Consider the following 121,896-nt stretch of genomic DNA (forward strand, 5'->3'; position numbering starts at 1 on the left):
ATCGTCATCATTATTACTGCTTCTATCACGACAATCAAAGAGCTCTCTACACTTAACACAGTTTTGATTTAGTTATCTATCAAGACTAGTACGAGTATACTGATGCAAAACTGTAGCAACAATCTTTACATAGTTGTAGCGAATAATCTGTATGTGGTTTCCCTCCCCCATTCCGAAAACAAAATAGAACACACACGCACATAATTGTATTGCACTCAAAACCCACGTTAAAAAACAAAAACAAACACACAAACACACACACACACACACACACACACACACACACACACACACACACACACACACACAAAACAACGACCATTGACGGTCCTGAAGGCAAAATAGGATTCCGCGAGCATCTATAGGTCGGAAATCAGTTTAAACAAGAGATGAACATGACGAAAACAAGAAAAGATAGACAATAAAAAGATTAGATAAATCGAATTAGCTTATCGTAAAATGAACCCAGTTCTTTGACTGTTGGAGCTAGAAAAAAAAAATAAATAAAAATGATCCCCATTGGCTCGACATTACCCGAAGCTTTAAGAAAAATTCAACCTTAGAGCCAGTTTCGTTGCGATGCCCCCCCCCCCCCCTAATGTTAACTAGGCCTATATACCTTTTCAAGCAGCTAAAGACCAATTATAACTTACTTTTCTTTACCTTTAAATGTATCCACACACAATGTAATTTACTTCGGCAATGTGGCTAGAAAGGAGAGGATTAAAGTTTATGGTATTTTTGTCCTCGCTACCGCAGCCCCGGCATGGCCTCCACAAGGGACATTATGTGTTATCCCGTACTCATGAGATAATCCCTTCTTATGAATGACGTCTCATGCCTTTTGCACAATAAGAGAAGTATTTCATCAAATGAACCATCCCTTAACTGTCAAGTAATCTATTATTTTTCCATGTAGAGATGAGCCACAGTATAACTAATGCTAGTGCACAGAGGATTCGTTAAAACAAGCTGATCTGTCCGTTAAAAGTACTACATCATTTCTCGTATTATCAATGATCTATATTTGCGGTCCTTACTCTCGCTATATCGAGGTTTGCCTATATTCGCTCCTATACGCACATCACAACACCAGGAGCGTGTCAAACTTGATCTGGATTACATACACTTGTAATTATGTTATCTAGTCCTGTGTATCTTTGAATGTGTCATTGCTTAAAAGCCTTGGTTCTAGGCCAATAATGGGGGGGGGGGGAAACATGAAACAATATCCAAACTACTGAAGATGACAACGTCCAGGCCTTAATTGGGCAGGTCAGTTTTTCTTTCTTGTAACGAGCAATATGTCAATTCTAGGAAGTTGCCCCCTCCCAACATATTAACCCCCTGATAGACCCAAATTTTCCACCACTGAAACTGCCATGAGCAGTTTCTACTTCCAACAGTACTCCAAATACAGTATAAGTTGGCTGTACAGATTCTGGATCTTCAGTGACGAAAATTTCGGAAATTTTGTACAGGGGACTTGCTCTTAGGCTCCTGAAACAATGTAACTACTGATCCTTGTCTAATTTGATAAGAATAACTGTGTACTACAAGATATGAAATCTTTTATGACTCCAAAAATTTGGCATGTTTGGGCGCCATCCTCAACTTTGCTACCCGACCTTTGGTGATCAAGTAGCCCCCAGTGCCACTGTCATTGAACGACTCACAATGGTTACCTCCAATAGCATCGGCATGCAATATTATGACTTTGTTGTCCAATGCATTCCTTCTGGATCTGGCGGTCTTTGAAATCTAGTCACTTTTGGACCTTTTTGGTCTCCATCCCTGGAACCTCCTTGGGGGCCACCTGAACAACTTTGCTAATCCTTTCCCTCAAAATGATTCCTGCCAAAGTGTGATAAAAATTTGGGGCTTAAAGCAGATGAAAATTTAGAAAGTTAATGAAGAATAACACAATGTAGGCACATCACAACCCACATCGATACAAGATGAACCAACGATCAGAAAGATATTGAAGAGTCTCCCTCCAACTCGTAATTGGCTTAAAGGTCCTATTTACCTTTGGGAACAGTGATTTAAAAAATTTTTCAAGATATGACTTTTAATTCATATGTGTAGGTCTGTTGTATCACACAAGTCCTATCATATAAAATCTTCGTGATAAAGCCTAAAATAGATATCTGCATTTTTCTCAATAAACCGTAACTGTCGACGGTTTAGTCTGGAAACTTTTCTATTATAACCATTGTTCACATTTTGTATCTCTAACAATACTTAATATCGATTTTACTGATTCAAATTCTTACAGTGGTAGTTTTTATCCCTATCTCACATTTTAGAACTATTTTAAAGCAGTAATGCTGGGTTTTTTTGTTTCATCTGCAAATGGTTAATTTAAAAAGAACTGGAAGAAAGAGAGGGAGAGAGAGAGAGAGAGAGAAAAAAAAGAAAAATTGTGCCGTAAACAACTGCATTATGACGTAAGCGTCTGAAGGATAAGTTTTTGATAAAGCATTTGCATAAGAGTGTGTATATGTGTGTTTGTAAGTGTGTCTGGAGATTGGGAGAGGGGAAGGGGAATCCCAGTTTGTGTAATACGATCCCAGCACCTTTGCACATACGTAGGACTTCCTCCATGGCCCCTTTTGACTCCATTTTACTCCATTGGCTCGCCTTTATTAGATAAGCAGTTTTCAGCAGTCTTTTTTTGCCACTTCCTCCATTTGCAACAATTTATTGTAGGTGGAGCAGGAAAACTCAATTAAGAGCTCGGAAAAGAGGAACTTTTAAATGTTTTCCTGGGGAACGGCAGTTGTGAAACATATAGTACACCCCGTGTATAACCATTAGGCCCTATAAGAGCACATTCACCTTGGCACGACTGAGTGGTGATGATAAGCGTATTGTACAATACAGTGCACCCCTGTTATGACGAACACGGCTATGACAAAATTCTGATTACAACAAAGTAAGAATCCAGGCCGCAACATTATCCGCTCTATGTTTTTATGTTCTTTTTCATTGTGTATTTGTTCCGTTACAACGAAATGTGTATATACAAAAAATAATGAAGAAAAACTGCCAGTCCCAAGGACTTCATTATAATTGGAGTCCACTGTACCAATGTGCTTCAAACGATAGACACACCACCTACTGAGTGATGACTGGCGCAGAGGTGGCAGCTGTTGCATTTTTTCACAGTATTCTGTATTTTTTGTTTGTTTTGCCAGAAATATGTAGGTTTCATGGAAAATACTGTTTTTCCCCCAAGTTGCCACATTTATTGCAGAAAAGATAGAAAAAATGTTTTTAATAAAAAAAATATATGCCTTTTCGGCCCTCAGCAATGCTATTTTCAAGGTTAGCATTGCAGCTGCTGTGATAACAAATAAACATACAGCATATTCCCTTCAAGAGATCAAAATGCCACTGAGGAAGTTACGAGTCCCCTGACAAAGTTTGGCGGATTTACAACCTCCCAGAGGTGGCATTTCAAACTACAGTACGGTCAGAATATTCTGCACTGTCCCCAAGTTCAGCAGAAGTCACCACCTGTCATTTTTCTGCCAGATGGTCCGAGTATTCTGCGAATAAGGCATACCCCCTCCTGAGTCTTTCTGTGGTAGCCACTCTGGCAGCATCATGACCAAGCCCGTACAATGCACTGTGCACTGTGTGTGCGCAATGTCATTACACACTGCTTCTGTAAATCAGACTTTCTGTTCATGTCGTAAAATATCAGACAGATGCCCAGATACCAGCGCTGTACAGACTAGGAAATTCATGGAGTATGGACTATAACCGTCAATGTTCTTTCATTTTGTATCACTTGTTAATACAAATGTTTTCTCTAAAAAGGGTACAACACCCCTGAATGCTCTGGCCAAGAAAGGCGTACATTGCATAATGATCATGTAACACAGGATTATGTGTGCCCAATGGCTGGCAGGCATTCAACTACATATTTCATGTAGTATGATGAAAACCTGTTGCAGCATTCATCGTCATCACACACAAACACACACACCACAGCAAATTCAGGTGACTGTGCTGTTTAACCAACCCTTTGTGCTACCACAAACCTCCTTCTATTTATAGGAGCTTTTTTTCTTCAGTTATGTGTACATAGCTTACAATCTCCATATCTTCATACTCAAATGCAGCATTCACAAAGAGTAAAACCAATACTTTTGAAACTGGAACTCAACACCAACGAAATTCGAAAAAAAAAATGGTTTTGAAATGTAATACTCTGAAATGATGCTAAAGCTAAATACACAAATAGTATTAAGTCATTTATTTTGCCAGTTTTGTGCCTAAGCACAATACTGAAAGTTCAAAGAGGAAACAGTGAGGCAAATGCTATTTTAGGTTCCCTAAATGTCGCCTTTCACATTCTTCAACACAGCACTGGGGGGGGGGGGGGGGGGGGGAAGGGAGTTTGACAGTTCATCTGAGTAAAAAAAAAACAAATCAAGCTAGAAGGACATAACTTATGATGAAATGTTTGCTCCGGTCTCTTACCAGTGATTTAAAAAAAATGACATATCTCAAGATCTTGGGTGAAATCATATCATGCCATTTTCATAGACCTGTTCGGTTTGGGGCTGTGTTTTTTAACGTCAATGTCTATTTCAGCCATAACTGGGGGGCTTCAGTAACAATTAAGTTAAATCTTGCACTAACAAAGCAATGCACCTGATCAGGATGACTCACTTCATAACTCACTGAATCATTTTTTATTCTTACTTTGGAACCCCCATCCCCCCTCCCAGTTATGGCCAACATAAGTTTTAAAACTGAACAGGTCGATAGTCTGAAAACGTGGATTAAAAACATGTCATTGAACAAATGTCCACATGTATTCCTATGGAGGTTTCACTCTTTAACATGGTGTACAGCAATGGTTTGGACTTTACGCTATCTTCAAGATGCCAATAAATGTGTATGCATGTTGCCCTGGATCCAACATGTGTTATACACACATGCATTCTAAAGTCAACATTGAACAATGGCATGTGGATTGTAAATGCTATCAAAAGTTAAACAGTAAAAAAAATAATATGATGGGACTGATTAAATGTGATATGTTGCAAAGCAGACAAACGCAAGTGTTAACATGAAAAGTGCCATGCACAGGAAACATATTGATGATTACCGGTAATGATAATTTTCAACTGTAATTGTCACATAGATTTGAAATTCCACAATCTTCATTTTCCTCCCAAGAATTGTTTTTCTTTTTTTCTTGAGACCTGTTTTTGGTATACAATTCGAGTAATAAGTTTTGTGTGTCCTCCTCAGTGGAAGATTTCTACTATTGCCCAAATATTTCAGAGAAATGAAAATTAGTGACTTAAAAAAAAAGAATACAAAACAAATTGAGAGCTGCTAAACAAACTAGATTACACAGAGTTGCTACTTTGCTTTACTCTTTACATTTTTGCTATATATATATATATATATATATATATATATATATATATATATATTCCAAATATTTATCTGATTTTTTTTTCTCCAAATTTTTACTGATCTACATCTCTCACTTTTCTGCTCTCATACAAAGCACAAAGAATTTCAGGATGGATTTTCCCTTTAAAGAACACTTTTCATGCTTTCAAAGTTTGACAAATGCAAACATACAAATGGCATCAACTCCAGACTTTGGGGAACACAAACATTTAGCTGGGATTGAACAACATTATTGTGACTGGGTGGAGTCCAAGAAAAATGTTTACCCTCAGATAAAGATGCCATAAAAGAATGTAGTTTATGACATCCTGATTTATGACTGCACTAAAGGGTAAAGAATATAAACAATGACATTATATATCCATGCATACAAGGCAAATTCTACACAATAATGTTGACTTGACTTGGGTAAGATATCCATGTTTTTTCTGATTTGACTTCTCTCTTCTGAAATGTCAAGTTGAGTCTTATCCCTTCCCAAGACATTAGGTCTACACTCTGGTGATCTACTACATTGTTTGTAAATCCTTTTTATTTCCTAACACATAAATAGCAAATTCACTGCTCTCACTTGCAAATGGCACAACATAATACTACTCGTACAGAGCTTGCTTTCTGTTCCACTACATAGAATTTAATCAAATCTAATTAATAATCAATTGCATTGATAGGATGAATGTGCACCCTTAAAATCACAAATATGAAAACATCTCGGCTGAGGAAAAGGATATCAGATATTTTGGACTGGCCTATTAAATTTGTATGATGGTATATGGTTAGCCGAGAACCAGATGGGTTATTATTACATTTTTTTTTTGTGGGGGAGGGGGGGGGGGGGAGGGGGTTATTGAATTATTTGTATCACGTTGTAGAGGTTGATCTCCTCTATAATATGGTGTCAATTTTAATTATTTTCATTTTTAGTAGAATGTTAAATATACAATCAAAATCAAAAGGGCACTATTCTTATACCAAATATTGAGAAAAATGCTTATAAATCAACTCATTTTTGATCAAGTACACTATAAATGAAAATTGATTTTTTTTTTCATTTATTTTTACGCTCAAATCTTTAAGATGCAACAGTGCCTGTCTGGTTTCAAGCTGATGATATATGCATATATTATCATCATTAGGCCTACCATTTTTTTCATTTTTTTATTTTTATTTTTTTATTTTGGGGAAGTGACAGTGAACCACTGTCTCCCAGAATGCCATTGTTTGGGTTGGTTCTTTACTACTGTTGCACATGCACACACACACACACACACACACACACACACACACACACACACACACACACACACACAAAAGAAAGCTACAGAATAGGAGACTGTCCTCTTCGTTCCTGCCATTCTGAGGTAGCAGAAGAGTTTAATCTGAGCTTGATGATGACCGTGACATGAGTCATAAAAGTGTCATGTTCAAACAGCGATGTAATTATCGAGGCATCCTTCAATGACACCCTCCTGAAACATTTAGCCACATTTGAGCACTCAAAAACAAACCTAAGCGAACCGCACTGATACGATACTGTACCGTATGGTACCACATCACGACAGCTTGGGACTCCAGTCAGAGGGGTTATATCTTTTGTAGCAGCAGGGTGATGCACCTGGTACGCTTAAACTACATACAGGGTGCATCCTGGACAAAGAGAATATTGTCCTTTGCATTATGAAGTAATGTGCGTCATGCGCATTCTTCTCATGCCATCTTCTTGTATGGTATGGTACGCTTTCAAAGCAAATCGAGAAGTGGTCCCTTTTGGCAACAGAATGGTGCGGTATGGTACACTTTGGGAGCGTTTGAGTGCTTCACTGGTGCGGGTATGGTATGGTACGGTACACTTCAGGAGAGTGCTTGAATGCACCCTAACACCTGGTGACAACAGTTCTTCTCCCTCCACCTCCTGGGCACAGGAAACTCATTCTGCATTCACAGCGCTCCTCCACGGACGTTTCCGCTGGATGAGATTTGAACACCGCATCTCACCGTTGAGAGTCTAAGAGTCCCATCCCACTAAATCTTGGCGTTCCCTTCCGCACGGAGTCGTCACGGCATACTCGTCCCAGACTCCTCGCGCTGGAACCTGTCTCCAGCCGCGGCGATGTGATCCTCCAGGACATGGTGCGGAAAACGGACCTCCTGCTCCAGCCACTTGGCGACGGTCAGCAGGGACTGCTCCTGGTGGCTCCTACCAATGATCTGGAGACCAATGGGAAGGCCTCTGGATGACAGCATGGTAGGCACAATGACAGCTGGTAACCCTGTGAGGGCAGATCAAAATGGAGAAAACGGGGATAGGAAGATTAAAGGAAGGGGTAAACTTAGAAAAAGAGTGAACCCAACATTTGACAGTTGGTTCTCTGGTACAATCTTTCTTTTCCTTTCCTCACAATAGTCCAATACACACATCAGGGGCCAGTTGCATAAAACTTTTAACCTGAGAATAACTCTGGCTGAACAGTATTTGTCCAGTGTAAAGTCAATGGTCGGATCATACTAACCTGAGTTTTCAGTTGATACCAGAGTTTTTCTCTGGTCAAATGTTTTATGCAATAGGCTACAGATCATCACATAGATATATATCTCCCACATATCTGACTGGGTATAATGGAAAAGGCCTTGTGCTTTTAACAGGCAAGAGACTATTCATATCACTTGCCTGACAGTTAGTTTCAGCTGCCCCTGGCGAGGCATCAAGCGCATTTGTTGTAGCACCCTGCACAAACACTGTCACTTTCATGACAAAAGATTTATATGTACATGCCGATATAAGATCTATACTCGCCACAGTCCCACACAAACTAGCAACAAGTTACCATTTTACCACATGAACACCAACTCGTAGGTAGCACAAGCCTCATTTGAAGCTCAGAAGAGCAACATTAACTCTCACATTATATTTTTCTTGTTTGTCTCAACATTTCTAGCATATATGGCCAAAGCTCTCTGAGCTGTCAAAGCACTTTAGAGACCTTATTCTTAGACATGGCATCCACCTTATGCCCATCGGCCTTGAGATGGTAAAACAATGTACCTGGTATGTCGAAAATTCATGAAAACTGACTTAGTCACATATTTCACTTTATTTTAGTATAATCTAACTCTTGACCAAATCTTGAAATCAGAACCCATTCTGTTACTGAGATAGGACGCTCCCTCCCGGTGGGAATTGTTCAAATTTTTTGGCAATAAACATGTAAGCGGTGATACGCTTGCCCCTGCTCAACACACGTCGGGTATGGACTTGGCAAAACAACGTATCTACATGCGATATGTTGTTTTGCCATCTACATGTTTACGCAGTAATAGGCTGTGCGCCGCACGCGGCTGCAGAAGTGCACGCATATTGATGTTGTAATACATTATACACGCGCCCGTGATTGAAACTTACGTTGTTTTGCTGTATCAACAGCAATAATGTGGTTATGTTGAGACGGCAAAACAACATATGTTTTGATCAAATACATATATTTCTAAAAATAAAGGGTCTAGTGAAATCAATTTGCATTCACTGTATTACTGATACTGCTGGACCTTCTAGAGTAAGGTATGAAGTGTTGAACGAAAACAGAAAGAGAGATGTAGGTTTGCGAAACTTCACGCTTGATTTACTGGAAATGAGGATGGATGTAGATACATTGTTTTGCCATCTCAAGGCTGCCATCATCAAATTAATGTCTATGCAGCTTCAGCACCAAATGGTTTTCTACATCTCATCACAATGTAAACACATCTGTGTTGTGTCATAGTGTCATAACAAGGACCCATATTCTCTGATGAAATGTCTGTTACTCATCATAAAAAAGAAAACAAATGATGACCTTACGCGACAAGCTCTTCAAACGTTAACCCATTGTGGATGGGCTGATTTTGCTACAACACACATTTCCCATAGATACTTGCCCGAGTATACTCGGGACTCATCCTCAACCGGTTCAGAGGCCTACTCTCATTGCAAAACACTGACATTAAAAAAGTTGCGTGATATTTTGAGTTTTCCCTGCACTATGCATGACAGAAAATAGCAAAGTTATGGACTTAGAGATATATTCTGACTTTTCGCACACCCATGCAATATTTGCCTGGCAGTCTGCCTCTCATAGTTAGTGAAGTCACAAAAGCCCGGTTGGCTAGCTGCACATTTTGTATACTGTTGGAGGGGGGGGGGGGGGGAATATGAGTGGAAGTGCTGCGGTGCACTAGCATAGCAATTAATATATCACAGCAAATTTTATGTTAATTTCGAAATACACTGCACCCTGGTCTGTAATATTGATCACAATGTTTTGGGGGACTTTGAGTGGTCGCCATGTACTGTAAATCTCAGCCAAATGTCACAATACTTTGAATGTTGTGATTTTCCTGTGGTAGCGTGAATGTCCTATTAAATATTACCCAGTATTCAACGTAGTGATTCACCCATAATACAAAGTGCAAAAAAAAAAGTAAAAAGTTGATGTACAGCACCCCTCTTCTTATTTTTCTCTTGATCTTTTTTCCTTTCTTTGTCCTACCATCACATTCCTAACTATGGAATCTACTGAACATGTATAATACATTTTTTTTTTTTTTTTTTTTTTTTTTTACAGAAATGTTTTTGTCAATGATTTTGTGTGAGTCATATCTCCTGGACATCCCAATCAAGCTTTTGTTAGCTTATGATGATCCACACAAAATGTGTATGATGTGTATGACATATTCGATATCTACAAACTACTTGCATATTATATCATAATTTATGTATATATGCATTTTATGAATAAATCAAATCAAATCAAATCAAAGTGGAGGAAATGTGGAAGGAAAGAGAAGGGGAAGTCCTGAAGGAGGTATTCTTTCTTGGAAAGAAATTAAAGAAACTATCGGTAGAATTGATATGGGTTGTTAGATAGAGGATAGGCAGAGGAGGATAGATAAGAAGACAAGTATAGACAAGGCAGAAGAAGAGATACATGTACTCAGTTTTAAAGGGAAAGGCTAGTAACTGATCAGTGGGAATCAGTGGAAATGCTGGGAGATGATTGTTCCAATCCCTATGGGATTCATTCAAGAGTACATTATATATCTATTATTGTGTGAAAATTATTTGCTTCAGAATGGTCTCATATTCAAGTAATGTGCAGTTTAATGTTTCCAGGTTAGAGTCCCTGGTCAGTGACGGGGCATTAAGCTGCACATTACTTGAATATGAGACCGTTCTGAAGCAAATTATTTTCACACAACAATAGATATATAATGTACTCTTAAATGAATCCCACAAGGATTGGAACAATCATCTCCCAGCATTCCCACTGATTCCTACTGATCAGTTACTAGCCATCCCCTTTAAAGACTAGATGCTATTCTTTCTTGAGGAGTCCTGTAAACAGACAATGGCGGAAGAGAGGAGGCGTACAGTGAGAGGTGGTCTGGACGTTTTGGGCAAGTTGACTGTCCATCTTCAGGAGTCTTCTCTCATCTTGGCATTAACCTTCTTACTCTACTTCTCAGTGCAAACAGACCTCTCCAGACTCGCACCATTCTTCAAGGTCCTCTTTGCCATTGGGAGCAGTGATTTAAAAAATGTTCAAGATATCACATTTGATGCATATGTGTAGGTCAGTTGTATCACAAAACATATTACCATAAGAATTTCGAAATAAAACCTGAAATATAAAGGAGATATCAGTGTTTTTCTCAATAAACCGTAATTACTGTCGACGGTTTAGTCTGGAAACATTTTTATTATAACCACTGTTCACATTTTGTACAACTAACAAGAATACTTCACATTGATTATATTAATTCAAAATGTTACACTGGTTGTTTCTATACCTAACTCACATTTTAGAACTATTTTGAAGCACTAATGCTGGACTTTGGTTTCATCTGCAAATGGCATTATGCCTTTCAGCCCTACACCTTTACATTTATTTTACCAGGCAAACTACACCCTTCAAGGAACTTCAAAAAGGGTTCATCTGCACCAGGCATGGAAGGGGTTAACTGTTCCGTTACAATCAGAAAACTGTGTGTGGAGGCTGTCCACTGGCATTTTGGGTTTGTGGCCCAGAAAGGATCAAAAATGAGCTACCACTTCACTGCTCTGCTTACATTTGATTTGGAGTTTAAAAACAAACAGAAACATTTTTGGGTTTCATAACAATCAGCCAAGGAAATATAAACCCAAGATTATTATGGAATTTCAAAATTTCAAAAGTTTTCACAAAATAGTAAGATGAGTCACACCCATGTATTATGCAGCTTAGCAATGACAGAGGCACTGAGGTTATCGCCTCACACTTTCTGAAGTGGCTTGATGTGTGAAAATAAATATTATTGCTATGTGCTGACATCAAGGTATTACTTCACTGTTCCATCTGACTTTACTGTACATTCTTATCTAAAGGTTCCCTGACATCCATCACACCTTGACTTTTCCTGATGTGTAAAGGTTTATAAATTGCAAATTCACAAATTTCACAACAACTTAGATTTTTTTAAAATTATCATTCCTATTTTCAATTTCATGCATCAACACTTACAGAAAACCCAAACAAATACTGTCTTGCCACTCATGATGTCATCACATCATGAGGAAAATTAAGCCGAAATAATCATCATGTATTTTATAAGGGTGCACCTTACCTTGAATGCTGCATAAACAACAGCAAAAAGGCAGGTGTCAGAACACACCTCAGATACCATAATAGCACGAGAGCTATTACACATTTGTGTGAGAAAATGTCCCGGGATTGTGAGTATGGCAAGAATTGTACTGTATGAACCTGGTCTTGCCATTGCGAACTGGTGCACCTGCCTACAGCAAAATGCATACCATCAGGTAACGTTACGCTTATTTCAGCTGACATCATTGCCGCTGATGACATCACAGGAGGACAAAAAAAAAAAGAAGAAGATGTTTTTAGGAGTAGAGCTTTAAGTGGTTGCAATGTAACTAAAAAGTAAGTTATTACTTAGCATTTACTAACATCTACTAAACATTACTTACATTCTGATAATTTCAAGTAAATAATTACTGAATTTGTAATTTTCATAGAGACCTATTCATATCAGCAGACGTCATCAACATTCAACCAGTACTACACGTTGTACTGGATGTCAGGAGGTCTTGGGGTTTTCCCTAATCATACAATGTTTGGATTTCATAAACTACACATTGAGAGATGGAGTGTTGACTTTTAATATGTTAATTGCTAATTACATGTGCCTAACTCTATAAATGGGAACTATCTTACAATTTACCTCTCCACAAAAGTACCTGTAGAAACATGATGATAGGAAATAGACACTTAATTTACTTCTTCCAGGATGTTTACACAGCACTTGACCCGGTTCCTTCAGAATAAATTGAGAATAATGTTTGTTCTAATGTACGTCAGTGGTACAATGTACGCTGACGGAGCATACATTTTTCATAAATAATGAAGATTGGGAGTTCCTTTTTATATTTCACTCATACATAAAGTGTAATAGTTCCACTGTTGTGACATCACAAACAAAAGAAGGCTGATAATTAATCTCTGTCATCTAATTATCCTCAAATTCCACGGAGCATTTTGCAAATCTGTCTGCATTCATTCAATTCACTTAATGTTTTTTATCTTTTTTTTTAGGGGGAACTTCCCCTTTAAATTCAGCTTAAACACGGAAAAGACTTTCAAACTTTTTGGTGTGTCACAGCTGCCATGGACACGTATGTTGAACTGCGATTTACGATGCAGCACTTTGTACCTCACAGCGCAGTAGACTCCTGCCTCGCGAGTCGGTGACTCACGGACGGAGAGGTTGGTTAGACTGCGGCGGCTCAGCGGCTGACCCTGACGCACACGCCGGGCTCGTGGGGGATCACCTGATGTGAAGGCATGGAAACGTGTCATCTCCTTCATTAATGATCCTCGCGCGAAGAGGCAGTGCCTCAGCCATCTGACATGCACACTCTCTTTTGAATAGATTTAACATGCAGCTGGGCTGCCCCAGCCTAAATCATGCACTGAGCGTGAGACTCATCCATTTCACACGTTCCCACTCACACCAGCACTACCACACTGATCTCGAAAAACCACGTTAGAGAGGGGGAAAAAGTAATAAAAACTAGAAATGTCGCTATGGCGACTGATGCCTCCGCTATAATGCATTATTCTCCCAATAGGCGTATAGTACAATGTCTTCACAATGTGTGATCCATGACGGTTTCACATAACTGGCAAAATATTGAAATGACAGGTTTGTCAGAAATGTCTTGAACTGGGTTTGCTGTAATTTTCTAAGAGTGCGGGTACACATATTTGGGGAATTTGGGGGAAGTTTATGCATTGAGTAATTTCCAAGGTATGAAGAAAGAGTGTGATGATGGTAAAAAATAGATTTTTTTTTTTTTTTTTTTTTGGGGGGGGGCATTTGACCCTTAACCTTTGACCTTTGACCTTCTGGCTGGAAATTTCCTGGAGAATCTCCATTAGGTAATGCATGTATTAAGTTTTGAAACTAATAATGCAAGCATTGCATATACTAGTATATGAGGGAAATAGTAAAATTTTGACAAGTTGATCTTGACCTTTGACCCCTGACTATTGACCCATGACCCCTAAATTCCCTAGATAATCCCTGCCAGACAGTACATGTGTATGTACCAAGTTCCACGAAGATACATTGAACCATTTGCGAGAAAAGTGATATTGCAACATTTTCACCTAACCTTTTGACCTTTTGACCTTTGACCTTATGACATGAAACTCTCTCTGGAGAATCTTCACGCAGTAGTACATGTCCACACCAAGTTTCAAGAAAATACCTTCGGGCATTGCATAGATATGGGGGAAATTGCAACATTTGTAGCATTTGACCTTGACCTTTTGACCTTTGACCTCTTGCCAATGTCACTAAAATCTACTCAACTAATTGTCCCATCATACATCATCCTTGGACCAAGTTTGGTGAAAGCTGCTTCATCCAGTTTTGAGTTAACACGTAAACAGATACATTTAAGGATTTGACCTTGATCTTTGACCTTTGACCTCTGTCCGATTTCACTGAAAAACTAATCAAGTAATTGTCCCATCATACATCATCCTCCAACAAAGTTTGGTGAAATTTGCTCTATCCAGTCTTGAGTTATCACGTAAACGGATACAATTTCATGATTTGACCTTGACCTTTGACCTTTGACCTTCAGCCGATTTCACCCAAAATCTAATCAAATCATTGCCCCATCATACTTCATACTTGGACCAAGTTTGGTAAAATTCCAGTACATATTACTCAAGTTATCGCATAAACAAAAGCGGACGTACGTACGTACGGACGTACGGACGGACGGACGGACGGACAACCCGAAAACATAATGCCTCCGGCACCACTTCGTGGCGGAGGCATAAAAATCAAAACCCCTATAGTATATGATAAATACCTATAATACCTGCATGATCAGAGCCTGACCTTATAATCCCTGAAAAAAAGAAATCTTCAAGTCAACTCAGTAGACTGTCTTTAATGATCTATTTAGACCCGTTATTTCACACATTCCTACTCAAACCAACACCATGCTGATCTCCAGAAATCTGCACACTTGAGAAGGAAAAGGAAAACAAACAAAATATCCCCAAAATGTGAATACCTGTCACACCTGATCAGAGACTGACCTTATAATCCCTGAAAATAGAATACTTATAGTCAACCCAGTAAACCATCTCAAATGATCTATTTAGACTCATCATTTCACACATTCCTACTCAATCCTGCAACATGCTGATCTCCAAAAAAAAAAATGCTTGAAAGCATAAAAAGAAATGAAAACAAAATAACATCCCAAAAATGCTAAATACCAATCCTACCTGATAAGAGGCTGACCTCATAATCCCTGAAAACAGAATTTCCATAGTCAACTCAATAAACTATCTTCAATGATCTATTTAGACTCATTCATTTCACACATTCCTACTCAAACCAACAGCATACTGATCTCCCAAAATCCACATACTTCAGTGGATAAAAAGTAACAAAAGGCACTATTTTCCCCAAAATGATAAATACCTATCATACCTGATCAGAGGCTGACCTTATAATCCCCGAAAACAGAATTTCCATAGTAAACTCAATAGATCGTTGTCTTAATGATCTATTTAGACTCATCATTTCACACGTTCCTACTCAAACCAACACCACGCTGATCTCCAAAAATCCACATACTAAAGTGAATAAAAAGTAACAAAAACAAAATAATATCCCCAAAATGATAAATACCTATCATACCTGATCAGAGGCTGACCTTGTAATCTTTGAAAAGAGAATACTCAAAGTCAAATCAATATACATGTATACCATCTTTAATCATATACAGTGAATTAAATGTACGACAGGAATGAGTCTGAAGGTGTACGCATAAACACTCCCCCAAATTACGCACATGACTTTGCCATCAAAGATCAAAATATTAAAAAGTAGAAGTTTCCTAAGTTCAAATAATTGCTAAGTTTTCAGTAACAACAACAAAAACAAAACAGAAATAAACCTGTGACTGGCTGGATTTACTACACACAGTTTTTCCCCTTGACAGTATAGTAGGCCTAAATATATATATATATGAATAAATCAAATTGACGAAAACCGGTCATAAGGAAGAAAGATTTGCGGTGACACCATGTGTATGTAGTCCTTAATCGGATCGCTGTTTGGCAGAAGAGCCTAGAAAGAGGAGAATGTCGCTTACCTGTTCGTTTCTCCTCTTTCTAGGCTCTTCTGCCAAACAGCGATCCGATTAAGGACTACATACACATGGTGTCACCGCAAATCTTTCTTCCTCATTTACTTCACCATGCAAACCTTCAAACAACACGTAACTGGTCATAAGCAAGATAATGTTCATTTTGATAGTAGTGGGAAGTGTCCTTCATGCTCGTAAGCTCAAGTGTTTCTTGTATCAATTTGAATATCATTGCAACGTCTCAGTCAGCAAATATAACATTTCAAAGTTCAACAGTATCTTTTTTAAAGGATGACATCACCTGTGGGTTTTATACCAAGAGCATGAATCAATATTAAATCTGGTCGGCAAGATGATTCAGACTCTTTGTCATGATTTTATCTTTCGAGGAAAAATACTGAACAGAGAACTGCAAACACTTGGTTCTAAAAAGGCATAGAATAAACAGGAAGCAACATCAGCAGATAATATTGCATACCACAGGTCTATCAATATTCTTAAAGGGAATGATATCCAAATATATATGTGGACTGAGTGAATGCAGTAATATCATTACCTGGTAGAACACATTGGTATGGAGTTTGAGGAAAATCACACAATTCATTCAAAAGTTAGGAATTCTTAAAGTTTTGGTCCCGCCACTAATTGCTGGATGAGAATACTACTGACAACAGTTTGTGACATCACTACAGAAAAATGATATAAATAAATTCTAAAGAGAATACTGCAAAAATTTCAGTTTCCTAGCATTGTGAATGAAACTCTAAAACAAACAGAATTGTATAACTTGTTTAAAGGCAAATTGGCCATGAAATAAAAATATTTCACGTTAGTTTTACAAAATTGTGATACTGGTTGCAGCCAAATATGCAAATTAGATGACATGATAATGTCATCGCCTAATCAGCGTCTTTTGACCTGTGTGCAAAGATTTCTTTAAATTTCCTTTTCCTTTTTTGAAATACTGTAAAACGAGGAATGTTTGTGTGCATTTTAATTTTGTGAATTTCGTGAGAGCCGAGTTTTGCGAAATTAAAATGCACGCTACAGATCTGGGGGCCATTTCATAAAACTTGTTATCAGTGACAACTGCCACACTTCTATAACAAATTTGCTCTCAGCCAATCAGATGCAAAGATTTCTGCAGCTTGCCACAGCTATAACAACATGTCACTGATAGCAAATTTTATGAAACGGGGCCCTGGTCTACACTATATGCATTGATTGTTAGAGGCAACTCGTGAAAATTTCATGCTGCGAATAACATGGTGCAAAAATATTGTATTGTGTTTCACAGTAATGAAGGATATCCTGTACCCCGGTGACTTTCAAGGGAAAGGGGTTGTACAATGTACAATGTAGCTCATGAGATATTGACCAAAACAAGTTTTTCACTTTGTGTGTGTGTGTGTGTGTGTGTGTGTGTGTGTGTGTGTGTGTGTGTGTGTGTGTGTGAGTGTGTGTGTGTGTGTGTGTGAGTGTGTGTGTGTGTGTGTGTGTGTGTGTGTGTGTGAGTGTGTGTGTGTGTGTGTGTGTGTGTGTGTGTGTCTAGAGAGACAGGACTGTTGCAAGTTTATGACATCATTGTCTTGTCTCATTTGCATATTGGACGTGCAGTTGTCATCAACATTACCATTTCATGAAAATATGTAACTCTCACGAAAATCCCAAACTTTTACAGTACCGTATGTCCCCAAAAAAATTACAACGGGAGATCCGCAATGATATCTTTAAAAATAGTGAATCAATCTAAATATAAATTCAAAGTATGAAACTTTAACTCATTGCCCACATCTTACAGAAAAACCCATTCGATTTGCTTCAGTGGTCAAAGAGAAATGAGGAATTTTGTAGAGGATGTCAGGAATCTCTTCCCTCCAAGTTTTGTCTATTGTATTCACACACAAGAGCATCGAAGTGCTAAACATGGAAGAATCAGACTCATGACATGCTTTACAACAATCCACATTTCTCTGTCACTGCTTAACCAAATTGAAAGGGGTTTTCTGCAAAATAGAGCTAAGATGTCATATTTAAAGCCTTGAAGTAGCTTTAGACAGTTTAATCATATAGTGTGTTATCATTGCAAATCTGATTGTATTTTTTTTTTGGGACATACTGTATATTATACTTTGTGTAATATAAATTAACTTCTCCCTCCTCAGTTTATATTTCAATCCTACTCTTTTGATTAAAGGTCACTTTGAACATGGAGCAGTCTCCCCCTTTAAAGGAGGCTGCCATGATACCGATGGGGGTATGACAAGTTTAGAGAGATTACCCCCTGCCTTAGCAGTAATCCCCCACCTGTTGCTCCCTCAAACCAATGGTTCACCCCCTCCCCAGTATGTTCTTTCAGGTCAATTCATCTTCTGTTCCTTTATGCAGTACTGCCTCACAGCTTCACTAATTGCGCTTGCTCTGATTCAAAGTCTGAAAATACTTTAAAGCCAACCAGGACATTTGACCTACTTGTTGTTTATACATTATATAATTTTATTCTTTTTTTTTTGGGGGGGGGGGAGGGGGAGGGGGGGGTTGAGGGAGGGACAATGGAAAAGAGATCAAATGGTCCTTCCTGTACAAGACATCATTAAAGAAATTCATGTACAATTATTATTAAAGACAAAGAATTAAAAAAGACACAGATAGTTATAGAATGGGTATCATAGCGAGAATCCTGCGATCTCATTGGTCAAGAGCTATGTGTTGATTTTTGTACTGGCCACACACTGAGTCACAGTGGTAAACATGCTACCACGCACTTGTAGCAAGAGTATGAGCACTTGTAACAAAGGTTCGCGCACTCAGTTCGAGACGCCTATTGGCTAAATCACACAGCCAGTAAATGCTGGATGCATGGTTTTGAAAGAATTATGCATCCAGTAAATACAGGATGCATGATTTCGGGCTCTCGTCTACGGCAAGCCAAAAGGAAATGCATCCAGTAAATTTGTTGTCAGGTAACAAGATAGAAAAATTTATTTTTGGCAAGAAAATCCCCCATTCTATAACACAGATGACGCACATGTCTTTTCGTGCGTCAGTTGGAATACATTGTGCATGCGGTAACTATGGAATTTAGCCTAAACCCACTCGGCTTCGCCTCTTGGGTTAAGCATTCCATAGTTACCTTATGCACACAATTCCGACTGATGCACTCAGACCTGTGCGTCATTTGTATATTGTAAAGATAATCTTATCATAAACTGTTCAAATACTTTGAACAACTTTGACAATGTAGATCACTTGTTTACACATTTTGCATTAAAAATCAAACAATATCCAAACGTCACATTTATGATTATCTGGGTGTAGTGATAAGAAGCAATGACTAGCTCCGGGTGAATTTGGAATATGACAAACAATTTACAAGGGCTGTATCATGACACCATGACCTAATAATGTACATCACTATGTGCATTCACATTTGAAGTACTCAATGTATCATGGTTTTAAATACCAAAGTAAAATGCTGTCACCATTCTTAAAATATGTCATATCATACCATTCATGGCAATCAATGCTGTGATATATCAGCTGGTATCGTTCTCATTCGAAAAGTACCATGGTATTTCTGGCCTGATATTACACCTCCCTAAGATGATAGTAGTAGTAGTAGTAGTAGTAGTAGTAATGATTATGGTGACAATAATGATAATAATAATAATATTAATAATAACAACAATGATAATAATAATGATAATGATAATAATAATAATAATAATAATAATAATAATAATAACAACAATAATGATAATAATGATAATAAGAATATTGATAATGATAATAACTATAATGATAATAATAATAATAATAATAGTAATAATGATAATGATAAGCCTCTCAGAGGTAAGCACTGCGTGTACAGATATATCCTACACTGATAGGACAGGAAGTGTGTCTGGTCACATGTGCGCCTCATATTGAGCGAGTCTCATTTTTTTGTGAATCAGGACTTTCTGACAACTTCGCCATTGTTGAGTACAGGACTGCACAAAGATATGTGCATGAGCGCGTCACATTCAAGTCGAGATCAGAGTTAATGTTTTTGAATGTTTTTTTTTTTTATTTGCAAAAAGCAGCAGACTTGCAAAATTTGAGAAAATAAGAACCTCGCGAAATATTCGCCATTTACAGCATACCACAGAGTGGTTGTTGGCGGTATTTCCTGATACTATTCACACTAAAAAAAGCATGCATGATGTCATACAAAGTTTGACTTATCATCCTAAATACCACTGTATTTTGTGATGTCTTTCATGAGGTATTTCGCATTGTAATTTGCACTCACAATACGAAATACCGTGCATAATACTGCAGAGTTTCACCGTGAGTGTGAACGGGCCTACGAATCATATTTTTCCAAACAGTATGAGGGGAGACTAGATTTCGGTGTGGACAACAGCTGGCAGCTTTCGAGGCTGTGGCTTGCAGCTGGCTGTTAATCTGAGATGATCACCATGCATGTGTCAGCTAAAACTAGAGATAATGTTATGTTGCAAAAGAAAAACACTGATCAATTCAGTGCTTATTTACGTCGATGCAGGGCAATTTGTCAATCATGCAGTTGTAAGAAAAAGGGAGTAAAATGGACACTCAAGACGTTAAAAGATTACAGTTTGCATATCAAAATCAGCTGAGATAGCAGGGACTGACTACAGATAATCAGAATGACCATATGGATTTATCAGAGTTCAAAAGCAACAAACAAACTAGGGCAATTAAGAGTTTCATCTATTAACAAAGTATTCCAACTTGACCAAAAAAAAAAAAAAAAAACCAGTAACAAGCTTTGAAAAGATTATTGCCCTTCCTGTGACATTTCACAATACATTTCACCGAAATTTGGGTGTGGAAGCCTTTTAAATATGGCATGACTGCAATATGAGAACAATTTCCACATAAACTCTTTTTCCTATCACATAGTGTAACACAGTACTCAGGACAGGTTCCTGTTGCATAGAAATACATGTAGTACAATTATAAAGTACAATTATGAAGCACATTTATAAAGAGGAAAACAAAAAGAGTCAATGCTGTATCTCTCTCTCTCTCTCTCAAAAAAAAGACAAACAGCTCAATTAACACTGCTTTCAAACATCGGGAGTTTCTCTATTTCTTCCACTTCAGAAAATTTTAAAAATGTAGTATCAAACAATCTGCACACTGCCCTATTAAAACACCTATTTAAAAAAAGTTATGTGTACGCATACATGTACAGTTGAACCTCTCGTATCCGGACAAGTCGGGACCGGGGCTCATCCGGATAAGGGATTTGGCCGGATACGGGAGACTCAATGCTTTATACATGTACATATACATACACATTGTAGTACCACATGTAGTAATGTGTATACTGCAACCTTTTCATTGTTACATTTGGGGATGTTTCGGGATGTTGAAAGGTCTGAAGGTAAGCAATTTGGAAGGAAATTTGATGCAATGTATGTTAATCATATTGGAAGTAATATGTAATTCATGTGTGTTTGGGTAGGAGTTCTCAAGGAGTTGGGAATCCCCCTTTCTTCCCGTAATTATTTAAAAAAAAATCACGGCGAGATTGCGTCCGGATAATAGAGAGATCCGGATAAAGGGAGGCCGGATAATAGAGGTTCAACTGTAGTTGCAAATCCTTTCATCTTCTTCATGTCAGCATTCTATACAAAGGAAATTTTGCTGAGCTGCAGTTAGAAAAGGACTTGATAAGAGAGAAAAATCCCTCAATCACTGAAAAGAAAGAAACGAATTACACACATTACTTACTAAATTATTTTTCTCACATAATTTCATAGGAGAAACTACATAACAGAAAATAGATGACATTTTGCTTCCTCCAAATCTCACGCATTTTCAGAGAACAGAAGCAAAAACTTTCTAGTTATCCTACAGGCCATTGTCACCTCTGCAAAAGAATAAGTACATGTGCATGAGTGAACTTCAGGGACACTCTACCTTGCAATTAATGCTCAGGATGGTACATCCCCCTCCTAAAGGCACGAATCATCGGGAGGCGGAGAGGGTTGGAAATGCAATAATCTGGATGCTTTCCTGTGAATGGTCAACCATGGCATTGATGGTTTGATGGCCTTGCGTGCACCACACATTTTTTTTTTCTTTTTCTTTTGAGGAAATTCTCCTATTAACTCTTTATGCAGTGGCGGATCCAGGGGGGAACGCATCGGGTGCGCCCCCTTATTTTTTTTTGCAAAAACAAAAGAAAAGAAGACATTTATTTTGTAGAGGCACCCCCTCTTAACGGAATTCCTGGATCCGCCCCTGTTATGTGCCATGGTGCGTACCCCCAAGTGTTCTTAGACAGGAATGCAGTCATGCTTTGGGAAAACAAATCGTTTTTCTCAAATATGTAATGTTCATAGATTTTTGTTAGTATGGACATGTAATGAGTGAAGTTGTAGAGAAACTGCCAAGCTTTGCTTCGATGTACATTGTGTGACAAATCTCTGATTATTTTTCTTTCAAATGACTAGGACAGCTACATTTGTGTACAGCCATGACTTTTGCACAGAAAAAAAGTGTAACAGAAATTTAGAATTTATTAACAAATGTCCACTAGGGGAATACAGCTTGACAGTCAATCACCATATAAAATGCAAGCTATATGTGACAGGATTGGAATTGCAAGAAACGCTTTCAATTTTAAATACTGTCATGGTGTATGGCTATATATCATTTGGTTTGGGAGGGTTTGTGCATTTGAGCAAACTTGGCACGTCGTTGACTGAGTTGGGCGTGTTAACGTGGCACATAAAGAGTTACATAACAGGTGTCTTCACACTCTGATGCATCAAGATGTGCCCGGGCCTGCCGGACTGCTCAGAGACACGTTCTCTGCCAAGAAATTCTACAGGTGTTGAACGACTCTCAATCTACGTTTCATTCATGCCTCCGCAACATACAGTCATCTCACACTACATATTTTACACATCGCATGCATAGTACAGATCATGGCTCGACATTAGCAGTGGCCTGGTGGCCCTGGGGCTACTGAAAATTGATGTCAGGTCATCGAACTTCCAAAAAGGTTGTCTTTTGGAGGCCAGATTGGGTGAACAAAAGATAAAAAATTTAGTTTTATGTCTCCTTTTATTTCAGGTCACCAACATTGCAAATATAAAAATTTTAGTGGTCCAGACGGGCCATCAAAGAAAAAGGTTGGTGTATGATTTATACATACCGGTACAATATTTATTCAAACCTATGCACTGCCCTGTAGGGACAATGCATTGTAACTCTGTTCTGATCAACCAGCTGTCTCAGTTAAAAGAGGTCAGAATTTAGTCATCCACACACACAGTGCGACGCTTGATGCACGAGTCTTCGCGTTACAATCTGGCACACCCTTTAAGCAGCACCAACAGGTTCAGCCTGCTCACGACATATAGGCCCACCTGTGTGCACTCATTCATTCATTCACTAAGGACAGATTTGTACAGCACTTTCCGATGACAAAGGAAGTCTTAATTAACTTGTGACAGGGTCGACGAGCACAAATGTCAATGACAGCATATTTTATGAAGGACTTACTGTAAAACCAGAAATTTTTGCATGCATGATACGTGTACTTTCACAAAGTTTGCCAAGGGGCCAAAATTTGTGGAAGTAAAATGTGCAAGCGAAAGTTTGTTGTCTACACATTTATTTTACTCGTTATTTTTTCATGGTCGTCAATTTGCGAAAGTTTCATGCCACGAAAATGGCCATCAGCCCCACAGACTGGTCAGTGATGCCACGAATGTTTCTGGTTTTGAGGTACACGTTGTATAGGCTGAGATCAGCAGGCCTGGTGGACTACGTGAAGTATTGTCCAGCAATAAATCTGAGGCCATTGTTGAATACTTGTAATATATGCAGTACACTTGATTTTCATGACTGCCTATATTTTGTCCTTTACACTAAACATATAAACACAATAATGTGTTTTCAAATTCTCTGTGCATTGTATACAGGATGTTACATAGGTCAATGGAAAATGTAATTTTTAGCCAAAGTTTAGTGACCTTAGATCTTTGACCTGAATGCATTTTGGTCTAAAATCTAATTAGCACATCCTACACCTCATAAAGCACACCTGGCCAAGCATTAAGAAATCTGCTTCTATATTTTCTGCTGAAATCACGATAACAGGATGTGGGACAGACGGACAGACAAATGGATGAATGTACAACTCGAAAACATAGTGCCTCTGGCACTCTTTGGGGGCGTAGGAACGAAAAGAAAAAAAAAATCTTGTTCGGTTTTGATATTTCTTACTGAATGAAATGCAAAGCCTGGCAATACTTGAATTCTGTCAGCATAAACTTAGACATGGTATCTCTTTATACAAACGCTGACTTTACACAAAAGGAAGTTCATCTTGACTACATGTAGACTGGAGTTGTTCCCAGCGCTCACTTCAGCACCATATTGTCGGCCATAATCTGGCAGAACTCTCTACGTCGATTTTGGTCGATTTTCAGGTTTTTGAGTGTTTTGTGTGTTTTTTTCTCATGCTCTTTCAAGTGGGCCAAAAAAAGAGTTGTGATTCGGTAGGCCTACAGAAAGTTATTTTTAAAAAGTACTTTTGGCAAAATTCCTGGGGAGAGGAGGGCAATTAATCTGGCAGAACTGCATAAAGCAAATACAAAATGAATTTGCCAATGGTAATCAGGCAGAACTGCATAAGTCGACTTACGACAACGCTTGGACCAAGGTGTTTCTGCATACCGCACGGACATGGTATATCCTAACAAGCACGTGCGTGCATGGCCTTGGTAGCGATGAACGCGCTGCACGTTGTTTTGAAGTTAACTGGATAATTGCATGCAGTATGTAGACCACAGTCACGCTAAAGCAATGGATCCAAAAGCAATGACCCTCAACTCTAGGGGGAAATTGCCACTTTCTTTCCCTTCGTAGACTGGCAGGCTTCAAAACAGGTCAATATGCTGTATGCCTTACTAATGAATTTTGTTACAAGCTAGGGTTTTTTAAGCCTAGAGCATTTCTAGATCTAACAAACGTTATAGTTTGTATATGTATCTTGTCTGACATCACGCTCCAGTCAACTTTAAGCCTAGGGTCTACTTAGTACTGCAGCACTTGTAAATTGTTAGTGTACGTGAAATCAATGTACTGTGTGGTAGGTCACGTGAACAACAATGTGATACTGCGCTGCTGGTTAAGTCCATCTGTAATCCATAGCTTCTCATTCTGTGTTTCATTGTAATAAATGGTTAGTTGTCTTGGATCTATCAGACTGATCTCGAGAAGTTTAATGAATATCTAGGATATACTGTCCATAACAATGGCATTTCGATCCAATCCTAAAGACGTCAGAAATTGGCCAACACTAACACTTTTACAGTGACTTATACCGGTACCACAGTACTTGGATTTAGGAAGATCTCATCATGCCATTACTTAGGCCGAATCGACGGTTCTTCTGTCTTTACTTAGTTTTCTATTTTTCTAGATTTAATTCGACATAGACAGTCTTTAAGTCTGTAATATCAAGAATCTAGAATCTACAGGTTAAAAGCTAAAATATAACCATTTAGCCCTAGAAATAGATCTAGATCTGTGATGTATACTATAGACATTATGCAGGTTAGGCCTTACGTTGTTGTTAATGTTGGATATATACTAACTTTAGTACTAACGGTTAGATCCCCAATAGACAGTCTAGCTCTAGATTTAGACCCTACCTAGATATAGATCTAGAGTCTAGACTAGATACTAATTTTCATTGATTTTAGTCTGTTAATGATGGCCAATGCAGGCGTCTGGATCTAACACTTATTAGACCTTACAAGTTTATAATAGTACGTTGTAGGCCTACGTAGAGAGTAGAACACAATTACTACCTGTACCCTCGTACTGTAGATCTAGTAGGAGTGGCTAGTATGGTACTGCACAAACTAGACCTAGGGCCTATTTTCTATTTCTAATAGACCTGTAAATAAACCTTTAGCCAGGTCTAGGTCTAGTATTCTTCAGTTTAAATAGGGTTTTGACCTGCAGCCCATAGGGTCGACTGTAGGCCTACTCTTACTTTGGGCATAGAGTAGCAACGATGGGATCTGTATCGTATGCATAGATCCCTCTACCGCTCTACTCTACTGGTAGTCTCTAGGTAGTCTAGTGCAACATTAGGCCTGAATAGACTACGGTCTAGATGGTCTACAATGTAGTACGGTAATGTACTTGTAGTCTTGATGAACGTATATACAAAAGTAGCTTCACATCTAGTCAAATATTATTCTTAATCCAAATGCAATGCTTCGAATAAGATTGACAATGACCCAAATAGCAGCCTGGCTTTTGATGTAGCGGTACTTCCTGTGCCGCTAAATAAGACTGAAACATGAATACAGATGGACAATATTTCCACATACGAATGAATGGATAAAATGGAATAAAGTGACTTTATACAATGTGAACAAATAATCCAAACAGTTGTACTCGATCTAAAATATTCCGTGTTTTGACACTCCATCCGCTGAATAGTAAGGGGGATGGATGGTAATCTGCTAGACAATCTGCAGAAAATAAACTGAGATACATAGTTCTGGCTGATAAACCATGTGTTTATCAGGCAGAACTGCATATTTCCTAGAGATACAAAGTTCTGCCTGAAAAATACCCCACATGGCCAAAGACTTACAGTTCTGGCTGATCAACCTGGGCACGTGACAAGAGATACGCAGTTCTGCCAGATTACGATCGCAGAAATTTGGCTGCGAGTTATCTGGCAGAACTGCGTAAGTTTCTTAAATTGCTAATTATTACTACTTAAAAAGGTCAAATTGTCATTTTTTTTTTTGCTGGTAATCAATTCTTTAGACCAATTATGACCAAGAAAAGAAGAAAAATGTAACTCATCGTATCCCAGTTTAGAAACTGGTAACATTGAATCTTTAAAGCCGATGTCTGGCGTAATGGCTAAAAGGAGATACACAGTTCTGCCAGATTATGGCTGTTGTGTCCAAGGAAGACATGGTGTTTGGCTAAATCTGACTTCTGAACGCGAGCCCTTGACTTTCACACACAGCCTTCTTCTTCTTGCAGAACCACGGATAAAGTCAAAAGAGAAGGCACCGCGTGGCTTTACCACAAAGTGTGAAGTCCCTCGCAACCTCCCATACGTGATGACCTTCGATAAGTAAAGATGCTCTGCTCAGCGATCCCTACTTCCGCCTGACTAATTAGCCACAAATAACACTCCCCTCCCTCCCCCTACCCTCCCCCCACCCTCACTGAAAAAGCAAATTATTAACCCTCAGTACAGGTTTAGAAAGGATTCACGGCAACCCTCCACCCCTCCTCCCCCCACCCCTTCATGGCATCTTTGGTTTTTCGTGAGGCCCAGTCTTTCACTGTACTGTGTTACCATGGGCAACGTAAAGCTGATGACTTTATTCACCTGTTCGATGCAAAGTGGGGGCGGGCTGGCATGAAGAAGGGGATGGGGATGGGGGGGGGGAGGGGAAGGGGTGGGGATGGGGGTGGGGAAGAGAAGTGAGAATCACACCTCGTGAGAAGCCTGAACACAAGGTGACTAAAATTGGCAGCACAAGCGAGGGTGGAAAGACAGAACTATGACTGATGAGATCAGCCATTTTGCCACGTTATTCTTGATCTTCTGAAGTTACTGTATGTGAAAGTATAAGGCACGCCATAGACTGCTAGCACAACGCTTGCCCCGTTGGCTGTGCAGTCCCACAAACTCTTTCAAATACCATTCACACATTTGCTCCTTTTCTAAACCTACCATAGAAATGGCAAATAAGACAGAGTTCTACTGAACAAGTGCAGTTAATAACAAAAAAAAAAAGTTTTGAAGTTAAGATGCAATAAAAAAATGCTGGGGAATAGACACTCGCACACTTAAGTTAATGATTAGATACCCCCTATCCTCCCCCCCCCCCCAAAAAAAAAAATATTATAAGTTTCAAAATAAAAAAAAAACTTTTTTACATGAGAATAAATGTCTTTGTACACTTTAAAAGTGTGAAAAGTATGAAAACCAAAACACTGAATCACACTGAATGCTAAAAAAGGGTTACTCACTGACTCCACCAGGTGTTGACTGCTTTTATTTTGATATTTCCTCACACACATGTCACACACAATTGTTACAAATCTACTGATGCAGAGCTACCAAGTCTCACGTATTGTGAGTGAGACTCAAGCATTTAGGGTCTGTCTCATGATCTCACGCATGACACCCATTTTCCTCACGCATTGGGAGCATAGCTTAAAGGATTAAAGTGAGAGTTGCAATTGAAGGCATATTTCCCTTTTGTCTTTCAAAATAAGTAAAAAATAGTCACTTAAGTATGTACCAGCTTGCACCATTAACAGCTAAAAATGGAAAAAGCTCCCCTGACATGCCCTCCCCTCGCTCAGTTGCTTCGCTCACGCACATGCGCGCGCGCAGAGATGCTGAGTCATGAAAATCTCACTCATAAAAATTTTTTGAACTTGGCATCTATGCTGATGGAGTGACAATTTGTGATCTGAAAGAAAAAAAAAATCTTCCCCACATGCAAACCAAACTGATGACCAGCATAGAAATATGGTATAACTGTTGATGCATTCCAAACATCAATCCATCCAAGATGACTTGATTTTGTTACATGAACCAAGTACATTCCCAGAAATGGGCCAAAGATGTTTCCTGTCATGCAATCTCTTTGCATGGATCATGGATCAACTTTCACCAGATGACCTTCCCCCTGTTCAGACGCAAGCCAGTTTATACCAAAACTCAATAGAGAAAAATGACGTATTAAGAATCATCGTATAGCCGAAAGACCATTCAGACGATAATCTCGATCATTCTGGAAGACATTGTATAGATGTGCAGTTTCTCACTGCGCATGCTGTTATGGTCATGAGTGACAGGTATACATGTACGGTCACCTTGCGTGCGCGCTCCCCCAAGCCCCGCCCAGTTATACCGTTCCATGGTCGCCATACTATGATGGAATGTTGATTCGTTATCGAGTTCTAGTTCGAAACGATGCTCTGACCGTAACTTTGTTATACATCGTTTCGTTATGCGTCATTTCATTTAGTCAGCGTTCAGACATATAAATCTATCGTATAGCCATTCCATTCTAGTATAATTTTTTTTTCTTTCATCTGAACATCCTGTTTTCATCTCCCAAACAACCCAACCTTGCATTCTCCATCTCCTCTTGAAATTTGAGTCCACTTCAGAGTGAAACTGATTTTTCTGGAAGACTCTTCACTGGCTCTCAGTTTAAATTTCGGCATCATTTACCATTTTCAGATGAAACAAAAACCCAGCTGTAGTGCTTCAAAACAGTTCTGAAATGTGAGTTAGGGATAGAAACAACCGGTGCAAAAAAGTAACTCAGTACAAACAATTTTAAGTACTGTAAATTATACAAAACGTGAACAATAGTTATAATAAAATTGTTTTAAGACTTGACCATCTACAGTTATGGTTTAGTGAGAACATTAGTGATGTCTCCGTATATACATTACGCTTTATTGCAAAATTTTTATATGGTAGGATGTTTTGTCATACATCTGACCTACACATATGCATCAAACGTGATAACTCAAACATTTTCAAATCACTTCTCCAAAAGGTAAATAATATCTTTAAAGGAAGCGGTTAAATTTAAGTTCCTGTTGGCTGGTTTATAAAACCTCTCACAACCAGGAACCAAGATACATGTACCTAAACGATTGTCTCAAGTTGTATATTTCTCCCAGAAGTAATCTACATTCTAGTACCTACCACTTTCATCTTTCCTGTCCGTGAACTGGTGTTAAAACTGGGAATCCTACTTTTTTACATTAACAGCGACAAAGGAGTGGAACAAACTCCTCACTTTCATCACAATCTGCATAAGTTCAGTACACATTTCAAAGAACATTATGAAAGCTTATCTTTCTCCTCAGTTGTAATGATTTAATATATTTCATCTCTTTTTGTTTATGCATGTTGTGTGAGCGCTGCGATATACTGTATATGCCATATATTTCGCGAATCTAAATCTTCGCGAATCGAGAATTCCCGACAATTTCGCGAGTGGTTACATTCGCGATCGTGGAGTCCTGTACTGAACGGAGAAATGTACACGCGTATGTCACATCCACATCGGGATCAGAGTCAATATTTTCGCGTGTCTTTAATTTCGCAAATAGCACCTGACTCGCAAAATATTCGGCGTATACAGTAGTTCAATCATGTAAAGTGTATCTAAATGGCCATAGTTATTATGATAATGAAGAAAAACATTGGAACACTGCTTTCTGTATCAAACTACTGTGTTTGTTCTGTCACTAATACATCCCTCTCTGCATTTCCATTGTGAAACTGCCACTGACAGTACTCTTGCAAGAGCTAAAAATTGCCACCTATTGTGAAGAGGCCTGTCATTGAGGATGTTATCCTTTTTTTCTTTTTTGCAACCCGCACACCATTTTTCTCTCACTGGCGGATGACTCAAATGCACCACTCTTTGTATCATCATACTGACCAAAAAAGAAAAATGAATTAAATTTAAACTGCCACGTGCCTCTACATAATCTACCAGCAAAAGTTCTTCACATGGACATGGATGACACTTTTATGGAGCACATTCCATATGGCAGTAAAGGTGGGGGGGGGGGGGGGGAGGGAGAGGAGGGGTTCAAAGTACATCTATAATCCCAGGCATAGAAAGATACATACAGCTGGGTAGATTTATGGCTGTGAAACTGCATTGCCATGACAAGATGGCAAGAGAGAGCTTTGCACAGTGGAGTCTTGCTGATGTTATTAAGGGGGACATTTAATATCAGGTGCTCTCTTTCCTTGATTTCCTCTGCTGCCAAGCCAATTCAATTTCTGTCGGTCTTATCCCAGCATGCCGCATGGGGGATGGGAGAGAGGATCAAGGGTGAGGGGGGATCTGAGGGGTAGAGGGAGGGGAGGGGGTGGAATAGCAGATCCCCATGATCATCCTGGGGAAGGATTGAATGAATTGTGGGGGCGCGTTGACTCAGGATCAGTCACTTGGAGGCCGTGTGATGCCAAGTCTTCCAAACACCTCAACTCACTGTCTGTCTGTATAGCTTCATCTGTCTGTGTGTCTGTCTTTCTATCTTTCTGTTCATCTACAACCTGTTCTCATTGATCTGCGTGCGCACTGATGGTCGCAGTCTGAGGTATGGTGCAGAGTGGACGAAGGCGTGCACGCAGTTGCATGCCTATCGAAGACCCCGAGTGTAATGCTTTGTAATTATTGCATGACTATTGATCTACATCTAGACCCACAAGTACATGCACAAAGTCAAATGAACACATGAAATATGGTCCATGACAAGCATACGCATCCATCAGTAATCGGAGATGGAAATCTCTTAAAAACGCTTGACTACTACAGCGTTGCCGACAATAGGGGTTGCTGAGCATTGAAAAAAAAAATGCCCCGGAAAATAAACTCTGGAACCTAACGTGGCTGACTACGATAAAATTCGCATAACAGAAATATGCCACACTTTCTTCCTGCCCCTATAAGAAAAGTGTGGCACACACTGATACTAACAAATTAACTTCCATATTTCAAAGGCACACTGCCAGATGTCAGCATGAGAATTCCATTATTTGTAGAAATGTGTCAAGAGGTTTGTGCTGATATTTCCATCAATATATTTATGGTATTTCATAACATCTCAAAGAGCTGCTGGTGCCTTCCACTTCAGTAAAAACAATAATAATAATAATAACAAAATCTTCAAGGTGTCTTGTACAGAGGTTAGGCTGAAACCAGTTGGGCAATTCTGTGGTTAGTAACGTTACATTTAAACAAATCTAGATATTTACTTTTACTACTAATCACAATTTATTCATTTCAAGTCAAAATCATGTTAATAACATGTTTATCCTTCCCATGTTTAGGATATAGAAAAGAATGAATACAATTCAATAAATATTAGAATTGCTATGGCCACTAAATTGGCAGGTTAGTAACGTTACGAAAAAAGGACATGACAAAAAAATCTATGTCTTGTAACAAAAAGTGTGCAAAAATTAAAGTTAGTTCAAACGAAGTGTTGTATTAATTTCAATTATTGTATCATGACAAATGTTCACACAAATATTTTTGACAGTTCTACCGATAATTTATTAGCTAGACCCCAAAAAGCTTGGTTAGTAATGTTACGGTTAGTAACATTACATTTGTCCGGACAAATTCCACAGGTCATTTCACCCTTTTGTAATTGACAAAATGTCACATGACTTCTGGAGTATTTAAATGTATTCATCTTTTACCCTTTAGCAAAACTTTGAGAAAAAATTTTCAAAGGAACCCACTGTAATTCGCATTTAAGTGAATTTCAGCGTCCCCAGTCCCACATGTACATTTTAAATGATGGTTTTATATCTCGCAACACCAATAGATATGAAAAATAAAATCTAATGAATTTGAAAGACCTTAATGATTGGTGAAAATCCATGGCATAAGTTGATACCTAAATCAAAGAGTGAGATAAAGAGGCACAATTTCTTTTATCCATGTCATGTCCACCTAACTGCAGAATTGCCCAGTTAGTGATTAGTTCAAAATCACATGATGAACTAATGGCATGCATTTATAATAAAATATGGGCAAAACATTACATGATTTAGAATAGCCCCATGGGGGAACATTTTACATCAAACAAATGGTAAATGATATTGAAAGATAGCACAGTAGTATAGAGCAGATGGAATAGATTTTCACGTACCAAGCAATGATGCAAATAATGTGTGATGGATACTGGTACTTTGTGACACATACAGAAATGCAAACAAGTTAGGAAATGAGGAAACTAGGGTGGTCGAGACTGGCAGTATAGCCATAGTCATGTGTAGTATAGAAGGGGTATAAGTGGCATGAGTGGAAGATGCATGAAATCTTTGGACAATCAAAACTTATTTTAATGGGATACATGTGAGAGTAATGGATTAACTGAACAATTCATCATGGAGTATTCATCTACGATTTCGATCAGGAACCACTTTCACGCAGATCCTAAAAGATGGCCTTGCAAAATGTAATGGATAACCTGTATATCCTTCCTCCCGATTTCTCTTGAGGTTGTGCACGTAGTTAAGGCTATATATATCTGTAACTATGTCATATGTTGTAAGTGCGCACACTGATTTTCATTATTACCTCCACCAAGGGAGGAGGTTATGTTTTCATTACTGTTGGTTTGTTTGTTTGTTTGTCTGTGCGCAAAATAACTCAAAACTTTGTGCATGGATATGCATTAAACTTGCAGGAAAGATTGAGAATGACACAAGGAAGAGATGATTGAATTTTGGTAGTGATCTGGAAATTTTTATGGATTTTACGAAGGATTTTTGATATTTTGGCAGGTAGGGTCAATGAACCTGGGAGTTCAACCTGTGCATTTTTTAGGTTTTTATACACACACTTAGTCCGTGTTCTAGTTTCTGTTAGGGCAAGGCGTGCCGCACAGCTGAAGGTTTATGACGTAACAAAGGCTTCTATATTGGGAAATTGGGCAATTTCTAAGCATGCATACTACACTTCTAGTACGTATGGGTGGAAATCACTGATCTCTATGGAAGAGCAAGATCATCGGTGGAAATGAAGTAGCTGCTTGGTGGAGGTCTGTGTTCTCAGAGTGCTTTTCTAGTTTATAATGAGCTAGTGATGGAGTCAATAAATATTGTTGATGACTTGAGGTGAAGGGAACACAGAAGAAAGTTTCATTCAAAAATCTTCACGATGCCTGCTGTGCGTCTTTATCAGAAGCCAAAGAGAAAAAAACTCTTATCTTTTAGCGATCGTGAATTCTGTAATCTCATTGGTCGATCATCCACTGAATATTTCCTGAATGTCGTAGAGGAGGTCGTTGCCCTGTATCTTGTATTCCATGTTTTGCATTGTTTTGATATTTGCACATCAAAGCTGCATGCATTTGAACTGTTAAAACTTACTTCTAACTAGCTGCAGAATTGCAGCATTTATGACAGAAAGACAAGAAAGCACAAGTGGTGAGTAGACCAAAGTTTCAGAAATAAGAATGAATATGTTTTCACCAAAAATTTACCAATGAGATTACATTACAAAACTCATGTAGACCTATACCTATACACTAAATGATAAAATTGTTACCCCCCGCCCAATTTGTTCTCACAAAATACTGAAAATATCTACTGTCTAATGCCATATTCCATTTAGCCCCTGGTCTCTTGGAATATGCCAGGAGACTACATATCGTCTGTTGAGAACGATAAGGGCGTTAAGTTGCCACAAAACTCATAGTGTTCAAGACCACTTAACGCCCTTCTCATTCTCAACATACGATATTTGCCGGAATTTTGTGAACATGCAGAGGGTAACTACTGGTAATAGTATTGCTCACATTGTATTGTAATATGCTTGCAATCAATGATGACTTACAAAACAAGTGTTTGAATTCAGTGCATTTTTGTGTACATTATTTGATAATGTTTGTAACTGTTTTACATTGATATAGCTGATTTTGGGTGCATACACTGGATGGGGAGGAAGGCCTCGAGCCTCGGTGATTAAGTTTGCCTTATCCTCCCCTGGCAACCAGCGGCATGCACCTGGAATCACCACAATTTTTATATCATGTAATACGATTTTATGTTTGTATTCTATATCCGCTTGTATTGTATGTTGAATTGCCGAATAAATAATAATAATAATGATAATAACAGGAGGGGTTTTACTTGCTAACTTATGAACCAAAAACATTAAGTTTGACACATACTCATGAGCAAACCAATGGGAGGGTTGAGATGCAATGTAATCATCACCTCATCTAATCTGCATATTACACAAATGTCGTTACAACCATGATCACATTTTGGTGCCGACATGCTAAAACCTGAATGTTTCATAACTTTCTTCATTTTTGCAACCAAATTCAATGAAACTCAATGTCCTATGCTGTCTGGCCCAATTTTACTCACACTTGAGCCAACTCAAACATATAGGCTAACTTTCCATTTTAATGGCGCATTTCAAAATTTTGTGCAGATTATCAATGCATACTGATAAAGCATCATTCTATACTGGGATCGAGGAAGTAGGAGAGAAACAAAATTAATGAGAAGACTCAAATTTAGTCCACGTACCAATCATGTGTCATGTGTATATCAAAATGCAATAAACACAGAGTTCTTACTTTCATTATTTATCTTCAGTGTCATTATCTCTACAGTGTAAACATTTGAAACCCATAAAACTATCATGTTGTGTTTTCATTTCTGGTAAAGAGGATCACACTTTCCTGAACTTTCCTGAACATTACGTCATGGGGGGGGGGGGGGGGGGGGGACTAGAGCGATTTGACTGCAGTTGATTTGGATGCTTCTGCTTTCTTCATTACATTTAGCCAGAAGTCCAGCAATCTTGACTAACGATGGAAGACTCACTTTTGACATTGTGTGAAAAAGGATATATTTCCTGATCCATGACTCAGCATATCTGGCTGAAGAACATTACCCCATTCCTTATGGGAACCCGGTATATCGGGTTCCCAAAATGTAGACAAGATTGTCTGCATTTGTGGCCTTTGAGATCTCGAAGTTTTGCTGGTGTGAACTTCCTGCCAAACTTCCCTCTCAAACTAGCGATATGTCACGGACCCCCGCCAATATCTTCTTGATCTTTGGGTAGTGTGAGCACTAGCAACACTAAAACTTTGCGAAGTCGGTCACAGAGACTCCAGCAGGTCTCCTGCTTGAGATTTGATTTCTCCCACCCTGGCTCTGTATCTCCCGCTTGAAATGATTTTTTACTTAGCGCCATTGTATGTTGAAAACTATTCACTAGATCTATGTCTATGGTAAGCCTGAGATAGCACGAGAGAGCATTTCTAGGACCCTCGAGCTTCCAAGGCCCTTAAGCGGGCCCTGGACCCTGGCCGCAAGGAACTTCGTGTGCGCTTCGCGCCCATCAAGTTGGAGTCTCCAGTTCGCTAGGGGTTTCAGGTGGGAGAATCTCCAGATCAGAAGGTGATTGGGGTTGGAGTCTCTGCTATCATGTGACTAGTCAACCACCTGTTTTTAGGCAGTGCCTGCAAAGAGTACGGTGTTGTACAGGTGTGCATTGTAACGTCACAACCACCAGCTGTCGGACGGTGCACTCTTCCTTCTTTCTTGCACACGTGCACCAGTGGCCCAAATTTCGAGATCTTAGTGATTCGAGAAGTTTGGCTGCCATTGTAGACAGACAACCAAATATCGCAAAGACTCTGCGATCTTAAGCTTCATGATCTTTTGCCAGCTTGACCGCAACTAATGACTGTCGAGTGTTCACTCTCTCACCTGCCAAATTCACCGGCGTCGTGAAGACGTCTTGCTTCTCGGTCTGCGCACGGCTGTCCACAGAGGAGAACTCGGCAAACGTCGGACTGTCCGAGATGGTCGTCGGGGTGAGGATGACGTCCACTCCCTGATTGCTGAAGGCCTCCTGAAAGTCGTTGGCGATGAGGCGTCGGACTCTCTGAGCATGCAGGAAGTAGCGCTCGTAGTTTCTGCGGAGATTAAATGGAAAGGGGCGAAGAGAGATGCACTGAAAATGCACAAGAAGAACATAAGCTTTATTTTAATTTCCTTTAACATCATTTCATCATTTTTGGCCCAATGCTCATGAGTATAACATTAGGTCTTCCATGTACTAAGTCTATGGAGGGGTATAAATGGTTTAAAACAGCCAGCCGGCATGACACTAATTTTTTTTCAACATGTGGGTGCTTTACCAGTAGTGCAGGTCACTTCTCAAAGTGTATACATCCATTCTCTTCAGTCAGTCTTGAGTCAAGACTATTCTTTTCTGACATTTGAACCTGCACTATTGTGTGTGTGTGTATGGGGGGGGGGGGGAGGAGAGGTGAGTAGGGAATTGGTACTGTAGCTCAGTCCTCGAAATAGCGGTGCTACATCACAATTCTTGGAGACACAGGTGAAATTCTCGCTAGGCATCTGAAGACACTCGGGGCTGATTTTTCAGAGTGTATAGAGATAAACAAAAAACAAGAAGTGACTTTGCTTAATTGAATTAATGGGGAGGAGGCAAGTGCATGACAAGTCTTGGCATAGGCATTTAACCTCATTAGCAATCAGGACATTCCCTAAGCCAAGATCATTTGCGGCAGGAAACGTCCCCCCAGTTTGAGAGGAGCCTAGTGCCTCCTCCATGGCCCCATGAACCAAGTTCTCACATTTGAGAACACTTTCTAGCCTGTTAGTGAACAATACTGTACTATGTGTATCAAAAGTATGAATGGTAAAGAGGTGAAAGACACTATGATTTATTCAACTGAGCTTGAATAAGGGGGTGTCTTTCACGGGATGTACGTCCATACATTATTTGTTTTATAAGAATTCGTAGGACATAGGCGTACACAGTCATGGTGTAAGCCATGGTCTAAGCCATGGCCTGTGTATATGAGCACAACCATTTCGTTTTTAAGGACGTCGCTATTAAAATTACGTGAAACTGAGAGTTTGATGATGGGCCTATATCAGAATAACTGACATGGCTATTGGCTTCATTATGCGCCATGATTCCAGATCAATTGGTGCTTAACAGCAATTGTCTATCGAAACGTGGGAAGGATCTTTGTAGGTGCTGAACAATATTGAATAATAATATATGGGATCTTATCATCCCACATGCAGCCTCTCCAATGTATATAGACACTGTTCTTCTTGCGATTCCTTTTTTAATATTACCCCAGCATTGTGAGACGGACATTTTGTATACCGCAGCCTTATCCACCCATCACAATACAGCAAGTCATTTAAGTGCAGAAGAAAAAAAAACCCCTACAAAATCCCAAATCCCACTTCTATGAAATTTACTTTTGATACCACATATTAGCACCACCTCAATGGAGGTACTTAGCAGTACATAGAAAACAGCATTTGGTAATTCTATACTTCAAACAGTCCCATCTGTAATGGAGGCAGGGAGCTGGAAAAGCGTCATCTCTCTTATAAATTTTAAGTAATTGACTTGAGTTGTCGTAACCTCTAATTCACTTTTAGTTTTAGTGCGGTATGTATCATTCAAAAGGTTTTCCCCAAGTGGGTAGTTTGGAATGATTAATGCCCTGAAGTTACTCGGGGCAATCAGTAACGTTCAAGGGTTCGAGCATGAATTCATAAAATATGAGCGTGGGGGCGAAGGGGAAGGGAGATGGGTGTTCACCTCTGCCAGTTTTCTGCTTTTTCTGATTGTCTTCTCCAGTAATGTCAGCTAAAAACAGGCAATACGACACCAGGGGGGCATTTCATGAAGGAACTTGTCGGATAAAATATCTGACAAGTCAATTATATCCGACAAGTTCAGAGAAATCAGCCAATCAGACTAAAGAATTTCTCAAAACATGTCGGATATAATTGACTTGTCAGATATTTTATCCGACAAGTTCCTTCATGAAATGCCCCCCTGAAGTGATCGTCTTACTGCTTGATTTGTATACCAACTCCGCAACAGCACGACAGGCCTGATACAATTTATGAATAAACACTTTTCTTCCAAGGACCTAAAACCAAGCTAACCCATTCACCCCTACACCCACCCGGAGTGCTCAATTCATTTTAACCCAATTGAAGACTAGTCCTGTCTAAGGCTGCGTTTATCTAACTTGAGAGAGAGAATCACGTTTCCAAATGCGTTTGCAACGGTGTTTGTAAACGTGGTTTGAAACGTGATTCTCGAGGAGCCCCGTTTATCTAACCATCATACAATCGCGATTCCAGTGGTGTCACTGCGCAGCTGCTTTGCGCCGCTTGACACGGGAAGTAAAGGTCAACTTCATACCACCAAACCTGCCTCATCTTTTACACACAAATAATGGGCAGAGAACACAACCGGAAACAGCTGGGATATGACCTTGAGATATAAACGCGTTTCAAAACAGCATTGCGTTTATCTACTCACAGAACAGCGATCGTGGTCTCAAACACGTTTCAAAACGCCCTTTGAGAGGCGTTTCAAAACGGCGTTCCTAAACGCATTTGAAACCACGGTTGCGTTTATCTAACCCTTGAAAATGCCTCAAACGCGTTTAGGACCGTGATTCTGCCTCAGAAAATTTTTAGATAAACGCAGCCTATTACATGTACATGACTGTATACTCAGACAGGTGTCAATGGGAAAAGCATGTCATGCTAAAATTAGCTTGTCCTCTTCAGCAGGTTAATTTCTATGAATGTACTTTGCTTGTATATGTCCTTGCCATATTAGGCAGGCCTTAGACAAGCTTCATATTTGCCAAAAAGTGTTTTTTTGTGTGTTTTGTTTCGTTCAGCACAGCATAACCTTTGAAATGTTAGTGCACCTGTGTATGTTAAAGTCTTTGCTATAATTTTTAAATGATCTGAAATGTTCTCTGTGGGAGGGTACATGGCCTTTCAACATCATTAGGTATTGCCATGCTAATTTTGAATATGCTGGTGTTTCTCATGAGCATGTCTATTTACTCTTCTTTTTTAATCATTATTATCATTATTATCATTATTATTATCATTATTATTGCATTATCATTATAAAAAGTTATTATTGTCATTCATACATTCATATATTCATATATTCATATATTCATATATTCATTCATTCAAAATCTATTTACTTACTTACCTATAATTTTGGCAATTGGCAAGATGCCACATCCAGTATGTGACTTTAAAAACAAAAAAAAAAAAAAAAATATATATATATATATACAGTTGAACCTCTCTTATCCGGCCTCCCTTTATCCGGATCTCTCTATTATATGGACGCAATCTCGCCGTGATTTTTTAAAAATAATTACGGGAGGAAAGGGGGATTCCCAACTCCTACACAAACACACATGAATTACATATACTTGATACATTTCTTAATAATTATTTAGGTAAATCATCCCAAGAATTTATAAAAGAAAATGATTTCATTCTTGCAAACACGAACCTCTATTTTGGGGTCTGTTGCTGAGTGTAACAATGAAAAGGTTGCAGTATACACATTACTACATGTGGTACTACAATGGGCTACATCAGTACATGTGTATGTATATGTACATGTATAAAGCATTGAGTCTCCCGTATCCGGCCAAATCCCTTATCCGGATGAGCCCCGGTCCTGACTTGTCCGGATACGAGAGGTTCAACTGTATATATATATATATGTATGTGATAACCTAACTTGTATACCCTGTAATGTAACAAATCTGGTCTGGTCATGTGTGGGAGCTGGAATCACAGCATCCCAGGGGAAAGTGGGCGTGTCAGAAAAGAACTGCACCTCCTCTCTGGGAACAGAGGAGTCATTGTGGCCTTTGTGACTCAGTGGACAAGAGCATGTATTGGATTCGAAATCTTGAGGTCTAAGTCCTGGTCCAAGTCCTGGTTCAAGTCCTGCATCAAGCAGTATATTTGCACCCTCAGGAAGGGTGCCTTGTAGTCCCTACCACCACATCCTTCAGAGGGAGACTTACAATTTGGTGATCATAGTCTTTCTTGCTCATCTAGAGGCATTTAATCAATTTCCAAATATTACTATTATCAATATACGATGTAAAATCTTAAAGTTGGTTGGGGGTGGGGACTGGTTATTTGGTTTCTTACATTTAGATAAGTCTACAGAAAAAATACAAACAAAGAGGAGAAAAGAATTTTGGAGAATTCTGAAATCTGATCAGATAAACAGGAAACAGATAGACTGAAAATGTTTCATTCAACATTATACACCTGCCTAAATAATAAGTATTGACCAAGGCAGGAAATGGGGCATATGTTCAGCAATACAAGACTTAAAAAAAAACAAACAAACAAACAAACAAACAAACAAACAAACAAACAAACAAACAAAAGTACTTCTTCTAGAATTCGATGATAGGGTCTTCAGAAATAACTAAAGGGTCAGATGCCCATTTTTGTACTGCATACATGTGCAGTAGAATGTGCAAAATCATTCATGGCGAGGATTTCTTGTTATGGGAAAGTAACTTTCAAATCAAAATCATTATTTCCTTGGAGAGAGATTAGTGATTACATAATCAAATGGTATGTCTTTTCTTCATGTATATTGCAAGAATTAAAAAGAAGAAGAAGAAGAAGAAGCTAGAAACAGCCACACCACATGATTGATCAACATATTTTGGAGATGACTCCATGAATGCAGCAGACAGGGTAATAAGGGTGATCAGACTTCGACACGCAACAGCTAGCACTGACCATTAGTCAGACTGAGTGGTTTGGTGTAGACGGCCAGAGCGTCTTGACCAGCCCAGACTGACTGGAGTCCGAGAGGGTGTGAGAATGAATGGTCAGTTACCGTAGGTCATGCTGGACAGTTTAAAAAAAAGGGGGGGGGGGGGGGGACTTCACCAGAAGGGCAGACACAGCAAAAGGGCCAAACCATACCACGAGCGACTGACCAGCCACATCTGGCCATGCTTGACCAAAGGCTGGCAAAGTGCCTATTAAAAGCTTCACACCTTTTTCTACAGCACCAAGACTTCCTCATACTATAGGCCTACCACTTCCAAAGTGATTGTAAAGGACACATCAATTTAGAATCCTGGACTATAACTGATCACAGGGAGACAAACATACACAACTCAAGCTTTTACGGTCCCTTTTGCAAGGGGGACTTTAAAGCCATTGGTGCCCACGGTGCATGCTTTCAATTAGCATTCTTTGGCAACCATGTAAAATAACAAACCATAAGTCATGCTCATCTCTCAGTTTACATTTGCTGCTATATTTGCCCAGAGGTCCATTTCATGAGGTCATCACATAAAACTTTCAACATAAATCTCAGGATGGCCAGAGAGCAACTGGTATACGGGAACCTGGTATACCAGGTTCCAAAGATGAAGACAAGAGTGCCTGCTTTCATAGCCAAAATCCATGCTTCTTTGTGTTATAAAGTCCCCCAAAATGGATGTGATAAAAAAGATCTGAGTTTATTCTATCAGGGGCCCGTTTCATAAAACTTGTCATCAGTGACAAGTTGTCATAGATGTGACAAGCTACTGAAATACTTGCATCTGATTGGCTGAGAGCAAATTTGTCATAGAAATGTGGCAGTTGTCACTGATAGCAAGTTTTATGAAACGGGCCCCAGCACTTGATCTCTTTCTGTTGGAAGAATTTGTATATCACAGTATTTTTTTACCTTTGTTCTGATTTAGTTTGTCCTTGCTCTGCTACAAAACTCGTATGAACATACATTGTACATTAGTGATCAAAGCTCATCACAGTAGATATCTGTGTTCGCTGACCCCAGTCATTGCATTCTGGTGCCTGATATGTGTAGAACAAAAAGAGCCTGTGAGGCCATCAGCACACCCTCTATTCAGTCGCCCCGATCGATATTTTTTTTGTTCAAGGGCACATGTAGTTGACCGTGGGGAGGGGATGCATGGACCGCTTGACTGCCATTGCACAGGTGGATTACAAACCTGTCCATTCTCTAACGACGGGCAAAAAGAATCTTGTTTGGGGACATTGAAGTTATTTAGAGAATTGCAGAAGGAACGGGTTACATACTAAGTTAAGGTAACAAAATACTTGAAACAAATAAACAACAACAACAACAACAACAACAAGACGGTTACAGCTCGTTATTCCGAAGATTCGTTATTCCGAAGATTCGTTATTCCGAAGATTTGTTATTCCGAAAGATTTGTTAATCCAAAAATGACATAGGGTTTGTTATTCCGAAGGTTCATTAATCCGAAAATGAAATAAGGTTCGTTATTCCGAAGGTTCGTTGATCCGAAAATGAAACAAAGCTCATTGTTCCGAAGGTTCGTTACGGACCTTATATCACTTCGGATCAACGAACCTTCGGAATAACGAACCCTATTTCATTTTCGGATTAACGAACCTTCGGAATAATGAACCCTATTTCATTTTCGGATAACCTTCGGAATAACGACACAAATGTTCGGATTAACGAACCCTTTTTCATTTTCGGATTAACGAACCTCTAGGTATAGGAAATTTGTGTGTTTCGCATTAACGAACCTTTGGAATAACGAACCTTCGGAATAACGAACAGCACCCCAACAAGACACCCATAAACTGACCTTTCAAGGAGAAAATAATTCCCGGCCAGAATCCGACCTCTGACCACGTCGAGGAAGCTCTGGTGTCTGGTCTGGGCAAAGAGTTCCTCCGTAGACTTGCCCTCTGAACTCCGATGACCTGTGGGGTTAGAAGTCAATAGAATATGGCGCGATCCAATCAAAATCCTCTTTCCCACCCAACCATACCATACAGGTGGTCTTTTGTTTCCAATGGATGTTCATGAATGTATTGTAAAGTCCAGAAATTTTTGAGTGCATCAAACTTTTCCGAAAGTAAAATGCACACAAATGTGCAATGTATTGCATTGAATGCCAGCGACTATTCATGAAAGTTTCATGCCGCAAAAAAAAAAAAGATCATCAGCTAAAATTCTCAAATGTTTCATGCTGTAAATGTTCCTGGTTTTATACCCTCAAAGGAATCAATACAATTTCAGGTGGAAACACACAAAGTCATAATTATGTATATGATTATACATACATACACACACACAAACACAAAACACAACTGCAAAGGAATTTAAACAGAAAATGTGTCTACCAAAAAATGTTTTAACAGCTTGATAACTTTTGAGTCTTCATGTTTGCAATTGATTCCACTTAATAAGTTAAACATTGTCCTTGGTCTGAGCACTACATTTAGACCCCGTTTACAGTGCGAGGCTCGGCCTCTACCTTCATTTCAGTGTAAACGCGCAAAAGGCCAAATGCGAGGCCAAAATTGGCCTCGCATTTGGCCTCGCTCTGGAGGTGGTCTCGGCCGCGGCCGAGCCGCGGCCGAGCCTGGCCTTTTCTCAGTGTAAACGCAAACTGGGCCAATGCGCGGCCAATTTTAGTCTGGCTTCCAAACCCTCTGCCTGTACTACTTCGCTGTTCAGGATATTAACCCCCTCAACGTCGAAAACTAGTATAGTTTAAGGTAGTTTTGTCCTGCAAAGGATTTTTTCCTTCGGCAAATGCCTTTGCCCGAACGGCGACTTCGTCGCCACAGAATTCATTTGGCAAAGGGTCTGAAAACCAGATAATACCAAATTGCGTTTGTTTACAAGCAGAGCGCCACTACGGCAAAATATTGAAAGGTTTGAATCAAAAGCGCGGCCGAGCCCGACAGTGTAAACAGAAAAAATTGCGGGGCCCGGCCTCGCAATTGAGGCTGGGCTCGGCCGCAGCTCGGCCGCGGCTCGGCCCAGCCCCGCACTGTAAACGGGGTCTAGGCCTTGTGGCTATTGATACTGTGATTACACCCATAAGCTTTACAAATCTGTAATTTTTTTATTCTGACTAAATGGGCTAAAACATCCCATTGCCGACTTTATTTTGTTTTTGATTAGTTATTACCAGACCAACATCGCAACATGGATCTTCTCAAGTATTCAAGAAATCATAAAATGTTGCCTTCTGCAGGTTTTCTTTTCACACATCGTTTGAAAAACTGCAGTCAAGCTTCAAAGAACAAATGTTTACACTGATTTTGAGCATTGTACTTCAAATGGGATGGATGTGATTACTCCTCTGTGCATCCTAAATAGACGTGGCAGTCGTCTGTACATATGGTATACGTCGGCTGCACATCTTGTCAGTCGGTCGTCTGCTTTGGAGCATGTGAGGATCAATCATGGCTGACGAGAAGCCCATCATCATAAACACATGCAAGGCATTACAATTTGACCACATTGCATTAGCTGATTGCTCATCACTCACTGGCTGCCACATCTACCATGAAAGCAATAATCACCACTGCATCATGTGGCATTAATGGTACCCACCACATACATTCTTTCAACTAGAAATGTTGCTATGGTGACTGGTATGTCTCTGCTAGATTGTTTTTATTGTCCCAATGGGCATACAGTAGGCCTACATCTTGACAATGTGAGAACAACAGCATCACATGATACTGATAGGCACAAAAGTGAAATAACATTTTTCTAAAGTTTAAATCAATTGATGAAATGTATGAAACATGAATATGTTATGCAGATAATCATGATATTAGTAAATTTGTAATAACATTGTTTTAACTGTATGATACTGAATATTTCGCGGGGTTTTTATTTTCACCAATTTTGCAAGTAGGGGGCTATTCGCGAAATTAAAGACATGCGAAGATATTGACACTCATCCTAATGTGAATGTGACGTACACGTGTACATTTCTCTGTTCAGTACAGGACTCCATGATCACTAATTCAACCACTCACGAAATCGTCAGAAATTCCTGATTCCCAAATATTTAGACTCATGAAATATATGGCTTATACAGTATCCCGAGCATGGCACGCTAGAAAGTGTCGTATTTGAGCATACAATGCATCTCTCTTATCCGGCCAAATTGATTATCTGGACACCCGCCAGTCCTGACATGGCCAGATAATTGAGGTCCTAGTGTATTCATTTTTGCTTCTACAGGCAACAGACATTGCTTTCACACATACCGAGAGTGCTTAATTTGAAACACAATAAGCCAGTTCGGAGATAGCTCATGTGCACATGGGTACAAATGACCTTTCATTTTTCTCAGTTGGTTGGGCACTTCACTCATTTCAAAGTAACATAATGCAGCTGCTTGCCCAACATAGCAATTTATGGAACTCGTATTCTCACAAAGAATGAACCTGTGTAGATGAAGTGACCGGAATGTTTCGTCAATCAACACTTTGGGAAGCATCTATTTCATTGTGCTGTTTTGAATACATTAACAAACTTTTTCTGTTAACATTGCCAAATACTAGGCTTGCTGTCAGGTGGATATACTGGCAGGCACCATTTATAAGAATTCCATGAACAATCATAGCATTACAGATGGTTATCTCAGTGAAATTAAAGACCAACCTGTCTCTCGGTACAAATGACCTTTTTCTGCTCATGCTCAAACTGGAACCCCGAACTGGCTCATTGTAATGATGCATCACTAGAATCAAATATGTTTCAAATTATTTAAAAAAAAAGCATCCTTGCCGTGTGAATACAAACTGGAATTGAGGAGGGTGATTTGAATAATTACTTGTAATTCCAGTTGTGTTTCAAATGATAGTCTAGAGGTGCTTTCTTATCACGTTTCACCAGAACTATGGAGAGAAACAGTCATGTGGACGGATTGACCGCCAATCATGTTTTGGGAGCAGAGCTCGTTGACCTTCGAACTACGTCCACGAAATACTATGAACGCCCTTCAAATGCTCAAACTGCAGTCATGGATAATTGAGCCACCACAATGAAAAGCACTGTCTTCAATCCAAATCTAAAAGTCTTCATCTTTTATCAAAAAAGTCTCAAATAAAGAATTTCCTGATATACCGCATATGGCTGAAGCACTGAATTAGATTTGTTAATGTAGTCACTGTTCGCTGCACTTCAACAGCAGGTATATGGCCCAGTTTGTGGAAATCAATCATGCTTCTGGGTTATGGTACTGGTAGACATTATTTATAATCTTGGCATCTCACCAATGTTTACGATCCCATAAAAGTCCCCTAAACCACTGTATTCCTACACACACCGCAAGCATTCAACCTTTCTAGCTTTTCAACAATATTTCTCAGTAGTCAAGTGAATGCATAGACTTCAGACTGCAGGTCATAATTTTCCTCTGTTAGCAGAAATAAACAAACCCAGGTTCAGTTGAATTTGTGGTCTTCCTTACAGGGAATAATTTTCCTGGTATCGCATCGCAATTTGCTAGATGCATTTTTACACCACTGCCACACAAACTAACTTTTGTGTAGCAGTTTCCTTATACATAGAAGTGTACAGGATATCATTGAAGACATTTTTCATCAGCTGAAATTGCTAAAATCAAATTTGAGTTTGAAAATCATTCCCTGCCTTACTTTTATCATTGAGCTTCTCAAGTTTGAAACCATGTACCACGTAAAGGCAATATTAGGAGGAACATTATCTAGATTTAATTTTTCAGCTCAAACTAGAAAATGGATCTGTTAAAGGTCCTGTTTACCTTTGGGAGTAGTGATTTCAAAAATTTTCAAGATATCACATTTGATGCATATGTGTAGGTCTATTCGATCACAAAACATCCTACTACATAATAGTTTTGCGATAAAACCTAAAATATGAGGAGATATCAGTGTTTTTCTCAATGAACTGTTAACTGTAGACAGTTTAGTCTGAAAACATTTTATCATAACTATTGTTCACATTTTGTGTATTTAACAACACTTAACATCGATTATACTGATTCAAATTTTTACAGTGGTTGTTTCTATTCCTAACACACATTTTAGAACTATTTTAAAGCACTAATGCTGTTTCATCTGCAAATGATAAATTATGCCTCTAAGATTCCTTTTTTTTGGTCCAAATCAAAATGAAAAGTTTCAAATTAAAAGATGCATCAGGTCTACAAAAAACAACAAAAGCAACAAAAATACCCCCCAAACAAAAACAAAAGACAACTTATCAGGAAATGTCCTTCTTAACAGATGTCTGTTCTTGTGAATGATGAAAAGACTGAATACAGAACATAAAGTTGGGAAAAAGAAGAAAAAAACCCAAGTACAATGAATCCTAAAGCAAGAAGGTTGCAAATAGAACAAGGGCTTATTGAAGCTTTGTATAAAATCTCATATTGTGTATACATGTGTGTCCAATTCATTTACCGTGTCGTATCGAAAATTTACCTTCATGTCAGACAAATAGATTTCACCAGCAAGTGCGAAAACAGAAATCAAATCATAGAGAGTAGTTCATTTGCACCTTGGATGTTTTGTTATTTGTGACGCTGCATGACAAAATCACAAAAAAGTCTTGTCCCTACGTAGATTCTTAGTTAAGTGTGGATACTGAAAGAGCAGACTCTAAGCTTTAAAATGACATATATTTTCATACAAAATGAAAAACAAAAAGAAAAAGAATATGAATGCAATGCAGTGTATTGAAGATGAAATATGTTGGATAAACTTGTTGTTTGCAAAACCTCAACGCAAACAAGGGAACAAACGTGAAAGTCGAATCGAGGGTTGCTGACGATTAAGATTACAAAGATGACAAAAGAAATGCCTGGAACTTTGCCTATTGCCAAAGAATAAGCCTGCTGCATTGATGATGGACAGGACATTAGCAGCAATGAGAAATAAAAAGGTACAAACACGATACAAATCCCTCACACACCACGAGAGGCAGATTCAATTATAAACAGAACAGGGAAGACTGGAGGCCAACCACCATTGTTTCTCTGATACAATGAAACGAAGTCGAGTCTTTCTCTTGCTGGGGGCCGAAGGGGATTATAGTAAAAGTCGTGCCAAAATGTAAGTGACGTCCGCTCAGTGTTCTTGGGTATTAACCCCAGTGGAAGATATACATGTTTTAGAGTACAGCTGTATGATTTGTTTGAAAAGCGCATTGAAATTCTTTTCAAGTCTGAAAAGCGCTATATAAGAATTTGTTGTTATCATTATTATCATTATTATTATCATTATCATTATTAATAATAATAATAATAATATTATTACTATTATTATTATTATTATTATTAATATTATCATTATTATTATCATTATTATTATTACTATTATTATTATTATTATTATCATTATTATTATTATTATCATCATTATTATCATTATTATTATTATTATTATTATTAGTAGTAGTAGTAGTAGTAGTAGTATTGTTATTATTATCATTATTATTATCATTATTTTCTATACATGGCCAAGTACCCAGCTTCTTGTCAGGTGGACGTACTAGCAAATACCATGCATGTATGAGGATTACATAAAAAGTCACTTTATCAAGGGTGCATATCTCAGTGAATTATGCATTATAGTGCAAATGACCTTTTTCTGCTCATGTCCAAAATGAAACTCAATGAACTGGCTTCTATATTGTTACAATCTAAAGAGTACAATAGTGCAAGTAACTATTATGAGTTGACTACTTAAGAGTCTATCATGGGAGTCAGTGTACAGGCATGACACCATTGTGTGTCATGAAAAAAAAAAAACCTTCAATAGCGAAAGTGTTTGATGGTTATATTTCCTGGAGATGGTCACATGACGAGTAGTCAATCAAAAATATATTAGATTCTCATTGAATAGGGAGAGAGAGAGACACAGAATGACTCTAGGATGTCACAGTTCATGCTTATTGTACACAGCCCTGAAAATTCAGCCCGCCATTTCGGTTTCTCGGCATTTCTGAATTAAATTGTATCAAATGATATAATTTCACACTGTGACATTCCAGCATTACTATGTAATGAAAAAAAGAAGAAGAAGTTAATCCTACTACTCCCTCAAAGTAATTCAGCCATGCAAATAGCAAAGTTCCGTGTCTGAGCCAGTGTTTTTTTTTTTCAAAGTATGCAGAAAAAGATAAAAGGTAAAGAAACAACTTTTATGAGTTATCTGTTCTGTGTCCTCGAGAAACCATCCAGCAAAAACCAGACTCACACACAATGGCAAAAGAAAAATTACCCACTGACTGTAGACATCAAAACAAAATTAATCTGGCCAGAAGGACAGGAAAGAAATTGTTGAAACTCAGAAAGCATACCTTCAAGGTAGCACACCAATGCCCAAACTCTGTGTTCTGACGACAGCAACTACGCTTGTACAACTGGCATTTACGTACAATGACGTATCGGTAGTCTAGAAACCCCATTGGAAATTGAATTCAGCAGACTTCGACGCCGCATGTAGCATTTTCAAAGCAACATCACAGCTTGCCTACATGTAGCACTGAAAGGTGTGACGTGGGAGCATGTATAATTTTTGAACTACTCCAAAAACTTGCAGCTCTATTTACCCATTGAAGACAGACTGACAGACTGACATAGACAGACAGACATAACACATATTTCCTACAGACACCAGCCTGAGAATACTTGGGACTAGTCTTCAACGGGTTAACAGCTAAAAAAGAACTGTGCCATATAAATTTTCTACATCTATCAGTGAATCGAAAAGTGAACCCCCTATCCCACACAAACACACATTACCCATAAAGAAGCTATCTTTTTGGTTTTAATATATTTCTTTGATTTTTCATCAGAATCACTATACGTATATTATCAATAAGGTTCTGTCACAGATGGGTCTGTGCTGCCGATGCCAGGACCATGCCTTCAAACCTGCCAAATTCATGGTCACGCACCGCCTATTGTCGCCTTCACATTTAGAGCCACGTGGTTATGTAACCATGTCTTTCCTCAAGATAGTCGTCGCATGGTCACTAACATTGCCAGTTGGTCCTGGCCAAACGTGCCTTTGCTGCTTAAATGTCTAATAACATCCTCGGTATTCCATCTTTGTTTTGTTTCACTTTTGTTTTTCAAGAGCAATTTATTGTTGATTAATCTTTTGATTATGTGACTGTCATACATCATCCCTTGGGTGACAAGACCTTGTATCTCAAAATCATGAATTTTTCGCAGAGCAAAAACAAGCTTTTTTTTCCAACTATAATTTCTTTTTTAACCCTTAAAAAAAATAACCTGAACATCAACATCAAATAGTGTAAAAACATTGTTTTGGATTACATCAATACTTATTCTGGTTTAACACTCAAATCAGTATTTTTGACACTCACAATTTTGGTTAGGAGATTGCCAAAATGAGATACGAGTTCTTGTTACCCTACTAAAGACATGTACCAAAAAAACCCCCAAAGGACAATATAATCAGTATTTTTACTCTATGGTAAGGTAGTTACAATTCTTCATCACTTCATATCAAGCCTAGAAAAATGAATTAAAGGTAGGGAATCCCATTTGCACGCCTTAAATGAAGAGTTGTATAAATACAGTGGTATGTTGAAGAGAGTATCATATTAGAAACTCCCATAAAGTATTGAAAGTGGAAGGTAACATTTAGTACATTTTTTTGACCGTTAGATTTTGAATTGAATTGTTTTCGGGGCTCACCGTAAATTCCAGTACATTACTAGGCTACCTTTGCAGACCCATGTACTGCATGTGTGTCCATCATGTATATTTTATGAAGAAAGTTCATCAACACTTACTAACATTTCTATATATATTCTTACCATGCACTCTATATGTTATTACATCAGCTCTTGTACTTTTAGATTTGTGTTTATAGATCACAAATAGAGAAGAATGCAACAAAAAGGCTTAAGTGTGGCTGACACACAGAACTACTGAGAAGTTGAGTTTTGTGCATTATTCAAATTTTAGATAACTGTTGACTTCCAAATTTCTAAGCAGTGGCCTAAGCAAGTCCCCTGAGGTTCATATTTAATGTTTTGCTGCATTTTGGGAGGTCTGTAAAAGGTATCCCCTACCTTTAAGGGAAATATTTCTCTATACTGCGGCCACCATACTGTAAACACTCATCTAATATGCTGGTAAATATCAAATTTAAGATACATCATTCTCTGTCATCTCATTATACCAGTGATCTAATTCTGTCAGTGGAACTTTGGATGGAAAATGGTGGAATATAAGGGCAATGCACTATCCCTAATGGTGTTTATGCCAATCCAGTCTAGCTAACCTACACAGCACATCATTGGTATTTTTACTACTAAAATTGGACAATATGACCACATCTACAGGTACATTATGCATGTTTATAAAATGATGTTCAAAAGCATGCAGATCCTAATCTTATGACTGCTTGAAAGCATACATGCGACCACGCATTCATTTTGCCTACATGCGTAATTTTGCATACCATTATCAGTGCATGACTGGTCTTCAGTACAGCATTTAAATGACCAGTCATTAGTGTTTTCAAGTCACAATAGTGACAAGGTGAGATTTTGTCATCTTACGTAACTTTCAAAAATGGGTGCCGCAGAATTTAATACAACTACATCAAATGAAATTCTGGACTTTGAGATGAGGGTGATTTATCAAACAAGCAAAACAAAAAAGAACAATCTCTAATGCCCAACCAGTAAGACCTATACCAGCTAGGAGCTTGATCGTATGAATCCTGTGCATCAAAGGATGCGAGAATTGCGCCTTGAGCATGCCAGAAAAAGACTCATCATCTCTGCACCCCCGCCTTTGGAAGAGCACTGATCATTCAAGACGCCTTGATACAGGTCAGGTTCTGTGTTAAGAAAAACCTTAAAGTTGCAAACTGATGAATTGGTAAAACACTTTATGGTCCAATGTTCTATACCTTAAAGGACAGGTTCACCTTCATAGACATGTGGGTTGAGTGAATGCAGCAATATTATAGGAACACATCAGTGTGAGTTTAAGGAAAATTGGGCAATTCGTTAAAAAGTTATGAATTTTTGAAGTTTCTATTCAGTCACGGCTGGATGAAAAGACTAATTAAGCTTGTGATGTCACATGAGTACAACGATATAAAGAAAGAATAAAGAAAATTCAACATATTTCCATTTTTCTCACCTAACAAAAGAACACTCGACTTTTCTCTTTCAGAAGGCAGAAGGAATTATATTACCCTTAACATATGTCAGTAGCAAGTCGAAGAAATGTGCACTTTATACAAAAATTGAAGTTTTGTTAAATTCTCTTTTTATTTTCCTTATATAGTTGTACGCATGTGACATCATACACTGTAGTAGTCTTCTCATCCAGCAGTGACTTCGCAGATACTTAAAATATTCATAACTTTTGAACGGATGGTCCGATTTTCCTCAAACTTTCACTGATGTGTTCTACTGATATTGCTGCATTCTCTCAATCCTAATGTATAAGAAGGTGGACTTGTCCTTTAAACATCAATAAACATATGATTACTAATTGCATCAGAAATGTAGATAATAGTAGATAATTTCAGGAGATGTTCTTTTAGATGTTCTTTTTCTTTCTCTTTTCCTTTTATGGAGGGAGGGAGTAGGTAAGGGATGTTGTCACAGAGTTTTAAACGAGTGTGATATCTACAGTGAACAATAATTAAAATGTTCTGGAAGCAGCATCATTCTCCACTTCTTTTCACGAAGTGACTTTAAGTTCATGCATACACAACATCACAAAGATACAGCATGTGTACAAGTTTGATTGCCATGTTGCTCATCTCTTTTGTTGGATCAGTTAGGTTGCCAGCAGGCTAGGCCTCACAAAAACACGACTTTTGTGGAGCTCAACACGCACACATTTCACAAACTTTTGCTTTTTTCTTTACCTAGCTGCAGAGTAATTTTTCCAAGTAATTCTGTAACGTTGCCAGAAATTTCATGACATGACTGTGCCCCCTTTAAAGTCACTCGGGTGACTGATGGGTGATGTGCTTCCCCCCTAGAACACCCACAAAACACCTGTGGGCAAGTGTCAGGGGGGCAACTTTGCCCCCCCCCCCCCATCCCCACTCTTACACCCATCCCCATTCCCCCTTTATCATAATCCGCGCATGATAACGGCATGCTACATACAAGGCTGAAGGTCGTAGAGGCGTTGATTAAGGTAGAGCCGACTGCTCTGTGAAAGGAAAAGTTGCTGCTCGCAAATTAGTCACTGGTTCATCAGCGCTGTCGAATCAGACAACCTGTGAATGCCGCATACGTTGCTCAGTGCTGCATGTACAGTATTCTATGCATCCACGACCAAGAGGAAGCAAAGTTCTTTCCATTATTGTTATAATTATTTTGTTTTGTTTTTTGCTGTCATTTTCCATAGGCTTACTACAACATGCTACTGTACTGCAGAACAAGAAGGTTGCCATAAAAATAAATAGGCCGACAAATAAAATGGCAGTGAATGTGCGTATAAGAAAAAAGAAATCACTCCATATGTTGTGCGTCAATGTACATATCTTCGTTGTGTGTTTGATATCCTATCAATATTTTTCATCACAGCATTGAGCAAAAAGGTACAAAGAGACTCAGAGGCCCGAATTCACGAAGGTGGTACAAATGAAACCATGGTTTAAACCATGGACAAAAACCATGGAGCGCCAAGTGTCGCACGGAATATTTCATTACGAAATTGGTCATTTCGTCGACAAAATGACCGTTTCGTTAATGCAATTATCATTTCGTGGACGAAAGGTTCATTTAGTTACAAAATGTTGTCATTTCGTTACAAAATAATCATTTCATCGATGAAATGACTGATTTCGTAACGAAATATTCCATGCGACACTTGGCGCTCCATGGTTTTTGTCCATGGTTTAAACCATGGTTTCATTTGTACCACCTTCGTGAATTCAGGCCAGAGAGTGGCAGGGACACTTCGGTAAAAAGAGAGAGAGAGAGACTGAGAGACAGAAAGGGAGCCCAAATCACACGAGATTCGAGGCAATCATTTGCAACTCTCCTGAAATGAATTGTGACTGTCTCTAAGGCATAGGCAACGTAAAAAAAATATATATTCTTGGAGAGTCTGGGATCAATGTGTCCAACCTAATTAAAACATTGTGTCTGTCATAGCCTTTACATATCAATGGCACATAAATCGCTCAGGAATTAATACATGGCATATCAGCCTGCCTCACTCACACACACATACACACACACACACACACACACACACACACATTACCATGACTATGATCTTTTACAAATAAACAAACACCATTTATTTCAAAGTTAACACGAAGTATGATGGGTAGGATTGCATAATTCTTATTATCACTTCCGATCAAATTCATACCTTATTTTTCATTCCTACCTATCTCTTTTTCTTTCTTTTTCATCCTTTTCCACCTTTTTTATTTCTTTCTTAAGTTCTATCTTTTTCCCTCTTCTTTCTTTTCTGCATATTATCTTGGTTTATAAGCAGGAACTTTGTAGTTATATCCTTAGATCATATTTCAAACTCAAGGAAAAAAAATATACTGCAGTTTTTCACCAATTCCAAGTTACAATAAAATCAATATACAGTGTCCTTGCATTCTTCTAGTGTAATGTATGTTAAAATCAAGAGCTGACGAAGACTGAACTGCAGATCACATTACCAGATTCACTGTATGAACGGAGTGTATGAGACGGGTAGCAGCTGCTGAGCATTTGTCAATTGTCATTAATTGCTGATACAGTAATTCATAGAATAAAATATGTTTGTGAGGTGCTGTCGTCAAAGCCATATCTATTTTGTACACTACTGACTGTGAATAATTGACTTCCCAAATACATGTTGAATAGTAAAACACTATGGCTTTCTTTTTTTCATGGCCTGATTTTTACAACAAAACTTTAATAGTATACATATGATTCATGATTTGGCTCACTTACAAGGAAACTCAGTTAGGCCAGTTTAGGAAACTTACATAAGAAACTTACATTCATTGCCATGAATGAGGAATGCAAAATTAATCCCCCCTCAATCTTCTCAGCTCTCCCCTATTTTTTTTATTATAATTTTTTTGATATCGCTACTCCAATTTGACTACATGATAGATAGAATTGATCTGTGCCAAGAGCTTGCAATAATTAGAGCAAAGCCCTTTCCACAAAACAACCGCCCCCCCCCCCACTCCCTAACATTCAATAACACAAACACAGAATGAGGACAGAAAAATCTAATAATGGCCATGGTAAAAACGAGTTTTGCAGAGCAGGCGGCGGGGAGGTTTCTTGGTCGCAGCTGTGCCCACTATTTCTGGCAGAAACAACAGCTCCTTGGCTGTTACAGTTTCTCTTGCATGCTCCAAATCCTCACACCCTTGCTATAATTGTGACCATGATGTATATGCACCAATAATGTCACTGACACTGTAGCAGGGCTGCCAACCATGTAAACAGTAAATTGTGAGGGCTGAAAAGGGGTATTTTTCATGAAAAAAGTGACATGTTTTGATAGCAAGATGTACAATTTGGGCAAAATAGTACTATCCATTAATCTGCTGTATTTTTGTAAAACAAAACTTACAAAATACTGCTACAAAGAGCAACCATAGTTTGCAACCGTGCTACAGCTACAAAACTGCAAAATCCGATCAATTTGGATGAAAAAATGACTTGAATATAAAATTGAAAATAAAGAGAGAAAAGTTTGATGTTTAAACCACCTCTCCTGTCTGAATTTCAAAGTCTGAGAATGTTTTGAAATTCAAAAAAAAAAATGTTGGTTTATATGGAAAGTGAGTCACTCTCAATCTCACTCAAATTTTCAATTCCACACAATGCAATTGAAGAATCACAGAGTTCCCGTTCTAATTGTTCCCAGTCATTCGCTCCGGTGAATCGGTTCTTCGTGCTGCAACAGATCGATGCGACGGAGGGCAGTCATGTGCACGTGATGAATGCGTAACAGCTGCAGGGGGGCAGCTCATGTTATGATAACACACCATGGAAGAACTGCCCTGCCCAGGCTACTCTACTTGCAGGTTACCACACGTCCAAAAATACACTCTCGATACATGGAAAATGTACATGTCATCTGCCGGTGAGTAATATCACAACCAGTAAAGAAGTATTTGCTGATAAGATTTTACATGCACTGGTTTCTATCCCCCCTTTTCTCATTAACAATAACAATTTTTATTGCAACTGATTGACAAATTGCCCTATATCGATGCTGATGTCGATGCAGGGCAATTTGTCAATCAGTTGCAATGAAAACATCTCGACGGCAGAATTTCATGAATTTGAACAATTTTGATACATACTTTAACCTAACACAAAGACAAATCATAAAGTTTCATATGAAATAATTATATGAATGAATGTAGACACATTGCATACTTTGTAATGATGATAACCACTGATAGCATGCATTTCCCACGGGGGAAAAAGGGATAGCATTTGTGACATATCACTTGCGATTGCAATGTACAGTATTTGTATACTCTTTCTGCCCGCAGAAAGCTACATATAAGTAAAGCTTATTTCACATCCCATGACCAATTTCCCTTTCGTTCTCATTGACTATTGGACTAATGATTTTTCTCAACTAAACAATCTCTTGTAGAGCAAATTAAGAGGTAATTATAGTAATCAAAATGAAAAAAAAAAAATTGTGTACTACCAACTTAGGTCAGTTTGACTGGTAAAATATATCCCTGTCTGAAATAAAGCACTATTGATGACTATAATCTGTGCCCTGAAAGCACCTTTAGTCAATGTTGTTTGTGGGTTTTTTTTCATCAGCTTTTCATGAGATTAAAATATCTTCTGCTATCATGTGACACAGCTTTTGTTTGTTGACTGATAAGCGGGACGATGGTTCATTTATCCTCATCCGCTGTAAACCTAAATCTTACACACTTGATTTAGTTGCTTTATTTCGTGCTAATATATGTGAAAACTAGTATCAGGAAATAGTGATCAAAATGCTATTCATATATTCCTGCTCAAGGCTACACTGTGTGAAAGAATGAAATGAAAACTGAAAGAAATACAAATGAAACACGTTTCTCGAGGTGCTCTACGGTGTCAGTTATTGCCATGAATAGAAATACATGTTTGGAGGAACAGACAGACAATACAATATATTCGACCTGTTCTTGGCTGAGACATGATATACCATATGTCCCCCCAAAAAATTACAATGGTCCCCTCCCCAACTATAGCTTAAAAAATAGCAAATCAATCCAAATACAATTTCAGGGTATGAAACTATAACATATTACCCACATCTTACAGAAAACCCCATCCAATTTGCTTCAGTGGTCAAAGAGAAATGAGGATTTCTGTAGAACATGTCAGGAATCCCTTTCCTCCAAGTTCTGTCCATTGTGTTCACATGTTAATATGAAGTTCCAAGAGCATGCAAGTGCTAAACTTGGAAGAATCACATCCATGACATGCTTCACAACAATCCAAATTTCTCTGTGAGTACTTGCCCGAATTGAATGGGATTTTCTGCAAATTATAGGTAAGACGTTATGCTTTTAGACTGTGAAAAAGCATTCATACAGTTTTGTCATACTGGAAGTATCAATGCAAAAAATCTGATTGTAATTTTTTTGGGACATATTGTACAGAGAACTATGAACACTCATATCACATGTGAACTCCTGTCACACCAACTAGGGTGACACAGACTGACTTGCCCACTGGTCCAGGGCAACTACAAAGTGTACATGTACAGTTGTACATTGTAAAAGCCACAGTTGGGGCAAGTGAAATGTAAGGGCATCCGCCTGTCAAAAAGGTATTGGTCCCTCACCTAAACACTCCCATTCAGGCATTGGGGAACAGTACCTGTTAACCCTTTCTGTGCATGGGACTATATATGGGCAGTGTGTACACTGCTATGTGGTTTCCTGTGCCTATTGGCACTAAAAGCGCACAAAAGGGCCAACAGATGCCCACCATCTACGAACAAGAGATCTGCATCGCAGGGGCGCAGTTAACTTGCCCCGTTACCCTTGTGTAAAATTTTCACATGAACAAAAAAAAAAGGGAAAAAAAAACCCAAGCAAACAAAGCAACACAGGGTGCTGCCCTCTACAGGTGACCAGGGCCCAGCTTCCTAAAAAGTTGATATGATAGCCATTCTTGCTGGAATGGCAATTGTCATGGTAATGACAAGAATCCAGCTTACTTCATAAATTGGCTATTGCTACGGGATGTTGCCATTCCAGCAAGAGTTGCTATCCTGACATCTTTTATGAAACGGGGCCCAGATCATCCTTCTGATTGGGTGCACATCCCTTGCAGGATACGTCAACAACTATTACGGGGGGGGGGGGGGGGGGGGGGGGGGGAGTTTTTCTAATATATAAACTAAGAGTTCCTTTCCAAAAGGTACCACACCCATTTTTGATGGAAAGGGGAAAAACCTGATTTTCATTTCACAAGCTTCAATGTACTTTCATGCAATGACTTAATATACTCATAATGGGACAAAGAAAATTTCTGTTAAAAAAAAAAAAAAAATCAAACTTGATGAAAAATTGGGTTTGCCTTTTCTTTTGGAAAGGGTCTCGTCATATGTTAATTCAGCAAATGCAAAAATATCAGAGAAATGCTCACAGAGAGTTTGAGTGCAGAACATAAGAATAATACTTGCCCTAGCTCCTACAGAATGTACAATATATTCATGATAAAATTTACATTAACATATCTCAATAACAGGGTTTAAAAAAATACCCATACATTTTATGTAACAACTAATGGAGTTCGTATTTGAGAAACTCCTTAAATGTTAATCCTTTCTTTATTTCTGGATACTAGAGTGACAGCACAAATATTGCTGTAGAATTCCTACCTACAGAGGGCAGTACATACAAATTGACTGCATTTTTTACAAATTCATACCATTAATATTATCCTGTCCAATACCTACAATTGAAGAGCTTCTGGGTTACAATTGGAAAAATACTAATCGCTCCTCCACGAATCAAGGGAACGTATCAAGATCACTTCTTCTTTAAATATTCCAAAGTATGTTGCTATGATACAGCAATGTCTGGTCTTTTTTCACAAACCCCCCCCTTTTTTTTTTCTTCCACAGCTATGGGAACCAGAAGGGCTGAAGTCCATGAACTTTAATAGCTCTTCTGGCTCTAAATCATTAACATGTTCTCTTTTGCACAGGCAAACCTGCCAGGTTGACTACACGCATATGATGTTTAATGTCATCGCCGAAATAAAGGGTTTTTTCGAGATGTAATAGAAGAAGAATATTGTCTTTCTGTTTTTCTCCGAATGACATATTTACGTAGATCCCTTTTGGCCATCATAAACAGTGAGACACAAGCGCCACATAAATCAACTAAGCCAGTGCTGTGACAGATTGATGCCTTCTGTGGAGACTCACCGAATTCGATGCCATCGTATCGGGCCATGTTCGACGCCACCTCCACCGCACAGAGCACGGAGTAGACGGCTATGGAATGCTGGGTGTGAGGCAGCGAAATGGAGCTGACTTTGGCCCCTGCCCTCTCAAACAGGTCTGCTGCCATCGACCAAGCGGCGAGGACGTCGGGGCTCAAACCTGGCGAGTGGTACTCCTGGAAACAGAATACACAGTGATAACACGGCATTGGTGTACAACATTTAACAATTAAATTGTATTTAAATACACACACGCACAAATATACATGTCTCAGACTTTCAAAAACAAGATGAACAGACTCAATTCATGAGAAATGTCTCTACAATTTTAGACTACAAATGTCAAAATTGATGAATTAACGATTGTATAGATCATATTAACCCGTTGAAGACACGAGTTCCGAGTCATACTCCGGCAGGTGTCTGGGAAATGCCTGTTGTAGCAAAATCAACCCGTCCTCAACGGGTTAAAATCATGCTTGAGTCTTGAGTCATGATGAGGTAATCTCTGTAGCAACTGCAACACATCTAGACTGGGATGGGTTGGTGCAGTGGAAGTATGTGACGTGCAAGTAAAAAGATGCAAGTAATGCAAGTAAATGCTAGTGTAAAAAAAAAATGTTCTTGAAAGCCAGCATCCTGTCACCAGTGGGAGGCTTCATCCTTCTAATAGCTGGAAGGGTAGCCTCCTGGAAAGCAGCAAGGGTTTGTGCTGTTACTACTTGAGATGGTAGACAGTTCCATATACGGTTGGCTTGAGGATAAAAGGAAAACTTGTAGGGGTCTATGGTGGCTTCAGGTAATGTAAGCTTGGGGCTGAGGTCGTTTCTGCTGATGTATCATGAAGATGGTGAACTTACAAAAGCTGGGAAGGAGATATTTACAAGTTGTTGCCGTATTTTGCTACTGTATTGAAGAACATATTGTATGTAGGGGGAGAGTGTGAAATGCCATTATACAGGAAAAAATTATCCATCAAGCAAACTGTGAAATACATGGTCAAAATCTAAAAAATGCCCATGTCTGTAAATTTGACCCTCAAGTCAAAGTCCATTCTTCCCTTTAATGCTTTTGTAAAATTTGAGGAAGCAATGGCAAAGGAAAGCTGTCCGCTTCTAAACAGATACAGCTTTTCACCTACCCACCCCTGCCCTACATAGAAACATGAATGTCTCTGGGAGAGTTTAGAATAGCACAAATCTTTACTTTCACTTTCTTTTGACAACAATGGGCTATGACACTCCCTCCAGACTGACAATGTAACTCGTCTACTTCAGACCCAAATCATCGATGTCAAAAGCTTTCTTCAACATGGCGCACAATTCACTTGTACTTTACAGCCTTTTGTTCGCAGCAAATCGATAGCCAGCGATTGCTGCTGCATTACAACCAGATATCTCTCACTTTCAGACCTCTCAAGATATATGGTGCAATGTCATATCAGATTCACCCTTTATGCGCGACAGACTTTGAAGAGTGTGTACAACACTATAGGGTTTGCTGTGCTGATCAGCTCTTACAGGATACAGAGGGTTAAGATAGAATTTAACAAAACACAGAAACATCCTTCAAACTGAACAGTAGAAGTTCATGTGAAATTGGACAAAGATAAGATAAAAAAATAAATAAATTCATGTAATTGTCAAATTACACCGATTATGCTCACAACTTGCAATGTGTAAATCAGCATAGATCTACCTTATTAATGAAAATAGATTTGAGAATGGAGTGGTATTGTTCTTGAACGCAATATTGCAGGAATTCCTTTCATTTGCACACTCATTTGCCTTTCAATATCAAGACAACTTCAAAATCTCAACAATATAGCAAGAAATACTGGTATACCACAATTCCGTTAAATGGCCAAGTCCACAAGTTTTTTTTTGTAATAATCTGCTAATATCTACAAATCATTAGATATCAATATCTACACATTAGCAGGTTAACACCAAGTGGTATGCAAAGACAAACAGAGCTGACATCAAACTTTTCTGTCTCATTATTATCTGGGCACTGAGTAAAGGTGCATCAGCCATGAACCGCTCATGACGAGCACAACAGCAAAAAAGTTTGATCAAAAGGGATCAAAAGTACGGAAGTAATGAAATCTGAAAGATTTGCTAATCTTTGCAAGACAATTCTTGAACAGTTGATATGAATATGCAAGTAGTGAATTGATGATGTCATCCCTGCACAGCTTGCCATACAAAATTTTGAAATTTCCAATTTTTCTTTCAAACACAATTACATCCCAGTCTCAAATCCTGACAGATGATTATTTTGAAGTTAGTCAACCAGGTATATCATTATGTTTTACACTTTGATAGCAGAAAAATTTAATTTTTGACATTTTTTTTTTGCCACAATAAATGGAAGATTGTGAGGAGATGACATCAGCTCACTCATTGACACATTAATGTGAACTGTTCAAGAACTGTTTTGCAAAAAAAGAGCAAATCTTTGAAATTTCACAACTTCCTTACTTTTGATCTGATTTTTGACCAAAATTCTCACTGATGTGCCTGTCATTAATATCTTACTTTTTCTCCCCAGACCAAAGCCCCCATTCCACTGACCACCAGAGGCTCATCTGAGGTACCCAAAATACAAAAATGTCAGCATTCTGATGAGTTCCGATGAAGTCTGATCTGACAATCTCCAGAGACTTGCACCAAGGCTCATCACCAATGCCAGAAGAGCACTAGAACCTGGACTCAAGTTAACTTGTCCAATGGTTGTTCAATCATCGGAAACTCAAGAGACTGTCATAAGACATCCAGGGGGGCATTTCATGAAGGAACTTGTCGGATAAAATATCTGACAAGTCAATTATATCCGACAAGTTCAGTGAAATCAGCCAATCAGACTAAAGAATTTCTCAAAACTTGTCGGATAAAAGAGACTTGTCAGATATTTTATCCGACAAGTTCCTTCATGAAATGCCCCCGGGTGGTGGACATACCCAATATCACACAACACAAATCTAACACACATTGGATTGACTCAACACTTATCCGACACTGACTGGACTTGCAACTGGAAATGGCGTCCGACGGCGAACTAAGCTCTGAGCTTAGTTCCCTCAACGGACGACCTTGCCTCATGGGATCACGCCCAACATGGCTAACACTGATCCGATGGTCCACCAAGACGAGGCAGATTCATCAGACTGCAATCCGATACATTTCGGTTGGTTGCCAGTAGCAAAAATCTCTGTTTCCAATGAGTGACCGAGAAAAAATCTCTGTAGAATGGGGGTATTACTTTTATCTGGTCTGAAATTCCCCTTAAAAAAAAAAAAATGGTTTCTTGCATGTCATGGGCTAATATAGACTTTCATCTTAATGAGAAGGTGATCTTCAATGACATCATTCAAATTACATGAAAACTGAAACAACAGCTCATCATATTATACTGACACCAACACATACAAATTTGACAGGTAAGACTAATGTGAAAGTCTGTGAAGTGCAATTTGGAAAAGTATCTGTTTCACTTTCTGAGACATTATCTGACCCGTGGTATTACGACACACATGGGACTATTAAGCATGGGATAGAAGGTCTGTGGACTGTGAGATAAAGGATGAATGGTGTGGGATACGGTAACTTGATTGAAACTGCATGTTTTGAAATGCTATTGAGAGAGATTAAAAGTCCTTTCAAAGATAACAGACTCAGGACTTCCTTGTATTCTTAGTATTTCACACCCAAAGGTTGGTACAGGGCTGCACAAAAATCCACTTTTCTACTTGTCCGACCTGTCTGTCAGACCAGTAGGTACCCAGTTTTTCCCTTTTTTTACTGGTCCATTCCTGAAAAAAGTTACTGGTCCGACAGTGATTTTTACTGGTCTGGACTGTCAGACCAGTGCCAGTGTGCAGCGTTGCTCACGACATCTCGTATGTTTCTGACAATAAAAGTCATATTCTGTTTTGTTGAACAGGTTAAGTAAGCAGAGTGCTCTGAGAGAAAATCATACCATGGTCCTTGCAACTTAAATTTTCAGAGGTAGCTATTTCGACAACATCGCCAACAAGCCCATGAAACACCCGCAGTTGTGCACTTTTCACAGATTCGACGTGCAGCGTGCTCCCATTATAATGAACATAGTTGAAATAATCAAGATTATATCAAACATGGCTATGATGAAATTTTGTTGAAATGAAGCAGAAATTCAAGTCTTAAAAGCATCACTACAATATATCTTCACATGCTTAATTCATTTGGCTACAACAAAATTTCGATATAATGAAAGAAAAATGCCTGTCCTGAGGACTTCATTATAATGGGAATCGTCTGTATTTGCACCTTTAAAATGAAGTGCGTACTCAAATTCCATGTCCTTTGGACTTCTTGCATGTTACTTCGCAATCATTTGCCATTTGTTTACGCACAAATACAATGTATGCCCCTGAGGGAAAGCATCCCCAAGAATGCTCTCCCCATATGAAAAAACAAAAAAATGTCCACTACCATGCGGTAACGTTCATTTCTGAAATCTGGCTCACCAAAATTGACTACCCTACATTGTATAAAATGATTGATTGTTTCTGTACCCTAGCTGCAAGCCCAGACTAATGCAAATGAAATTATCAAACATGGTATCAGTATTTGCATTGATTGTCATTGCAAACTTCAATGCAGAGACTCCAACCCAAAACACCTTCTGATCTGGAGATTCTCCCGCCTGAAACCCCTAGCAAACAGGAGACTCAAAGTTGATGTGTGCGAAGCGCCAAGTTCCTGGGGTTTTAGATGCTCTCTGGTGCTATCTAAGGCTTATTTTTTTCAACATACTATAGAAATAAGTGAGAAATCCTTTCCAACGGGAGACAAAGAGCCAGGGCGGGAGGAATTAAATCTCGAGCGGGAGAACGGGAGATTTTGCAAAAATGGGTTTTCGGCAGGAGATCTCCCGTCGAAAACGGGAGAGTTGGAGTCTCTGTCGATGTATTGATCATGTACTACAAAGGGAAATGATGACAGCACGGACAGTCTGCCATGGCATGCACTAAACATTTAGAAGTCTTCATACCGAATGTGACATTACAGTTCCACTTGCACGGGTCTCTATTTGTGACATACACAAAGGACAAAAATACTTGCGTAGGACTAGACCCGAGTTTCTTTGCATGACTGCCCAATTTCCTAAACCCTTGAGATGGTAGAGTTAGATAACATCCCTGATACATAACTTGAAAAGCCTAAAGCAGCTATATGTACATGTAGCATACCTTTCCTTCAAACATTTGGAAAGCAGTGATATACCATGTACATTACAACACTCAACAATTGAAGAGATGTGGTAAGTTATATTGGTAGTTGTGTGAATGGGAAACTTTTTCATGGTGCAAATGACTGAATGTTACAAGAATCACTCGAACAACTTTGCCTAAAGTCTAATCTCGGTCAAATGTTTGCCGCTCATAATATGCTACCATCATGCCACAAATTTGTTCCTTGGGTTACGTTTTCCTTCACAGTGTGATATTATTTATTATGCTATATGCGTGACAACTGGCGGGGGTGGAAGCATAAATAATGTTCTCTCCGAGAGGTTTCAAATGCTATTGATGGGGGCTTTCGAGTCTTGAGACTTTATCTCGAGTCTGAACAACTTCGACAAGAGGACATTTCAAAACCCAAGGTGAGAGCATCAACATTGTATGTATATTTCCAGCAATCAAAAGGAAGACACTTTTTCATCTTTCATATCATGCATGTTTAATAGTCTAAATAAGGTTAAGACTTCATTCTTTCATCTCAAAATTTTCCATGGAAGCCATTTTCAAAGTACGGTCACAAAGCTCGCAGTGTACAAAGCAGTATTTAGGCCTCCTTTAGTCTCCCTCGGTCACATTTCTGTGTCATAAATGATTGGTTTCTCGGTGAATAGTATTTCACAGATTCTGAAAGTCCATTCCATCAATCGCACTGACAGATACGCCCACACTCTATCACTTCAGTATCACTTGCCATAACTTCACTCGAGGACAATTCTCCCAAGGTAACATCTTTAGAAAGTTCTTGCCCATTCGAGAACAATGGAAATGATCAATGATCACTTGACTGTGTTTATACCACTGACGACCGGTATTTGACAAGTAAATGGAAATTTTTCTTTGAATAGCAGACTTGTAATTAGGTGATCCGAGTATCCTCTCGGATCACCTTCTGTATCTGTACGGATTCTTTCTTCTTCTTCTTTCTTTATTTCTCCCCAAAAGTTGTGCAGAGGTTAGCTCAGAAAGTGCTATGCCTATCAAGTTCAAACTTATACCATGTATGTATCGTGTCCCAAAGACGGCAATCGAACTAAAATCAAAGTGATCAGGCGACCTTGACGTCACTATGACGTCATTATGTGAAAACACATTCTCAATCATATCTCATTAATGGAATGAAGTTTTTCAATGAAATTCACGTCACATTTATTTCAAGTTATGCGCATTCTACTCATATTCTCAAAATTCGCATTTTCTCTTGATACGTGCGCGTACGCGCGCGTTGAAATATATGTATGCTCAAATCGAGCTCAAATTTTTTTTGCATACGTTTCAGACCATTTGGAGCATTTTTTGAAAAATTGATAAAATCGGACGGACGCGTACGCGCGCGCACATATACGCACGCACAGCTCATATGCAATAGAAATTTTCATTTTTTTCACACGGATCGGATGTCCGAAATGTCAAGGAATATTTCTATCAAGTTTCAAGTCGATCCGACTCAATATGACGTCATACGGGCCCGTCAAATTCAAAATTCCGCGCGTGCGTCAATGGGGATACACAGTGCAACTATGCCAAAAAACCGCCAAATTTAAATCGGATTTTACTCGTCAGGATGGACGGTGACCCCCCATTTTCTTGATATATTCAAAAAGCTAATGAGTTGTACATGTCATTTCATAGGTTGGCGATACTGAAAAAATGATTAGAAGATATCAAATTTCTTAATAAAGTAAAAAAGTAAATTTTCAAAATGACGTCATCAAATTTCAAATTCACTCGAGCGTATCTCACTTAAATTTCGCCAATTTTCACCCAGATTTCAGTATGTTGTAGCTTATGAAATGTTCTTTCATTAATATTATTACAACATTTTGATTGGATAACGTCATCACCTCGTAAAAATGGATTGAAAGTATCCTTGTAAAATTTGACCAGTTTACGTGTTATCTCTATGGGAGAGCAGTTTTTCTGGCAGAGAAAATTGACATGACTATCTTTTTCGAGCACTAGCTCACTTATGCTTCTGTGAATTTTTCCCAGATTTTAGTATGTTGTAGCTGAGACTTTGAGCTATCGTATGTGTGCCCTCCATTTTTTCATACGACGTCGGCATCACGTCGAAAAACTTGGTTGAAAAATTGCGTGTGGCTTCGATGCAGCGTCATTTTGCTTAATACACAGGGCCTATGGAGCATGAAACAGGTCATTGCATAGCGCATCCGACTCGTAATCCTAAGGTCCCTGGTTCGATGCTCACCCCTGCCAGTTTTTTTTTTTAAACACTTTTTTCTTCTTTTTCTTTAGTTAGTCTGAATCTCCTTTCCTTAGTTTATCTTTTTCTGATTTTTTCATGCTTCTCCTTCAAATTTCTATAAAAATAACATAATTTTTTCTTTATTTTTCTTTCTTTCTACTACTTTCTGTGCAATAGATGAACAATAACAATGGCTATTAATCCCATATTTTGCACATGTTTTGTTCATGTCACGTATGTTATTTCATAAAATAACAATTACTTGATCGGACACCATCTTGGGTATGTAAATTAGGGTGAAAGGTCATAAATGTTCCATCCTGTATCTTGGTGAATACATGTCCTATCTCTCCCATATTTTGCACACGCAAAGACCATGTTACAAGAATCATTTCACAAAATAACGACTTTTTGCTCAGATGCCATCATGTCTGTGCAAAGTGGGGTCAAAGGTCATATATTCTTCTTTCTGTATCTTCATTATGACGTGTTATCTCTATGGGAGTGCAGTTTTTCTGCAAATGAAATTTGACATGACTATCTTTTTCGAGCACTAGCTCACTTATGCTTCGGTGAATTGCTCCCAGATCTTAATATGTTGTAGCTGAGACTTTGGGCTATCGTATTTTACCCTTCGTTTTTTTCATACAATGTCGGGATCACGTTAAAAAACTTGGTTGAAATTAAAGCTTATCTTCAATGTATTGAAATATGTCTTTCTTTCTGCAACTTTCTTTGCAATAACTCAAGAAAAACAGCGTCTATCACCCTCAAAGTTTGCACATGTTTAGTTCATGTCACGTACATTATTTCATAAAATAACAACTTCTTAGTCAGACACCATCTTGGGTATGTAAATTAGGGTCAAAGGTCATAAATGTTTCATTCTGTATCTTAGTGAATACATGTCCTATCTCTTCCATATTTTGCACACGCAAAGACCATGTTACAAGAATCATTTTACGAAATAACCACTTTTTGCTTAGATGCCATCCTGGCTGTGCAAAGTGGGGTCAATGGTCAAATATACTTCATTCTGTATCTTCGTTACAGTGTATACGGAATTTGGTACCAAAGATGGCAGGTCTGACTCGCTTTTCTAAATGAGATTCCAAATATCACACGGCAAATGTCCCTAAACACACCTGAAACCTGTATGGTCATGCCTAAATTATGTATTTGTTGCTGTATCTTCGTTATCTAGTGTATACAGAATTTGGTACCAAAGACGACAGATATGACTCCCTTTTTTAAATGAGAATCCAAACATCACACGGCCAATGTCTCTAAACGCAGATGAAACCTGTATGGTCATGCCTATTGCGATCAGACCTCGAATCATTGATTAAAAAAAATCGGATCACCTTAATTTGTCAGTAATGACAAATTACAATCTCTAGTGTTTTGATTGGTCTTCTACTTCATACTTACTTTCGGTATACCAATGTGGAGCCCTTTCACGTCTACTTCTTCTGGCATTTTGAATGGCGTAAACGGATTGGTGACTGTGGTGGAGTCTAGCGGGTCGTGACCTGCAATCATGCCTAGGGTATTGGGGGACAAAAAATTTTACAATCAATAATTTTTTTCACAAAGAAGCTGAAATATCTATCTTCAAATTGACTTCATTTATTATGTATTCCACACTGAGCACAGTGGACAGCTCCCACTTGGAAATATGAATGCATGATATGAGAGACAAGTCTATGATAAAGTTGATATAGGTGGTTTTGTTAGTATTATAGGCATTATTTACCATTACAGCAGATGAAACAAAAACCAAGCTTTAGTGTTTCAAAATAGTTCTAAAATGTGAGCTGGAGATAGAAACAACCAATGTAAAAAATCTTATCAGTATAATCAATGTTAAGTATTGTTAAATATACAGAATGCAAAAAATAGTCGAAATAAAAATATTTACAGTTATGTAGCTATATCTACAGTTATGGTTGTTTGAGAATAATAGTGATACAATGTATCTCCTTATTTTCAGGCTTTATTGTGAAATTCTTTGTTATGGTAGGATGTTTTGTGATGCAACTGGCTTTACACATGCATCAAATGTGATAACTCAAACATTTTTAAAATCACTGCTCCAAATAAAATCAATTTACCATAATATCATTATCATACCCCTCATCATCATCACCATCATCATCATCATCACCATCATCATCATCATCATTACCCAGAATGACTGCCACATCGTCAACATTCTTGGCCAGGATGCCTGGCACGTCCAGCGAGTTGACGAGGGATATAAGGCCGTGCCTGGAGCACAGGCCGTAGGTGGGTTTCAGGCCGACTACGCCGCAGAACGAGGCTGGTTGCCGGGTGGAGCCCCCAGTGTCGGAGCCAAGAGCCCTGGGAGAGACATGACATCATGAGCAGGAAGAAGATAGACAATATCAGTAAGAATAGCTGTGGAGTCCGTTTGTTCTTTTCCATTGAAATACTTTAGACTGCTACAGTTGTTTTACAACCGACTGATAATGCAAATTATAGAGGCTTGTAGCTCCCTGCAACAAAACACAAATAAATGCATACACAAAACAAACTGTACATAACAATGCACAGAACAAAGACCATCATTAGGGCTTATTATTATATTTCAATGTTTTGTTAAACCATCTAAGTTTTCAATGTTTCTCTTTCTTACTTCTTAGTCACAGTCCATGATTACTGAAGCACTATCATACCTGCAAATTTTCATATGATTATCATGGTTAATTCTATCATTCTAACGTTTTATCAAATTGTTTGATTTTGTATGTTATTTTTCATTTTTCAGGCCATTAAATTTCATTCTCGGGCCACACCAAAAAAGAGAGGAAATTTAATAATATTTGTGTCCTCCACAGGTTACCAAAATAAAATGTTAGTGTGGAGCTTTGTATAATTGTATCATAAATATGTGCTAGTGCTGTACTTACAATCATTTTGGGTTTACATATTCCTTGAAATTACTGACACATAGGCCCTATCATTACTACATTAACTTTTTTTCTTCTTTTCCTTGTAATCACTGTGGTGTCTTACATCACAATGCATCTAATATGAATCCAGTGGGAAGTGAGCTTCCGAGACAAATAAATTGTAGAATAATCTGACTTGACTTTGGACTTACGCCATGCATATTCCACTTGCCACAGCGATGGCGCTTCCTCCTGAGCTACCCCCTGTGACGAACCAATGGGAGTCTTTCAGCCCGGACTGTGTCGCCTCCGCCTTCACTTCGTCGAGATGGGCACCAGAGTCCGTCGCTGCCGATTCTGATTGTTGGAAGGGATACCGCCAGACATTTCGGGTCGGCCCAAATATACTCTCGGTTGTGCCGCTCCTGTTATTGGACAGCGATCACATTAGCTTCCAATTATTTGAAAGTTTTGTAAGTGAAATTCCAAAAAGAAAAAAAAATAGTTGTGATAATAGATGTTATGTTTCTGAATGTATCAACATTTGAATCCCACTGAGTTTACAGGTTGACTTAAATATGGAAAGAAAATTGACACATACAAAATAGCAAAAGTTTCATTACAATTAGACCTGTATGGTATAAAGTTATTGAGTTTTAAAGTTTCATACAAGTTTTCAAAACACAATGACAACAGTAAAACTAAATGGTGTGATGTCATTCCCACACTGATATATACACACAAATCTTTACTAAATTCTCCTCTAAACAAATAATGACGTCAAAGAGAAGAAATTACTTTCTTCGCATCAAATTATACTAGAGTTCTCAGGATTTTATAGGGATGACTTGTTGGAAGGAGTGGGAAATCAACTAGATTGCTGTCAAAATATTGACATTAAATTTTCTACCATTTTCCCTCAGATCACACACACTACAAACTTCACAATTCTATGATGAAAGTGCTGTAAAAGCTGAAATTTCAGGAAGAAAAAGTATTAGTGCTCTGCCGGGTCAGATGAATTTAGCATGTGTTTAATCTTGTGGCCAGTCATGACAACTGAGCGAACACTTCAAAGAGTTCACTGCTGCCAAGAGGCATGTAACTAGTCTGCATTAGGACAGCAAATTCACTCATGCTAAAGTACAGGACAAGCAAACATGACAAAACCACAAATTACTAAAAAGCAGAACAATAAGCAAAGCATTTTAGCACTTTTATTTTGCACTGGCTTTGATTGTGAGAAATGCATGAAAATTTCTACAGCACAAAATGTTTCACTTTTACAGTGTATCTCTTTGTCTGCATCTAATGATGTGTATACTGTCTCTAGTTTGTGTGTTTGATTTTCTTCCAATTAATTCACATCAGCTTTGAACATGATGTGGTATTTACTCTGTACAGATTAGGCAGCCACCCCGGCCAGTTCATCAGCCCAAACTCACCCCATCGCAAACTCATCCAGGTTGGTCTTGCCCATCAAAAGTGCACCACTGTCTTGTAACCTCTGCACAACCGTAGCCGTGTATGGCGGAGTGTAATCTGTATCATGACAGAATGAAGACATAAACTGAAGCACCCCCTTCATTGACGCAAACATACAAAAGGAAAATAGAGCAACAACGATTAAAAAACAAACAAACAGGACACAATGCAAGAGTTGAAGACGTACATATTACTGGACAGCTATCCAATCCATTATGCTGGTTTCTAAATAATTCTACACATATGTGACAACAATTTTTGGAGGGTCAACAATAACAATTTTAACAGTACTTACCTCAAGGCAAACACCATGAAAATGTGATACTCAGGACCACAAGAATTTTTTTGTTACGATGAAATCTTTCTAATAATGGACATCCAAAAGTTGCTATTTACAATACATGTGTCGGACTACAGTCGCATCATATCAAACCCAACTTGTTGCTTGCAGGTGAAAAAGTCATATTGTACGTGTATGTTTGTGTCGATACAGAGTATTCTTAACCCGTTGAGGATGATTTGATTTTGCTACGACACGCATTTCCTATGGACACTTGCCCGAATATACTAGGGACTCGTCCTCAACGGTTAAGAACAATTGAGCAAACAGGTGTTTTTTGAACTCCCTATATTTTTTGCTACATATCTTAATTGCATAGCAAAAAACAAAGCAAACGAGCAAAATGACATACATTGTGTTCACCTGTAAATATATTCTCCACTACAAAAAAGAAAAAAAAATCTTGGAACAAACTTCTGAAAAAAGCTTACTATATTGGGTAAGTTGGGTCAAATATACGCCATGTAAAAATGTCCGGACATTTTTACATGGTGTATGTAAGATTCCACAATTACTCACTGTGTAGGGTGTGTGAACCACATGTTGTCTTGATACCCTTTGTGCTAAAATTATCTTTGGCAGCTATGGGGATCCCAGCGAGTGGACCTACGGGTAAACCTGTAAAGAAAGGTTATGCCAGAATATATGAATGAAAAATACAAGGAACTGATATTAACTAGACAGAGAGAAGAGACGAGAGATATCAGAAGCACCAAAACTGAAAACATAATGCAACATGCTGCTACCAACCTTATGTGAGAGTTGGAGTGAGACACTGCAAAGGAGTGGAGTGACCAATTTCCACTGCTGTTTTTTTTTTATTTATTTATTTATTTATTTATTATTATTATTTTTTTATTTATTTATTTATTTATTTATTTTTTTTTGGGGGGGGGGGGGGATAGTGCAGCTTTGCCTATAGTTCAAACGGTACAATCTGTGGTGTATATTTCAGTAATGGTATCAATGCATACATAGAGTGGGTGCACCTGCGGGGAAAATCTTGAAACTTTGGGCTTGTGCACAGTGTATGTTTGGAATATCAGGGATTTAGGAGACCTTTTTTTTTCTTTTTCTTTTTTTTTAGTAGTTTTCTGAGTTCAGCATGGGTATTTGTGTATCAGAGTGAGCCAGTTAGAATTGGGTGCATTGCCCGAGCCTTGCACTGATTGCATGAGACTGAGAGTTGGCAGCCCTGTGGTATTTTGTGAAATGCTGTGTCTCATATTCCCCCTCCCCAAAGAAAAGAAAAGAAGCATACAAACAAACAAAACTTCCCCACAGTATGAGTACAGCAAAGCTCAGACGCGTAACTATTACTGCAAAACAAGAAATATTCTTGGCATGAGATTTTCATGAATTTGAGCCTACGGCCTTTTTCATGGCATGACATTTTTACAAATTGCCTCTGGCATTCAATGCATATAGACAAGAACTTCCATGTGCATTTTAATTTCTCGAATCTTGGCTCTCCACTCGCAAAATTTGCAAAATCAAAATGCAGGCAAAAATTTCTGGTTTTACAGTATACATGTCCACTCGATAAAATAACCCTTTTATTGTCATTGGTGGTGCCTGGCAAGACATCCGTGCAATTAGCAACTAGGCACAGAAGGTGAAGGCAAGGCAGCTGATGTGCTAATTGCCATTTGAAGCATAATACTGGAAGGACAATCACCATTCTCAATCTTATTCTGGATGGTTTTGGCTTCCTCGAGGCTCTTGGAGAACGTGTCGGTGACAATGGCATTTAGATCCTTGCAGCGTTGGGCGCGCTTGATGCACTGCGAGCACAGCTCTGGGGCGGAGAGTCGCCCGTCCTTCAATCGGCTGACGACCTGAAAACATCCAAAGCTCCAAATGCTAATACACGTGTAGATGAATAGATTAATTAGATTTAGAAGTAAGTAGAACTTAAAGTGGCAGACAGGGCTTCTGCAACATAAGCATGTGCATAAATGTAAATGATAAAGGAAGAAGGTTGGCATGTATATGATAGTACGGTCTCAAACCTGTTGGTGAAATTTCATCATATGATACCAGATGTAAGTAATTCAAACTGTGCGCACCTTTGACAGGGATGCCAAGTTCAAACAATTTTTACGAGTGAGATTTTCATCATGATTCGGCATCTCGGCAAGCAAATGTGCGCGCGAACGAGGGTGTGGGAGGGGTTTTCCCCCTGTGGCCTCCCACGGTAGGGAGCTTTTTCAGTTTGTAGCTGTTAATGGTGTGATCAGGTGCATACTTAAGTGACTATTTTTTACTTATTTTGAAAGACAAAAGGAAAATATACCTTCAATTGCAACTATCACTTTAATCTTTTTGAGCAAGTTGCAGACTTTGCCCGACGCATGAGAAAAATGCGTGTCATGCGTGAGATCGTGAGACAGACCCTAAATGTTTGAGTCTCACTCAGAATGCGTGAGACTTGGTAGCTCTGCTTTGAGAAGTAGATAGAGTCGTCTAGAGTCGTGGAGAGGTTGAGAGAATACTGGCACAGTGGCAGCTGTCTATTCGTAATCTCACTTACCCCTTTTTCAGTAGCTGGGACTGTGAGGTTAAACGTCGCGATTTATACTTTATCTACTTTACCGTCTATTCTATCATCAAACAACGTATAAACAGAATAAAAAATACACGGTACTCCTTGGTATAAATGTACTTATCCCACATAACTTTTTCCCTTTTTTTCACCCATGTTATTTACATTACATTACCTCACGGATAGTCAGACCAAACATTTCCAGTGAGAGCTCACGTGCATTCTGCGTTAAAACGACTGCAAAGAAAGGCTACGGCATCGCATCTGTAGCTGCATAACCATGTCCGTCGTAGATTTTCTCGTACGCTTTATTCGACGTACGTGAACACGAAATCCAGGCTGTCGACGCTGAAACTCCCGACTGTTTATTTGTGAAATACCACAAGAAGAAGAAAAAAAATGCCTCGAATTCAAATAAAAGGAGGTGTTTGGAGGAACACCGAAGTAAGTAACAAACTTCCAATAGATATCAGCTCATCCCGTTGTTTTTACAGCCTTCTCGATCTCGTAGGTCATTACTGTATTCGTTCTTTGCTCCTCGACGACATTCATTCGTTCAGTGCATGCAGGCAGTGGTGATTCCAATGCGTTGCGTACATGTCCGTCCCTGCGCGGGACGTGCGTAGTAATGTACACAAGTTATAATGGTGCATGTGGTGCTGTGGATGTGGCCTGCCTGTGCCGGCAGAAACCCATGATGGGATTAGTCTGATATTCTGTGCTCGTGCTCGTAGTATAAAAATTCAGGGCTGCCAACTCTCACGCATTAGTGAGCGTGAGACTAACGCAATTCAACCAATTTTGACTGTCTCACTTTGATAAACGAAATCTCACGCTAAACCCCCCAAAATGGAATGTACATGACTACAAAAATAAATATATCTCTAAATTCTCTGATATTCCGAATATCAATATGCCCAAGCCCAAACTTTCGAGAATTTCCCGCGCAGGTGTAAAGCTTAACCAATAATAATCGTTTTCAGTACGCGCTCAAAGACGAGCTATTGGATTACGATTGGTTTCTAACTACCTATGCCACATGAGCGTAGCTTGTACTTTGGGCAAATTACAGTACATGTATGGCTATGACGTGTTCTTTACATCGCTTTACATACACTGACTGTGTACGTAGTACGTACGTACGGCCGCACAGCAGGCCGCCAGGCGCTAGCCAGGAGGTCGCTCCGCTCCCTCGCAGTGTCTCACGCCAAACTCTCACTCAAGGTTGGCAGCCCTGAAAACTATAAGATCACAATTTTCCTTTGTTTTAATGGAACGGATTAGTTTTACCTCTCTCGAGACAAAGTCCAAACCAACATTGCATTGGCAACAAACACACAGCCCGCCCGCCCTGTCACTGAACGGAAGTCGCGACACGGCTGTGCACTGTACATGTTAGAAACACCAGCCTACACAGTACGATCACACAAATTTTGAATTCACATGTTTGTTACCTCAGCTCAGACCCATGATTTTTTGATCAATTTACCCACCCATTGGTGTTATCACATCGATAATGACGCGACGTACAGTTGTGTGCAACATAGCAAATGATGTTCTTTTTTCTTACCGTACTTAAAAATCAGCACTCACATGTACAACTGCATTTGTCTGTGCAAACTTCATTACTTGTACACAGGATGAAATCCTCAAGGCAGCTGTGATGAAATATGGCAAGAACCAGTGGTCACGAATTGCATCACTGCTTCACAGGAAATCGGCCAAGCAATGCAAGGCGAGATGGTAAGATGTTACATCTGAGATGCACCAACAATTGGTGCTCGTGTTATTACCAGACAGAAACCTTCTGTCACAAAAGCGGTGAAAAAGTTTGCCAAAATAAGATTTGTTTTTGTTCGAGCATGACACTGAAACTCAAGAAGAGATGCTCAGCTTCAAATCGATGTACAGATATAATATTCTAATCGTATGTTACTGACTATTGTTACTGAATAAGAGATTGGAAATACAAACATCTTGGAAAACTACTACCAGAAGAGGGATTGTAAGTTGGAGTTCTGTTCAAGTAGAGTCAAATTTCTATTCAATCCAAGTGCACAGAGTAATTCATACAAGGTGTGCCGAGAATGTTTATTTTTGGGTACTAGTAGATTCCCAATTTAAAGAAAGTCAGATTATTCCAATGAGCAAATACTTCACATAGCTATAAATTGGAAGGGTATTTAAGACATTTTCCCCCTCCCCTCCCCCCCCCCAAAAAAAAAAAGATAAATAAACAAATGCTGTATTTTATGTTTTCTTCTTATCATCTGCTATATATATTTCAAGTTTTCAACACTGAAAATGATTTGAAATTTCATGTACATCTGTATCTGTTTTGTGTTGAAACAAATGTCCATATACAGTATTTAAGTCATACATGGTTTCCTTGAAATACATTTATAGTGGTGTTTGTATTATCTTATGCTGTAAAAGTGATGCATAGGCTGCCAGACTGAGCAATACCATTGATGTATGTTGACAGGTTCGAGTGGCTGGATCCCAGCATCAAGAAGACGGAATGGAGCAGGGAGGAGGACGAGAAGCTGCTCCACCTGGCCAAGCTCATGCCGACCCAGTGGCGCACCATCGCCCCCATTGTGGGCCGCACGGCAGCCCAGTGCCTGGAGCGCTATGAGATCCTACTGTGAGTTTAGAAATTCAGGATTCAAAACTATCATGTACTGTATGTATGCATATGTCAAGAGAGATCTATCCATGTGTGGTTACAGCTGTTTCAGGTGCCTTATTTGATTTTTATGCTTTATATAACCAGTGACAGCATAGTGTACCAAATAAGAAAACAAGAGGACTTCGCATCTAGTTGTTTTGGGACAGAAAATACAACCTACTTGCCAAGTTAACAATTGGCGTTGCTTCACTTTGTCTGGTTGAAACATTAGAAAGAAAATAAATCAGATTAATGTATTTTCATTGTAAAATATTAAAGCAGAGATGATTTAAGTTGTTTTATGAAAGTAGAATCCAACATCCTTTTATTAGTGGAGTAGCTGTTATTAAAGTCATCACAGAGAATGATATGAATTAGGCAGACTGACGTCATATTGGTTTGTTGTGGTCTCACCAAAGGGACCAAGCCCAGAAGAAAGAGGCTGATGGGGAGACGACAGAGGATCCGAGAAAGCTGAAGCCAGGGGAGATTGACCCCAACCCAGAGACCAAACCAGCCAGACCCGACCCCATAGACATGGATGAAGATGGTATGAGATGATGTTTGTGATGGTGATGATGATGATGGTGGTGGTGATGATGATGATGGTGGTGATGATGGTGATAGATGATGATGATGATCATCATCATTTTCATGATGAAAGTAGTGCAGTGTTCTGAAATAAAATGACCAAATATTGATATTGGCTGTTAATGTTGATCAGTATATCAAGCACTTTTTACTTCTCCCCCAGTTTGCTATCAAACTGCCTCACATTTCGTCATGAAATGCTTCTCTGGTATCCATTGTCATTGTTCTTGTAATTAGCTCACCTGAGCCAAAGGCTCAAGTGAGCTATTGCGATCGCCCTTCGTCCGGCGTCCGTCGTGCGTCGTGCGTCGTCCGTCGTGCGTCGTCCGTCGTCCGTCGTCCGTCGTCCGTCGTGCGTCGTGCGTAAACTTTTTACATTTTCATCTTCTTCTTGAAAACCCCATGACCGATTTTCATCAAACTTGGCAGGTAGCATCCCTAGGGGGTTAGGAACTCAATTTGTTAAAATGGGCACCATGCCCCACCCAGGGGGCCCCCAGGGGGGCCCAAACCCCCCAAAATTAAGGAATCTGTAAAAATCTTCTTCTCTAGAACCAGAAGTGATAGAGCGAAGTTAATACTATGAGTTAGTACATTGATGACTGTAGTTTCAAGTTTGTTCATGGCAGAATCAGGGGTGCCCCCCTTGGGACCCAGGGGAGGGGGGTGGGGAAGGGTTCTAATGGGGCCTAAATTGTACATTTTCATCTTCTTCTTGAGAACTCCATGACCCATTTTCACCAAACTTGGCAGGTAGCATCCCTAGGGGGTTAGGAACTCCATTTGTTAAAATGGGCACCATGACCCACCCAGGGGGCCCCCAGGGGGCCCAAACCCCCCAAAATTAAGGAATCCGCAAAAACCTTCTTCTCTAGAACCAGAAGTGATAGAGCTAGGTTAATACTATGAGTTAGCACATTGATGACTGTAGTTTCAAGTTTGTTCATGGCAGAATCAGGGGTGCCCCCCTTGGGACCCAGGGGGGGGGGGGTGGGGGTGAGGAGGGGTCCTAATGAGGCCTAAATTGTACATTTTTATCTTCTTCTTGAGAACCCCATGACCCATTTTCACCAAACTTGGCAGGTAGCATTCCTAGGGGGTTAGGATCTCAATTTGTTAAAATGGGCACCATGCCCCGCCCAGGAGGCCCCCAGGGGGCCCAAACCCCCCAAATGAAGGAATCTTTAAAAATCTTCTCTAGAATCAGAAGTTATAGAGCTGAGATAATACTATGAGTGAGTACATTAATGACTGTAGTTTCAAGTTTGTTCATAGGAGATCCAGGGGTGCCCCTCTTGGGGGTAGGGGGGAGGGGGGTGGTTGGAAGGGTCCAAATGGGGGCCTGAATTGTACATTTTCATCTTCTTCCTGAAAACCTCATGATGGATTTTTGTCAAACTTGGCAGGTAGCATTCCTAGGTGGTCAGGATCTCAATTTATCAAACTGGGCACCATGCCCCACCCAGAGGGCCCCAGGGGGCCCCAATTCCCCCAAATTAAGGAATCTTGAAAAAATTGGGCCCTTATTGTACATTTTCATCTTCCACTTGAGAATGCCTCGTCAAATTTTGGTAGAGCTGTGAATAATTTAGATTAGTGACTGCGTGAAAGGTGAACTTGCGATACTCAGGTGAGCGCTAGACCCGCGGGTCTCTTGTTTTGTTTGTTTGTTTGTTTGTTTTTGCAATCACAGAGGCTTGTGCACTATATAAAATAGCCAATTTGAGAAATATTTCATATAGATGCCATGGAGGTAAAAGTGAAAACAAAGAATAAAGAGATGAATCAAATCATTATGAACATGAGTGTGCTGATATGAGCTTTCCTAAATTGTCTAGTGAAGAGTCAAGAGTCTATTTTTTCTTTAATCTGTCCACACAGAGCTTGAGATGCTGTCGGAGGCCCGCGCCCGCCTGGCCAACACCCAGGGTAAGAAAGCCAAGCGTAAGGCCCGCGAGAAGCAGCTGGAGGAGGCCCGGCGCCTCGCCGCGCTCCAGAAGCGGCGGGAGCTCCGCGCGGCCGGCATCGAGGTCAACAAGAAGCGGCGCAAAAAGCGCGGCGTGGACTACAACGCCGAGATCCCCTTCGAGAAGAAGCCGGCCCCGGGTTTCTACAACACCTCCGACGAGATGGTCGCGCCCCTCGACCCGAACTTCAAGCGCCTCAGGCGGCAGGACATGGACCCCGCTCGCCGAGATGAAATCGAAGAGGTAAACTTTCTAGAGCTCGGCGTGAGCCCACTTGTTGAGGACGGACTGATTTTGCTATTACACACATTTCCCATGGACGCCTGTGCGAGTATTCTCGGGACTCGTCTTTTATGGGTTAATTAAGGCTATCAGTATGAAGTTCCATAAATACTTCTCACTTCTCTTTTGCCCCAAAGTGTAGCTTTGATCCCAATGAGGATTTTATCAAAGTGCAAGGAGTGTAAGATCCGTTTCTAACCAAGGTTATGGAAATTGAGCTAAGCTGATAAGTCGCTTTAAAAAAAAAAATCATTTTATAAAGAGCAAATAGCAATCTTCTGTGGGACTGTATTGTGAAATAGAAATGTAATAAAATCGAAACCACAAACAGAAACCAGTGGGAGAGATGCAGTGATGCTTGCGTAAAGAGGAGTTTCACAAACTTCTGTGCAACACTGGAAAGCAATTTGTTCTCTTCAAGAGCTCACCACCATCTAAGATATTCTGTGAATAGTATTGTAGCTTCCCACTCATCAGTTACAGTTTGTAGTACCATTCTTTACTGCACCACACCCTTACGAAAGATTTTTCACTCAATATTTTGTGGTGCAGTACCTGAGTAGTAGCAAGTGTGCTTATTCAGGGGAACCTTGTCATATGTTTAGCTGCTTGAGACCACTGACGTTTCCCTTGCTATATCGGGCATCTCATTATATCAGGGATAAAAGCAAAAGGATATAAAAGGAAAGGGACCTGGGAAATCACCTCGTTATATTGGGTATATCGCTATATTCGATATCCTCATTATAACAATGTTCCACTGTACTTGGATTTGTGTTGCAATGGCAGAAAGAGCGAAAGAAGGACCGGCAGAAGCTGAAGAAGAGGAAAGAGAACGATTTGCCTGGTGCCATAGCCATGACCAACAAGTAAGTGCCCTGTCGGTAATGAGTGATTCTGTTAACACAGCACGTCTGGGAAACGTTTGTATGGTTTGGTACTGTATATTTTTGTCGCTGTAATTTCCTTATATTCAGTGTTGATAATTCATAAGGCAGTTCAGTGGTGGATCCAGGAGGGGGTGCACCGGGCGCACACCCCCCCCCCCCCCCCCCCACTTACATTGGCAACACAGTAAAGATTTAAACTCTCGTTATTCTCTCAGATTTGCCATTTTGTGCTCATTCCTTGTCGAGTTAACCCTAACCAGGCCAGGCTTTTTGGGGTGTTCTGTGGCTGAGGGGGGCTTGATTCAACCCCCCCCCCCCCCCCCGAGATCTTGGCCGTCGATCACACAGTCGCCATGAAAATTGGCACTTGCATTACCTGTGGCGTAATCTACCTCTACCACATTATACGAAAAGAAATGGAAATTTTCATTATATGGATTAATTATTCTAATATGTGCCTAATATCATACATTTTGCTCCAAATCAGAAAGTAAAGCTCCTAGAATCTTAATTTTTGGTGATAACATTCTTTGTAGCATTCCTAACAATGTACTCGAAAAAAAAAATCTGGTATCAAACTTAATTTCTTATGTATTTTATTTTTTTATAAATTTCTTGTGTCTTTGTTTTTCAAAATTTCATTTTATCATTTTTTTTCACAAAACTTATGACAGAACCTTTTTCCAGCATAATTATGATAAAATTGATTCATTTCAGCCTATGAAAGTGAAAATAGTCATATCTTTATGAATAAGGTGAGAAAACTCCATTTGCATAGACTTTACACACAAAATCACGTTTTTGAGCCATTTTCGGTCTGACAGGCATGTATAAAAGGTTGTGCAGCGTCGTAACGGTATGCACGATTTTCGCCAAAATGGTGTCAAAAGTTGCGAGAGACTCGAAAGTAAAAAGTCAGCAAACGGCGTGGTCAAAAAATTTCGCGCGGCGGAATAGTTGCGAAAAATGTCGAGGGGGGTTGATTCAATCCCCCCCCCCTGGCCTTTTTAGGGTTAAGGAATTAATCTGTTACATCTAATTCATTCTCCAAACTGAGATATGCAGAAAAATTCAGAGTTGCCAATTTGATGAGAAAAAAAGATGATATTTTCAGCCAGATTTGATGGGTAAATGGTAGCATACAGGAGGTGCACAAGGTACCGAAAAGACAATGCATAATTTCCATATCAAATTTTCATCTTAGATTATGTCTTTGCTTTCCTACAGAAGGGCTCACTACTTTTAAGACTGAATGTAAGATACAGAGTCATTATGTGTTCTCAATGTTGTGATGACTGCCACAGTTTCCATATCTGGATGCCAAGGGGCAAATTAGTCGTTTTGTAACCCCAAAACAAAAACAAGTCGCACTTACAAATGTCTTGGTTGATTTCACAGCTTGAAGGAAAGAATGAGAGTGGGGAAGACATAGCAAATTATTTTAAAGTTTAAACCCAACATCAAGTGCCACATTCATGCACCCCCAAAACATGAAATATTCTCTTTGTTTTCTTGTCTTTCAACAGAATGGCCGAGCCACTCAAGAAGCGCAGTAAGCTCGTTCTTCCGTCACCTCAGATATCGGACACAGAATTAGAAGAGGTATGCCATATGTTGCTTACTACATCTTAGTTTATATAGTGCTGCAAATTCATGGGATTTTACATAGGTTTTTAATGCTGCACCATTTAATTATGTTCCACAGTTTGACCATGTTAACCATGCCAGCATGGTGAATTAGGTTTCCTCAGCATATGGCACAGATTTCTGGGGCTTAGAAGTCAGATACACAGGAAAACTGCTCTGATGATGGAGATGGTTACCTTTTAAGAACCCGTTACAGAAGTCTCACTGACAATTGCCTAAAAATTGTACTCGATAGAAAGATGTAATGCAGTAAATGGAATTGTGATTCATTCGTAGGCTCTGTGTTTGTTTCTGGTGCAAGATACTGTCATCCCAAGCACTGTAGCTGGATTGGAAGGGAAAATTCACATTCAGTCATGTCTTGATATGGAAAATGTGGAGGTTTTTTTTTTTTTTTTTTGAGGATTTTTTGATGTAGTATAATAAGCTTGTCACAGTGTGGATCAAACCATGCTTTTTGACAGATTTGGTTAATTTCATTTTTGTGAGCGTGAACAATCATCTAGATTGAAAGTGATCCTGTAGAGGGGGTGTGGGTGGGGGAGAGAGATTTGACCCATCCCATTCCCCTCCCATAAGCTCTGATTCCATGATGGCGCAGTTATACACTAGTTACTGAAAAGAGTAATAACTTGACATTGATTTTTGCTCTTTCGTTTCTCCACTAGGTGGTCAAGCTTGGCCAGGCCAGCGAGAATGCCCGTCAGATAGCGGAGGAGGGAGCGGTCAACGGGGCGTCGGACACCCTCCTCTCGGACTACAACATGACCCCGGGACCCGGCAACCTTCGAACTCCTCGCACACCGGCTACTCACGACACAGTTCTTCAGGTAACATTCTGGTAGCTCCCTCTTCCCTGGCAGTAGAAATGGCATGTAGATTACCTATGGTGTGCAAGTGGTCTCATGAGACCTTGTTGATTATCATTTCGATCTTGATTTGGTATTCCCATTGTTTTGGGTTGTCAGTTCCTTTTACAAAGCCTAGGGTTTTAGGTAAGTGTGAAGAAAATATTGCTGACAGTTGAATGCTGTACTAGGTTTATGGCCTAACAGACCCAAAACTGAAAAACTGGTTATTTTTTTTCCCCTTGAACTTCAACTAAAAATGTGGTGTATTTTTCTTCATATGCCATTTGATTTGTAGTTCAATGGATATATGCTTTTTAGTGTAATGCAACAGAACTTATGCATTAATGATGGTTACATCCATGATTTTGCCACTTTAAATTAAAAAAAAAGTCTGAAGACTTGCTGCCTTTTAAAATGCATTATCCTCTATTGCCTTCTGCATCAATGTCAGTAAAATTCTGACTGCCATGTGTATCTTGCATTGTAGGAGGCGCAAAATATCCTCGCCCTGCAGAATGTGGAAACGCCTCTGAAAGGGGGGCACAACACGGCGGTCGGGGAGACCGACTTTGACGGCATCACTCCCAAGCGGCAGGCGACGCAGACCCCCAACTTGGCCTTCAACACTCCCTTTCGGACGCCAGGACATGGGGGCCAGGAAGGTAGGGTGGTTTTGAACTCTTGCCAAAATTATGCGAAGTTTGCTACACTTTAAATGGCACCAATGATTACGTGTAACACAAAGTAGAGCATTTACTCGCGCAGGTCTTTTGCACTTAACAAATGGGTAGTATCTGTAGACAATAGGTATACTAGTACTATTTAGTGTTGGTACCTAGCCTTGTGCTTAATTTTGGATAACCACTTTTTCGTCTCCTATTTCGGTCTCCAGTCAGGGCGTAGATTCTCCTGTCTTCATTCCATGTCCAAATGACCGATGGATGCTTTGCTAGTCATGTTCATAAGTCGTGTGTGAGGTGCTGTTAGGCCTTCATTGAAGAAAATCGTTAACCCTCTCAATATTGACCACGAGTAGTAGGCCCGTTGTTCTTTGATCCTTGAAAATCACTTAGTAGACTCTCATGTGGAAATCTTCACTCCTGTGATTTTCCAAACATTGCCTAGTATACATAAATGGACTTACTCATTTGGCAGGTCTATCTTTTCATTGTCTGGATTAGAACTAAAAAAGGGCAAACTTTATTTACAGGCAAACCCTTATGGTTGTTGCTATGGGTGTCTTTCACAGAAATTTACTCTCCAGGTAGAATCTGTTTGCTGATTCAAAAACTGTATCTTAGCACGATGGAAATTCTGGGAGAGGAAATTGAATGAGCATTTTCAGAAATTTGTCAACAATTTTTCATTCTCTATCACCAAAATTTGACAGAGACGTTTACTATGCAGATTTCTGTCCATAATTAGAATTGTAATCAAATTGTAAATGCTGCCGAAAAAAAAAAAAAGACCAGCAAAGCTATAAATGGTGTCAAGGTTACTTTGGTAAGATATGGTCATGTTGTTACTGTCATCATAATTTTATAATCCTTTACTCTTCCTCCCCCCCCCCCCCCCCACACCAGGATTGACACCCAGAATGACCCCCCGTATGGGGACAGGAGGGGGTCAGACGCCGGGCCAGACTCCACTTCGCGATAAGCTCAACATCAATCCGGAGGAGGTGTTCTCCGAGTACGGGGACGTCCAGAGTGCCAAACAGCAACAGGTGAGCTGCCAGTGCAGAAGGGATGCAGTACACAGCACTGTGTTCTTCACAGGCCAAGAGTTCAATCATTTCACAACCATGATTCTAAGATAATTGACATTGTATATTTCCAGTTAGACTGAAAGAGTTAGATCGGCGATGGTATGTTGGTGAGGGGCAAAGTGGAGTGCATGTGCAACCTATTGTGCAGAAAATCTAACCTTTAAAGGCACTATAAATTTCAGTTCAGTTTATTTCATACTGCTCATATCAGGTTACATATTTTTTTTTTAAATGTGAGTGCAAATTTTTGTACTTCTTCAACAGTAAACAAACAACGGAGTGGAGTATGCAAACATATGATTCATATGCACAGTAATTTCAATGATAACTGGTCAATATCAAAATGTACGTTTCTTGTTGTAAAAATGTTGCAGAAATATGATAGGACCAACATAAAAGCAAGCTTGTTTTGGCTGTACGCTCCATATAATCAGTAGTTGTAAATATAAAACTGAGAGCCAATAAGAAAATTCAGACCATAAAATGGTATTTAAAAAAAAGAGAGGAAGGCTGTACTGTTGTTCTGGTAAAAACTCTTCTTCATATTGCAGGGGATGTCACAAAAGGAAAAGATTTCATTTTCGCATAAAGAATGATGTGTTCGTTGAGAATGTTCTGCTATCCTGTGAATAACTACTGCTTATAGATTTATCGAAAAAATCACTGATTATGATTATCCTTGAGCAACTAGAAATTACCCGAAATGATTAAAGGTAGAGGTATAAGTCTCATGCCAGCCACTGCTGCTTGTATAGCAGTATTGTCTAGAGTGACTGATATGGATTGTGGTGTCTGTGATATAACTGTAAGAGACACTGAGCTCACTCCGTATACTTGTTTTATTGTTAGCGTGAGCTGAAAGCCAACCTACGCCGTGGCCTGTCCTCGCTGCCCACCCCCAAGAACGACTTCGAGATCGTCATCCCGGAGAACGACGAGAATCTCCTGGAGGAGCCCCAGGTCGAGACGGACCTTGTGGAGGATGCGTCCGACGTCGAGGCCAGACGGCTTGCGAAGCTCGCCGAAGAGAGTAAGTCATTAGTGATGCGATGTAAATGGTACTTTCTGTTCACTTTGCTCACGCGGGGTATTCTGATATGGGTATAGTTGATCCATTAACATCAATCAGCACCTTTGCTCTCATTCATTCAAACGTATATCGCCATAGGATATACTTGTTTCTTCAGGGGTAATATGAGATCTCACCTATTCACCTATTAAAGGGTTGGTATTGTTTTGGTTGAGATGGGGCTTCAGATTGTCAATTTTTTGTAAATGATGAGAAACCCACTTACGAAATATGCTAGAGCGTACAATTCTTAAGAGGAATTTGGAGTCTATTTTGCTGGAAATTAGTTTTGAAATGGCTGAGATAGCCAAAAACAAAGTGGTCCTAATAAAATATGGGACCTCTCTCTGCCATTTCAAAACCAAGTTTCATCAAATAAACGTTGATTTCCTTTCAGAATTGTATGCTTTTGGAATATAGTGTGTAGGGCAACTCCAGAAGAAATATATAGTGTTATGTTTCACCTCTAAAAAGGCAATATCTGCATAATAGCAAACTAACCAGGGAAGGATGTTTGTGTGTATGGCAGGGGAGAAGGAGCTGAGGAGCCGTTCTCAGCCCATTCAGCGAGGGCTCCCTAGACCCACGGACATCAATACCAGCATCCTCAGACCCAAGGACCTGGATGCACCCATTACTGATCTGCAAAAGGTAAGAGGCAGAATGAAGAATTAAGCATTTGCCCTTATTTTTGTTTCATCCAGTGCAAAAATCATTACATGTACTGTAAATGCACAAATTTTTGTGGTGCATTAAAGACACTCGGTCGTGGCGAGTGGTTTGTGCGGCACGGAGACGAACGCAACACGCTGCCTCCCCCATTCTGTATCAAATGTAGTGACCCCCGAATGAGAATAGCGCTGGCTCAATGGGTCAGCGAAAATACGGTAGGCTACAAGGGAGCTCCCTGTGCTTATCTCCTAACCCAAAATGGCTGTCCCGAGAGCTTCCGAATGGACGCACACTCTCAGTGCGCATGCGCATGAAGAGAGGCCAAAAGAGCCACACGTCTTCTGGCCTCTCTCCTCCAATCACCGCAGCTCGCGGTGACAATATTTGTGTATGATGCGTACACACACACGCACACACACACACACACACACACGCCGCAGCGTCTTCTGGCCTCTCTCCTCCAATCACCGCAGCTCGCGGTGACAATGTTTGTGTATGATGCGTACACACACACGCACACACATACACTAAAACTTGTCTCAGTGGTAGCATTACACAAACTTCGGTCGTTCGGAGTTTACGTACCATTAGGGATGGCGATCGGCTGCCTTTAATTTTTGCGCATTTCGTGCTACTTTTGGCTTGTGCAAATTCTGAAACCCGCACATTTTGAATTGGTTGGCAATCATGCAGCGCGAAGTCAAGAACCTGCAAATTTGTTTTTGAGCCACTCGGCACAAAAAAAAATTAATTGTGCAAAAATATGGATGTTAACAGTAGTATCTGTGTCGAAGATGCGCACCCCAGCCACGTGTGTGCAACACGGGCCGTGTTAACATCTACATTGGAACGAAAAGGAAAAAGTTGTGATAATGAAAACCTGTACGGTTTTGGTATAGCAGATGGGACTTCACATTAGTATTTCTTTTTGTGTGTGTATGATGCATCATTGGGCAAGTAATTGTTTCCGTGGATCTTGTGTGGGTATGATGTTTTACATCGTATCCGGGCAATTACCCCGAGAGGGCAATTACCCCCCGGCTAAATACTGGTTAGTGGTAAGCTTAGAGTAACGATTAGGGTTAGGGTTAGGGTTAGGAGTTTGAGTTAGGGATAGGATTAGGTTCAGGATTAGGATTAGGATTAGGGCCAGGGGAAGGGTGCAGGGTAATTGCCCAGGGGGTAATTGCCCTAGACCCGTTTTACATGTATGTATCTGCCCTATCAGCAACTCATAGTAATGAACCAAGACATTTTAGTAGTTCTATCAAAGTACAGGAGCTATTATGGCTCAATGGTAAAGACCACAGACCGTCGATCACAGGGTCACTGGTTCAAGTCCCCTGGCTGCAGCGGAGAGTGTTCCAGGCATGGCACATTGTCCCCATTGTCTAATCCTTTTGAGGAGGCAAAGACGCAGTAGCGGGATGAAATGAGATGCAATGGGATGGCTTGCCCGACTGGGATATATTAAGGAATGTCCGAAATGAATTGTGCACAGCTTTTTATGCAGGAACATGCAGTCAAGGAATGTTGACTGAAGTTGAAAGTTACTGAAGAGCATATCCTTGAGTGCAGATATTCGTTGAAGGTTTTCGAATGTACTTGGTAGTTAGACAAAGATCAGTTAAGTCAGGCTAATCTTTCCTGCGCACAGCCTTCCATGCTATCATGTCTTTAAAGCTGTGAGTCTTGCGGTTGCTTGCTTAATAACGTTAAGGGTTTCCCTAGCAGTCACATAAAGCAAATCAGTTTTGAATTGAAATTAAGATATGTACAACTAGCAATTTTTGCTGGGTTTAAGAGGAAAATATCAATATATTTTTCCCCCAAGGCCGAGGAGATGATCAAGGAAGAGATGATCACCATGCTACACTATGACTCCCTCAAGAACCCCGTTGGGGAGCAGGGCGGGGCTCGAAAGGGGGAGAAGCCAGCACCCAAGGCTAACCCAGCAGTCCATGTGGCCTTCCTGGAACAGAATCCTTACCACCAGTACGATGAGACGGAAATGGCCAAGGTGAGTTGGGGTGGGGGGATATGTCCTTACATCATGGAAAGTTTTTGTCTTTGTTCTATCGCTTCACACTTAAGTTTGCCTTTGTAATTATAATGGTCATATTTATAAAGACCTCAAATTGCGGCAGTCAAACTTGGTGTCAAATTATCTGATATCGTCTCATATTCTTTAAGCCCAGACTGGCCATTGAGTTAGATATCAGGAGTATAAGATTCTGATGTGGTTTCATGGTTTCACCGTGAAAGAAACCACTTTTACAGTAGATGTCATCCCGTGAATGAACTGATGTACAGATTTAGGTGTTCACCTCATGACCTTTCTATGGAGTGGGCTGAGTTAAGGGAACATGATTCGTAGATTAGGGCCCTCCATCTTTCATACCTTTGCAGAAGCACATGTTTGAAATACCTAACCCCACAGAGCGTGCATTTGCCACTGCTTTGCCTCTGCATTTTGTCATTATATGATTTCTCCCCTCCTATGTTCATACTCTGAAGGGATGGCATTATGCTTCATTTTAACACATGCCAACCACAATAAAGATGATTATGAGATCATGATGAGAAAGAAAAAGTAGTATTTCAAATTGTTTATTTCCATTCTGTCTTCATGGTGGTTAGATGATATAAATGGATGTCAAATATGTGAGGGAAAATATGTAACCTATGCTCAGCATTACTTCTTTTCTCATTACTATTTTGTTTGTTTGCCATTTTCTTCTTTTTTCTTTTTTTTTGATAGATCGCATTGACACTAAAATGTCATACAGCAGAGTGCAAATTGTTGGTAGAGTAAAAAAAAGTGGGGAAAAAGTCCTCATCGCCTATTTTTTACATGGTCCATACACCCTTGCCCTGTGGTTGCTTGGTTGCTCATGAACATGTAATGTTGCATCCATGGCTGTGTGAAATATATCCAAACTCTCTCAACTCAAACTCAAATTGGGAATGAATCACTATTCATTCATAATCCTTGTTGTGGTGCGTTACAGGCCAGGGAGCTGCTACAGGGGGAGATGGAGGTGGTCAAGGCCGGCATGGCCCACGGGGACCTGCCCCAGGAAGCCTACACCCAGGTGTGGGAGGAGTGCCTCAGCCAGGTCCTCTACATCCCCTCCAAGAACAGGTACACCAGGGCCAACGCTGCCAGCAAGAAGGACCGCATCGAGTCCGCCGAGAAAAAACTGGAGGTAATTGAAAAGTTTGTAACTTGCATTTGTTGGTTGACTGTCGCTCTCATTTTGTTGCCTCTTCTTTGTACTCCATGTTAGGGCTTGCTGCTTGTTCAGCCCCCCCCCCCCACCCCTTCACTCATGATGTTGCTATTTCACTCTTTTCCCATTCTTTATCCCTCTGTTGTTCCTTATGTAGTTTGATGTTACCTCCCTATTCGTCCTTATCCTTCACAGGTTGCCCCGTATGATCCTTGGAATCATCACTGACCCACCTCTGCCTTTTGTCTATCCACCTTCTTGCTTTAATCCCCCTCCCTTACTTGTTGGGCTCTCTGCCCATGACTTCTAATCCATCCCTTTTGTTTTCTTTGTTCTGTCTGTGTCCCTAGCCCTCCGCTGACTGTGCTTGTTGTGTGTAGTCCTTTGTGATTGCTTTCCCCGCCTGTTTGTCATTTTGCCTCTGACAAAGAATCTTCTAGGATGGAAAGCTCAGGCCACTTTTGACTCCATTTTGCTCTATTTTCTCACCACTATTGGATATTAAAGAAAGCAGTTTTCAGCAGCTTATTTTTTTGCTACATGTAATTGAAAAAAAAAAATAGGCAAAAATGATGAACTGAACCAACTCTCTTCCAAGGCACTGCATTTTCCTTAATTCTGTCCAGTCTTACAGATATTGTGTTCAGCAGTTCTTTGAACTCTTGTGGCAAGCCAAGTAATTTAATCCCTCTCATTCTTGCAGAACTGCATCTCCCAAACTTCATTTTCAACCAGAGTGCCTGTTGTTTGATCTACACTGATGTGAATCCCTCAGTTGGAATATATTTCGCCTATGCTTAATGATAAGTCACATGACACATATTTCTAAAAATGTTGGTCTGCAGTTCCATTCATGTTTGTAATTTGTTATTCATGGAGGATTTACTAATCTTATTTTATTTCCTGGCAATGTTATCACTTCTACCAGTAAATGGGAATGTGTAAGTGCACTCATATTATTACAAGATCAGTCATGAGTAATTTAACAATAGTTCAAGCTGTTATTAATGGATACTAATACATCTATGCAGTTTTTTTATTACTGGCCAATAACTTCTCTTCCTCTCCCTCCCTTTCTTGTGCTCCCCCACCCCCCACTTCCAGACCAACCGCGGCGTCATGACGCGGGAGGCCAAGCGAGCGGCCAAGCTGGAGAAGAAGCTGAAGATCCTCCTGGGCGGCTACCAGTCCCGCTCCCAGGGCCTGGCCAAGCAGCTGGGCGAGCTGCAGGAGGAGACGGAGCAGGCCTACGTGGAGCTGGGCACCTTCCAGGAGCTGCAGAGAAACGAGGACCAAGCCATCCCCCGCAGGATGGAGGTAAGGAGCGAAGGGGGAAGTGTCGAGAATCTCCGGCTCTTGTAGTGAAGAAGGAGATGTATTCTATGGTGCCATACATACTACTGTAAAAGCTGTTATTTTCACATACAGATATTTTCACTAACGAGGTCACAGACATTTTTGTGAGGTAATTTTTTGTCTGTGGTTTGACACCGAGGCTACATAAGTGCACTTGCCCTGTCCGTTCACTCCGCCAATTTACTGTACATGTACTCGGTATATGACTGAGTACACTAAGATGAGATCAAGTGGTGATATTTTTACGTGTTGTTAAGTCTGTTGCCCAACAGTGAGTCATGAAATTCGCAGAAATTAAGCCCTCCCGAAAATAACAGCTTTTATCGTATTCCCGCAGAAGAAGGATATTGTGGTATACTTTGTCAAATGAAGCAATTTGTGTGATTACTGGTACAATGGAACCTTATTATATAGAGGTCAGATATAAGATATGATTTAGCAAGTCCCAACTCCTTCTACTTCTTTGTTTTTGTACCCCTATACCCGGTGTCCCAAAAAAAGCGGAATGGTGGATTTTCAGTACCTTGCGTTCAAAAAGTGACATATTTTTTGACATCATTAGAAAGAACATCTTCCGCAGAAGACAATGATACCAAAATCATTAAATTTGGTTCAGTACTTTTTATTCTACTCCAATTTCTGTAAATGCAGTCATTTTCAAATTTCGTTGGATTTTTGCGACTTATGAGATAATAATTTGGGCGCGACACGCGATCCATACGGTGAATATTGTGTAAGCTTGGTGATCCATGTCAACAAAAGATACAGCTTTCACAGTGGGCTCAGGCCAGGAAAAAGCAGTGTGTGTGTGCGCGCCCAATGTGAAAGCTGTATCTTTTTTTTGACGTGGATCAACGAGCTTACACAATTCACCGTATGGAACGCGTGTCGCACCCAAATTATTATCACTTTTAGAAAGCAAGGTACTGAAAATCCACCGTTCTGCTTTTTTTTGGGACACCTGGTATAGTGAGAAACCTGATGTGGCAAGATAATTGTCATGGTTTTTAGTTTCTCATACTTATGAGATTCTCCTGTATTTCCTTAGTCACCTGCCACAATATCAAAGCTTCCTTTGCAATTTCTCATTTTCAGGGATTATCAGATTTTGTAGAATATGATCAGATTATTTATGAGGCTGGTGAAGCTCTGTGTTTATATAGGACAAAGTGTTCTGATACTGAGCTGCATTTTCATTTTTTTAAAAGCACATGTCAACCTATACTGCTAATCATTTGGACATGGCAGCTCTGCATTAAAAAGCAAAGAAACTGGCACGCTCATATTGTCTTGTGTTGAAGTAGCTATGCATTGTAAGCTACTGCAGTGTGAAATGTAGCTGAAGCATTTGCACATTCCAAATTTTCCCATATTTTCTCCATATATTCGAAGTGTTTGCAAGATGCAGCATTAACCCTTGCCAACTCTCTTTCATTTCCATACTTTCCCCTCCTCTTCAGTCGCTCACGGAGGACGTCAAACGTCAGAGTGACCGCGAGAGGGAGCTACAGCAGCGCTACTCCGACCTGATGTTTGAGCGGGAGATGCTGAACGCACAGATACAGAAGCTCGAGATGCAACACGGAGTGCGGTGAAAGCAAAAACGAAATGAACGAAACAAAATAAATTGAAACGATAGAGCAAGCAGTATTCCTCGGCTGACTAACACCAGTGGAGCATTTGCAGTGGTGATGATGGCTCAGGATACTAAAAGACATGTGTGTCCAGTATGAAGTCATTCTTCAATATCTGGTTGAGAGATATGGGAAAATGGTCGATCATTCCCCTCCCCCCCCCCCCCCTTCCAATTAGTCAGTCATGTTGACTGTCTAAGAAAGTACATGACAGCAAGGACAGTGTTTACAAATAGATGATCAGTGGTGATAAGTGATATATCTTAGTAATGATAATCAGTCTAATGACAATGCACTCATTTTTTATATCAGTATAGGAGTCCATATGTGCTCAAGCTCAGATCCTTCAAAAGCAAGGGGAAGGAAAGTATAAGAGAAGGGAAGTATATGTGAGTGTTCCCCCTTTTTTTTTTTATGCCTCCGCCACGAAGTGGTGCCGGAGGCATTATGTTTTCGGGTTGTCCGTCCGTCCGTCCGTCCGTCCTTCCGTCCGTCCGTAATGAATTTTGTGGACAGGGTAACTACCAAAACCTTATGAGGTATCCTAATGAAACTTGGCATGTATGTGTATTAGGGGGTGAAGTTGTGCCTATCAACTTTTGGGTGCACATGCTCAAGGTCAAAGGTCAAAAGGTCAAGGTCAAATGCTTAAAATTTCACTATTTCCCCCATATCTATGCAATGCCTGAAGATATTTTCTTGAAACTTAGTGTATACATGTACTACCCAATTAAAATTCTCTGGTGAAAGTTTGGGGTCATGAGGTCAAAAGGTCAGGGGTCAAAAGGTCAAGTAAAATGTTAAAATTTCACTTTTTTCTCTGTATCTTGGAAATTGTTCAAGGTATATTCATGGAACATAGTGTATATGCATCTACTGACTGGCAGTGGTTATCTAGGGAACTTAGGGTTCATGGGGTCAAAGGTCAGGGGTCAAAGGTCAAGGGCAATACTTCAAAATCTTACTATTTTCCTTATATTTATGCAATGCCAGCAGGATATTTTTTTTTTAAACTTGATGTATCATGTCTAACCCAATAGAGATTCTCTGGGATTTTTTTTTTTTTGCCAAGAAGGTCAAAGGTCAAAAGGTCAAAGATCAAGTGAAAGTGCTGAACTTACTTTTTTCTCCATATCTCGGAAGTGGCTCAAGTTATCTTGAAACTTAGTACATGCTGAATTTATGTATGTTCTGCCTGACAGTGCTTCTCTTATGAATCAAAGGCCAGATGAAAATGATAACAATTTACTGTTCAATACAGAAATTGCGCTTTTTCTCCATACCTTGAAAATTACTCAGTGCATAAACTTATGAAATGGTCAAAGTCAAGTTAAAGTTCTTAAATCCCCAAATACATGCTCTCCTATTCATCCAATTAAACATAGGTCAAGGAAGGTAAACATTCAATACATTTGTGACAAACATGTCATTTTAATATTTTGCCAATTTTGTGAAAATGTAATCACACATTGTCCACATGTACTATAGACCTATTAGGAGAATCATGCATTATGGCGGAGGCATACCAGTCGCCATAGCGACATTTCTAGTTTAAATTTGTTTTGCTTTTGGCGAGTGTTTGTAATTATGTCTGTAATAGTTGAACTTGGATGTTGGTATGTTTTGTGTGCAAGAAGGTCATTATTGCTGAAATGGCTTATCAAATCACATATCCTGCAAAGATTCATCAGTTGTGCCATTTTGTATGTAAAACCCTTTGATGCTTAGATTGGAATGATAGATTATTAATTCCATGATAAAAGCGCAACAATTTTATGTAATAAAATTTTATTGAATATTCAATATACAAATGTTCATAGACTTTTTTGCTACAATGTAATCAAAATCGAGACAAATGCCATTCTTTGATAATCATTTTGTTCGTGTTGTTGCCATTGATGATGTCTGTTCGTCCCCCAAAATGGACAGTGACATGAAGTGCAGATTCTCTGCGACATTCCACCAAAATTACTTTGTACTGCAGAGCAGTGTAGTGACAGAAGCTTCATCAGCACCTTCCCTGAAAAAGTACATGTACATGCATTGATATTAATGAGGTAACTTTATGATATGTGTACATGTATATGATGTTTATTAAAGTGCCGATAGCATATTATAGCTTGTAGCGTTTGCTTGGCTGGATTCAGAATCCAATATAGTGTGCTGGCCTCAGAAGGCAGCCACAGGGAAATCACAAGATTTGTTCTCTCACTGGTAAAGATGCAAATGATAGGCTAACAAGTGGCTCTTTGATCTAAGTTGCTGATGAGGAAGTGTTTTGTTTTGTTTTTTTTAACACTGGACTTTCACAGTAGACTGCTAAATGTATCTGGATAACTTCAGAAAAAAAAGAAAAATTCAAAGGTCAGGGATGGGAAAATATACATTGTACCTTTTAAGTGCAACGATATTGTGTGCATGATTGAAGAAAGGGGGGGGGGGGGAGAAAAGAAGAAGGGCATGGCCAGTTTTGTGAACATGCAATGTTTGACCATTTACAATTTATGACAAACCACTGTACATTTCAAAAAGTGAGAAGGCTGAAAATGTTCAGCAGAGCAGGCTGGTCCCGTTGTTGCCTAAGAGTTGGAGCTGCAAGAAATCTCTCATTCTCAAAGGAAGGGAAGGCAAGATTATTCATGAATGAGTTCTGCATGTTCTGTAAATAGCTTTCAAAGAAATACATGTACGCACATAAGAGAGCAGCGGGTCATCATTCAAGATCTTAAATTCAACAATGATGTGAATTAACCTGTATTACGATGTACAATGTATATTAATTGATAGTGTAACTCCTCCGTATGCATTTGCATCGTGGCAACAGTGTACAATTAATCGTGATGGAAAAGCCATGAATATGACGCTTGAATGGTTCCCAACATCCGCACTGAAAATACATTTGTAAATATGCAGTGTATCATGTATATTTTCAAGTGTAGATACACACATGCACAGACACACACATGCAAGCTTAGGTGCATACATGTACTAATTTGCATCAATAAAACACGTATTTTTGTCTCAAGACAATATCTTCTGGTTGTTGCTCCTCATAATGTGTTATTGGTTGTCTTGATGCAGTATTTATATTGAGAGAGAAGAACACAATACAGGCAGAGTCACTCAAGATCATCAGATCAGAAAAAAAAAAGTTTATTAATCATTATTATCCAATATAAATGTGTTCACTGTTTTTTTTCACATTTTACAAATCAATTAAGCAGTCTCATGCTTAATTGCTCTCTCTTTCTCTCTCTCTCTCTCTACCGCTCTGAAGCACACACACACACACACATATTTCACTGATACAATACCTCTAGTCTACATACACTCACTGGTATTCGAAATGTCTGTACAACGTGTAATAGGATATTCTCGAGACCAATGTACATAATCATAATATGTGATAGACATCGAATTACACCGTGCATGTGGGCAAATAAGAGTGGACACTCCAAGGCAGCTAACCCTCTGAACACGGTGACAACTGTGCGTACTTTCCACCTGGTTGTACAGGTTTAAACAATCAATATGTAAAAGTCATGATGCATAATATGCCTTCTTTTTTGTACTAGAATTCACATTGGTAAAGAAATATAAAGAGGGATTGAAGTGCTCAATATTACAGATATTGGCAAGTCTCCACTCAAATCATAACATTAAATCTTGCTATCTGGCTGGTGCGAACTTTCATATTTTGTTATATGGAATGGGTATCCAAATTTGATGAAATACCATAATATACCAATATATATCGGGGGGGGGGGGGGGGGGGGTGACAGTAGACCCAACTTGCTTAAAAAAGAAAAAAATCTGTAAAAATCTGTAACTTACAGAAAATATGTCAAGTGCATTAAACAGCGAACATTTTAATGAATTTGAATTGCCAATAACAGTCTGAAAATGGGTTTTTGGGCAGAATGAAGAAATCTGAAATCAAATTACACTAAACTCTCACATCCTTGATATATGGACATCAAGCTTGAGTTAGCTAAATGATCTGTGATGTACACTGGAATTTGGTGATCACTCAGAAGAACGCATGTTGTATGTTCACCTTGATCAAGTAAATTATGTCACATATCATCACCAGTTTGGTAAGTTCACCAAGATATTTCTCCATTTTTATTTTTTTTATTATTATTTTTTTTTTTTTTTTTTTTTTTTTTTTTTTTTTTTTTTTTTTTGGGGGGGGGGGGAAGGGGCTGGCAGACTTTATGGTTTGGTTTAGTAAACTGTGTACTTTGAAATACACTTGCCGCTATGGGCAATAACTAGGAGAAAGATGCAGATAAGTACCCCCAACTGCACCTGGAGTGAAGAAAAAAAGGAACAGTACAGAGACCAACAATGTGATTGACATAAAGCATGTGGCACTGATAGGGGCTTGCCACATTCAGTCATAAAACAGCATTCTGTCCTAAAACACGATCATAAAACATCAATCATGGACACAAGGCCATCTAGTTACATAAATGGTTTCCACTTGACATTTTACAGTAGCAACAAAAAGTCTAAAATTAGGCCCATTTATACTTGCTTGGAAAAATCGTGATTTTTTGAAACATCGCGAAGTTTGAGGCAAAGTTAGCGAGTGTAAACCCAAGCTGCAGAAATATCGTGATTTTTCATCACGTGACTTTTGGTATCGGATTGTACCGGGAGTTTACGCGGGCTCCTGATCCCTCTTTGGAACGTGTAGAGAGTACGTCGGTCACTGGCCAGAGAACTAGTACACACGGTATAGACAGCTGTGTACAGGTCTAAACGGCCGATCCTCGATCGGCTCGTGGTCTGTCACCTCCCTCTCCCTGATGAAACTAGTACATGAAAACTACTAATAGTAGCAAACCTGAAGTTCTCCAACCACGTATCATCACCCCATGACGACTTAACAAAATAATGTTTTCCCAGAAAATGCGTTGATTCAGATTGTGGGAGTGCCCGTACGTACTGCTCTCGATATACGTTGTTTGTGGAATACAGGAGTACGTAACAAGTGTGAGTTCTTGCTGTCGCCTGATAAAATACTAACCAGTCCTAACTTCCAAGTCCTACTTCTCACTTTCGTCATATCGGCAAAATTTCATGATCCTCCTGAATGCTACTGTAGATGAAGTTTTACACACCTACTTCGTATGTGATCTAATACAGCAAGCTCTATAGTTTTACCGTAAGTAAACAGTCTCGAGAAGCACAAATTTATGTGTGCATTGCACTGATAAAAAGCCCTGGCTCAACATTCCAACCAGCTAGAATAGCGCGCGCTTCCACTCAGCTACCGTGTTGAAAAGAGGTAAATTACGCATGCGCACTACCGACCAAAAAATCGCGATGTTTCGTGAAGCTCAAACTTCGCATGCTTTTGCGCAAGTGTAAACGGTGGACCAAAATATCGCGATTTTAAAAATCGCGATGTTAGTAAGTGTAAATGCGGCTCCTGAAGCCACATTGAAACTGTCCCTTTTGGCTACTTCAACAGGGAGCCTGGCATCCAGCATACCACTAACAAACAAAAAAAGGGTCTGACTGCACAAACAGTGGAACACTTGGGCATTAAAACTCTGCACAAACTTCTAGGTGCCTCTTACGCACAAATACAAGATGGATTATTTTTCTTTTCAACATATGTAAAGTTAGAGCCCACACACAAAACATCAATGCTCCACTCTTGTTCCTCATTACTTTCTCCATCCCAACTACAGAGGAACCTTGGTTACACAGAGGTCAGAAATAACAAACTCTCTTTTAATGAGGTAGTTGACATTGTAGTAGGTCCAAATCTTGATATCTTCGTTTCTTGTACCCTGATATAGTGAGAAACCTGTTGTAACGAGGTACAGTGGACTCCCGTTTAACAAAGTCCCCGGGACCGGCAGTTTTCTTTCGTTACATCAAAATTTGGTTATAACCGAAACAATAAAAAACATTGACCGGATAATGTTGGGGCCTGGATTATTACTTTGTTGTAACCAGAATTTCGTTATAACTGTGTTCTTTATAAAGGGAGTGCACTTAATTGAGAAACCTGTTGTAACAAGGTAATTGTGATGGTTTTGTGGTCCTCATTATAGCAAAGTTCCCCTGTACACTGTCATTCTCTTGTCTCAAAGTCGCTCGATGGAAGCATTTGGCTCCCTATATCCGCTCATCGTTTCGCGTTTTGCTCCACCCGTGATCTCGGCCACCGCTCCTCCATCTGCTGCCCAAGTGAAACTCAATTTGTCAGCCCCGATCATTCCGTTCCAAGCTGTGCATAGACGAGCAATGCTAGTCCCACATGTATCAACAGCGAGTGAGATCCTCGGTCCGTCAGAGTCCATTCTACTACTTCCCTCTTCATCCTCTTACACGGCCGTCCCCCTCTCCAGGTTTTGCTTGATCTCGGCGGTGTACTTGCCGTAGAAGCGCTCGATCTTCTTGTTGAATCGCATGTTCCTCTCGTTGATGTAGTCGACGTCGTCCTCCTCATTGAATGCTCTTCTCCTGCTGTACTTGGCTTTCTTCTCGATCCTGTGAGGGAGATTTAAATATAAAGGAGTGAAAATTGGGGAAAAAAGACAATAAACACACAAATGCGATAAAAATTAACTAGAAATGTCGCTATGGCGACTGATGCCTCCGCCATAATGCATGATTCTCCCAATAGGCGTATAGTACAATGTCTTCACAATGTGTGATCCATGACAGTTTCACATAACTGGCAAAATATTGAAATGACAGGTTTGTCAGAAATGTCTTGAACTGGGTTTGCTTTAATTTTCTAAGAGTGCAGGTACACATATTTGGGGAATTGAGAATTTTTACTTGAATTCTGACAGACCTTTTTATAAGTTTATGCATTGAGTAATTTCCAAGGTATGAAGAAAGAGTGTAATGACGGTACAAAATGGATTTTTTTTTTTTTTTTTTTTTTGGGGGGGGAGGGCTTCGAAACCTGGCCTTTGACATTTAACCTTTGACCTTTGACCTTCTGGCTGGAAATTTCCAAGAGAATCTCTTTTAGGTAATGCATGTAATAAGTTTTGAAACTAATAATGCAAGCATTGCATATACTAGCATATGAGGGAAATAGTAAAATTTTGAGGAGTTGACCTTGACCTTTGACCCCTGACTATTGACCCATGACCCCTAAATTCCCTAGATAATCCCTGCCAGTCAGTACATGCGTAAGTACCAAGTTCCACGAAGATACATTGAACCATTTGCGAGAAAAGTGATATTGCAACATTTTCACCTAACCTTTGACCTTTTGACCTTTGACCTTATGACATGAAACTCTCTCTGGAGAATCTTTACACAGTAGTACATGTCCACACCAAGTTTCAAGAAAATACCTTTGGGCATTGCATAGATATGGGGGAAATTGCAACATTTGTAGCATTTGACCTTGACCTTTTGACCTTTGACCTCTTGCCAATGTCACTAAAATCATATCAACTAATTGTCCCATCATACATCATCCTTGGACCAAGTTTGGTGAAAGCTGCTTCATCCAGTTTTGAGTTATCACGTAAACAGATAAATTTTAGGATTTGACCTTGATCTTTGACCTTTGACCTCTGTCCGATTTCACTGAAAAACTAATCAAGTAATTGTCCCATCATACATCATCCTCCAACAAGGTTTGGTGAAATTTACTCCATCCAGTCTTGAGTTATCGCATAAACGGATACAATTTCATGATTTGACCTTGACCTTTGACCTTTAGTCGATTTCACCCCAAATCTAATCAAATTATTGCCCCATCATACTTCATACTTGGACCAAGTTTGGTAAAATTCCAGTAAATATTACTCAAGTTATCGCGTAAACGAAAGCGGACGGACGGACGTACGGACGTACAGACGTACGGACGTACGTACGGACGTACGGACGGACGGACAACCCGAAAACATAATGCCTCCGGCACCACTTCGTGGCGGAGGCATAAAAATTTTGGTTGAATCCTGCTCATAAGTTAATTGCCATGCTGTAATCAGATTCGTGATCTGGGCCCTGTTACATAAAGTTGAGATCAAGCTCGTTCCTGAAAATCTAGGCACTGTTGCATAACATGATGCAATCAAACGTAAGTCAGCAAATCAAACATAAGTCTGTGAATACTCACTTCTGATTGGCTGTTACGTGACTTATGTTTGATTTTCTGACTCAAGTTTGATTGAATCTTTTTACGCAACAGGATCCAGGTCCTGATTTCTTGGGACTTGCTTCTCCAGCATGTTCTCACAATTTAGACACATTTTATGTCTGCAAACAAGATATTCTATGCATCACTGCAACAACTCAACCACAGACGAATCATGAAGAACTGATATGACAGTGTGCCTGTTCTAAGCTGAAGGATGCAACATTATTCCATCACTTGATGCCAGTTTGTTACACGCCCCTGGGCAGCATTTGCTTTCTCCAACATTGTCAATCTCAATAAGAAATTCACTCTCACCGTGAGATGTCGTTGAACTCTTCATATGAGTATTAGGTAAAATAGAAAGTGTTACAGTTGAACCTCTCTTATCCGGCCTCCCTTTATCCGGATCTCTCTATTATACGGACGCAATCTCGCCGTGATTTCTTTTTTAAAAATAATTACGGGAGGAAAGGGGGATTCCCAACTCAATCTAACAATGGCGACCTACAGTCGACTTTGCCGAGCCGTGATGATCAAATTTTGAAGCGTAGTTTCGTCGACTCGTACTGTTTATTTTCAAGATCTACTTGATCCATTTCTTAATAATTATTCAGGTAAATCATCCCAAGAATTTATAAAAGAAAATGATTTCATTCTTGCAAACACAAACCTCTATTTTGGAGTCTGTTACTGAGTGTAACAATGAAAAGGTTGCAGTATACACATTACTACATGTGGTACTACAATGGGCTACATCAGTACATAATGTATTAAAAACATTGAGTCTCCTGTATCCGGCCAAATCCCTTATCCAGATGAGCCCCGGTCCCGACTCGTCCGGATACGAGAGGTTCAACTGTACTTCAAATAGATCAGTTCTTCCACTCACTGTTTTTCCAAGTCTTCCACCATCCTGTTGACACCCTCCTCCGTGTCTTGAAACTCAACCTGCGTCAGAGTGTTTTGGTCGGGGTAGAGGTCCTCTCCTCTGCACAAACAAAAAAATATAAATATGATAAGAGGGGAATCACTGGCAAACATTAGAAAGGGTCCCTTGACGTGCATACAGAATAAGGGCAATCTCTGGAAAGGCAGACACAGAAATAAATAAATTTTCTGTACAAGCTGGACATTTGCACTGTTTATATACGTGTTCACCATGGTATGATACCCACAGTTGCCCGTGATAATATAGGAAGAGATTGTATGTGCAATTGGCAAAACATGGAGATGATTTGGTATGCACACAGCAGTTCATGCAGAAATAGTGTACATGCTGTTTTGATCAGCTAAAAAAAAAAAAATGGCTGTCCTTGCGCAAATGCAGTGTGTTTGTGTGTGGGTCCATTCTCCATACTCTGTTGCTTGATTGTGTGTATCCATGAACTCTTGTATATAGTAGTACTATGAATCTGAAGCAACCCCCCCCCCCCCCCCCCCAAACAAAAGACCTCTCACAAAGCACTTATACCGTAGTGTTTGTTGCGGAAAATAGTTGCACGTTTGACAATAGATGCACATTTTGTTGATTAGGTACGAGGAAGATTTCACTTTCGTACATTCATTGCTGATGCTAACCACTTCCTCATATTTGCTTGTGCAATACTTGACAGAATAACATTAAATTAAGGCAAAAACATTGAATGGCATCAGGCTAAGCCAATGATGCATCAAAGCAAATAATGATAATAATGTATTACATTTAAACCTCATACCTCTTGATACAGAAGTTTCCACATGCTTTACAACAGATTCACAATATGAACTTTTACTCAAACCTTACTAAAACAAATTTGGTCATAGTTGTTGTTTACAACATAACAAACGCGAACAAGTCAGAAAACAGGAATGACAATGCTGAGACAAGCATTTGAAATATTGAAGAACATTTCAAGCATAGTTGTACAATTCTGCAGTCAAAATAATAACCATAACAAAACGAGATACAACCAGTTGGGGTCTAATTCAACAGTGATATACATCTCTTACAAAGGTTCAAGACATTTCTCTAAAGGTCATAACAGTAAGCAAATAATCAACGTTGATGAAGGTGATGGGACAAACTATCACTTCCGAGGCGATCTGGATGTAGCTATCTTTCCGAAGCGCAGCTGAGGAAAGATAGCGTACACATTCAGATCGCCGAGGAAGTGATAGTTTGTGTCATTGCCTGAAACTAAAAGTTGATTATTTGCTTTATATTCCACATCTAGGGTCCTAGAAATTCCCATTTTATTCCACATCTGAAACCGTTTTGGCTGTCTTTAGGTATCATTAGGGCTTAGGCTACGTGTGCGCGTAGATGACAAAACAATGAAGTTGCTGCGCGCACCGCGCGGCACCGAAGTGAAAGTGCATTGCACCGTGTACTATCAAGTGACCTAGATCACATGATAGTCCACAGTGCAACGCACTTTTATTTCGCGCGTACTCATCTTGCGTTAGGACTATGTGGACTGTGTGGAGATCAGCGAAACAAAAGGAACTATCAACATAGAGTGTAACGAACTTTTCTTCTCAGGTGATGTGATGGGCAAAACTACGCTTCATCACGTGATCAGCTCTGGACCAATCCTATTGCAACATTCTGCGGAATATAATACTGAATACTAAAGCACTTACAATTTCTCCTTCTGCCTTTCATAGTTCTGGAGGTCAGGCTTCATCTGTTTTGTCAGTCGCTGGTACTGCCTGAAAGTTGCTTGCTCATAGTCTGAAATGTTGGAAAATGGCAGAAAAAGATGGGAAGAACTTATCAACTGGAGGTTTGATGAGAAGGAAAGAAAATTCTTTTGTTGGATCTGTGTATAATATTTTCAGAACTAATCAAATTCACACTTCTGTATATGAATAAAAAGGAGTTTAGAAACTCAAGACATCCTCTTGTTATTTGACAATGAAGTCAACCTTACTAATATTCTCCTTTTTAAGTAAACTCATTGCAAATTCTTGCCTTTCAAGTCAACTGTAGAAACAAAGACAACCCTGCTAATTTAGAGCCTAGTCTGGACTGATCTGATTTGATGCGTATATAAGGCATAAATGTAAATACGGTGACAAGAATTACCTGGACATTTTGTGGCACATTTCCAAATGCTGCTATGAAAAGAAAAAAAAAAAGAAGAGAAATTGTCATCTTCACACCATCTCATCATGAAAAATCAAATTTTAAACAAGACATATGTACTATTTTTATGAGAAAAAAAAGAAAGAGCGCACAGACGATGAACTTGGAAACTTAGTTTTCTGCTGCCTGACAGAACAGAGTCAAAATACAGCAAATCTGACCTCGGAGAAAGAGGAGTTACATATAAAGTCAATTCAACACCACACATGGAGATGAACCGAGTCTGAGTGCAGGACAAGAAAGAACACTGCTGGGAGTCTAATGCACTGACCTGCAAAGCCCTGGTCGGGATTCCTCTTCTTCTTCTTCTTCTCAAACCTCTCCGCATCCTCAGCCGACACGTCCAAGAGTCGCATCCTGTCGTAGTCTTCTCCACGAGCAGCTGCAGCCTGTGAGGGTAGATGGAGAGTGAAGGCGGTATTCAAGATGATCAATAAAACCATGTTTAGCTATAAATGCAGGACGGAATAAGTTGGAAGAAAATTTGTACTGTTCTTTTTTTTAACACTACCAGCTCTTTATTGTGATCTAAAGAATTCTGTGTCCTTACTCGAAAGCCAAAACTTTGTCAAGTCTATATAGAAGAGGGGATACATTTTCTCCTCTGCATTCTATTTTGCATATATATTGCCAAATGAGCAAAATTTGAATGGATTGTTGCTTACTTCTACTTGCACCTGTTTTGATTTCTTGCACCAAGATAGCAAAAGGAGGCAATTTTATGCATTTTGTTTGTCTTTCTATTTTTTTAGTCCAAAGCAAAATACATTGTATTGGATTAAGAAATGAGAATAAGCGATAGAACATGCATGCATTCTTATTCACATCAAATGTTGTCTCACAGACACTTGGTGCAAAAGAGTAGTAAGTTTCCCTCCTCAATAGAGAGGTTATGCTCCAAGAAGTGTTGCTGTTACCTTTCTCTCTTCTTCGTCTTTGAGAATCCACTCCGATCGTCGCTTCTGAGCCTCGTGGTTAGCCGGCAGCTTGTTCCTTCTGTCCTCCTCCACCACCTCCACATGATTCATCTTGCGCGCTTCATTCTGTTGCAAGATACAAAAGCTATTATGAAAATGAAATGGTATTTACACACATCCCCAATCCCGCGTTCCTCGTGTGAGCTGCACGATCGAGATATATCTGCGAAGAAATCACTCAAGCAAATAGGCACTAAAGCGTTTGGGAATTACACCCAACTTAACAGTTGATGAATTGCAAATTCCATCACACTACAGCAGCAATATGTTACAAAGTTCTGTGCAGCATTTTTGCACATTTATACCAAGTGTGGGGCATTCTTAGGTAATAGTGTTGGAGGCAATATCTCTTCTAAGCTTCCCTGTTTATGCTGTTGACCAACAAATAAAGACAAGATTTTAGTCATTACAGCAATGAGTTCATGAGAACAACTTTAAAAACTATAAAGTCTTCTTACAAAGGTCATTTGAGGACATATACATCAAATCACACTTTTTATAAAATATCATTAAAAAGGCCAAAGACTAAGTTACCGGTACGGAATCAACGATATGATAATAAATTCAACACAAAAGTCAAAGTACAAGGCTTTCAAATCAGCACCCTACTAAAATAAAATTCCTCGATGTTGGCATAAGGTACATTGTGCAGAACGTAATATCACAAGGTTCTTTCCTAACCCTTCGCAAATGCAAGTTCTTCAGTCTGTTCATTCGTTCCGCTTTCTTCTGAGCCGCAGATTTGACCCCTGACCCGGAAGCCGACCCTTCTGGGATGTCTGGGTCCCCTGAGGCAGAGGATGGAGTATCCTTTAACGGTAAATAAAACACACAGAAAAACAAACAAACAAAAATGATCGTTATCACAAAAAAAAGGTTCCTCTGTTATTATCAGCAGATGATAACTCACACACACGTACACACACACACACACACAAATAGTTCAAGTAAGATTACATGTACATGTGTACCAAAGAGGCATTTCATGGAATATTATCCTCAAGGCTGTACATTTGTAGATTAAAGAAAGAAAATAAAAGATAATTCTTTGTGAAATTTTTGTTTTACTTGTGCAGTAATTTGCATGCCATCCACGGCTAAGAATTGATGTCATCAAGAACACATCAGTTATTAGCACTTGAATTGGTCTCTTATTAGCCACTGGTCAAAGTATGACCAAACTTTACAACAGTTTTTTTATACCTGTACTGTTGCTTGATTGGGAAAGAAGCCCAACTTACTCAGACAATCAGTCCTATCAAAATACACAAACCCTGTGTATTTGCAAGCCACCCATAATTTGACCACAATGCCCTCCAAAATTTGACTGCCTGCTGTAATAGAAACTTATATATGGTTTTGCACACAGTCGAACCTTGTCACCTTGGTGCGGCTGCTGTAATTTTAATTACACTTCAAAAGCTAGACAGCGTCTAATACAAGCCGCCCACGCACAGAGACTCCAACACCAAGCACCTTCTGATCTGGAGATTCTCCCGTCTGAAACCCCTAGCAAACGGGAGACTCCAACTTGATGTGCGCTTTGCGCACATCACGAGCGCGAAGTCACTTGCGGTCTAGGGTTCTAGATGCTCTATCGCGCTATCTAAGGCTTATTTTTCAACATACAATGAAATTAAGTAAGAAATCATTTCAAGCGGGAGAACAGGAGATTCTGCAAAAATGGGCTTTCGGCGGGAGATCTCCCATCGAAAGCGGGAGAGTTGGAGTCTCTACACGCACGGCCATGATATGACCACAACGCCATCAAAAATCTGGCTGCCTACTAGAGTAGAATCTACGTTTGAAATTTGATTAACCTTTTATATGCTTTTGTGCACGGTCGAACCTTGGTGCTGGTGCCTATCACGTAAGTGTCAATAAGCCATGCAGTGCGCTAACCGATTGAGCCAAATCACTCCAAGTCCAATATCAACTCTCACTCTCAGTCCGGGAAACCCGCTCATGAGGACCGCCCCCGCGTACGAGGATGGTCCCTCCTCATGAGGACCTCCCCCCGCCTCATGAGGCCCCCCGGGGAACGCCTCATGAGGCCCCCCATTCACTTCTTATTCATCTCACATCTGACGTATAAATTGTCGCAACTTTGCACGGTGATTTTTTGTTACACACACATGTCCACTATCCATGATGAAAAGAAGAAAAAATCCTGTCTGTTTTTTTTTTCAAAAATCGAGTTTTAATCAACCGATGTAGAGCGCCCATCAAAACACGGGCGCCAGCGCGTTCGCACAATGCAAGACTGCCGCACCTAGCGGCCTGATCCGACTAAATATTTTCGATGCTTTTTTCTGCGGCTCTCACCTCTCCGCGCACGAATCAGCCTCGTGAAGCTGAAGTCTGACATCTTTTTACACAAATTCGTAACGAGAAAAATTAAATCAGTACTAACCTGATCTTGTCCATATATTCCAAATTACTATTCCACACTGATAGAGTAGGTGGGTAGATGACATACTCCAGTTTGTTAGCAAAATAATCACTTTGTAGGTAAGACGAGTTCACTTTCTTCGTCAATTCCGCCCACGATTCCGCCGCCCGCTTACCGTTTGGGCGCTTTCTCTGGAATCATCCCGCGACGCGACGTACGTCGCATCACATCACGCATCCAGCACATACCAGTCTGGTATGTGCTGGATGCGTGATGTGATGCGACGTACGTCGCGTCGCGGGATGATGTGCCAGACGTAAATTCCAGAGAAAGCGCCCAAACGGTAAGCGGGCGGCGGAATCGTGGGCGGAATTGACGAAGAAAGTGAACTCGTCTTACCTACAAAGTGATTATTTTGCTAACAAACTGGAGTATGTCATCTACCCACCTACTCTATCAGTGTGGAATAGTAATTTGGAATATATGGACAAGATCAGGTTAGTACTGATTTAATTTTTCTCGTTACGAATTTGTGTAAAAAGATGTCAGACTTCAGCTTCACGAGGCTGATTCGTGCGCGGAGAGGTGAGAGCCGCAGAAAAAAGCATCGCCCGTGTTTTGATGGGCGCTCTGCATCGGTTGATTAAAACTCGATTTTTGAAGAAAAAAAAACAGACAGGAATTTTTCTTCTTTTCATCATGGATAGTGGACATGTGTGTGTAACAAAAAATCACCGTGCAAAGTTGCGACAATTTGTACGTCAGATGTGAAATGAATAAGAAGTGAATGGGGGGCCTCATGAGGCGTTCCCCGGGGGGGCTCATGAGGCGGGGGAGGTCCTCATGAGGAGGGACCATCCTCGTACGCGGGGGCGGTCCTCATGAGCGGGTTTCCCAGACTGCTCTCAGACACTGCTCTGCTGACATGCTGTGTGATGCCCCGATGGCCAGTTCAATATAAAGTCGAAAGTTTTCTTACTTTGCCCCTTTGTCAAGATATCTTTCTTTTTAAATTCATTAGTAGGCCTAAATCCTAGTACTTTATTGTACAACAACCACAAGGCCTTGGGGCAACAATGCATGTAGATTCTAATGGACGATTCACACACCACACAGCGGACATCACACTGACCACTGCAACTGTTCATCATTGACATTGTTTAACGTGTTTAAGAGCACCAAAAGCAGTCACAGCCACGTACTATTAAATCGTAGATCCAATAGATACTATTAGTATTAGAAATGTTGATCTAGTACAAGTAGTAAAATACAGTAGTGTCGTGTCTCCCGCGCGTGGACGCGCGGCGCGCTGCCGCAGCATATGCTACGTAAACATACTACGCTAAGCATACACGACGGCTCCCACAGCATTAAATGACTGTGTACAGTACGTACTGTACACAATCACTAGGAGTCTATTAACCGCAGCACCGACCCCATACGGACAAATACGTACCGTAAAGGGGGTTAGGAGTCTATACCGGTAGTGCAGTGGTTATTATTGACCTCATTTATGCAGGTTCTTACACCAAATCATTAGGTTTCTCCACTATCTTTCACTACGATCAATAAAGGGGAACATTTAAGAAACCCCCAAACTTCTGACACCATGTGTCTGTGAGTCTCCCGATTTACAAAAGCTTGTTATGCTCGATTTGCTTACCTTAGAAGACAAATCTGACATTGTCGTGGAAGCTGCCATTTTTACAAGATTTATGACCTCTTTTAAAATTAATTGTCTATGTGCTACTTTTTGGGATTTCTAAGCAACATAGATCATCAATTAGAATTTTATTATCTTTTTTAAATTAATTCCAGAATGTAAATATTTTTTTTATCCCTCAAATTACTTTTGCTCTTAATTTAATCCCTCCAAGAATGAAAAGATTTTGTACGAGACGACGAGCTAACCAGCGCAAAGCAAGCAAGCGCTTTCACCTAGGCACTCGCATTACATTGTACGTAACAGTACGTACAATGTACACTGTAAGGACATCATCGGCCAGGTGACTGCATGCTTGCATATTGCAATAGGGCCTAAATACATTTCATGTAGATACTGCGCTGCGACTGCTGCTAGACGAAGACGGAAAAGTAAGTACCGGTAGATGCTGTCTAGAAATGGCCGTATGGTGTCTTCGTCAGTGTTGTTTCAAAAAGAAACGAAAGGAACAGAAAGGATTAAAATTAGTCTAAAGTTAGACCACGCACAAGAGCAATTAAAATTAATTTACAACGGATGTACAAGAACCACTGACTGGCACTGAGAACTGGACTCAGTGTCTCAGGATCTGAGTTCATACGGTAATTATGAGGGGGGGGGGGGGGCTTGTTGAATCCACAAATGTAGAAACGCCCACTAATATAATGTAGAAATACATCGCCCACAAATGTAGAAATTGGACGGCGCCCACAAATGTAGGACCTAACGTTAGTCTAAGTAACCGTTACTGGCGTTAGTGTGTAGTACAGTCCGGGAAACCCGCTCATGAGGACCGCTCCCGCGTACGAGGACTGCCCCGCCTCATGAGGACCTCCCCCCCGCCTCATGAGGACCGCCCCCATGCATCATGAGGCCCGGGGGGAACGCCTCATGAAAACACGTGTGTTTTAATGGGCGCTCTGCATCGGTTAATTAAAACTCGATTTTTGAAAAAAAAAAACAGATAGGATTTTTTCTTCTTTTCATCATGGATAGTGGACATGTGTGTGTAACAAAAAATCACCGTGCAAAGTTGCGACAATTTATACGTCAGATGTGAGATGAATAGAAGTGAATAGGGGGGCCTCATGAGGCGTTCCCCCCGGGCCTCATGAGGCATGGGGGCGGTCCTCATGAGGCGGGGGGGGAGGTCCTCATGAGGCGGGGCAGTCCTCGTACGCGGGAGCGGTCCTCATGAGCGGGTTTCCCGGACTGAGTAAACGCCAACCAACTAATAATGTACCGTAACGACTAACTGTTAGAAATGATTCCAAAACGTCGGCCACAAATGTAACGTTTACAAACGGCAAATTGGTCGATAGATGGTCATAAATCTACTTCACAAGTAGATTCTAACGTCAATTACCATTAAATTTAAGTCGCCACTACTGCACTAGGGCCTACCTAAAGTCGTCGCAAGACATTCACATTGCATGTAACACGCGCCGCGATCGGAGATCAGCTGGCTGGGGCAACGGATTTTCATCGCTCTCAAAAGACATTCCTAATTCACCTTTTTCCTCCATAAAAACACAAATAGAACTAATTGTATTTCTAATCCAAATGTATTTTGCCATATGTAACAGGTGACAAAATCATTTTTAATGCGAGAATGTTTTTGACTTCGAATGGATTTCAGGTGGCAGATTAACAAAGTTTTTCAAATGCGATGATGTACAATGCATCATAGATTCTACATTGAAGTGTGTGTATGACACATGCGCTAATAATAGAGTCACAGTGATTTTTTTTTTCTTTTCACATTGGGACTGTTACCTGATGTTGATAAAATTAGATAAAATACTGGATTATATGATCTACATGGACAAGGTCACAGTTCATTGTTTTGTTGCACAAATGCAATGATTGAGATTGCACAGCAATCAACAGAAATTGTGCTTGTATTAGTACAGCCTGTGAAGTTTACTCCACTTGTTCACCACATGCCATGATGCACAGGGATCTAAACCTTACAGAATAATCGCTTAAACTTAGCAGATTAAGGAAAGATTCTTGTATGAATTTGCAGCCCAGCGTTATATTGTTTCTTCCCTTTCCTTTCAGCCCCTGTCCAAGCTGTTGAACTGTGAATAATAGCAGTATGCAGGCGCCAGCTGGTAACCCCTCCATGCCTCCCCTGGCGTCCACTGCCTCCGCCCCTTCCCAGGGGCAGCAGGCACCAAGCGGGACCAAGCCCACTGTGCCCTGCAAGACACTCCAGGAAACAATCAAGGCCATTGAGGACCAGATAAAGGTAAGAAGCCCAGACCTTAACTGCAAAGCTGTTCAGGTTTAGAGACCCGGTAGCATGGGGAAACATTTATTGTTATGATTTATTCAGTGGCGGATCCAGAGGGGGGCGCACCGGGCGCGCTCCCCCTCTTCATTTCTTTGTGTAAACAAAAGAAATAAAAAGGAAAAAATGGGGGGGGGGAAGGTGTGCGCCTCTCCCCCTTTAATTTTGTAAAGGTGCCTCCGCTTTAAGGAATTCCTGGATCCGCCCCTGTTTATGTCTTGTTTTCCCATAAGTTTGTGGTCTGATTAAGTTGATCTTAGCTGCCCACCGGGGTACATTCGAAAACCGCAAATAGCACCTGTCATCAGCGAATATGTGCATCGCTAACTGTCTATTCCAGTGGAGGTTCTTCAGCTGTGTGTGTACTTACAATGTACTTAGAGATCAGTGATAAAGCTGTACACAATTCATGACAGGGATTCTTGAATGTCTCTGAGCTGGGCCAGCCTTCCCACTCCATGGTATCCTTATGCTCCTGGGTCTCTAAAGGACAAGTTCACCTTCATTGACATGTGGGTTAAGTGAATGCAGCAATATTAGTAGAACACATCAGTGAGAGTTTGAGGAAAATTGGAGAGTCCATTCAAAAGTAATGAATTTTTGAAGTTTCTGCTCAGTCACGGCTGGATGAGAAGACTACTATAGCTTGTGATGTCACATGTGTACAACAATATAAAGAAAGTATAAAGAAACTTCAACATATTTTCACCTTTCTCACATAACAAAAGAACACTCAACTTCTCTCTTTCAGAAGGCAGGGGGAATAATATTACCCTTAACATATGTCAGTAACAAATTGAAGGAATGTGCACTTTATTTAAAAAGTAAAGTTTTGTGAATTTCTCTTTTTATTTTCCTTATATCGTTGTACGCATGTGACATCATACACTGTAGTAGTCTTCTCATCCAGCAGTGATTGCGCAGATACTTCAAAAAATCATAACTTTTAAATGGATTGTCAGATTTTCCCAAAACTTTCACTCATGTGTTCCACTAATATTGTTGCATTCACTCAATCCACATGTATATGAAGGTGGACTTGTCCTTTAAAAGTGGACAGTTTTATCAATTGCATAGGAATACTATGTGGTCTTTGTTCCAATGCAATTTTTATTTGATAAACTTGGACAATTAGCAAGAGAATAGGACAGTTGTTGAGTTGTAGGAGCTTCACAATTGAAGTTACAATCTCCTTGGGTAAATGAAAAAAAAAATGTGTGGAATGAATAAGTGTTTCATTATGATTCATTTTTTATTGCACAGATCATACAATATTGAATAATTTCTAGTGAATTTCTGACAAGCTGAAGAAAAAAACTCCAGTCTGTTGAGACTCCAAATCACCCAGCTGCAATGCCTTTTGCTCTAGATAGCAAAATAAAGTGCTTCAGTTCTCAAACTTGAAAATGTCTGCTATGAAGCTTGTTCGGATCACAATCACAAGAATCAAATGCTTATTTATCAGGTGCGTATTTTTTTTTTTCAATCCGTTTACAGATGCAATTTTACATGATGTCTGTGAAAACAGGAAGATGAAATCCTCTAAATCTAAAGAAAAGAGGTTCAGTCTGAGCAGATTTTGGACAGGTTACATTAAAGTCCATGACGTGCATTGCAAAAACTGGTGTGGATTGCCGTATCGACACAGTTAGAGAACATTCTGTTATGAAGTTTGAGCTTTAGAAGGGTATTATGTACTGGTCTCTTGTGGTACATTCAAGCAGGATTGCAGATAATGACTGCTCTTTGGAATATTCCGTGCTGTTTATCTATGGACTTTTTTTATCTCGATTAATTCCTTGTATTCTGAACTTTTAGTTGTTGGAAGGTTTGGGCCAGCTGACCACAAGGCAAGAAGGGGATTTGGCCAAGCTACGAGAGTTGCACCAGAAGGCCCTTCTGGAACAAGAAAGGGTATGTAGTGTGACATAATCATACTTCTTGATCCTCACAATAATGTAACCTTCTTATAACTACTATGTCTTTAAAAAAAAATGTCATCTCATGAGCACGGAAGAGCATTGCTGCTTGAACAGAAAAAAAATGTGACAATGAAAAGCTCTTTTCATTATTGTGATACTAGTATGTGTAATTGTCTTTTGTTGTTATTGCTGCAATTTGCTTTTCAGATCATGACTAGGCTGCCATTGTTAGTGAAACAAACACTTGTGATATGAACACTGGTATTTTTCTGGCGGATATCCTTTATACGATATAACAAATGGTTACGGATTTGATGGTACAAGATTTCACATGAGGTGAAAGATGAGGCACTCTATCTAAAGAGGCGAGCCAAGTTGAATAGTGCACCTCATCTTTCACTGAGTGTGAAATCTTATTTCGTTGCATGAGTTAGACCATAAGTAATTTGCTTTAACTATACCTCGAACATTAACAGATGTAGTCCACACCAATTTTTGGATGTAGTACAGAAATAGCAACCATTTTGCATGAATAGTGTAAGGTTTTACATTGTATTGTGGCACAGTCATACATGAAAGTGATCGGATGACATACAATATTGTAATTGTAGCAGTGAAATGAGTAACTGAGTGTGCTCTTGAAACTGATGTACTGTGCATGGCAAAGGAATGTTTATTGTGATGTCAGAGGCATGCAGTGGTGCAAAAAACTATGAGTTGATTATGAGCCTAGCAAATGGTGACGTCAGCCGTGCAATATCCAAAATTGCCCAACAAAAACTGCGCGCTCGGCAGTGACAGTGTGCGATGTAATTACATGTTACATGATGTGCAATCAACCAGTTGGATAACTTTAATTCTTTTAGGTGTTGCTTGATATTATCTGTGATGTTGTTTACCACTGATTCATGTTCATGATTTGAAATACAACCTGCTTCTCCCTCGAATGTCAGCACACATAGAGTGCTGAGCACATTGAAGACCCACTCACCATGTCGGTCAAACTTTGCAAAATTCTTTTCCAGTTGCGAGCGGAGAAGCAAATGCATACATCAGGGACCCCTATCCACCAGCAACCCAACTCGGCCACACAAACTATGAAGTCTCTTGCCTCTAGCAGTAACAATAACAGCAACGCACAGGTGAGCCCTGCACACAGGCTGTACAAATCATACTTCCATTATTGTTTCTTTTGTTTACCCTAAGATGATTACCTGCTGTGCAATATGAGTTCAGTTGCTTTTATTGTGTCCGTGGTTATTCAAAACAACTCCCTATTTTGATACTGACTACGCCATATGTTTAGTGAGTGTAATTTTTCATGAATCGGGACTTAGCCACCTGACAATTTTGCTACTGGTTAAATTAGCAATCTTGGAGTTGAGTAATGAAGAGAGACTTCACGCACGTAAGGCGCATTCATGTCAAGATTAGAGGAAATGATTTTGCAAACTCTGTTCAATTTGTGAATAGCATCTGACTCACAAGATTTGCAAAAATAAAAACCCCATGAAATCTAGATGGCATCATGTGTACAGTAGTTGTCCCACAAATGGGAAATTATGCAACTTGTAAATGTACACGTATGTTATGCCAGTTTGTAAGAGTCTGCAAAGTGAACTCCGCCATCCCACAAGTTTTTGTCTCTTTGTCTGTATGCAGCTGGGTGCCAGTGGGAGCAGCACCAGCTCTCACTCGCTGCAGCACTCTTTCTCCAGTGTGAGGGATACAGCCAGCGTGAGGGACTCCCCCATCTCCATGTCGCTTGGAGCTGGTGGAGATGCCGGAGGCGATGTGGGACAGGTGAGTTTTTTTCTTGCCTGTGTAGTGGAAGCGAGACATAGGTGTCACTTTTTTGTCAACGTAGTTGGCATTTGCTAACTCACACCACAGGTACACAACCTAAACATGCCGGTCAAGTTTGAATATTGGTGAAGTCCAACCAAGTCAAAAGTCAGAAGGTCATTGAACTTACACCTGTATTTTGAAAAAAAAAACCACTATTCTCACAAATTGCAATATACAGGCGAGACGTCACTTGGCATTCGCCTTGTTTGCTGTCGTTGTTTTCTGTCTCACTGAACCAAAGGCTCAATTGAGCTATTCTGATCATTCATCATCCAGCGTGTAGCATGCATAGTTCTTCTTCTGTCATGCATCGTGTGTTAACATTTTACATTTTCAGCTTCAGCGAAGATGAATGTACAATGTAATCCGAGCAAATTATGCTTGTGCACTTAATATGTTAGGACAATGATCGTGATGAAGAGGATGAAGGGGACGATGATGATGATAATGGTAATGAGGAGGAGGAAGGCAGCTGTGGTGAGAAAAATCATGATTGGTTCCCAGCACTCTTTCTTTGTGTTCCCTAGATGCTGAACAAGAAGAAGATACAGGACCTAGTGAGAGAGGTGGATCCCAACACCCAGCTTGATGAGGATGTAGAGGAGGTAGCTTACTTCTGTTTTCTTGCACACATCAAAGTCTATCAAAGAGAATAGTTTTTCCCCCCAACACTTGCCACTGTTGTAGAAACAAGCTGTTTGCAAAGTGAATGCACAATGTACGATATCAAATGCAATTCAAATGTCAAGTACAGGGTGATACGAATGCACTTGCATGCTCAGAGCTAGGGCAACTTAACCTTGCAGTGGGATAAGGGAAATGTATGGGCACTTTCCCATTGAAAGTATGGGTCCCTTGATTGACTGCACCACTCAGGCACTTGGAAGAAATAGTTTTGTAAGGCCCTGTATTATTCAAGAGCACTGCTTACCTTTATTCAAATGTGTAAAGGAAGAAATAGTTTTGTAAGGCCCTGTGTTATTCAAGAGCACTGCTTACCTTTATTCAAATGTGTAATTAACACTTGCTGAACTGTGACAGCAGAATGGTAAAGTTCAGATCTGAATTTGGTATATTCAACATTTTCAGTAATTCTTCTAATATAAGATAAATGAAGGGGAAAAATTAAGAAGGTTTATTTTAACTTTTTATGTACTGTTGCATTACTGCAAACACACAAATAGTGTAACATGTTTAGCAGAACACACTTACATTGATTTCAGAAGAGGAAGTAGACATTTGTGTAAATTTTTTTGTAATGCTCTTTGTCATGCTGAAGCCTGTTCAATATACTGTCCACATGTTTTTGTTTGTTGTTTTTGCTGCTTTGTGTAGAAACCTAGACATGGGAATGCAAAAAGTTCATATTATCAAATTCTTTTGCAAAGTTAATCTTTCAAATTTGCTCAATCACATATTTTGCAGATGCTGCTCCAAATCGCTGATGACTTCATTGAAAATGTAGTGACAGCGGGATGCCAGTTGGCCAAACATCGTAAATCCAACACCCTGGAGGTGAAAGACATCCTCCTTCACCTTGGTAAGTCTATGCTTAAACGATAGCTGAGTTCACCCAGGTTTTGATTCTTCTGCTATTAAAGCTCTTTTGCCATGAAAGCTTGTGACACATAGCAAATATGGTCATAATGAAAGTTTATATATGATACACGCATGAAGGCGGTGAGTTAGCTCAGTTGGTAACACATCTGCCTCACGAATGTTGTGTGTAATCATACCGTCCCCTCCAGTGAGAGGCAAAACACTGTGTTCCTCGGACAGGACATAAAATGGATGTCCCGTGTATGAGAGAGTCACAAGTCATGCACATAAAAGATATCACTTCATTTATTCATCGCAAAGAGCATGGTGTTTTTCCCGATGAAGTGGTCCCGCCTTACATCTAACTTGACTCCATGGAAGACCAGCTATTGCAGCTGAATATGGGCTATCCAGCCATCTTCTCTGATACGAATGAAGCAAACAAACATGTGTGCCTGAAATATGAAACATATAAAATCATTAAGTAGAATTTGATTCTTTTAGATTGTGAGGTTCGTCTTAGGGTGTCACAGCATTTGATTTTCAAGTCTTATTCTGTATCGATATTTAAACATCCCGTTAAGGACCTTTAGCAGCTGAATGATGAGAATTATTTGTAAGCAAGAGTTTAAGGGTCTTCATACATCATCATATATTAGCAGGATATGCATTCTATGTATGCCAAGGATGGAGCATGGGGTATGAAAAAACATGTGGAAAAGGGCTCATGTTTCTATTATACCAAACGATGACACTAGTAAGCTTAGGATGTGAAGTGGGTATTGGGATATGAGATCAGTCAGTACTAAAATGAATACACAGCTTGTTATATATGATCCCATAGAAGTGCAGGAATTGGGCAAAGTCAAAATTGTTCTGTATTTGGCAAGTGTTTTTCCACTGAGTAAAATACAGTGTATATGATGATAATAATGAATTTAATGATTTAGTCTTCTAACGCAACATGTCTGTCACACATTGACACTTGTGGGGCTGAAAGGAGAGTCCTTTTTTGACATTATTTCATTTGATAGGGCGGAGCCATGATTGAAAAGAAAGCACAAAAGTTAATGGAACAAAAAGAAAAGAACCAGACTGGGCAAAAGCTCTGTGTCCCCGATGAATGACATGCTCTGTTGTTTCTGGTAAATATCCCTCCCTACAGAACGCAACTGGAACATGTGGATCCCCGGCTACACCCCAGAGGAGCAGCGGAAGCCCCTCAAGAGGCCGGCAGCCACGGAGGCCCACAAGCAGAGGATGGCCCTCATACGGAAGGCGGTCCGCAAGTGACCGCACAAGCTGGACAGAGACATTAGAAGATGGGTCAAGCATCTTATTTCTGTTGGAATCAGTGCGGGAGAGACGCCAAAGGTGCACGAGCAACTATTTCTGTTGTAGCTGTCACAAGGAAGCATGCAAAAGCTATAAGGAAATGGGCGGTCAATGTGTGACAGGGATATTGGACATGGCCAGGCGTCTATTTCTGTCATAACTGTTGAAATGAGTGTGCCAAAGGCCATCAGGAAATGACCCGAAAAAATACAATAGTGACTTAACCCGTTCCATATGGGAATCTGGTGGCCCGTGTATTAAGTCTATGGGCATTTCATAATTCAGTATGGAATGGGTTTAGACGCTCTCAGGCATCTCTTTCTGTCGTGGCCGTTGCCATTCCATTCCTAGAGACATCTTTGAAGCCTTGACCCTGTTGATATAGCAGAGCACCCAGGAACAAACATCAGCTGGTGTCTGACTAGTGGATAAGCCCTTTCTTGTACATGTACATATGCATCAGAGTGCTATATTCACCCATCTCAAAAGAGGAGGAGTTGGCTTTGTGTGCCCCCCAGTGTGGCTCTTTGAGTTATTCCATTGAGGAGACCTGGGTCCCGTTTCGAAAACTTGGTATCAGTAACAACTGCCACATTTCTATGACAAATTTTCTCTCAGCCAATCAGATCTAAGAATTTCAGTAGCTTATAACAACTATCGAAATTTGTTATTGATATCAAGTTTTATGAAACAGGGCCCTGATTGTTTGCCCCAACTAGCATTTGTATTGTCACAAAAGAAAATGGTTTTTCCAAGTATGGCAACTTGGATTGGGAATAGTTTGGGGAATTTATCCTAAGCAATACTCTTTGTGATATTGTGAAACCAAAAGGATAGCTCATGACTGTTGGATCAGGGAGATGAAATATTTGGGGAAATATTTCGGGGTCATTTTGTGGTCAGAAGAATCAGATAAATTTGCAATGACAAGAGATAGAAGAGATAGAGAGGAATAAGCCGGAAAAGTTAAGTGTGAGGAAACTGAGAAATCTAGGACACAGATAATGGAGACCTGTGTGTATGAAGTTGCCAAAATCTGTGAATGATTTTTTAGTATTTTTGTCTTCATTTTTATTTTTGTCTGTTAATAAGATATGTAAATGTATTTCAAGAATGCACTAGGATGAATATATGATGGTGACAGTCATGATTGTTTTACAGTTTTGCATTGTAATTTTGCGGGCAAGCAAAAGTGAGAAGGAATTCTGAGACTTGTTCATTCTCAAGTACGCATGGTGGTGGGACTCTGATGTCATTTTTGTTTGCCAAATATAGTGCCGATGAATATTGATAATGTGTCAGCAATAGGTGAAAACAAGAAAATTAAATGAGAACTGACCTGTTCGAAGTTTGACTCTTATCATTTGGGTAATAGGAGTGAGATCCCACTCACACTCCTGTGTAATATAAGTCATGCAGGCAAATCTTAGCCTGACGAGTCCAGGATTACTGGTTTGACATGATACAGCATTTCTGGTGTGAATATTAAAAGAACTATACAAACTTGGTGCTAATGAGACCTGCCTGTACAAAAGAAATTTCAACCTCTGTCACAAACAATAAAAAAAAGAAGAAGAAATTAACAGATATTTGCTGAGTAAACATAGACTTTGCATTTGAAGGTTGCAATAAGAAAGGAATGGAGGACATATCAACTCACACTACTTTTACTTAATAATAAAAGTCAAACTTCAAGTAGATAAGTTCCGATTTAATTTTCTTATTATTTTTAGTAATATCCGTAGTTCATTAATATTAGATCTTGAAGCAAGTGATCACATTTTTGTATACAATTGAGATGATGCAGCATAATTGTAACTAACGGATATTGAAATTGAAATCGTCTTAATGGTTTTCTAGGACTGCCTTAGAGCACCTACATTGTATGTGTATGTGTTGGTCCTGCCTGTTAATGATGGCTTGTTATAGAACCTGTTGAAGGTTTGCTCGTTCGACCACCCTGCTTGTTTCAAGATGCCACCTCCAGGAACATCTAGCTTCTTTGCAGTAGATACCACTGCAGCCCTTGTGGAGTGCAGTTTGAAAGTTCTGATGCCCATACCTGTCACACTCAGGGTCTCTTTTATACATCTTGAAATAGTCCTCTAAAGCCCTCTATATAGCCCTCTATGCGGATGTGACTGTGAGGAGAATACACAGTTTATGAGTAAGTTTACGTAACAACAGCCTATTGGGCGGTAACATTTGGCGTACATAAAGATCCCCATAAAATTCGGCATTTTCTACTGCCGTGCACTGAGTGTCCACAAAGTATCCCGTCCGCAAAATTCTTGCCATTTCCTGATGTAGGTGCCATGTTGTGTGCGTGTACAATAACTAAAAAGACAGTCTTTAGGAGGCACACAACATGTCCACAGTCCCCTTCTGTAGTCCCCCTATCTTGAACTCTAACTGCCAGTCCTGCGACAAAGTAGATCAAGTTTAGTGCACAGTGGAGGGCTAGATTTAGAGACTGGTCGTGTAAGCAATGATTTGCTCCTTTTTCAGGACCAATGGTTCTTCCTCCAGCATAGTCATTAAGAGTGGGAGCCAGGCCTGTGTAGGCCAATTTGGAATGACCGGCAGGCCAACACCATATGCATTGTCTTCTTGTATTTTTTATAAGCATTTTATTGACCAGACAGAATGGAGGGAAAGCATAAGATAGCGTAAATTTCCCTCAGTATACCAGTAGTGTGAAGGAATCTACTGCCTCTGCATCAGGATCTGGCAACCATGAAATATGACTTCGTAATGGAGCATTAAGTGTGGACGTAGCATCCACTCTGTTCTGTTGGTAAAATGGCTGGGCATAGGTGCTAGTTGGATCTCATATTAATGAAATATGGATATTAAGAAGTATAATTCTAATAACGTATGTGTAATATTCATGTGTGCATGTTGCATGTTCATTTGGCTCCCAGATTCTCAATCAGCACTGTCGATGTGAACACATTAACTAATCAAATTATCTATAAATGAGACTATGCAAGAGTTTATGCAACATTAACATCAATGGTGTAAATTCAGGGAAAATATACCCCTTATAATAATATAAATACCCTAATTCAGGTCAAGTACAGTGATGTACATGTATGTTGAGTGTGTTACCATATTACCAGTACTAGTAGTATGGTGCATGCATATTGTAAAATGACTCATCTTCAGAAAACCAAGCATAGCAGCTTTTAATTAGCCCTTCGTATGCTTCCACTCCAGGCTTCTTCAGCAGGTCTGGAATCCAGCACTTCATTTTCTGTAATCCACAGAAAAAGGATTGTGAAATATTTTATTCCAAATAAAAAAAAAGTCATGCCTTGACCTGGGAATTACTG

General features: G+C 39.7%; 4 protein-coding genes across 4 annotated transcripts; 2 read left to right on the forward strand and 2 right to left on the reverse strand.

Moving 5' to 3' along the window:
* Positions 1-6,896: 6,896 nt before the first annotated feature.
* On the reverse strand, positions 6,897-74,989 carry LOC139740278 (glutamyl-tRNA(Gln) amidotransferase subunit A, mitochondrial-like). The gene is made up of 11 exons (XM_071650860.1): positions 74,837-74,989; positions 73,795-73,954; positions 72,636-72,734; positions 71,737-71,833; positions 70,504-70,716; positions 69,565-69,740; positions 68,808-68,920; positions 59,870-60,062; positions 43,262-43,379; positions 36,501-36,709; positions 6,897-7,715 (listed from the first exon to the last, which is right to left on the reverse strand). Exons 1-11 carry the CDS (start codon positions 74,858-74,860, stop codon positions 7,501-7,503), a joined length of 1,617 nt encoding a protein of 538 aa, XP_071506961.1. The 5' UTR covers positions 74,861-74,989; the 3' UTR covers positions 6,897-7,500.
* Positions 74,984-93,439, forward strand: LOC139740279 (cell division cycle 5-like protein). The gene is made up of 16 exons (XM_071650861.1): positions 74,984-75,105; positions 76,301-76,404; positions 77,147-77,308; positions 77,752-77,882; positions 79,805-80,133; positions 80,962-81,041; positions 82,589-82,664; positions 83,378-83,539; positions 84,048-84,222; positions 85,144-85,286; positions 86,178-86,358; positions 86,927-87,048; positions 88,904-89,089; positions 90,081-90,278; positions 91,407-91,619; positions 93,119-93,439. The coding sequence occupies exons 1-16, from the start codon at positions 75,061-75,063 to the stop codon at positions 93,251-93,253; spliced, it is 2,442 nt and encodes an 813-aa protein (XP_071506962.1). The 5' UTR covers positions 74,984-75,060; the 3' UTR covers positions 93,254-93,439.
* A 6,190-nt stretch (positions 93,440-99,629) lies between these two features.
* On the reverse strand, positions 99,630-109,608 carry LOC139740291 (pre-mRNA-splicing factor syf2-like). Its single transcript, XM_071650873.1, has 7 exons — positions 109,583-109,608; positions 106,209-106,337; positions 105,468-105,593; positions 104,822-104,939; positions 104,046-104,136; positions 102,313-102,411; positions 99,630-99,805 (listed from the first exon to the last, which is right to left on the reverse strand). Exons 1-7 carry the CDS (start codon positions 109,601-109,603, stop codon positions 99,640-99,642), a joined length of 750 nt encoding a protein of 249 aa, XP_071506974.1. The 5' UTR covers positions 109,604-109,608; the 3' UTR covers positions 99,630-99,639.
* A 351-nt stretch (positions 109,609-109,959) lies between these two features.
* LOC139740292 (uncharacterized) lies at positions 109,960-119,249 on the forward strand. Its single transcript, XM_071650874.1, has 8 exons — positions 109,960-110,013; positions 111,686-111,875; positions 113,736-113,831; positions 114,865-114,981; positions 115,502-115,642; positions 116,215-116,292; positions 117,113-117,227; positions 118,392-119,249. Exons 2-8 carry the CDS (start codon positions 111,723-111,725, stop codon positions 118,517-118,519), a joined length of 828 nt encoding a protein of 275 aa, XP_071506975.1. The 5' UTR covers positions 109,960-110,013; positions 111,686-111,722; the 3' UTR covers positions 118,520-119,249.
* Positions 119,250-121,896: the final 2,647 nt, after the last annotated feature.

The sequence above is a fragment of the Diadema antillarum genome, unplaced genomic scaffold (genome assembly GCF_040938485.1).
Source record: "Diadema antillarum isolate AM-2024a unplaced genomic scaffold, OU_Dant_1.0 seq00000846_RagTag, whole genome shotgun sequence".
Lineage (NCBI taxonomy): Eukaryota > Metazoa > Echinodermata > Echinoidea > Diadematoida > Diadematidae > Diadema > Diadema antillarum.

What these genes read in the sequence shown, in the direction of transcription:
- LOC139740278 (XM_071650860.1), bottom strand. Translation starts at nt 74,860, where the DNA reads ATGTTTGGTCTGACTATCCGTGAG. An exon ending in TTGGTCTGACTATCCGTGAG is followed by an intron (nt 73,955 to 74,836) that starts GTAATGTAATGT and finishes GGATGTTTTCAG; the next exon opens with GTCGTCAGCCGATTGAAGGA. An exon ending in GACGCCGGTGAATTTGGCAG is followed by an intron (nt 7,716 to 36,500) that starts GTGAGAGAGTGA and finishes CTGCCCTCACAG; the next exon opens with GGTTACCAGCTGTCATTGTG.
- LOC139740279 (XM_071650861.1), top strand. Translation starts at nt 75,061, where the DNA reads ATGCCTCGAATTCAAATAAAAGGAGGTGTTTGGAGGAACACCGAA. An exon ending in CTCACGACACAGTTCTTCAG is followed by an intron (nt 83,540 to 84,047) that starts GTAACATTCTGG and finishes CTTGCATTGTAG; the next exon opens with GAGGCGCAAAATATCCTCGC. An exon ending in CCATCCCCCGCAGGATGGAG is followed by an intron (nt 91,620 to 93,118) that starts GTAAGGAGCGAA and finishes CCTCCTCTTCAG; the next exon opens with TCGCTCACGGAGGACGTCAA.
- LOC139740291 (XM_071650873.1), bottom strand. Translation starts at nt 109,603, where the DNA reads ATGTCAGATTTGTCTTCTAAG. An exon ending in TCCCGACCAGGGCTTTGCAG is followed by an intron (nt 104,137 to 104,821) that starts GTCAGTGCATTA and finishes CCAACATTTCAG; the next exon opens with ACTATGAGCAAGCAACTTTC. An exon ending in GTGGAAGACTTGGAAAAACA is followed by an intron (nt 99,806 to 102,312) that starts GTGAGTGGAAGA and finishes TCTCCCTCACAG; the next exon opens with GATCGAGAAGAAAGCCAAGT.
- LOC139740292 (XM_071650874.1), top strand. Translation starts at nt 111,723, where the DNA reads ATGCAGGCGCCAGCTGGTAACCCCTCCATGCCTCCCCTGGCGTCCACT. An exon ending in TTGATGAGGATGTAGAGGAG is followed by an intron (nt 116,293 to 117,112) that starts GTAGCTTACTTC and finishes CATATTTTGCAG; the next exon opens with ATGCTGCTCCAAATCGCTGA. An exon ending in AGACATCCTCCTTCACCTTG is followed by an intron (nt 117,228 to 118,391) that starts GTAAGTCTATGC and finishes CCCTCCCTACAG; the next exon opens with AACGCAACTGGAACATGTGG.